This window comes from Zalophus californianus, chromosome 7, assembly GCF_009762305.2.
Source record: "Zalophus californianus isolate mZalCal1 chromosome 7, mZalCal1.pri.v2, whole genome shotgun sequence".
Lineage (NCBI taxonomy): Eukaryota > Metazoa > Chordata > Mammalia > Carnivora > Otariidae > Zalophus > Zalophus californianus.
Genome location: NC_045601.1, coordinates 98,658,489 through 98,775,150, shown reverse-complemented (window position 1 = coordinate 98,775,150; position 116,662 = coordinate 98,658,489). Strand labels below are relative to the sequence as shown.

The 116,662-nt window shown below is 42.3% G+C and overlaps 2 protein-coding genes and 1 long non-coding RNA gene across 5 annotated transcripts; 1 reads left to right on the top strand and 2 right to left on the bottom strand.

Annotated features, from left to right (window-relative positions):
- Positions 1-60,449: 60,449 nt before the first annotated feature.
- Positions 60,450-79,504, bottom strand: LOC113926280. Its single transcript, XR_003521265.1, has 3 exons — positions 79,395-79,504; positions 64,984-65,233; positions 60,450-60,748 (listed from the first exon to the last, which is right to left on the bottom strand). It is a non-coding gene; the product is annotated as an uncharacterized LOC113926280 (long non-coding RNA).
- A 6,097-nt stretch (positions 79,505-85,601) lies between these two features.
- TMEM14A (transmembrane protein 14A) lies at positions 85,602-97,244 on the top strand. Of its 3 annotated transcripts, XM_027602445.1 has the most exons (6): positions 85,662-85,725; positions 87,855-87,909; positions 89,528-89,619; positions 93,873-93,974; positions 94,856-94,943; positions 96,668-97,244. In XM_027602445.1, exons 2-6 carry the CDS (start codon positions 87,896-87,898, stop codon positions 96,705-96,707), a joined length of 336 nt encoding a protein of 111 aa, XP_027458246.1. In that variant the 5' UTR covers positions 85,662-85,725; positions 87,855-87,895; the 3' UTR covers positions 96,708-97,244. The 3 variants fall into 3 exon arrangements, with proteins under 3 accessions (XP_027458245.1, XP_027458244.1, XP_027458246.1); XM_027602444.1 differs by lacking the exon at positions 87,855-87,909 and having other exon boundaries at positions 85,602-85,725; positions 89,531-89,619; XM_027602443.1 differs by lacking the exon at positions 87,855-87,909 and having other exon boundaries at positions 85,609-85,725.
- A 1,398-nt stretch (positions 97,245-98,642) lies between these two features.
- On the bottom strand, positions 98,643-112,879 carry LOC113927082 (glutathione S-transferase-like). Its single transcript, XM_027602683.1, has 6 exons — positions 112,793-112,879; positions 108,364-108,415; positions 106,071-106,203; positions 103,305-103,445; positions 100,613-100,745; positions 98,643-99,037 (listed from the first exon to the last, which is right to left on the bottom strand). The coding sequence occupies exons 1-6, from the start codon at positions 112,877-112,879 to the stop codon at positions 98,879-98,881; spliced, it is 705 nt and encodes a 234-aa protein (XP_027458484.1). The 3' UTR covers positions 98,643-98,878.
- Between the last annotated feature and the right edge of the window lie 3,783 nt (positions 112,880-116,662).

Genomic DNA, 116,662 nt, shown 5'->3' with positions numbered 1-116,662 from the left:
GGGAGGGGAGCGGCCGGCGGGCCTTCTCGCTGGCCGCCCCGCCAGGCACGGATGATCAGTGAACCTCAAGTCAACCAAGTGCTTATTGAGAGCTTGTAGTGACCTAGGCACGGTTTAGATTGCTGGGAATACGCAGCAAACAAACAAAAAAGACCTGCCCCGGGGGCGTCTGTATTCCAGTGAGGGGAGTGGATGGATGGGTGCAGTTTTGCTAACTTCTGAGACTTTTGTGCTACTATCAATTAGTTATACACGTCTTACTCAGAGTCTGCCTTAAATATTAATTGATCTGAAGAAGAAAAAAAGAAGGCACTGTCTCATGTAAAGTTTCTATTTAATATTAAGTTTTAAAAGTACTCCTGGAAAGGACAAAATGTATTTTTAACAAATTAATTTATATAGGCAAATATTGGATTTATGCCTTCCAGTAATGAAGGAGTCAACTAATCACTTTCTAGATGTGTGAAAATGCAAAATGAACAAAGAACTATTTAATTCCTATTCTCCTTTTCATTAGGTCCAGAGTTATTTCACTTTTAAGTAAATATGATTTCTTAAACATGGCACGGTGTGGGAAATGTGATTAAGACTGAACTTACCTTGACTTCCTAGATAAAATTTTACATCTGAAGTTTCTTCACTCATCAGTATTTAGATACAGTCTTTGGTCTTTAATTTATCTGGCTTCAGGAAATAGGAAAATATTGCCTATATTGGACTAAACATTTAACTTCAAGGCTGACCTTTCTTAAAGTTGGACCCGAGTTTCATGAGGAGTAGAAGGATCAAGAACTCCAGAGCATCTTAATTTTCCATCTGTGAAAAGGTGTTCCTATTTTCAAATGGGAGCCACATCTGTTAGGTTGAACCCTATGCCATCAGTTTCTCTAGGTCAAAATTAGAATACCAGCATTTCAGATGGCTCAACCTAATACTTTCCTCGTGTTTCCCCATGACCATTCGTAGAGGATATCGTGGTGGGAATTTCTTGCATAAAGTGAGATATTGTCAATCTCGGCCTGTATTCAGGCCAAAAGTCCTAGGAGATAGTTAGGGATTATAACCTCCAGGTGTGTAAATGAGAAACCTAAAGTAAAGGGGATAGCTTAGTGCTCATACTGATGATTGCCAGCCCTGAGTCCTTTCAAATGCAATTGAACAGTTAGACAAAGGGTTCTTAGATGCATGGTTTGATATTCATTACCTTACAACCCCATGGAGGAAGCACTAGACGCCTACTTCAGCCATCCCAGCCATCTATAAGTCTTAGTTCCAAAACCATCTTCAACCCCAGACAGACCTCTTCCCAACCCCTCATCCAGTCACGGATCCTATGAATCTCAGCACCTCAGAACAACCTTCCAACAATCCCCCTCCCCTACCATTCTTTACCTGGCCCACACTAATTACCCATAGATACCCTGCCTCCAGGATCTCCCCCTTTAACACACCACTCCATTAGAAACATCTATTGAGCACCTACTAAGTGCCAAACACTGTGCTAGTTACCAGGGACGGAAAGATAAGACAATCCATGTGTGGTGGTTTTAAAATATGTCCTCAAATTCTTTGATACTCCTCCCTTCAAGAAGTGGCGATTAATCCCTCCTCTTGAATGTGGGCTGGACTTAGTGGATCACTTCTAACGAATAGAATATGGCATAAGTGATGGTGTGTGACTCCCAAGACTAGAATGTGAAAGACATTTTGGTTTTCCCCTTTCTGTCTTAGGTCACTTGTTCTGGAGGAAGCTAGCTGCCACATTGTGAAGATACTCAAGCAGCTTTATGGAGAGGTCCACATGGTCAAGAACTAAGGCCGCCTCCCAACAACCGTCACTAATCTGCCAGGCTTTCCACCTTGGAAGCAGATCCTCTAGCCCTCGTCAAGTCTTCAGATGACCGTAGTCCCAGCTGACCTCTTGACCGGATTTGGTGACTGCCTTTTTTTTTTTTTTTAAGATTTTATTTATTTATTCATGAGAGACAGAGAAGCAGAGGGAGAAGCAGGCTCCCTGCTGAGCAAAGAGCCCGATGAGGGACTCGATCCCAGGACCCTGCCATCATGACCTGAGCCAAAGGCAGATGCTTAACCAACTGAGCCACCCAGACGCCCCTGGTGACTGCTTTAATATAAGATCTATAAGAGTTAAAGGAGTCAAAACTTAAGGCCGGGATGACATAAATGACAGTGGCACCATTTAAAAAACTATGTGGGGGCACATGGGTGGCTCAGTCGGTTAAGCGTCTGCCTTCGGCTCAGGTCATGATCCCAGGGTCCTGGGATCGAGCCCCGCATCGGGCTCCCTGCGCAGCGGGAAGCCTGCTTCTCCCTCTCCCGCTCCCCCTGCTTGTGTTCCCTCTCTCGCTGTGTCTCTCTCTGTCAAATAAATAAATAAAATCTTTAAAACAACAACAACAACAACAACAAAATGGTTGGACTGCAGTCAGGGAGGGAAACCCAGAATTAAAGGTATCTGTGGTTCATCTGCAATGGGACTGCTGAAGCCGTGAGGTTAAAAGTAAGTGATCCCCGGAGAGTGTGCTGCATGAGGAAAGGCCTGAGGGCAGTAGCGTCCAAGGTAGGGAACCCCAAGCTGAGAAGGGAGGAGGAGAAAAAGGAAAGTACAGGGTGCAGGAAGCCAGGACACAGGCCCTTCACAAGGCTAGGGTAAATCAGGCAGGATGCGAATAAAATGAAGCCCCTCGATGCACTCATTATGGCCTTTGAGAGCACCCTTTTTTTTTTTTTTTTGAGAGAGCCATTTTTAACTGGACCTCGGAGCGGGCTTAACCGTGGGTAGAAGATGAGAAAAGGAGGTGAGAAAGTAGTCTATTCTTTTGAGAAGTTTGGTGAGGAAAAGGGAAATGGATGGTGTCTTGGGGGATATAGAGGATCTAAGGCAGGGTCTTTAAATTACATATATTTTTGGAGATTGGAGTCTGTTTGGAGAAGAAACAGGAGAGAGAAGGAGGAACTGAAAATACTGTAAATATTAACCCTAGAGATCATTGAAGAAATCAAGGAGAACAGCTCCAGCCATAAGGGGAAGAGGCAAAACTCCTCAGGCTGGGGCAAGGACCTAAGAATGGGTGAAAATATATATAGTTACATCTGGAGGTGGAGGAAATAATTAGCTCTCCTGTTTCTATTGCACTTTACAGTAGCCCTGTGAGGGAGGCAAGACGGTTATTACCAAGCCCTGTTGTCGCTCTTCTGAGACACATGAATGACCAAGGGCCACATAATTAGTGGGTAGCTGAACCAGGACTCAGACCAGCAGGTCAGCACAAGGTTCCCTTTGCTAGACCATCCTTGTAGCCTTTCAGGCTTCTTAAAGTGTGGCACTGATCAGGGCCATACCGTCTGTCTCTCCACCTGTCCCATCATGGCTGCTGATAATTCGGCCACACCAACTCTTAACTAAATTGGAGTAGCCCCTCTTTCCAGAACAGACCATGTAGCTTCCAATCTTTACATCTTTGTTCCCCTCACAAGGCCTTTGTTCCGTGTCCCTTTGCCAAAATGGTAACTGTCCTTCAAGATAAAGAACGTGTATCTCTTCCTTCGCCAAGCTGTCTTCAGGGCCCTGGGCTGGAGGCACGCGCACTGTGCTGTGTGCATATCTCTCAGGTAGCAGCAATCAGTGTATCTCTCTATGAGTTTTACCGCCCCCCCTTAGAGAGTGTCACCCTTCAGGGCAGGAATCTAGCCATTTGCTCTCATATTCCAACAGCACCAAGCATAAGAATCCCACATAGTATGTTCTCACCAAGTGTTGGTTGAATGAATGATTGAATGAGAGATGCTGTTGCCCTGGGCTGGTATAAACGTAACCGTTATCCCAACAAATGGAAAATGTATTTTCTCACATACCAAGAAGTCCTAAGTTAGTTCATTCCCAGAAGTAAATGATTCATCGAAAACTAGGGTCTCACTGTCTTCCCATTTTGCCACTGTGTTTGCTTTTGTCTCAGATTTGTCCCTCATGGTTACAAAGGGGCTGCAACAGCTCCAGGCATTCTTTATTCATTCCTTCATACAACAAGACCCAAAACTCAGACAAGAGGGAGAGGGGCGTTTTGAAGAGTGAAGAAAACTTGCCCAGAAACCCCAGACTTCTCCTAATGCCTCACTGGCCAGAATTGCATCCCATGCCCATTCCTAAACCAGTCATTGGCAAGGTGAATGGAATTAACATAATTGGATTAACCTCACCAGGGAGACATCCTCAGAGAGCCAAAGAAATTTCTCACCTCCTTTGAAGATCTGGCAACCCCTTACCTGAATAAAATAAGAATTCTGATTGCAAGGAAAAGGGGAGACTGGGTGTGGAGCAGGCATCCAGAAGGATCTGCATAGTGATTTTTTTTTCTCTATACATTTTCACATCTTTGCCTCACAGGACACACAGCATTCTTGTCCAAAACCATCCTTACTTTCTGGTTTCTTGCAGAAGGAACATGAACCTTGCAAATGTCATACCCCTAGCAGTTACTGTTGGAATGTCTGGCTGAAGGGTCTCCAGCTTGACGAAGTGGACTGTTCGTGCCCTGGTAGCCCAGCATGTTATATCAGACTCAATACCACCTTTGGCCAAAGAATGAGGCTTCACAGCTCTCAGAGCTTCTTGCCTCCAATATCACAGTAGCTTAGTGGATTCAGTGGTCTACGAAAGGCAGGGCTGTTAGGAGTGGTCGTCCCTGGCGGCAAGCACTAAGGAGCTGCATGATCTATAAAGAATTTTAAAACAATGATAAACCTCTAAATGCAATGTGGTATCCTGGATTAAACCCTGAAACAGAAAAAGGACATTAGTGAAAACTGCTGAAATCCACATAGCCTGCAGAGTGGTTAATAGCATTGTACCAGTGTTAATTTCCGTGTTTCGATAAATGTACCACGCTTCTATAAGCAAGGTGAAAGATTTATGAAGATTCTCTATCCCATTCTTACAACTCTCTTACAAATCTAAAATTATTTCAAAATTTAAAAAAAAATTTTTAAATGACAAAGGTACCTAAAAATTGGGGATGCTTTTTTGCATTATCACCATGGCAATCCCAAACAACGTTAGCAGTAAAAGCACCTCCCCCCTCACCCGAGTCTTTTGGTTCTAAGTTCTAAGCAATCATTGTAGCTGTTGTTGAGTCTTGATAACAAAAATGTAAGTTTCAACTTAGCACATTTTTATTATTTATGTTTTGATGAGCATTGCATTCTATATGCAGGTTAATCCTGGTAATTCTCATATATACATTAGACCCCTAATATATGGGGTCTCAGATGCACCCATTTGTTTCGAGTAAGTTCATATCCAACCAGCATCATCTGAGCTTGTTTCCAGCCCAGTCATGTCTCCAGCCCAAGGGTACTTTAGAAGCTTGCATTTGAACCACAAATTGGAAACAATTCCAGCACAGTGATTTTACAGCTGAAGAAAGAGTACATGTGGCTTCAGTTCTGTCATTCTGTGTGACCACTTGCAGCTTTTGTGTATGTTTAAAATTTAAAACAGTGAAACAGTGCAACATGCCCTTATTATTATTTGTTTCATGTCCTGTGTCATGATTATTTCTGAATTTTGTTTTCACATCGAGGAGCAGAGAGTTAAAAATGATCAGCTCCAGGCATTCAATATGCTAAATATAAGAGTGAGTGGAATTAAGATCCCAGGTACTAGAAACTACCATAAAAATCTATTTTCACTCCCTTCCTTTTAGAGATCAAGAAAGTTCGAAGACCCAGAAAGTTGCTGAGGTTAATAAGGACTTGGTGAACTGGGGCGAGGACCAGGGCCTCTCCCCTCCTGGCCCAGTGCCCCCAGCACCATCTCTGCAGCCCATGCCCGCTCTCCTTTAGCAGACAGGCAATAACTTACAAAAACCAAGTCACTTGTCCAGGGTCAGCTAGTGACTCAGTGGCAGAGCAAGACGTGGAAACCAGGACTCCTGACCGTGTGGGGCTCTAACCACTGCCCCCTATTTCCTCTTTCCAGCTCTCATTCAGCTAGAGACAGATTAATTCTAGACGACTAAAGAATGTGCCACCTGACATATGGAAAGAGGGGAGCATTTTTTTTTAAGAGAGTCACAACTCAAATTGACATTAGAAAAGCATAAATTTCTGTCAGAATTCCCACAAGCAGAAAAACACTGGAAGACAACATTTGGGAAGCATGGGAATGATTCCAGACCTCGATTTCCATTGATTTCTCTAGCTTGGGGGGCTATTTTTCAATGGAAACTATATTGGGATCTTAAGCTGCCCACAAAAATGCTCATCCTTAGTTTTTTCATGTTTAAGGAGAAAGCAATAATTATTAGAGTGACGTTTGTGAAGCAAGGGGCCATCACGTTGAGGATAAGCTCAATAGCAAGAACTCCATGGAAAGGTGTGCATGAACCACTGCCTTCCCTGAGCCACTCTCTCCTACACTTGCCTAGACTAGACTTACTAGACTAGACTAGACTTTCTAGACTCCTAGAAAGGTAGGCACTATCTTGATTAAATCTAGGCACCTCCCTGTGAACCTTTGCTACCAGCTCTTGAAATTCATCCCATCTCTGTTTCTCAGATCACAGCCCAGGGTTCAGAACCCATTCACTTGTGAATTGTCAGGCATATAACTGTTGGGGTCTGTCTTGGCACAGCTCCCTACCACAATAATTGTTTAGGTGATCCCTGATCCCCATTGAGCTAATAATTGACCTCCTACTGCATGCTTGGAAGGATGATGTTTGAGTGGATGAATGGATGGATCGGTGAGTGGATGGGTGGAGGAATGGAAAGGTGGATGGTTGGATGTGGGTAACATTTTGTTCCCTACATGAGTGGATGGATAGATAGATTTACAGGTAGGTAGATGGATAGATGGGTGAATGGAATGGAAGAGTGAATGAGTAGATGGAATGGAAGAGTGAATGGGTGGGTGGATTAATGGATCAATATATGGGAATCCATACCATTCCATTTTTATATTGGCGCCCAAGGTAATTCTGTAGTAAAGGGGCCCCAAAGGGATTCTACTTCCACATAGGAAATATGTTCAAGACCAAAGCTATCTTTAGATTGTGTAGAACTTAGCCTTCCGTAGACTTTAAGGCCCTAAGAGGCAGGAATTATAGCTTTCCATCATGTGCCTTAATAACCAGCTCATTCCCTGCTACATAGTAGGTACTACATGAATATTTGTTGCCAAGAATGAATGAATGAATGATTTGAAAAGCACAAACACATTCTGATTCTTTGTGCTTATATTCCAACATTAAAATTTCATTCCTTTGTGAATCAATTATGTATCCAGAAAGTATCCAGTTAGGATGCAGAATATTCCTGGATATTAAATACATTCAGCTCTTTCCATTTGTTGTCTCCTTAGCAGGAATTAGCTAGTCACACTGCTGTCTCTCCTGATTCCTTGCTGGTGAGGTTGGGCACGGGGCAGGTCCAGAGGTTTCTCTGACTGGGCTGAAGGATTCTTGCTGACCAGTGGGAATGGGCCCTTTACAGTAGGAAATACCAGCGCTGTGGGGAGCGACCCAAAGACTCTCCTCTCTCATCTGACCCCTGGCAGCTAGCCCCTGGCCTTCTCAGCATCCCCACCTCTTGGTAGGATGGGAATTCCTTACTTTGTCCCCTGGGTTTCTGCAAGGTGGGCAGGGCATGCCGAGTGAGGAAAGAAATGAGAGAGGAGGAAGAGCGAAAGCAAGAAAGGAAGCATAAGAAGAAAGGAGACACAGGACAGTAAAGAGAGGAGAGTGGGAAATGGGCAGGGGCAGGAGAGAGCGGAATGATCTTTGTAGCACAATGTAGTGTGTAGTAACTCCAGTAGTAACATCATCATTGTCTTGCCTGAGCAGATGTGCAAGGATTCCATCTACTCATTATACAACATGAAAATGGAACACGTTTGTTTCTATCAGCCTCATCAGAAATCTTGGCAGATGCTGTCAAAAAGTGCGTACTGCTTCTGAGATGTGATTTTTCAACAGTGCATACTGTACTTTTTTGATTGGGGTTGGAAAAGACAGGAAAAGGGAGTTGATTGTGGTTTTTATTTTTTTTCTTTTTTAATTTTGAAATTACTCTCTCCAAGGAGGCTTTTCCTTAGACCACACGGAGCTCCTCTGACTAGCCAGGATGGCACAACCAGGGGTCTGGGGCTGGCCAGCAGGCTTAGGGCCACCCTAAAGCCCTGTGCCAAGGGCCCATTCCTTTGAAATAGCCCCCTCTGTACAGGGTTCGGGGCTCCCCCTTCATGGCTCTCACCTCCCCTTAGTCCAGCATTTTTCCGAGCTTCCCCTCTCCTACACTGCACTTCAGCCTCGACCTCCGTGTCCCTGTCTCGCCTGAAGACATCTGAAGTGGGTGGTTCAAGCAAAGAGCATTTTGTTCCCAGCTGAACGAGGCTCAGGGAGACCGGTAGTGCCAGAGACAGGAGTGGGCACCATTCGTCACTAAACTAAAGCCTTGCAGTGTGCAAGTTCCCCACGACAAACGCCACCTTTCCCTGGGAAGACAGCCAAGGCCTGGAGCCCTGCGTAGGAAATCCCCAGTGAGAGGCCCTTCCTAAGTGCCACAGAAAATGGTTCTTTTCATCGACTGAGTCCCCTTCCTTTCTAGCATACAGGCCCACATCACATCCCCCTTCCTGGCCTTCTACACTCCGCTCACATGCCAAGTGCCCCGCCCCGGCGCCTCATGGCTCCTGTGTCCCTTCCCTTTCCCCTCCACGCTCAACGGGCTCCCCCAGCCCTCGCAAAGCCTCCTCCTTCCCCCAGTAGGGCTGCCGACTCTCCTTCCATGCAGCAAGCACTCTGTGCCCCCACGTGAAACTGTTCCGTGCCATGTCCTCACATCTCCAGAGGCTCCTCTCGGGTTGAACAGAAATGGTTTGTTGACTTTACCAGATTAGCAAGGGGAGCAAATTCCACAGATGCCTCTGTCCCTCAGTCTCAAAGTTCAGACCTCCAGCTTGATAGCAGGAGGGAGGTGATGCTGGCAGCCCGAGAGTGCACGAAAGAATGACAGCTAACAGTCCCTCTTCACGGGGCAGTTGCTAGCTGGCAGGCAATGGTCGATGCCTCTCACGGCTTCTTAATGTAATCTTCACGACAATCTTCTCTCTATTCCTAGCCCTGCTTTACGGAGAAGGAACGAGATGGCACGTGAGGCTAGGGAGAGGCAGACCTGGGGGGTTCCTGGGGGATGGCACTCCTGCATCCCTGGGATTACCTCTCCCAACATGCACTGCCGGTAGCAGGAGACTTGGATTCCAGCCTCCTCCTGCCACTGCTCAGGTGGGTCACTTCGGGCCAGCCACATTCATTTTCCAAATGTCCTTCTCCCGATTGGAAAAATTATGGGAAGGAGGTGATTTCCTGGGGCACCGCCATACAGTGACACTGATTCTTTTCCTCATTATAAAGGCATTCAGAGAGACCCCAAGCTTCCGGGAATAAAGACCAGCCCCAGGTAAAGGGATGAAGTAGCTGTTCTTTGAATGCATCCCCATCTGGGACAGGGTGAACATATGGTCCAGCATGAGGCAGCCATTCAGTCCAACTCTCTTGGGCAAGAGGGCGTGATCCCTCATGCTTTAATATGAGATGGAGTCATAAACACCATTGTAGATAGCAGGGGCCATATGATCCCAGATGTCCTGCACCCTTGCCAGGGTCCTCTCAGTGACTGCCCTTTACCTGCACTCTAGCACACTCTCACCTTCCCATCTTGACCTCTAGCCTTCCCTAGAGACTCATGTGTACCTCCCCTGCCAATTTTGACTGAGCAGACAGCATGTTACGAGTTCATCCTTACCACTGGCGGAAGATTTGCAGCGCCATATTCCGTCAGTTGGAAGATGCACCCTTTTAATCTCATTTTAACATCTTATTCATTTAACATTGATCCTAAAACCAATGCCACATCATTGTTTACTTAGCAGCACTTTTTCTTTCACAGTGGTTCACAAAACCGTGGTGTATCTTACAAATGAAGGCCTCTTCGTTTTGACGAAGTGTGGTAAGTAGCATTTTCCAGGTCCCAGCTCTAGAAGCTCAGCCAGAGGGTGGCGACCTGGGTGCTGGTTCTCTGAGGCTTTTCCCTCCCAATCAGGACTGGGTCCACTATAACGGACGTGATCTCCCAAGGACTTACAGGGCCCTCTAGTTGTAGCCATGGGGGATATGTAAAATGGTTAATGACCAGACCACTCTGACAGAAGACAGCTGAAAACATCTGGCACGTCTGTCCGGGCGCTTACCCACTCCCCACCCTGGCTATAGTACTCCTTGCTGTTGGCTCCAAGCCTGCTGCCATCTTCCCTCCTGCCTAATTTTACGGACACTTGCCAGCACTCTCAGGGAACTTGGCCTATCACCCAACCCCAGGGGACAATCCCTAAGTGGACGAAGTCAGGTCTGGTTATCCCAGTCTCCTTTGCTTTTATTGTTTTTAGGAGTGGGCATGCGTATTAATTTACTATTACTGCCATAACAAATGACTAGAACTTGAGCTTAAAACCACACAAAGGTATTATCTTGTGTTTGTGTAGGTCAGAAGTCGGGTACAGGTCTCACTGGGCTAAAAATCGAGGTGTCTGCACGGCTGAGTTCTTTCCTGGAGGCTCTAGGGGAGAACTGGTTTCCTTGCTCTTTCTCAGGGATTAGCAGAATTTAGTTTCCTCCTCTATGATTGAGGTCCCTGGCTGTCAGTTAGGGACCTCTATTAGGGTCGAGACACCCCTTTCCAGTTCTTACACAAAGCCCCCTCCACATCGGGACCAGAGACAAATTCTCCTCACATTGCCATCTCTGTCCCCGAGCTGGGCTTGTGGGATTAAACTGGGCACCCCAGATAATCCAGGAGAGCCTCCCCATCTCAAGTCCCTGTGGCCATGTAAGGTCTTAAATGCATCTGCAAAGTCCCTGTGACCATGTAAGGTCACATATTCACAGGTTCCAGGGGACAAGAGAGAGAGCATCTTTGGAGGTTGTGGTTCTGTCAGCCACAGTATGTGACCCACTCTGGCTGAAGAGCTATAAAAGGGTATCTGCTGGGCGTTGGGGGATATTGCTCCTTGATAAATAGATGGGCTTTGAGGAGTCCTGCCCTGCTCCTACCTACTTTGAGATGCTATGAGCTGTGGCACCTAGCTTACCAGCATTAGGCATCAACACCAAGAATAAAAGTTAACACACTAAGAAGATCAGTGAAAATATCAGAGTGAAAAGAAAAAGCTTGCCTTTTGATGACAACATGGAGCTGCTGAAACAGCCTAGATCTCCTGCCTCCTCCTGTTGATACCTCTTTAAGGGCTGGGCAAGGCTCCCATATTTCTGGTTATGATTGGGGATTAGTCTTGGATGAATAGATCTCCCATAGTCCATAACGCTGCCTGCCAGGTTGTACCTCCTGGTTGAGATGATGGGCTGAATTATGCCTGAACTTGAGGTGCCCTCTAAACTTGATGGCTTGGATCGCTGGCTGCCCTCATGGTGGGTCTGTCTTCCAGCCCTGTACCATCCCAGGCTTAGCTTTTCCCTCCCTGTTAATCTGCATGTCCAGGGTCACACCATACCTACATTCCGCCCATCTTGGTGTTTCTGGTGTATCTTAATAGCCAGATACATGAGACTGCTGGCCAGTCCCTGACAAGTTCTTTCACTTTTATGCTTCTGTGTCATTCTTCCTGCTGCTCCGTCAATCAGAAATACCCTTTCTATATCCTTATATCTTTACCATTATATCCTTGCAACAATCTTGGGAGGAGATGCTATTACTCCCATCTGGCAAATGATTCAAAACACCGGGTAACTTATTTAAGGGGACCTGGCCAGTAAGTGGCAGAACTGGAGTGCCCCTGTAGGTCTCACCGACTTGAAAGCCCACGTCTGTTTAGCATTTTAGAGGAGACACTGCCCAACTGAAGTCTTGAAGGATTTGTCTCCCTCACTACAATCTAAGCATCTTGAGCGCAGAGGGTGAGTCATTCTTTAGTGGCCCCCAGCATCAGTGGTGCTAGTCAAGGTTAACAACTGGCTCTGGGAGAGGGTTGGTGGGGGAGCGGGGGAGGAGGGGGAAGCCCTGATTTGTACTATTTCCCATGGGGTAAATTAATTTTTTTAAGATCTTATTTATTTATTTGAGAGAGAGAGAGAGATAGCAACAGAGATATCGAGAGAGTGAGAAGCAGGCTCCCAGCCAAGCAGCAGCAGGGAGCCTGACACAGGGCTCGATCCCAGGACCCTGAGATCATGACCTGAGCCGAAGGCAGATGCTCAACCAACTGAGTCACCCAGGCACCCCTCCCATGGGGTAAATTCTTCCATCATGGCTGATTTCAAGCTCCCAATGTGACATTACTGAACAAGGAGTTAGGAGAGATGTGTAGAAACACACCATCATATGATATCTCCACCATACAGATACAGTAGATGTGAATGACCTCAAAAGGACAGAAAATAGTAAAAAGTAGTAAAATAAGTAGGGAGTGAATGACTTTTGATTAGTTATTACCTTTGTTTTAAATCTAATTTATTCTGTTTTAATTTTATGTAACTTAACCTTTAATAATTACTGTGTTTCATGATCAGCTTGCAAATTTTCTGAAAGCTTAATAAATCGGTTTGCAACTGGTTTGAGCTGGTTCTGGCACACCACTGCTAGGGTCTAGTACAAGGATTTGCTTTTTTTTTTTTTTTAAAGATTCATTTACTCATTTAAGAGAGAGAGAATGCAGAGGGGGACAGAGGGAGAGGGAGAGAATCTTCAGCAGACTCCCAGCTGAGCACAGAGCCTGACACGGGGCTCAATCTCACGACCCGAGACCATGACCTGAGCTGAAATCGAAAGTCAGACATGCAACAGACTGAGCCGCCCAGGTGCCCCGGATTTGCCTTTAATAGGCACTGGAATGGTGGTGAGGATGCTAATAAAAAGAACATGAATATGATCTCACTGATATGAGGAATTCTTAATCTCAGGAAACAAACTGAGGTTTGCTGGAGTGGTGGGGGGTGGGAGGGATGGCGTGGCTGCGTGATAGACATTGGGGAGGGTATGTGCTCTGGTGAGCGCTGTGAATTGTGTAAGACTGATGAATCACAGACCTGTACCTCTGAAACAAATAATACAATATATGTTAAAAAAAAAAAAAAGAAGAAGAAGATAGGAAGGGAAAAATGAAGGGGGGAAATCGGAGGGGGAGACGAACCATGAGAGACGATGGACTTTGAGAAACAAACTGAGGGTTCTAGAGGGGAGGGGGGTGGGGGGATGGGTTAGCCTGGTGATGGGTATTAAGGAGGGCACATTCTGCATGGAGCACTGGGTGTTATATGCAAACAATGAATCATGGAACACTACATCAAAAACTAATGATGTAATGTATGGTGATTAACATAATAAAACAAAAACAAAAAAATGCACATAAAAAAAAGAACATGAATATCCATTAATGAGTTTTGAAGAGAGTCTGATAACTCAGCCTTCAAAATCCTTTCCTGTGTTTGAGAATTTCTTAGTTCCATTGCTCAGACTTCACCGAAAGCCCAACAAATAAAAACTAGCTGACAGGAGGGACCAAAGAATAGCCAAGGCTCCCACTAAGGGCTGTGAATCCTGAACTCTGTGAATCCTGAACTCTGTCAGGGTGGGACCCTATGACTGCTTCCAGTTCCAAAGGGTCCGTGTGCACTGGGCTTGAGGAAGCCTCTGGAGCTCTGTCTTCTCTCTTCACCTCCCCCAACCACGCCCACAACCAGAGACCTACTGGGGGGTGGTGCGGGGGGAAGCACCAAATCAAATTAGCACTCAGTTACATTCAAGAAAGGACAGCCTCAAAATTAACAAGTCAGGAAACGACAGATGTTGGTGGGGATGCGGAGAAAGGGGAACCCTCCTACACTGTTGGTGGGAATGCAAGTTGGTGCAACCACTCTGGAAAACAGTATGGAGGTTCCTCAAACAGTTGAAAATAGAGCTACCATACGATCCAGCAATTGCACTACTGGGTATTTACCACAAAGATACAAATGTAGGGATCCGAAGGGGTATGTGCACCCCAATGTTTATAGTAGCAATGTCCACAATAGCGAAACTGTGGAAAGAGCCAAGATGTCCATCAACAGAGGAATGGGTAAAGAAGATGTGGTATATATACACAATGGAATATTATGCAGCCATCAAAAGGAATGAGATCTTGCCATTTGCAATGACGTGGATGGAACTGGAGGATGTTATGCTGAGTGAAATAAGTCAATCAGGGAAAGACATGTACCATATGACCTCACTGATATAAGGAATTCTTAATCTCAGGAAACAAACTGAGGGTTGCTGGAGTGGTGGGGGGGTGGGAGGGATGGGGTGGCTGGGTGATAGACATTGGGGAGGGTATGTGCTATGGTGAGCGCTGTGAATTGTGCAAGACTGTTGAATCACAGATCTGTACCTCTGAAACAAATAATGCAATATATGTTAAGAAAAAAAAAAGAAGGGCGCCTGGGTGGCTCAGTCGTTAAGTGTCTGCCTTCGGCTCAAGTCATGGTCCCAGGGTCCTGGGATCGAGTCCCACATCGGGCTCCCTGCTCCGCGGGAAGCCTGCTTCTCCCTCTCCTACTCCCCCTGCTTGTGTTCCTGCTCTTGCTATGCCTCTCTCTGTCAAATAAATAAAATCTTTAAAAAAAAAAAAAGAAGAAGATAGCAGGAGGGGAAGAGTGAAGGGGAGTAAATCGGAGGGGGAGACGAACCATGAGAGACGATGGATTCTGAAAAACGAACTGAGGGTTCTAGAGGGGAGGGGGTGGGGGGATGGGTTAGCCTGGTGATGGGTATTAAAGAGGGCATGTTCTGCGTGGAGCACTGGGTGTTATGCACAAACAAGGAATCATGGAACACTACATCAAAAACTAATGATGTAATGTATGGTGATTAACATAACAATAAAAAATTTAAAAAAAAAAAGAAAGAAAGGACAGCCTCCCAGGAAGTAGGGAGCCTAGAAAGAAAAACTACATTGCAGCCTCCCAAGAAGTCCTGCCTCTCACTGTCTCAAACTTTTGTCATGGGTGCAGTGTTGATGTCACAGGAAACTGGAGGGAGCGGGACAGCTGGTGAATCAGCACTCAGCACTCTCCTCATCCTGGCTCAGGGATTGCTCCATATATGGACTCGGGCTCAACAAGGCAGTCCCACTGATTTGCATCGGAGCTCCCTTAAAACTGCATTTTGGGATTAGGTCATTGTTAGCAGGAAAAGGGAGACCCCAGAAAGGTTGGTCAGCATGAAGAAATTGGGCCAATTGTGGTCTGGCAAGGGAAAGCTGAGAAGAGGGGGCAGCCCCATCCAGTCACACAGTTCTGGGGAAATGAAGGCCAGAGCCTGAGAAAGCAGTGGGAGTGACTCTGAGCAGTGGTTGCAAGGGGAGGGATTGGGCAGAAGACCAGCCCATTCCTGCACACTGCATTCTGCCCCTGGCTGGCCTGGGGCTGCCAGAGCTTTATCCTAAGGCTGATTCCCACAAGGGGAAGAGCTCCAAAATTTCAGATATGAGAGACAGTTCCCCGGCCTGTGAGCGAAGGTGGCTATGAGGCTGCTGAATGTCCAGGAGCCCCACTGGTCTGGTGAGGGACAGACCAGGCTCTGAGTTATCCTGAGGTCGAGATGGGTTCACCCAGGTAGAGCACAGCTTGTTAACCTCCAGCCCCCATTCCATCTGTCCAGACCAGGGCAGCCCAGTGTGACACAGCCAGGCTGTGGGAACACAGGGAAACAGGAGAGGAAAAGGAGGTTGGGGAGTGATCTGGGAAAGTGGCTTTTAATAGCTGGCCAATAAATTGGATCCAATTGGTAAAGATTAACCAACTTTTGTCGTTGTTTCCGCAATCTGTTTGCCTTAACCTTTTTTTTTAAGGACCCTCTTAAATTATTTCATGATGCTTCTCTCTCCGTATACCCCCCTGATTTAATTCAAAAGACCAGAACCGTGGAATTGTTGTGAGAAGGAACTACTCCATATGCAAAACACAGACAAATCTCACGAACGTAATGTGGAGTGAAAGAAGGCAGACACAAAAGAGTACTGTGAAATCCCATTTATATCAAGCTCGGAAACAGGCAACACCAATCTGCGATGTTAGGAATTGGGATAGTGGTTCCTTTGTTGTCATTAGCAACTGGGAGGGGCAAGAAGCCTTCAGGGGTGCTGGCACTGTACTAATTCTTTGTCTGGGTGCCACTTACATGGATGTAGACACACTGAGCTGTCCACTGATGGATGCATTTCTGTATGCATGTTATATTTTAATCAAGTTTCCTTAAAAAAGAACCAGAATGTAATCTTTGAAAGAAGTGGTGACAGGAAGAATAAATTCCTGTGTGCTAACCAAAAGGAAGCCTTTGAGGGTTGGTTGACAGAATGGCACCCCCCCTCCCAGGGCAAAGAGTCAGAAGACTTGATTTCCAATTGCACTCTGTTATCTGCTGCTGGAAGGGTCTAGGAAGCTTAGCTCCCCTGCTCTTCACTTTCTCTGCTGCAGAACAAAATGGGTTGGAATGGATTGCATGATCTCAGAGAGAAGATTCCTCTTTCTTACCTGTTCCAGTGGAGATGGAATAGGATTTCATGTTCATTTTGCCTCTCACGTGCTCTTCTTATAGAGGAATGATCTTCAAGCTTGGTGAGCTCACAGATCGATTTTTACACTGTCAAAACATGCGCGCACACACACACACACGTGCACACCTAGGGGTATGTGGCCCCCCTCAGTACCCTTTTGCCCATCACCATGCATCTCCTTCTTCATCTTCATCTCCAAGTTCCTTGCTCTGTATTCCTTTCCTAGGGCCACCATACAATGTACCACCTATGGGATGGCTTAGAACAACAGAAAATTTTTGTCTCACAATGATGGAGGTTAGAAGTCCAAAATCAAGGTCCTGGCAGAGCTGTGCTACCTCCGAAGGCACTGAAGGAACTTTTCTGTGTCTCTCTCCAAGCTTCTGATAGCCCCCAGCATTCCTTGGCTTGGAGATGATCACTCTAATCCTCCCCGTTCATGTGGCGTTCTCCTGTGACTTCCCCAACATGATCTTCCCTCTGTGCTTGTCTGTGTCTGTGTGATACCAGTCCTGTTGGGTTAGGGCCCACCTGAGTGACCTCATTTTAACTCAATGACCCTATTTCCAAATAAGGTCACTTTCTGGGGTACTAGGGGCTAGGACTTCAACATATATTTTGGGAGCAGTGGGGACATTATTCAACTCATAACAGCCGGTGATTAAAAGGCTTCAGGAAAACCTCAAGTAGCCCCCCCCACAACTCCATGTCCTGCCAGGAAAGGTTAAGGATCCCTGGTGAAGACCAAATACCAAGAGACTTGGATAAATAGTGAGACCATTCTATGTTTGCACAGAGCTTCCCACTCCTAAAGCACTTGCATAATTATTAAACCACTCGATTTTTCTTATTTTTAATCTTTTTTTTTAAGATTTTACTTATTTATTTGTCAGAAAGAGAGAGAAAGCACAAGCAGGGGGAGCAGCAGGGAGAGGGAGAAGCAGACTCTCCGCTGAGCAGGGAGCCCAACGCGGGGCTCGATCCCAGGACCCTGGGATCATGACCTGAGCCGAAGGCAGACACTTTACTGACTAAGCCACCCAGGCACCCCATAAACCATGTGATTTCTCACAGTAAGAAAGGCAGAGATGCAGGCTTTGGGGTCAGACTGCTTGGGTTGGAACCTCAGCTCCATCTGTTTTAGGTGCTCGACCCTGGGCTCACTGCCTCTGTACTTCAGTTTTCTATCTGTCAAAAAGGGATGTGGTAAGAATCAAGTGAATTAGCATAAGCACTTACAACACCGCCTTGGTACGCAGTTAGCATCGATAAATGTTAGCTACAAGAACAAAGAGCCAGACAGTGTCATCTGCATCTTACGGATGAAGAACCTGGGGCACACAAGGCTAATTCAAAGCAGATCCAGAACTGAAACTCTTGGGCCTTCTGGGATACAGCACTGACTCGTTAGGTTATCTGGCATGACGTACTGTCCATTTTTAGGTAAAAATAACAATGACAGCTACCTTTTACTGAGCACTTACTAAGCGCCAGGCACTGTGCTAAGCACTTTGTGTTCAGCATCTCATTTAATCCTCATAATGACCTATGAGGCAGGTATTGTCCCCATTTTAGCAAGGTGCAAGTTGAGGCCTAAAATTTCAGGAAGCCAAAGTTGGATCGCCCAGGTAGTGATGAAGAGCCAGGATTTGGATGCCAGTCTCTGCAATACCAGGGCCTGAGTTTTTGATCACTTGTGATCCATAACCTCCGGAAAGAAAACCAGCGTGCTTGCTGGCTTTATATGCAAGCAGGGGTTGCAAGGATGAACAGGGTGATGTGGGTAAGTTCCCCAAGGGTCAAGAAGAAGCCTCTCTTAATCATCCTTCCCCCATACTCCCTGCTGCTTCAGGGACTGCACCCCAATAAATCTCCCAGATCCTCCCAAGGAAGAGTTTTCAGATCAGTCCCCAGGAAGCCGGGCCTGAGAGTGCAGAGGCACCAGAGGAGAGCTGGACGGCTAAGCCAGAGGGATTGTCAGATGCTGCCAAAAAGACAGAGGAGCCCCCAGGGCCAGAACCAGAGGGAGCCATGGTGCCCAGGCCCAAAGGCTTTACGACTCTCTCAAGTCTGTGAAGAGAGAGGGGAACGACTTGACCAAGAACCCCAGGCACTTCCAGCCCGAGAAGGGGGAGTACCGCTCCTCCCAGATGGTTCAGATGGTTCAGATGGCTGCCCGGGGACACTGCCTGGTTTAAGGAGGCCTAATGAAGGCAGCCCTTCGGAGGGCTCTGCCTGGGGGGGCCCGCATCCGTCCCGAGGCCCACACATGGTTGTGGCTGGCAGCCCAGACAGACAGGACTGTTTTGGCGTCTGTCATCTCTTTTTCTCCCTCTATCAGCGGCAGCACAGTACGCAGAGTCCCTGATCCCAGCTAGCCTGATAGGGTCCTCAGGATCCAAGCAGCCGGCCTGTGCCTTCTGGGGCCCCCTGGTGGATGAGCAAAGGTTCAAAGTATCATTTGAGTCCTCAAATAAAGCAGGTGTAGTTGCGAAGGGGGCGGACGACCAGGAGGAGGGAAGAAAAAATCATTGTGCATTTCTCCCCCAACTGAATTTAAAGAGCTCTGTTGTGAATTTCTCTCTTGTCCCCGACTGGGGTGAATGATTTACTCTGACTGCAGGAGCCACAAACACAACAGCTGTGACCCAGGAGTGGACTTTGGTGGGGGAGGGGGAGGCAAAGTAGAGGGCTGGCCTCTTCACTTGACCTTCCATTTGGAGCACCCCCCAACTCTCAGGGCCTTTGGAAAGTAACACATTTAGAGTTTTCCCAAAAGAACATGAGCTGTGGCCTGAGGAAAAGGTGTTTACTCCCATGGAGGTGGGATTTTTATTGCTGGTTTCAACATCAAGGAGGTGTGAACGTTATGGACAAATCCTGACAATCAATACCACCTGAGGAAGGCCGGGGGGGGGGGGCGCCCACAGGCCAGGGCTGCTCAGACTTGAGGTGCACGGCTCGGAAGCGCCTGGGTAATCTCAGGAAAATGCAGATTCTCAAGCAGGAGGACCGGGGTGGGGCCCCGAGAGTCTGTGTTCCCAGCATGCCCCTGCTGCTGGCCCTGAGACCACTCCGGACTAAGAAATAACTCCACTCCTTTACTTGGCAGTCCCCTCCATACACACCTCCCCTCACCAAAAACAAAATAAAACAGAACAGGGAAACTGCATTGCCTGGAAGTGTCTTATATAATCCCAGGTAATTGGGAAACGACTGCCATACTGTATTTATTTATTTATTTATTTTTTAAGATTTTATTTATTTATTTGAGAGAGAGAGAATGAGAGATGGAGAGCACGAGAGGGAAGAGGGTCCGAGGGAGAAGCAGACTCCCCGCTGAGCAGGGAGCCCCGATGTGGGACTCGATCCCCGGACTCCGGGATCATGACCCGAGCCGAAGGCAGTCGCTTAACCAACTGAGCCACCCAGGCGCCCCTGCCATACTGTATTTAGAATTTTAATATGCTCCCTCTCTGGCCAAGAATGCGCTTATTCTGGATCAGGTCAGAAGGTTGGGCAAAGGATGAAGAAAATCCCATGGAAGCTTGGGCACTCTTTTTTTTTTTTTTTTTTTAAATATTTTATTTATTTATTTGATAGAGAGAGACACAGCGAGAGCAGGAACACAAGCAGAGGGAGTGGGAGAGGGAGAAGCAGGCTTCCCGCGGAGCAGGGAGCCCGATGCGGGGCTCGATCCCAGGACCCTGGGATCATGACCTGAGCCGAAGGCAGATGCTTAACGACTGAGCCACCCAGGCGCCCCTTGGGCACTCTTATAGAACAAGCAGAAACAACAGTATCTCAACCACTGTTTTTTTTCTGAAATATATTCTTAAGTATGGCTTTGACTGATATGCATAAAAATACTAGAAAACATAATTAAAGGCAAATTTTAGCTGTTCTTTGTGTTTGTCTGTATTGCCCAAATTCTCTACAAACCAACCTATATTACTTTTTTTTTTTTTTGAAGGCTAAACTTGAAACATCCTGTGCCGTCAAAGTTTCTAGGCCTTTTCCCCAGTGCTAGGAACCAGAATGGAATCTGATATTGTACATACAGGTGCATTCTGCAGATAACTAAACCTTTGCGGTGGGGGAGGACAAGAATCTTCTGGTGCTTAGGAGACCAAAAGGGCAGGGCAAGGCAAGGCTTATGAGGAGCACCCAGTCCCTGCCTCCTGAGGTCATGCTGACCGCTTGCTGGCCCAAGGGCTGATTTATTTTAGTTTCCATGGCTTTGAGCAAGGCCAATTTGCACAAATGATGGTCTGGCATCTTGATCCATGTTTACAAATCAATGAACAGACTACCTAAATCAATGAACTGTGATCTTGTGCATTTTATAGATGAGAAAAAAACGGAGTTGGGCGGGGGAAGGTTGCAGAGGGTGCAAGTAATCACGGAAATGGAAACTTCATAACGCCGTTTCCCATCGCATGGCATTTCCTTTCAATCAGGGATTCCCAATCTTCAGAACTGCTAGGGCAGCATGACTCTGGACAAACACAGCCCTCCCTTATCAGCACGGGGCTTTGTATACAGTGGGCGCTCGGTTTTTGAATACAATAATGTTTTCGGTTTTTGAATACAATAATGTTTCTTTCATAATGGCCTGAGCAGAGCACAGAGCAATTTTAGGAAACGGCCATCTTTTCCCACTGGTAGCAATAAGCTTTGCAAAGAGGTTTGCACAGGTAGTCACCCAAAAGCTATCTGTTAAATGGAATAAAAGATTATGGAAGCAACGAGATTTAAGAGGACTGAAATAACAAAACAGATTTCTAAGAAACAGGAAAAGGGATGACTCTAAATGTAGCAATATTCTTTTCTATTTAAACATGTAAGAAGGCTTTCTAGGTTTCAAGCATGTGATTTCTAATGTTTGAGGAGATAAAATTCCAGGAGGGCCCATTGCTTGATCTCTCCAGCCACTGTTCGGGAGTGAAGACTGGCCTTCTGCTGGCATCTTGGCTGATCTTTCGGCTGCTTTGTGCCAGTCCCACTCAGTTTTGAATATTCTTTATCCTTCATGCTTGGGCTGCAAAGGTAAATATAAGCCACATTTTGCTTTTTGTCTCCAGTCTTCACTCCTCTCGGTCGTTTATTCCCTTGACCATGACCTTTCCCATCAGATGTCCGGTATTTTCATGGTTTCTCCAGAAAAAAGGGAAAACTCCCTTACAGAGAGGTACAAACAACTGGTAACAATTTAGAGTAGCACAGAGAGGTTCTATCCCAGGCCAAACCAAGAACAGACAAAATTTGTTCTTTAAGGATCTCCTTGACTATTTTTTTATCCTCTGTTTTCAGTGCCAAGATGTCCCTGGCTTCAACAGCATCTTTCTGAGTCTCTCTGTCAGCTCAGGAAAGGCTCCCTATCTGCAACCTTGCCCTGACTCCTGTATTTCTCCCCTTCTCACCATCCCACCAAAACGTACCCAACCTGTCCCAGCCTTCCCTGTCTTCATCATAAATTGACCAAATGTACCAACCGGTCCCCTTAATAGTAAGAATAAGGGACAAGTGCATTGGTGAGATGGTAGACCAACCCTGCCTTTTGGCCCAGGGGCCCAATAAAGGTTGATGACAGATGAGTTAAGCTGTGGCCTAGGTGGTCTTGTCTTGATTCCAAAGCACCTTCCGCCAGCCCTATGGGCATCGGTGACTCGCCCGAAGTCTTGGAGGACCAAATTGCTCCCTAAGTAAAGCAGATAAGATGAAAACACAAGGTGGTATTTGCTGGGGTTGGGGGGGGTAGATCGTTGCCCTTCCAGTGTGTTTGCGTTGTCTACTTCTGATCCAAGGTCTCTGGCTGAGCAAATTGCTACGTGACCAATTACATTTCTGCTGCAGTGGGTTCGGCACATGCCCAAAGCTTCTGTCGTAACAAAGTGCACTCCCTGACTGCCTTGCTAATGGGAAGTGGGCTTTGCAGCATACATACCATGTGGGAAGAACCAGAAGACCAGATGTGGGGCTCGGCACCCTTTTTTCTTAGGCAAGAACCAACCCTGAATCCACAAGTTTGCTCTATCTTACCACTATTCTACACTGACCTCCAGAATTTTTTTTATGAAAAGCAGTCTGTTATAGAGAAAAGCAGCTGGGGAGACTGCTGGACACCCTGATTTCTGCAGTGTGCTAACACCAGCCGCTAATGCACACAGTGCTTCATTCATTTGCTGTTGAGGGAGCATGAGCTGGTGTTCTCAGACCCAGGTCAGAAAAATATGACCTTGAGAAGGGAACTCTCTGTCAGCAGGAGACAAGTCTGCCATTTTTGTCATACCAGGCTGCAGTGGTGAGTCGGTTGGAACTGCAAGGGCCCCAGTGGAGAGCACAGGTTGGGGGCTTGGTCAGGAGGGCCAACTTTCTGGGGGATCCTCCTAAAAAACAGTCACCAAGATCTGACTCATTCGTAGTTCACTGAAGGCTACTGACAGGAATGTGTCTCTCACCCTAACTGAGGATGTCAGACCGGGGCAACTGGGGAAATCTGTTCCTGGGATGTGTGTCTGTTTGGGGTGGGGGTGTACCATTGCCTTTCTGATCCGAGAGTAAATGTGATGAACTAAAAAAGACTCTTGGAAGGGCAAGGTACAGGCAAACATAAATGTGACCAGTTTACCTCTTAAATATTTATCAGCCTACACTTACTTATCTTGAGAGGCCAAAGAACACAGTGGTGAAACCCACAATCTTTGCCACCAAATGGATCTGGGGTTTGAACTCCAGCTGCACTCACTGTGTGGTCTTGTGCAAGTTACTTAACTTTTCTAGGTCTCACTTCCCTTATCAGTAACATGAGAGATGATCATAATAAAAGAGTACCTTCCAAACAGAGTTACTATGAAGACTGAATGAGCTAATGCAATCAAAGTGGTAGAAGAGAGCATTCTTTACTAAGTGCTTAATATGTGTCAGCTCTAATCTGGGGAACAGGAAAGCTTATCATTTTTTGGTAAAAGTCAGGTTGATTAAGGTGTAATTTATGTGCAATAAAATCTACCCCTTTTGGTGTACATTTCTACAAGTTTTAACAAATATACGCAATCAAGTAACCACTACCACAATCGAGATACATCACCCCAAACAGTTCCTTTGTGTCCCTTTTTCATCAGCTCCTCTCCCCAGCCCTAACCCTAGGCAACACTGACTTGTTTGCTGTCCCTATAGTTTTGCCTTTTCCTGAATGTCATATAAATAGAATCATACAATAAGTGGCAGAAAGCTCATCGTTTTTAAAGGCTGACACATATGTGGCATCTAATGAATTTCTAAGTATATTTAAAGAATCAAGTTACAATTACCATTCCAAATCAGATGATATATGTCCTGTTGACTTATAGAAGAGGTATAATATTTCAAAATGCCTCCTGAATTAGTTCCTTTATGGGTAAGTGGATCTTCCTCATATGCTATCTGATCAGTCAACCTTGAGGCTGGAGTTGGCAAGGAGGACGATATGCCATAAGGAGAGCTCATGTATTTCGAAAAGTGAAATAAAAGTTCTTCTTACCTGAATGAATAGTGGGAAGAGGCTCTAGAGTCACTTGAGGCAGGAAGTCAATTAGATGGTTCTCCATCTCTCTATTTTAGGGGAAGTCTGGAGAGTTGCAGGGAGTAATGCCAAGGGCAGGGGCATTTTGTTTGTTTTGTTTTGTTTAATTTATGGCTTGGACTCTGGGATGACCTTGCCTTGCAGCCTGTCCTGCGGCAAGCATAGGAGATAGCCACTCCTAAGTAAACTTGGTGGCACAGTGACTATCTCCGTTCCCGTATGGTATGGCGGGGCTCCTGAAGTTCCTTCATGGAGGTAGAGAGAAGAAAAGTGGCTGAGTTGAGACTGGTCCACTGTGACAGGGGGAAATGACCCCACAGCGGAGAGCATGGGCTAATCACCTAGACCAGGAGCTAGATAGAAGACAGCTTCGAGGGGTTTAACACTAACAAGAGCCTGGAGAACCAAGGTAGCCAGGAATCACCCCCAAACCCTGGCCAAGAGGCCAGTGGATGAAGCACACCCACAGTCGACTTAGGTCTATGCAAAGGTCAGGAGGGAAGGCAGTGGGCAATGGTGGGGATCGGAGCACCCAGGGACACTTCTTGGATTCCAAACCTCTCTATTTTAGTCCCACGGTCATTCAGTTCAGATACCCCTCCCCACAATCCCATCTTATGGAAGCACAAGAGAGGGCAAGGACACTGGTAAGACTAAGCCTTTTTCTTCAAGCACTGTTTGAATTGTTGCAGCAGACGAAGGTGACTCAGTGGGCGAGGTTTGTGAGAAACTCACAGGCTGTTTTCCCAGCCCACTCGAGCATAGGTGTGTGCCTCTCCAGCCCCAGTATGCTCCCATTACAATTTCATATCTACTTTATCTTAACTTCTGATCCATTACCTCTTGGCGGTGGCCCCAGTACCACAGCTTCAAGACTCTTGGTCTTGGGATATTAGTCAGCCATAAAACAGAATGAAATCTTGCCACTTGCATCCACAGGGATGGATTTAGAGAATATAATGCTAAGTAAGATCAGTCAGAGAAAGACAAATACCATATGATTTCACTCATTTAAGAATTTAAGAAATGAAACAAGCAAACAAAGGAAAAAAGAGATAAATCAAAAAACAGATTCTTAACTATAGAGAACAAGCTGATGGTTGCCAGAGGGTAGATGGGTGGGAGATGGGTGAAGCAGGTGAAGATTAAGAGTCCACTTACCATGATGAGCACTAAGTAACATATAGGATTGTTGAGTCACTACATTGTACATTTGAAACTAATATAACGCTGTATGTTAATTATACTGGAATTTCAAAAGTTTAAAAAATAGAATCTTGCTCTTGCAACTTGTACACAAGCCAGACATTTTAAGGACTAGTGCAATGCATCACTCTGTAAATAATGATTTTATTTTCTTTTTTAAAGATTTATTTATTTTTGAGAGAGCGAGAGTGCAGGGGGAGGGGCAGGGGGAGAGGCTAAGAGAGAATCTCAAGCAGACTCCCCACTGAGCACAGAGGCTGATGTGGAGCTCAATCTCACAACCTGGAGATCATGACCTGAGCCAAAATCAGAGACTTAGCCAACTGAGCCACCCAGGAGCCCCAGTGATGATTTTTTAAAAAGTTTGTAACTCAAATAAGCAATCCATAACTCATCTTTAAGTTCAAGATTTTACCATTCAGATTTCTTCAAATTTCTCCCTTTCTTTTTGGATACACACAAAGGTACATCGTGCCATTAGATGCATTTATGCATTTCCAGAAAGCAAACGTGAGCTTTTTATAATGAGCAATTGTAATGGGATTTGGCTTCTAGGATAAGATTAAGAAAATGATTATAAATAATAGGAAGAACAAATGCCCTTTATCTGAGAACAAATAAACTGTAAATGTTAGGGCAGGTTACAGTGCCTCAGTGATAAAGTAATTAGTAATTCCTATTGAAACAAGGTTAACCCAAGGGAAATTTCATAACCAATTATATTTCCCATGTACAACTGGGCAGGAAAAATATGAGATTTAGGAAGGTAGAAAAGGAATTTCTTTGTAGGCCTCCATTAAAAGTAGACGTTGGAACATGAATGCACTCCAAAGTATATCATTATTTTTTGCACTCTTTTATCACTCTGAAGTGAGGAAACCAATCTAGGAAAAAGGTTAGTGTCAGCATTTTGAAATGCAATGGAAAATTATAAATTACGAGAGCTATCATTTATAGCTCTATTAAGAATTTTATATTATTTACATCTGCACTGTAGACACAATCAAAGCCCACTAATCTATCACAATTTATTAATGCTGTTTTCATTTTCAATGTCAAATACAAATGAGACAAAGATGCTTGGAGAGGGTTACTTGGATCAAGATTTGAAATACAGCCACTTAAAATAAAGGCCTCCCAAGCCAGACTGCAGGTTTTGATATAAATTGCATCGAGACTGGTATCAATGAGGATGTATTTTTGCTATTCATCTACAAACACAAATTCTCGTGAATGATATCAGATAGTGCATGGGCATACAAAATGTCTACTCACCTGGTGAGTTTCTGATTCCGAACACTTTGGAAGATTTTTCCCCAAAACCTCTCCAGATTCTACAGTTGAGAGAAACATAATCAAACAGGAAGCATAGACAATTGCCTCTGTCTTAGCACATTGATACACTTCCTCCCCACCCCAGTCTTAACTTCCCTTTCCTTTAGTGAGGTCTTCAGTTTCATCCATTCACTTACTGATTTATTCACTTATTTGTCTTATTAGTTATCTATTGCTGTGTAAGAAATTACCCCCCAAGATTTAGTAGCTTAACACTACACACATTTATTACCTCTTAGTTTCTAAGGGTCAGGAGTCGAGGCATGCTTAGCTGGATCCTCAGCTTTAGTGTCTCTCACAAGGCTGTAATCAAGGTGTCGACCAGGGCAGAGATCTCATCCGAAGGCTGACTGGGGGAAGCATCCACTCCCAAGCTCATGTGGTTGTTAGCAGGAAATGATCCCTTGAGCTTTTCCAACACATAAGCTTGCTTCATCAAAGCATGTAAAGTGAGATAGTTACCATCTTTTGTGACCTAATCATGGAAATTACATACCCTCAACAGTACTGAATTCTATGGGTTTGGAGCAAGCTACTCCAGGTAAAGAGATGACACAGGCTGTGACTACTAGCAGGTAGGGATAACTGGGGCAATTTTAGAGGTTGTCAATCACATTTTTTATGAATTTGTTGAGCACCTCCTAGGTGCTCGATGCTGTGCTAGGTGCAGGGAATACAGTGGTGAACTTCCTTCTCTCAGAACTTACAACCCATCTGGAAGGACAGGTGCAGTCCTTGAATAGATTATTGCAATTGTGATAAGCCCACTAAATTAGAAATACAGGGAGGGGCGCCTGGGTGGCTCAGTTGGTTAGGTGACTGCCTTCAGTTCAGGTCATGATCCTGGAGTCCTGGGATCGAGTCCCACATCAGGCTTCCTTCTCAGCAGGGAGTCTGCTTCTCCCTCTGACCCTCCCCCCTCTCATGCTCTCTCTCTATCTCATTTTATCTCTCAAATAAAAAAAAAAATCTTTAGAAATACAGGGAATAAAGGATCCACCCTGGTCTAGGTTGAGGGAGGTAGGATGTCAGAAAGGGACATTTCAATGGAAACTCAAAGAAGGACTGGCCCAGAAAAGAAGAGGAGGAAAGTTTTCCGGGCAGAGGGAATAACCTGTGCAAAGATCCTGAGGCAAGAAAGATCATGTTGTATTTGAGGGTAGAGCAGCTGGAATATAGAGTGAGACAGTGGGAGAGCAAGAGAGGGAAGTAGGGCCTTGTCTGCTATATTAAGGAAGTTGGCCCATAGCCAGTGACTGAAGGGAGGCCCTCAAGGAGTGATTCAGAAGATCTCTCTGACCACCTTTTTCCTTCTACAGGTCCTCTCTCTACTGGCCTACAGTCAGTCTTGTGGCTATGACCCTGCTCCACGACACTACTGAGTGGCCCGACTCCCCTTTATCCTGTAACAATGTCCCACTGATACTGTATCATATAGTCCCAAAGGCTCTTCCTTTTTCCACCTCCAAGATTTTTCTGGCAGTTTTCAAACTGTTTTCAAACAAACAAACTCCTATTATTTAAAACAGCCAAAAGCAGAACCCCTTGGATCAAAGACCATTACAGGAGGAAAAGGACACTTGGGAGTGCTCTGCCCCACAATTCCACAGGGACCCCCAAAACACCTGTCTGGAGCTCCAGGACTCCAGATTGAGAAACATGCCCCTGGGCCACAACTTTATCAACTATTATTCCCAAGGACTCATTCTGTCTATAAACTTTTATTGAATCCTTACGACATATTGGACATGTAGTAGGCACTGGGAATAGAGTGTGTTTAAGATGTCTCTTCCTTCCATGAATTTACTGTCTAAAGAGGGATTCATGTGGTTGAATGACTCATTGCATTACCATGTGATATGCAATTATGGAGGGTGGGGTAGGGAACCCTGGTGGCTCAAATTGGACACAGTCAGGGAAGACTTCAAGAGGAGACTAAGTTTGAGGGAAAGGGAGTTTGCAGGTGAACAAGAGGCCAAGTGGTACCTGTCTCTGAGGATTTGCTCTTAATCTGAAATCACTTCCTTCACTCTGCCCATGTCAGACACCTCACCGTCTAGATGGGGGTCCTTTCTCAGTATGCTAACAACTGCCCTAGGTTTTAAGTAGAAAGGCCTTGGTTGATCTCCCAGGTTCTATAATAACCATAGTGTTAGAAAGCTTGCATTGGATTTTTAATTTCTCAGGGTTTCTGGATTAGAATAGAAGATGAGCACCTTTATTCAGTTCTATACCTCAAATTGTCTTCTCCCCCTTATAGAAGGAGGGACTGAGCAGAGAACACTCTTTTTACCCCATCTCAGAGTGTTTCCTCCCTACCAAGGTTCTGCCCAGAAAAGGCAGCCTTTGACCTCTGGTCTGATTTCAGAGTCTTAGGCCAGGGTCCCCCATCAGGTCTAGCATGTTCTGTTGGTCTCTGGGATCCTCCCTGATGTGACCCAATAATCCCAAATTCTAGGGTGAGATGGCTTCCATTTCCTGGTTAATTAATTAGCCAGGGATTTGTCTAATCCTTCATAATTGACGGGGCGCCTGGGTGGCTCAGTCAGTTGGGTGTCTGCCTTCAGCTCAGGTCATGATCCCGGGGTCCTGGGATCGAGCCCCGCATCGGGCTCCCTGCTCAGTGGGGAGCCTGCTTCTCCCTCTCCTACTCCCTCTGCTTGTGTTCCCTCTCTCGCTGTCTTTCTCTCTGTCAAATAAATAAAATCTTTAAAAAAAAAAAATCCTTCATAATTGACAACTGAAAGCTCATACCAGTCCTAAAACAGTAAGTTCAGTAAATTTAAAGTCTCAGCACAGTAAAGGATGCAATACTAGGCTGAGGCTATGCAATAGCAGAACTGGCCATGCCTAGGAAAAAGGCTTCAAGCCCGGATGTTGGGTTGTGCAAGCCAGGCGCTCTGTTGTTTAATGGTTTTATCTCTCTTTGACTCATCTGGCATGATTTAGCTTAGCCTCAGGCCAGGTTTGAATAAGAACAGCAAAAGAATCCAGCTCAACTTTCCTCCATAAGATCTTCCCTCCAACAAAAAGTAAGCTCTATCTCTGTCCTAAAAACTCAGGTCACCTCTTGATTTTTGGACATACTGTTGAGTGTGGGCATAGTATCTTGGGATTCCTACACCTCTTATAATGCTATATTAAAATTTTGTGCTGTTTTTCTTCTCAAGGGATGTGCTTTGTCTGCCTGAGTAGACTGTAAATTCCTTTTAGGCTCAGGGGATGCTTTACTCTTGTTGGTATTTATGGTTCTTTCCCACCTCCAGTAGACTTAGCACGGTATTGTACAAGTAGGCACTCTATCAATATTTGTGTGTGAATGAATAACCATGGCCTACCCCATGTATGACGCAGCCAGTCTCATTGACATGAGGGTGCCCTAGCTGGGGCATTTGTGAGGGAATGGAGTTCCGGAGGCTGTCTGGGTGGGCAGCATATGGCCCATAGCTGGCAGGCGGCAACCACAGACCCCTGGCCAAGTATGTGTGAAAGTCAACATCTTTATGCCTTGGGGAAAACGTCACTGGTTAAACCTGCATGGAGGGTGATTGCCATTTACTTAACCCCAGCTTGGACGACATATCACCGAGTTTCACTTGCACCCTTCCCTTTAGCTGTAATTTAACCATTTTTGCCACATTTCCCTTCTTTACCCAAGAGTGCATTCCCTGAAAACCACCACCCAGAGGATTCTACTAAGAGCAGCACGGTTTTTATTTCCTTTCAACTATTGCTTTATAAGTACACTACAGGCAATTCGAATTTCATCTCCTTCAACCTAGATGAAAAGTTGAAGATTATATTATATTATATTATGCTTATATTAATATATATAATATATATATTATGCTTATATTAATAACCAGAGTGTCATGAAGCTCTTATTCAAATCAGGATTTGCTTTTTAGCACAAGTAAGGGGACTTCATGTTCTTAGCCACAGGAAAACCATGTCAGGAGGGCGTTAGGCCCCCCTAGGGTATGTCCTCCTGGCTTTATGACTGTGGGTGACTCACTCAACCTTCTGGCAATTTCCTTCCTGCCACTCAAGAGGTGAGAAAGACAGTGGGGATATTATGAACTGCTCTTCAGGCTAAGGATATTTTGAGAATGACTTGCTTTTTGTCCATCCCTTCTAGGAAAAAGATACACAAAAAGTGTGGACTTCTGGGCTCACCTTTTCCATAAACTGGATTCTGTTCCTGTTTCCCCTATTTCTAGCAATAGTAACTGTTGTAACTATTAACTACTTAACACCTTTCCACAGCAACCAGTCAAGTCTTAGCAAATCTTCCTTGCCAAAACCTGTGCATCTGTCCTTTTTCATATACCTTATTCATTCACTTAGACACTGTTACCGACCATCAGTGAAATGCAAGCCATTGTATTAGTTGCAATGGATAGAAATAAGCATAAGACTAAGAAATGGATAGAAATAAAAAATAAGTTCCAAGTGTAATCTCCCGTCTGCAATCTCTTACTCTTTTTCTCTATAAAGTACTCCACTGCTTAATTAATTAATAATATCCCTAAATAAACTTATAATCATGTCATTTCATGGAGGTGAAATTTTAAACAGCTCTTCAGTGCTCACGGGATAAAGATCAAACACTTAATTTAACTCTTAAGAGCTTCTAAAATCTGGAATGAACTTATTTCCTGATCTTACTTCCCATAACTCCCCACTGTAAATCTTCTACTTGGACAAACTGGTCAGAGTACTATACTAAAAGTGTACATCCTTTTCCGGCTCCAATCTATTGCTAAGAAGAAAGCCACGGGCCCAAAATGGCATCACTTGGGCTAAGCCCCCAAACTAGAGCTTAATACCTATACTAATTATAGTTTCAACCTCCCCCAGAAATGTAGTCTTCACAGTCAGTCCAGAATTTTCTGATAAGCATCAGTGAGGTAATCTGTCACTGGGCTCTCTCTACCCCTCAAAGGAAGATGAGGTAATTTGCATGATAACACCCCTCGCTCTTCCCCTAAGGGAAAGTGACCTTGCCTGAAACAATCCTTTTCTTTTCTTTTGCTAATAACTCCTCGCTCCACCCTCCTTCCCATAAAAACCTTCCCTTTGTACAGCTCCAAGCCACTTGCTAGATGGGCTGCTGCCGGATTCGTGAATTGCTTAATAAAGCCAATTAGATCTTCAAATTTACTCAGTTGAATTTTTGTTCTTTAACACTCTTTATTCATACATTCAAGAATGGATTTTATGTCTTCTGTGTGGCAGTCTGTGATAAGAGCTGGTGCCCAGTTCCCGCACTTGAAGAGCTTATTTAGTCAAGGATACAGACAAATGAATTGACCATTGGCAATGACAGGAGGAGTACGGAACATAAAGAATTTCTGAAAGTGATGGGAACGCACAGAACTACACGGTATCCAGCCTCAGAGAAGTCAAAGAATGTTACCCAGAGAAAATGACATCTCAAGTGACACAAAGAGAATGAGTAAAAGTTAGGGGGTACGTTGAAGAGAGTGTACCAGACAGAAAAAGCAGTGGCCTGGCGATGAGAACACATTGGGTTTGAGCAACAGAGAGAAGGTGAATCTGAATGGAATGTGGAATACACATTGCAAGAGGCCGAAGAGGGAAGCAAATCCAGAGGATCTGAGATCTAGTAACCCGGCTAACAGGTTTAGGCTGGACAGGCTTGAAGCAGCAGAGGGCAATGACCAGATTTGGCTGTCATGAGAATGGCGTACCCCAGTCTCATAAATCAGGAAAGAACTCTTTGGGGACATTAAGTAAGGCCTTTCTTTCCATGAGTATTGTTAATGATCTTATTAAGATGTTTGATTAACTTCCCTGCATTCGTCCTGCAAGTCTGAGAAGTCCAGCTGAAGCATTCCTTGAGAATTCAGGTTCTTGTTGGGCCTTAGAAAAATGACCGGGGAGATCTGCCTAAATCAATACAGAGACAAGTATGTCACCTGGTGGTGTTTCATATCAAATACTTGCCATAAAGGTAATAGCTACCACTGGTTGAGTGCTCTCTACATGCTCTTATACTCATATCACTTTATGTGAGATAAATATTATTATACCCACCTTAGAGATGAGAAAACTGAGACTCAAACAGTTTTAAGTGTCTGGCTCAAGGTCTTAGGATTGATGGCAAATATTTGCTTATTATGATATGAACAAATAAAGCTGGAATTTGAACCCAGAACAATAGGACTCCAAAGTGCAAGTAATTTTAAGGTTTTGTTTAGTTGAAATTTACTCTGTATTAATCAAAGATATTTTACGATATTTCCTTTCCATCATCCTTCTCATAAGGCCAAGTGTATAGGCTACTCGTTGGTTTGCCTAGAGTGGTAGGAATATAACAAATGCACATGGCATTGGATAAAGAAATGAGGAGTGAAGGAGAGATACACCAGGGAACAGGGTAAGGGGTGTTTTAGGGTGATTTGTACTGATGAGATATGGGAGGGCAGAATTTAAATCATGCAAAAGGAGTAGGATTAATGTTTTTCTCACTGATTTCAATTCTGGCCCATGCCTCGGAGTAATAACTAGTGGGCGGGAGTGAAATCGCTTCTCTCCTATGGCCCATTCGAGAGGTGTAATGAATGGTTCCTTACATAGAGCTCCTTTGTATGGAGGAACAAGGTACACAGAACTGAGTCCTCTAAAAACAGAGGCCCATGTCCAGGTTTTAAAAACCACCAAACAACCTGTACCCAGAAACAGTCACTCCTTTACATGTGTATGAACTGAGCGACTCCAGAAATGTTCCAAGCCAAACGGCACAGGGTAAAAAACAAACAGCAGCAGCTTGCTTCCATGAGGTTTCCAGGAATCACCCTGTCCAATAAAGAAAACAACGGCCCAAATTAACCAATTCAAGTCTCAGAGGATAACTCTGCGTCTCCATACCGTTTACCTATGGAAAAAATAATGAAAATGATCTAAGACCTTGAAAATAGGTTAGGAACTCAGTGAGAAATCAAAATATTTCAGCTGATATTCTACCACTTATTATGTACTCTAGGAAGCAAGCAAGGTGTTCATCATCACATGTCTTATGATTACAAAAACACAGAAAACAACCAAAATATTCATGAATGGGAGATGGCTAATATACCAGTGTAGCCATATTGTAGAAGACCATGCAACATGGAAGAAGGAAGTACTGGTGAGATTTACAATTTACAAAGGTAAATTGCAGAATAATATGTACAGTTTGACAATATTTATGTATTAAAAAACAGAAAGTAAAACTAAATTTGAGCAACTCTGTGTCTTTTCTGAGAGTAAATGTATTGGAAAAAGTTCTGGAAAGATACATACTTCTGGAGAGGACAGGACAGAGGGTGAAGACTAAGTAGGGACTTCGGTTCTATTTATAATATTTAATTTTTTGTAAGTAGATATATTTCGGCATTTGTTGTATAACTATAAATAGAAATAATTATCAAATAAATCATAATAAGTTAATTTGAAAGAGAATAGGCTTTAGGGTTGCTCATATGAGGATCCCACTTAGATATCTGCCAAATTCATGTAGGGAAAAATTTTTTAAAGAAATGTAGACTTCTTAAGCAAGAGTTTCCATTCGTCTTAGTGTGTTGAGATGACAAAGCCATGTTTTCCATTTGTTGGTGTTTTGAGACTACAAAACAGATAATCAAAGAAACTGTGAAGACTTTCTTACTGAAAACCTTTATTACTAAGACATACTTAAGCAGTAAACTTAGGAGTAAATAAGGAACCCCCCCAAAATAAAGTGAAATTGAGTAAAATATCCAGAGTCATGCTTTGTTTTCCAATATATGAGCAATTATTGATTGAAAGACGCTAATGAAAAAAATTATGTTGACAGTAGCAGCAAAAAAGCATAAAACATCCTAGAATATACAGGAACTGTATGACCAAAATTTTAGTAGGAAATATACATAAGTAAGTTGAAATAAATGGAGACATAGATGATATTCCTGGGTGAAAAAACTGGCTATTATAAAGATAAATCCTTCTCGAATTAATTTATAAGCTTAAGGCAGTCCCATTGAAGAAAATCCCAGTGGAATTTTGTTTTCTTGTTGGAATTTGAGGACATGAAAGAATAGACTGATGAGGAAAATCAACATTTTTCTTGTTCCACAAAAATTAAAATATAACACAGAACATCAAATTTTTAAATGTTGTGGTATTGACACAAGAATGAAAAGAAAAACTAATACAGCAGAATAGAATATAATTCTTAAAGAGATCCATCAGTTTGTGTTTTTGAGATAAATATCATAATCCACTGGTGCAAGGAAGAATTATTCAACAGATGATTTTTTTTAATTGTTTATATGAAAAGGAAAATAAAACACAGCTAATTCCATTTTGGGTTCAAAATTTCTATATAACTGTAAGATATAAGATTCTACTTGAGGGGTGCCTGGGTGGCCCAGTCATTAAACATCTGCTTTCGGCTCAGGTCATGATCCCAGGGTCCTGGGATCGAGCCCTGCATCAGGCTCCCTGCTCGGCAGAAAGCCTGTTTCTCCCTCTCCCACTCCCCCTGCTTGTGTTCCTTCTCTCGCTGTGTCTCTCTCTGTCAAATAAATAAATAAAATCTTAAAAAAAAAAAAGATTCTACTTGAAAACACAGATTAAGATATTAAGTGACATTTATAGAGAAGGACATTCTAAACATAAAAAAAGAAAGAGATAATAAAAGGAAAGATTATGTTTTGAGCATATTAAAACAAACAAACAACAACAAACCCAACTCTTACAGGGCTTCTGGGTTACACAATTACAGAGGAAGAATGGTGACTCCTGGAGCCTGAACAGCCCCACAGTCTCACTTCTGTATAGCAAAAAATACCATCATCCAAATTAAATAAAGGCAGAATTGAAAAGCACTTCTTCATCATACATGACAAAGAAGTTCAGGCAGAGTGATCCTTTTACAACATGGCAGATCACTTCTCTCTTCTTTTCAGTTCTTCCAATGGCTTCCATCTCATTCCAAGTAGAAGCCAAAGTCTTTGCAGTGGCCTCAAGACCCTCTGGCCTCCTCTCTGATCTTGCCTCCTTCTGGGCTTCCCCTCTATTACTCCACTCCAGCCACACTTGGCCATTTTGTGCCATGAACCCATCAGGCACACTCCTATTCCCAGGCCTTTGCTCTTGCTTTTCCCTCTGTCTCAAGGATCTCGCCCTCATTTTCTTCAGACCTCTATGTCATGTTTTTCATTAGGGTTGCCCCTCCCCCAAAGGATTTCTTTATTTTCCTCCATGGTACAAATGCCCACTGACATTCTATACATTTACTTGTTTCTCTGTTTCCTGTCTGCCTGCTTCTTGAATGTAAGCTCAGTGAGAACAAGGATTATGTCTACTTTGACTACTGGTATATTTCTAGATTAGAACAGTGCCTGCAGGTAGTACTCCGTATTTATTTGTTAAAAAAAAAACTGAATATATATACTTATTAACTAGTACTTTTTAAAAAAGATTTTATTTCTTTGAGAGAGAGAGGGAGAGCATGGGGCAGGGGGTGGTGAGGAGCAGAGAGAGAGGGAGAAGCAGGCTCCCCACTGAGCATGGAGCCCGACTGAGACACCTAGGCACCCTTAACTAGTACTTTTTAATATAATTGCCAGAGAACCATTTAAGCTAACTTAAATTAAAACTGACTAAGGGTGGGAAGGCAGCCGGATCTCAGTTACTAGAATCGGCACCGGAACATTATCAAGGTATCTGTCCCTCCCACTCCCTGGATTCTCTACTTCATACTTCTCTTTTCCCACAGATCCTCTGTTTCCCAGAGCACATGGTGATCACATGGTCCCCAGAAGCACCCAAGTTTTACTGTAGGTTGCCCAGCTACTTGGATGGGGATGACCTGACTCTGTTGGTTCTATTCTAAATTCCTGGGGAAGGCTGTGAATAACTTAGTCTGGATTGATGTCTATCCCAGGACCAACTGACTGTGGCCAGAGTGGAGGTGGGGGTCAGAAGTTCACTATGAAACCATGCTGCCCCACTGCAACTAAATGGATAGAGGAGAGGCCAATTCCTAACAAGGGGTGTTAAGCAGTTAAATCAATAGGTGTCTACTATAACATAAAATTAACTCTTTCAGATAAATTATAAAAAATGCCAATCCCTAAATTAAAATGAAAATGGTATGAACAGATAATCTGCCAAAAGGAAAATACAAAAAAAAAAAAGGAAAATACGAATGTCCCATACATTTTAAAAAGGGTTTGACTTTATTTATAGTCCAAAAATACTCTATAAAATAATAGTATATTGCTGGGGAAAATATTTGCTACAATAATGAGAAAACATTAATATCCTTAATATATAGTTTATTAACACTGAAAATGAAAAATATTAATATGACTTCGAAAGGGTAAAAGATATGCAAAAACTGCTCATAAGAGAGAAAGCTTAGAAAGATATCTGTGTTCACGGACTGGAAGGCTTAATACTGTTAACATGTCAGTACTGTCCAAAGCAATATACAGATTTAATATAATTCTTATCAAAATCTCAGTGGTGTATTTCACAGAAATAAAAAAATCCATCCTAAAATTCATATAGAATCTCAAGAGATCTGGAATAGTCAAACAATCTTGATTAAAAAAACAAAAACAGAGTTGGAGGTCTCATATTTCATGATTTTAAAACTTATTACAAAGCTTTAGTAATCAAAACAATGTGGTACTGGCATAAAGACAGAAATGTAGATCAATGGAATAGAACAGAAAGCCCAAAAATAAACCCTCACATATGTGGTCAAAGAATTTTCAACAACAGTGCCAAGATCATTCAATGAGGAAAGGACATTGGACAAATGTTGGGAAAACTGGATATCCACGTTCAAAATAATGAAGTTACACCCTAACATTACACCATATACAAAAATCAACTCCAAATGAATCAAAGATATAAATCAAAGACCTAAAACTATAAAACTCCTAGAAGAAAACATAGGGGAAAACTTCATGACATTGGAATTGGCAATGATTTCTTTTTATTTTATTTTTTTTACTTTATTTATTTATTTGACAGAGAGAAAGAGAGTACAAGCAGGGCGAGCGGCAGGCAGAGGGAGAAGCAGTCTCCCACTGAGCAGAGAGCCCAACTCGAGGTTCGATCCCAGGACCCTGAGATCATGACCTGAGCCAAAGGCAGACACTTAACTGACTGAGCCACCCAGGCGTCCCTGGCAATGATTTCTTAAATATGACACCAAAGCACCGGGAACAAAAGCAATAATAGACAAATGGGACATCAAAGTTAAAAACTTCTGTATATCAAACAACAACAACAAAATAACCAACCCACATAATGAAAAAGTAACCCATGGAATTGGAGAAAATGTTTGCAAATCACATATCTGATAAGGAGTTGATATCCACTACTATAAAGAACTCCTACAACTCAACAACAACAACAGATAAATAACCCAATTAAAAAACAGGAAAAAAGTTGAACAGACATTTCTCCAAAGAAGATATACAAATGGCCAACAAGTATATTTAAAAGATGCTCAACATCAATACTCATTAAAAAAATGGAATCAAAACCGCACCTCACACCCGTTAAGATGGCAACTATCAAAAACAAGAAAATAGCAAATGTTGGTGGGGATATGGAGCTATTGGAATCTTTGTGCACTGCTGGGGGAGAGGGGGATGGATGTGAAATGGTACAGTTGCAATGGAAAAGAGTATGGAGTTCACTAAAAATATTAAAATAGAATTACCATATGATCTAGCAATCCCATTTCTGAGTCTATATCCAAAAATAAATAAATAAATAAAAGCAGGATCTAAAAGAGATATTTACACACCCATGTTTATTACAGCATTTATTCACAATAACCTAGAGGTGGAAGCAACTCAAGTGCTCACCAACAGATGTGGTATATATACATATAATGGAATATTATTCTGCTTTTAAAAAAGAAATCCTGTCACATGCAATGACATGGGTGAATCTTGAGGACGTTATGCTAGATGAAATAAGGCAGTCTCAAAAAGACAAATACACAAATACATATTATTCCACTTATATGTGGTATCTAGAATATTCAAACTCACAGAATCAGAAAGAATGATGGTTGCCAAAAGCTTGGGGGAAGGGAGACATGGAGATTTGTCATTCAGTAGTTATAAAGTTGTGCAAGATTTTTTAAAAAAAATCTTATTCATTTATTTGACAGAGAGCACAAGCAAAGGGAGCGGCAGGCAGAGGGAGAAGGAGAAGCAGGCTGCCCATTGAGCAGGGAGCCCAGTGCAGGACTCGATCCCAAGACACTGGGATCATGACCTGAGCTGAAGGCAGACGCTTAACCGACTGAGCCACCCAGGTGCCCCAAAAGTTGTGCAAGATTAAAAAGTTCTAGAGATCTGCTATATGTGCACATACCTAATACTACTGAACTGTACACTTAAAAATGGCTAAGGTGGTAAATTCTATGCTATATGTTAAAAAAAACACCACAAAGAATCTCAGGTGGATTTGTACATGCATTCAAGTCTGAGATACACTCTTCTAGATACTAAAAACCCTGGTATTGTACCTAGAGTTTCAAAGCTTTAATATTCTTAAAAAATATTTCATAGATGTTGTCTGGAAAGTGTACAAAAATAGCATTTGAACAAAGCAATGAATAAACTGAAAAGAGATAATGAGTTACAACCCTCCAAAAGAATATTCACCAAGGAGATTTAATGTTGATTTTTCAGACACAATGCAAATAAGGCTTTCACTCATTGACCACAGTGGAAAATCCCATTATTAAAAATGTACTGATGGTCAAACAAAGAAATTTGGTGATCCCTCTTTGAGGCATAATGATGCACTCGGAAAGATGAAAAAATATATATACTATTCCCATCTGTCAAGTGGGCAAATATAAAACATACATACAATGTAAAAAAAAACATATTGAGAAATAATATACATACAGTAATGGACACAAATTTTAAAGGTAATATTCAATGATTTCTGACCCGCATGCATGCATGTACACACACATACACACACACACACAGAGTGAAAGCACACAAATCAATGTACAGAACACTTCCAAAACTACAGAAGATTCTCTCATGCCCCTTTCCAGTCAACCTCTCTTGAGAATGTTTTAGAGATAATACTCAGTACCCATAATTATGTTGACTGACATCCATTTCTATCCATCATTAATTGGTGTGTAATTAATGGCTGCTTTCTATAAAGCAATGAAACAATTTTATATCATCAAAAGTATTATTAATGCTCAAATTCTTTCTAAGGAAGGAACTGAGCTTCTTGGAATCTGTCATAAGCAAATAATATGAAATGTAATAAAACACATACATATGAGGATGCTTGTCACTGCAAAGATGACATCAAAAAATTAGAAATTGGGGAGATGTAGATCAAAGGATACACACTTTCAGTTGAAGAATAAGTTCTGAGGCAGCATGGTGACTACAGTTAATAGCAGTACTGTATACTTGGGGTTGCTGAAAGTAATCTTAAGCATTCTCGCTACAAAAAAAAAAAAGAGCTAAATATGTGAGAGGATGGATGTGTCAATTACCTTGATGGTAATCATGCCAAAATGTATACATATATCAAATTATCACCTTGAATGCTTTAAATATATACAATTATATTTGTCAATGATTGCTCAATAAGGTTGGGGAAAAAATAAAGCACACACAAAAACATTAGAAACAGCCTATGCATCCATCATAAGGGAATGGTTAGATTATAATATATCCACTTGATGAAATAGTTTGCACTCATTTAAAATAAAGGTTTTGAAAATTTTTTCACATGAAAACATATTCACAATGGTCAGGTATTAATTAATAAGGATGAAATGAAATAAGAAATGCAATATGACCCGAATTTTGAAAAACATTACTTTCACGGGGAGAAAAGAGATTAGCTTGGTATTATCTTTAGTTAATATGAATATAGGAAATTTTAATTTTGTTCTTTTGCTTTTTGTATTTTCCAAAATTTTTTATCATCCCATGTGTTGCTTTTGTATTTAGAAGAAAACCTATTTTAACAAGCAAGCAAGGAAAGTAAACAAATCGCCATCCCCTTTGACGATGAAATAAAAGCTTTCCCATGGTTGACTGCAATTTCCATACAATTTATACTAGAGACTTAAATAATGAAAACAACAAAATATAGAATGGATCAAAAGTCAAATGGACACTTCTATGAAGAATCTCATGACACACCTTGTGTTACAGACAATTGATAAATGTTCATCATTTCAATGTTTTGTCAAAAGGAAAAGACCATGAAAGCTGCATAAAATTCTGTGCTATTCCTTCAATGGGAAAAAAGGAGGAAATAAAAGAAAAAGCCCAAGCCTATATAAGGACTCATTTACACCTTCTTTCCAGAGTTCACACGACAGGTCAAAATCAATCCAATCTGGAAGCTTCTGGAGGGAAACCAAAGATCTTCTAACACCCATGTAGCACAGATTACATGCATAGGCAAACATCTGACCTGCTCTTTAGTAGTTTTAAGGTCCTTTACCAAACAGAAAAAATTGAGGCCAGAAATTGTACTCCCTGGTGGATCCACAAATAGCTCCCTGCTTTATTTTTTCTAGAAGTGGGAGGGAAAAATAAACTTGCCAAAGTCTGTGCAATATGATCCATATGGTTGGAGGAAAAAGATATTAAAGTTTCAGTTTATATTTATTTTCGTGTCACCTTTTAAAACCTTCTATTCTCTCTGTGTACAGAATATGTAAGCACAGTGCTACATACATATAATTTTTAAATAAATATACATACCTATATTGGGGTGTTCATCCTCATGTTTTTTAATGGCAGGGATACTTGCAAAAAAAAAAAAAAAAATGGAGACCATTAGTCTAGACCAGAGAAACTTAGCCTCAGTTAACTGTGAAGCATGTTGCAATTAATGTTTTACTGATAGTAGTGAAATACTGTGTCAGCTTGGGATTTTAAGAAAATCAGAGCAGATTCAAAATTATTTCTTTCATGGGTAGTATGCTTAAATTTTTTTTTTAATTTTGAAGATTTTAGATATTTTAAATATTTTAGAGCGGTTGTAGGTTCACAGCAAAATTAAGAGGAAGGGGCAGAGATTTCCCATATACTCTCTGCCCCACATATACATAGCCTCCCTTATTGTCAACAGCCCTCACCAGAGAGGTACACTGTAACCGTTGATGAACTTACATTGACACATGATAATGAACTGAAGTCCATAGTTTACATTAGGGTCCACTTCTGGTGTTGTATATTCTATGGGTCTGTATAATGACATGTATTCATTACTACAGTATCATCCAGAGTATTTCTCCTACCCTAAAAATCCTCAGTGGTCTGCCTGTTCATTTGTCCCTCCATCCTCCAACCCCTGCAACTGCTGATCTTTACTGTCCCCATAGTTTTGCCTTTCCCAGGATGTTATATGGTTGGAATCGAACTGTGTGTAGCCTTTCCAGATTTGCTTTTTTTACTTATTAACATGCATTTAAGCTTCCTCTATGTCTTTGCTTAGCTTGATAACTCATCTCTTTTTAATGCCGAATAATATTCCATTTAGCATTAAAAAGAAGTGTCTGGATATGCTAGAGTTTATTAATCCATTCACCTCCTAAAGGACATCTTGGTTGCTTCCGAGTTTTGGCAATTATGAATAGAGCTGCTAAAAATATCTGTAGGCAGGTTGGTTGTTGGATGTAAGTTTTCAATTCCTTTGGGCAAGTACCAAGGAGCTTGATTGCTAGATCATATGGTAAGAGTAGTATGTTTAGTTTTCTAAGAAACTGCCCAACTGTCTTCCAAAGTAGGTGTACCATTGTACATTCCCATTAGCAATGAATGAGGGTTTCTGGTGTCCCACATCTTCACCAGGATTTGGTGTTGTCTGTATTCTGCATCTGGCCATTCTGATAGATGTGTAGTGGCATTTCATTGCTGTTTTAATTTGCATTTCCCTAATGACATATAATGTGGAATATCTTTTCATATGCTTATTTGCTATCTGTACATCCTTGGTGAGGTGCCTGTTAAGATCTTTGGCCCATTATTTAATCAGGTTGTTTGATTGCTTATTGTTGAGTTTTAAGAGGTCTTTGTATATTTTGAATAACAGTACTTCATCAGATGTGTCTTTTGGAAATACTTTTTCCCAGTCTGTGGCTTGTCTTCTCATTCTCTTGACATTGTCTTTTGCATAGCAGACATTTTTAATTTTAATGAAGTTCAGCTTATCAATTATTTCTTTCATGGATTGTGCCTTCAGTGTTGGTAGTGTGCTTTTTTTTTCCCCGTGGGAAAAGATAGTCATACTGCTTGCTTCATTTTCTCCAAAGGGCCAAATCAGCCCTTAGTAATGACATACTACTACAAAGTAGGAAAATTGAAAATCATTGCAATGGATTGTTTTCTCATTTTCCCATGAGAAAATTTCTCACTTTTTTAAAAATGAGAAACATGGATATATAGTAGAATATAAACAAAGAATAGACAAAGTACACATAAATAGTTTATAAACAAGAATGGTGCTATGAACATTTCTATTATGACATGATAAAATATTATTACCAAAGTAATGTTTGCATTAACGTTATTGATATTAATGCTAGTTTTTTAAAAATTCAACAGATGGCACATTAAAATGTTAAAACAAGTTTTATCCAAGCTTATTCTTCAATTGAAACACTCACTTGCCCTGTTGATATACCTGTGGAGAAATGTGCTAAAAAAACTTGTTTTGCATTTTAAATAAAGTTTAAAAATTAGAGTAGCCCTGTGCTTTCCCATGCTTTATTATAATTTTTGAAATTTCAAATGACTGATTTAATAGACGGATAAAATGATGTATTAATATTAAATTAAGAAAAAATCTTAGTACTATTTTCCTTTTTTTTTTTAAAGATTTTATTTATTTATTTGAGACAGAGAGAGAATGAGAGATAGAGAGCATGAGAGGGAAGAGGGCAGAGGGAGAAGCAGACCCCTCGCCGAGCAGGGAGCCCGATGCGGGACTCGATCCTGGGAGTCCAGGATCATGACCTGAGCCGAAGGCAGTCGCTCAACCAACTGAGCCACCCAGGCGCCCAGTACTATTTTCTTATCTTTGCTATACTATTTTGACTTTTTTCAGTGTCTTGATAGAGCATGAAGGAGTGGCGTGGTTGTAACCATCATCTATCATTTGTGAAGTGGGAAAAAGATGAGGGCCTTGGGCCTATAGTTCAGTCCCATCTGAACAGATAATTTCTTCATTGGTATGCCAGAAAATCTACACTGCTCTTCAATCTTCAGGTATTTCATGTAAACTAGAATTGCAGATGTGTAGATGGTATCAGGACCCAGAAAGACCCTGAGGTCTAGAGCTAGGAAGAGGAAGATGAGCAGCTGTCACAAGTGGATCGATATGTTATTTATTCCAAAGTTTCCTCAGAGATAACCTGACTGCTTGTTACAATAGCATCCTAAGTCAAAGTCTCCAGCTACCCACAGCCTCACTTAGCCATGGATGGGGTCACAAAATGTAATATTAATATGAGAGGACATTTCATTTCCTTTAGATCTCATAGTGATTTCGTCAAGCCTTGAAGGTGTTGCATGTGAGAAGGGCAGAAATCAAAAGCCAAAGGAAAAAACCAAACTAACCCAAAAGAAACCAACCAAACAACAATAACAAAAACAAACAACAAAGGCTTTCTAGTCTTTGTACTAGAAATAGTGAACAGATGTTCCTCAGATCCACTGAGAAATGGCCTTAAGTTAAAATAATCAGAATTGAGACATATCATAATTTGGGTACAGATGGGATGGAAAGCCCAGGGGGTTAAACATCTAATTATAAATAGGAAAGCAGAGGTAGTGGGTGAGGATATTTTCAAAGGGGAGAGTTATTTAACATGGGTATGGGTTATTGATAAAGGTTGCTCAATGTACATTCACTCTTAGTAGACATTAAAGTCAGAAGGACTCTCACCCCTCTGGGCCAGCACAAATTAATTCTCAGGCCTCTCAAGATTTTGAAACTCTAGGATTCTTTGTATAATTACATTTTACTACCAGATTTTCTTATGAAATATCATGAAATGGACATCTCTCAGAAGTGGGACATCTTAGTCAAAGTAAACCCCCCTTCCCTGTTCTTAGCAGGGCCATATATGGACAGCTAACCTAAGATTTGTGATTTGGGGGGACAATCTTATGGACATTAGGCAATGATCCTCAACACTGGCTGCACATTATAATTATCTGAAGAACTGTAAAAAATATCAGAGTTGCAATACTATACACTGAAAACTTTTATGAAACATCATTGAAAGCAATTAAAGAAGACCTAAGTTAATGGAAACATCTCAGGTCAATGGACTAGAAGTCTTAATATTGTTAAGATAGCAATACTCTTCATAATGATATACAGATTCAATGCAATTCCTATCAAAATCCAGCCTGTCTCTTTTTGATAGAAATTTGACAAGCTGATCCTAAAATTCACATGGAAATACAAGGGACCCAGAATAGTCAAAACAATATCAAACAAAACAAAACAAAAGAAAAAAAAGTTGTAGGAGTCACCCTTCTTGATTTTAAGCTGATTACAGTAATCAAGACTGCGTGGTACTGGCATAAGGATAGATGTATAGATAAATGAAACAGAATTAAGAGTCTAGAAATAAATCCATGTGTCTATGGTGAACTGGTTTTGGACAGGGTGTCGAGACATTTGGTGGGGAAGAAACAAAGTTTTCAATGAGCAGTGTTGGACTGACTGGATATCCACATGCAAAAGAATTAAATTGGATTCCTACTTCATTCCATATGCAAAAAATAACCCAAAATGCACTAAAGACATAAATATAAGAGGTAAAATTATAAAACTATAGAAGAAAACATAAATGTAAATCTTTGTGATTATAGATTAGGCAATGGTTTCTTAGATTTGATACCAAAAGCACAAGAAATAAGAAAAAAGTAAAACTGGACTTAACCAAAATAAAAAACTTGTGCATCAAAGAGTTTAGAAGAAGGTGAAAAGTAACCCATAAAATGGGGGAAAAAATACTTGTAAGTCATATATCAGATATTATATATCAATATATCTATTGATATCTAGCTATTGATATCTATCTATACTCCAGTATCCAAAATATATAAAGACTCTTACAACTCAACAATAAAAAAAAAATCCAATTTAAAAGATTTTGTATAAACATTCCCCCAAAGAAGATATATAAATGAGCAATAAGTACATGAAAAGATGCTCAACATTATTAGTCACAAGGGAAATGCAAATCAAACTATGAGATATTCCTAGAAACATATAAACTACCAAAACTGAAGCAGGAAGAAATAGAAAATCTGAACAGACTGATTACCAGCAATGAAATTGAATCAGTAATCAATAAACTCCCAACAAACAAAAGTCCAGGACCAGATGGCTTCACAGATGAATTCTACCAAACATTTAAAGAAGAGTTAATACCTATTCTTTTCAAACTTTTCCAAAAAATAAAAGATGGAAAACTTCCAAATTCATTCTAGGAGGCCAACATTACCCTGATACCAAAACCAGATAAAGACACCACACACACAAAAAGAACTACAGGCCAATATCTCTGATGAACACAGATGCAAAAATCCTCAACAAAATACTAGCAAACCCAACCCAACAATACACTAAAAAAAAATGATTCACCTTACTGATGCATGAGTGGAAGTAACGGTAGTTGGCAGCATTTGATTGTAAGAAGTCAATAAAGTAATTGTGTTTAAAAAAGAAATGATTCACCATGATCAAGTGGGATTTATTTCCAGGATACAAGAGTGGTTCAATATTTGCAAATCAAACAAGATGATATATCACATCAACAAGAGAAAGAATAAAAACCATATGATCATCTCAATAGATACGGTAAAAGCATTTGACAAAGTACAGCATCCATTCATGATAAAAACCCCAACAAAGTAGGTTTAGGGGGAACATACCTCAACATAATTAAGGCCATGTATGAAAAACCCACAGCTAACATCCTACTCAATGGGGAAGAACTAAAAGCTTTTTCCTTAAGGTCAGGAATAAGACAAGGATATCCACTTTCACCACTTTCATTCAACATAGTACTGGAAGTCCTAGCCACAGCACTCAGACAAGAAAAAGAAATAAAAATTCATCCAAACTGGTAAAGAAGTAAAACTGTCACTATTTGCAGATGACATGATACTATATATAGAAAACCCTGAAGATCCCACCAAAAAATTACGAGAACTGATAATGCATTCAGCAAGGTCACAGGATATAAAATCAATGTACAGAAATCTATTGCATTTCTATACACTAATAATGAAGCAGAAGAAAGAGAAATTAAGAAAACAGTCCCATTTAAAATTGCATCAAAATAATAAAATACCCAGGAATAAACTTAACCAAAGAGGCAAAAGGTCTGTACTCTGAGAACTATAAAACATGGTAAATAATATTGACAACACAAACAAATGGAAAGATATCCCATGGATTGGAAACAAAATATTGTTAAAATATCTATATTACCCAAAGCAATCTACAAATTTAATGCAATCCGTATCAAAATACCAACAGCATTTTTCACAGAACTAAAACAAAATCCTAAAATTTGTTTAGAACCACAAAAGACCTTGAATAGCCAAAGCAATCTCAAAAAGAAAAACAAAACTGGAGGTACCACAATTCCAGACTTCAAGTTATATCACAAAGCTGTAGTAATCAAAACAGTATGGTACTGGCACAAAAACAGACACATAGATCAATAGAACCGGATAGAAAGCCCAGAAATAAACCCATAATTATATGGTAAATTAATCTTCAACGAGGAGGAAAGAATATGCAATGGGAAAAGACAGTCTCTTCAACAAATGGTGTTAGGAAAACTGGACAGCTACATGCAAAAGAATGAAACTGAACCACTTTCTTGAACCAAACACACAAAAAAAACCTCAAAATGAATTAAGAACCTAAATGTGAGACCAGAAACCATAAAAATCCTAGAGTAGAGCACAGGTAGTAATTTCTCTGACATTGGTCATAGCAACATCTTTCTAGATATGTCTCCTGTGGCAAGGAAAACAAAAGCAAAAATAAACTATTGGGACTACATCAAAATAAAAAGCTTCTGCATGGCGAAGAAAACAACGAACAAAACTAAAAGACAACCTACTGAATGGGAAAAGATATTAGCAAATGACATATCTGATAAAGGGCTAGTATCTAAAATATACAAAGAACTTATACAATTCAACAACAACAAAAAAAACCCAAATAATCCAATTTAATATGGGGAGAAGACATGAATAGACATTTCTCCAAGAAGATATATAGATGGCCAGCAGACACATGAAAAGATGCTCAACATCACTCATCATCAGGGAAATGCAAATCAAAATCACAATGAGCTATCACCTCACACCTGTTAGAATAGCTAAAATCAAAACCTCAGGAAACAACAAGTGTTGATGAGGATAGGGAGAAAAAGGAACTCCCACGCACTGTTAGTAGGAATGCAAACTGGTGTAGCTGGTGTGGAAGACAGTATGGAGGTTCCTAAAAAAATTAAAAAAAGAATTACCCTATGATCCAGTAATTGCACTACTAGATATTTACCCAAAGAACATGAAAACATTAATTTGAAGGAATATGTGCACATCTATGTTTATTGCAGTATTATTTAGAACAGCCAAATTATGGAAGCAGCCCAAGTGCCCATCCATAGATGAATAAGGAAGTGGTAGATACATACAGTGGAATATTGGTCAGCCATAAAAAAGGATGAAATCTGCCACCTGCAATGACATATATAGAGCTAGACAGTATACAGAGAGTATAATGCTGAGTGAAATCAGTCAGAGAAAGACATATGATTTCACTCATATGTGGAATTTAAGAAACAAAGCAAACAAAGAAAAAAAGAAACCAAAAAACCAACTCTTAACTGCAGAGAATAAATTGATGGTTATCAGAGGGGTGGGGGTGGGTGGATGGGTGAAACAGGTGAGAGGCATTAAAAATACATTATCTTGATGAGACTGAGTAATATATGGAATTGTTGAATCACTATATTGTACATCTGAAATTAATTTAACACTGTATGTTAACTATACCAAAATTAAAGCTTAAAAATAATAAATTAAAAATTAAAAAAATATATCACTTCTTCATAACCACTAGGATGGTTATAATCAAAAAGACAGATAATAACAAGTGTTACTGGGGACAGAATGGGGAAATCGGAACACTCATACACTGCTGGTGGGAACGTAAAATGATGCAGCCACTTTGGAAAACCATTTGGCAGTTCCTCAAAAAGTTAAACATAGAATACCATATGACCCTGATCTCAGGGTCATGGGATCAAGCCCCACGTCAGGCTCTGTGCTCAGCACAGAGTCTGTGTCTGCTTGTCCCCGCCCTCATAAATAAATAAAATCTTTAAAAAAGGGAATTACCATATGACTCAATAATTTGATCCCTAAATATGTACCCAAGAGAACTGAAAATATATATCCACACAAAGACTTGTACATAAATGTTCATAGCAGCAGTATTCCTAACAGCCAAAATGCAAATGATCCAAATGTCCATCAACTGATGAATGGATAAATAAAATGTGTTATATCCATACCGGGGAATATTATTTAGTCACAAAAAGGAACGATGTACCGATTCATGCTACAGTATATATGACTTAGAAAATATTATGTTAAGTCAAATAAGTCAGTCACCAAAGGTCATATATTGTATGATTCCATTTTTATGAAATGGCCAGAAATAGGTAAATCCATAGAGACAGATCAATCAAATCCTAATATCTGGGGATGAGGCCTGGGCCTTTGAATTTTTAAAGGCTCCTGGTAATTTTGAAGCACCTGGGACTTGTAATCCACTACATTAAATAAACCATCAATCTTTTTTATTATAAATTTGTCGGCAGAGATCACCAAGATTTTTTGATCTGCCTCCCACTCCCATCATTGTTCTAATGGTTAATTTTGATGAGGACTGTGGTGGGAAAAGGTCTAGAGTAATGACTGCCAAAATTCACCAGTGCTAGAATTATTCACCAGAGTTATCAACAAAGGAACATATTGTTTCATTAAGTTATAATGTGCTTTTTAAAAAAGTTTTCCGCAGTGCTAAACAGCATGTTCTTACATGTTCTCTGCATTGTAAAATCATTTAAGATTTTTCAAAGGATGGGCGCCTGGGTGGCTCAGATGGTTGAGCGTCTGCCTTCAGCTCAGGTCGTGATCCCAGGGTCCTGGGATCGAGTCCCACATCGGGCTCCCTGCTCCTTGGGAGCCTGCTTCTCCCTCTGCCTCTCTCTCCCCCCGTCTCTCATGAATAAATAAATAAAATCTTTAAAAAAAAGAGATTTTTCAAAGGATATGACATGACCCTTTAATTACAGTGGCAATATAACAATCTAAATGCCAGAAAGTTTTTGGTTGTGCTGTTTTTAATCTACTCCTGCTTCAAAGTTCACAGTAGAATAGCCATGGCAATCCTTAGCTCTGAGGACTTCTCCCTTTGGATCCAGGAGTGGGATACAGGTCTTCAGATCTTGGTTAGTCCAAAGGGTTGGGTGGGGGTGCTTTAACTCAGGATAGGCTAAATGATTTCACCTACCCTAGAACCACAATGGCCAGGGGTTTTTAATTTTACTTTATCATTCGTTTACTATTCCCACTTAATTTCCAAAAGGAAGTTGAAGTACTTTGACTGTCTAAGAAAGTAGATTTAGGCTGCAGCAGGCCTGATAAGCCAAGGATTAGGTTTCCAGCATGATCCTTAATGGATATTAACCTGGATATTATGTATCATTTTGGAAAATGACTGCTTTCCACATAGTCTAATCCCATGATGAGAATCATCAGGGTCAAAGCCATGCAGAAGATGCAGATATAATGGCAAAGTTCTCAGGTATTCTCCTGGGAAACACCTTGTTTCTGCCAAGATACCAGAATCATACACACATTTACATTTATTTTATTAGAAAAGGTTTCCACATTTAAGCAATAACCTTTCTGAAACATATCTCTAAATAATGAGTTTCAAACTTTTCATCTACTATTATTAAGCATAATGGATGAAATGCAAAACACACTCATGGAGCATATTAGAGTAATGCAAAATAACTCTACCTGTGACTTTACTATTTTTTATCCCATACAAATATGAAAGCATATCAAAATTGAAGCGAGCAAAAATAATTTTAATTATTGACTAGGTGATGAGTACATGTCTGTTGTTCAGTGTACTAGTCTTTGCTAATACTGAATTATACAAATTATATTAATACTTAATTTGGGGGTAAATTCAACAGAAATGTTATTAATACAACCTATTGAGGTAGGTTCAATATCAGGGTAATATTGAATCTATTGAATTTAGAATTATTTTAATAGTAGCATCAATTAAAACAAACTTCTTACTAGATATTCTGTTCTAGCCATGATGAAGTAATTGGTACCACAAAGCCCTCCCACTATAAACCCCCAAAGAACTAGATAAAATATATAAAATAGCTGTTTTCAGATATTGGACAATAGTCATGGAGGACTTTAATTCCTGAAAGAAATAAAATAAGACAACTTACATACACACAAAAAAGACTTTACTGATGAATTATCTCAAACACTGAAGGAAGGAATAGTACTAATCCTATACGATTCCTTTTAGAAAATAGAGGAGAGGGAACACTTACACCTGTTTTATGAGACCAGAGTTACTCTGATATCAAAGCTAAAAAAAAAGACATTACAAAAAGGAAAACCACTGACCAATACTGTCATGGATGTAAAAGTCCTTAACAAACTTTTAGCAAATTGAGCCCAGCAACATAGAAAAAAGAGTAATCGTCATGATTCAATGGGATTTATTCCAGGAATGTAATGTTAGTCTAATATTTGAATACAAATTGATGCAGTGTAAAGACTAAAAAAGGAAAATCATACAATCATCTCTATAGCTGCAGGAAAAGCATTCAACAAAATTCAACACAAAATAAAAGGAAACTTCCTCAACCTGATAAAGGATTTCTATTAAAAAATCTATAGCTAGCAACATACTTAATGGGGGAAAAATTAAAACATTTCCCCCCTAACATGAAGATCAGGGCAAGTATGTCCACTCTCACCACTCCTGGTAGAGGTCTGAAATACCTTTACCAGAGGTCTTCAACAGTGTAATATGATAAGAAAAAGAAATAAAAGACATTAAACTGTAAATGAATGAGTAAAACTGTCCTTATTGGCAGATGATATGATCATGTATATAGAAAATCTTAAGCAACTTAACAAAAGCTACTATAGGTACTAAGTGAATTTAGGATGATTTCAGGATACAAGGTCAAAATACAAAACTCAGTTGTATTTCTATATATTAGCAAATGAACATTTGAAAAAGTAAACTTAGAATAATACCATTTAGAATAACATTAAAAAACCAAAAAGTTTAGGTATGCACATAATAAAATATATGGAAGGTACCCTGAAAACTTTAAAATATTGCTAAGAGAATCAAAGGAGACAAACAGAAAGACATACTATTTCTTGTCAAGATGTCAGATCTTCAGGAATTGATCCAAAGATTCAACACAAACCCATTCAGAATCCCAGAAGACTTTTTTGTAAAAATGACAAATGGACTATGAAATTTTTATAGAAATATGAAGAGCCTAACAGAGATAAAGTAATTCCAAAAAGAAAAAAAACTTGGAGGACGTATAGTATCTGATTTCAAGATTGCTATAATGCTATGGTAATCAAGACAATGTGGTATTGGCATAAAGACAGACAAATAGATCACTGGATTAGAATATAGTACAAAAGTAGACTCACATATATTGATTTTTCACCAACGTACCAAAGAAACTAAGTGGGGAAAGTAAATACTTTCATCAAATGGTACTGAAACAACTGGCTGTGTATACAGGAAAAAAAATCAATTGCAACTCATATTCACACCAAACACTAAAATTAAATTGAGATGGATCATAGCTCTTAATGTAAAAGCTGAAATCACAAAGCTTCTAGAAAAACACATGGGAGTTATTTTTGCAACTTAGATTGGTAAATATTTCTTTGTCAAGGACCCACAAAAACAAATGGATAAAATGGACTTAATCAAAATTTTAAACTTCTGTTCACCAAAAGTCTTTGTTAAGACATTGAATAAGCAAGCTACATATGGGAGAAAATATTCACAACACATATATCTGACAAAGGACCTTTACCTAGAATACATGAACAACTCCTATGACTCAATGAACAACTCAACTTTTAAAAAGTAGTCAAAAAGACTTCTGCTTCCAGAAAGATGGAGTAGACACATTTTTTCCCTTACTCCTCCTGCTAATAAGTACAGCTAAAAACTCTGGACATTCTACATAAAACAAAGATAAAGGGGCCAAAAGATGGAGAGAAGGCAGACTAGCGGTTGATCTCAGGAACCTGAGGAACAAGGTGGTGAGTTCCTGGGTTTTCTTTTTGTCTCATATATCCCAGACTAGATGGTGAAGTCAGCAACCTGAAAACGCCAATGAGTGTGCACGTGTGCACCCTCCACCCCCCAGAAAAACCTGCTGGCTCTAGTCAAAGGGCCAAAAGGGGACAGCCTAAGAAGACAGAAAACTGTTGGACAATAACTCTACTCCAGCCAAATATTCCAGATAAAATTGCAACCCCACCCCCATCCTCAACAGCAAGGCCAAGTAGGGAGCCTAAATCTCCATCCTCATGAAGTTATAATGAGGTACCCCAAACCTCTCCCCTACCCTCCCAGTAAGGTGGTATCAAAGATCATGGAACTAAAGATTAAGTCCTGGCTTTAACTGAGTCTCTGATTCCTGTTGCTCTTTTTTTTTTTGTACGCTATGAGGCAATGAATTGCCCTTTCAGCTTAATTTAATGAGGCTTAATTCAACTTAAAACTATTTCTTCTGCAAACTAAACTCTGCTATATACTTTCTAATCTCAACTTCCAATCCTTTCAGGCTTCTTACTACTTAATTCTTCTCTAATTGTGTTGGCCATGCTTGCCCCACTTCCCTCATTGCCTAGCCTGTATCCTATAATGCATCTCCTCAACAATGCTTTTTGTTGAAATCTTTTTACTGAACTATAATTTGCCTACAATAGGCTTCCATTTAAAATGTACAATTTGGTGAGTTCCGATGTATCCATATACGAGTGAAACTACATATACAATCAATATAGAGAATATTTTCACCACTCTCCTAAGTTTCATCTTGCCTCTTGGCAGTCCATCCCTCAGCCCCAAGTTTTTTTAGTCACTGTATTTGCATTCTCGCTACAGTTTATATTTACACTTTTATGCCTGGCTTCTTTTATTCAGCATAATTGTTTTGTCTGTAGGTTGCATTTATCTGTAGTCCATCCCTTTTTATTGCTGAGTAGTATTCTATTGCATAGATAGACACCATATTTTGTTTATACACTCACCAAGTGAAAGGTTGTTTCCTGTTTGGGCTACTGTGCATAAAGCTGCAATGAACATTTTGGAAAAAAAAAAACAATGGCATAGAAGCATATCTATTGATAGGAAAAGATGTTCATGACCAATTGCTAAATGAAAAAAAAAAAAACAGGTTACAGAACACTTTATAAATATGAATCCATTTTTTGTAAAGAATATATTTGTGGAAATAAGTAAATGCATGGAAAAAAATCCAAAATGTTAATAATGGTTATATCTGTGGGTTGAGATTACACGATTTTTAAGACAAAAATTAAGTAAAGTGGGCAAAAGACTAGAACAGGCACTTCACAATAGAAGAGATGCCAATAAACACGTGAAAAAATTGCTCAACATCCTTAATCATCGAGGAAATGCAAATGAAAGCTATGACGAGATACCACTACTGAAAGCACCAAATGTTGGCAAGAATGCAGAGCAACAGAACTCTCTATATTACTAGTGGGAATGTAAAATTGTACAGCCACTTTGAAAATCAGTGTGGCAGTTTCTCATAAGTCCAACATACATCTACCCAATGACTCAGCAAATACACTTCTAGAAGAAACGGAAACACTGGACACAGAACAGACTTGTGCCTGGATGTTCACGGTAGTTTTACTCTTGACCCTGAATACTCGAGGAAGAAAATCAGATTTCCAAATAATTTACCTTGTTTTCTCTTTTCCCACCCTCAGCCTGGACAACTAGAAAAGGAACAAACTAGAAGCAACCCAAATGTCCATCAGCAGGAGAATGAATAAATAAAATCAGTATGTCCAAACAATGGAATACTACTCAGCAATGAAAAACAAAACCTAAAAAACTTTGGATACCTGGTTGGGCCTGAGTATCATTATACTGAGTAAAAGAAGACAGAGACAAAAGGGTACATACTGTATGATTCCATTTGTATGAATTTCTGAAATAGGCAAAGTCAATCTATGGCAAAAGAAATCAGGACAGTGGTTGTCTGCGGAGGTGGGGGTAGGCAAGGATTGATTGGGATGGGGTTTAAGGGATATTTTGAAGGTCAGGTAGTATTCTGTATTGTTGTAGGGTGCGGCTGACATACATATATGAAACTGCTGAGGCTTATCACACTGTATACTTAAGAGCTGTCATTTCATTGTATATAGACGTAAATAAAAATGGTTAAAAAATTAAAACAAATCTTTTTGTTAATGTAAATTTTCAAACAAACAAGAAAAGTAGAAAGTACACTATAAAGAACAGTCTATCATACTTAAGTAATCATTTGCTAACTTCACTTACTGGCAAAAAATTGCTTAAGACATGGGGCGCCTGGGTGGCTCAGTTGTTGAGCATCTGCCTTCGGCTCAGGTCCTGATCCCAGGGTCCTGGGATGAGCCCCGCATCGGGCTCCCTGCTCCGCGGGAAGCCTGCTTCTCCCTCTCCCACTCCCCCTGCTTGTGTTCCCTCTCTCGCTATGTCTCTGTCAAATAAATAAAATCTTTAAAAAAAATTGCTTAAGACATGTAATTCAACTGATCTCCACATATTCGTGAGTCAAGAATGATTGTGTTTATTTTCTAAAGAAAGGCAGGGAGTTTTTATTTGTTTGGGATTTTTTTTTTTTTTTGGACAGGTCTCATGGTTTGAGGAAAGGTGGTATTTTCTACTTTCCCAGGGATTTCAATGGAAAGGCAAAATTTGATCCACTGACACCTATTGAAAAAATGTGGTCATTTTCAAATACCAGCAAGGCTTCATTTTTTAGGGCTTTTTACCAGTCTATGTTGTCTCTTAGGAGGAAAGAACCAGACCTGATTAACTGATTTTAAAATAAGCTCAGGGGCACCTGGGTGGTGCAGTCAGTTAAGCCTCCGACTCTTGGTTTTGGCACAGGTCATGATCTCAGGGTCTTGAGATCAAGCCCCGTGTCGGGCTCCTCTCTCAGTGTGGAGTCTGCTTGAGATGCTCTCTCCCTCTCCCTCTGCACCTCCAGCTGTGTGCTCTCTCTCTAAAATAAATAAATCTTTAGAAAAAAAATAAAATAAGCTCAATATTTTTTCCATTTCACTAGCTAAGGAACTCCAGTGATAGTTTTGCTATATACTACTCTCCATTCATGTTTTAGAAGAGGAATCAATGGAAGGAAGGAAGAAGGTAGATTGAGGTAGATTAAGATGCTGTTCTTACCAATTATTTGCTATGTGATCTTGAATACATCTCTTCATCATTCTGACCCTCAGTTTCCACATCAATAGGCATGAGAATCCCTATCTCAAAGTTTCATAATGGAAATTAAATTCTGTCCATGAAAACGCCTTGACATACGCCAGGAGCTCAGTAAATATCACTGTCTTCCCTGAACTCCTTAACAGAAGACAAGAAGGAAGAACATGTTTCTCTTCATATTTCACAGGTAGATACACTTGGATATCTGGACGTTCTTTGGGTAATGTACACAAGTCCGATTTGAACTATTTTTCAGGTGAGGTGAGGATGGGTGGATCAAGGTAGGCAGGGGTGGGAAGCCTGAGAGATCCTCACCTTTTATCTTCTAAGAACATCATGAACATTTTATAATAACTAATGATGAAATATTGCTTACTGTTTGCAGTTTCTATTTCTCTCTATGAAAGAGTATTTGGAAGGCAATTTTTGGTGGTGGTGGTGTTTTGTTGTTTTTTTTTTTTCCTGCACTCATCAGTACAGGCTGCAGTGATGATTCTCAAACTCTGAACAATGGTCCCCAGTGTTTGGGCAGGGAGGGCCAGCATATGGAGGCCTCTCATATAGCCAAATACTGGCTCTCTGCCCTTCCTTCAGCTTTGTTTAAAGACAAGATCTGTTTCCTCCTTTGTCATCCCCTACAAGGCCTCCAGACTCCACTGTGAAGCCCAGCCAGATTTCTGTAACAAATTACCTGGGAAGCCAAGGCTGAAAAAAAGAGAAAAGAACAAGATGAAGTGTTTTGAAATCTGACTTTCCTCCTGGAGCATTCAGGATTACCTATTCAAAGGGGGCAAGGTTGAACTAAGGTTTGTGCTAGGAGGTTTGCAGGCTAAAGTCTGTAGAAAAAGTTTGGTCAGTTCATTTATTACAAGTTTTTCATATTAAGGTGAAATGTTTCCAAACTTAAAAAAAGAAAGATAAAGAAAATAGGTTCAAAGTATTACAAAAGAGCACATATAAAATAGTTGTATGAAATGATGTAAGCCTATACAGGCATGCCTTGTTTTATTGGATTTCACTTCATTGCACTTTGCAGATAATGCATTTTTTACAAATTGAAGGTTTGTGGCGACCCTGCATCCACCAAGTCTATAGGTACATTTTCCCAACATTTGCTCACTTGTGTCTCTGTGTCACATTTTTTTGTTAATTCTTGCAATATTTTAAACTTTTTCATTCTGATTATATTTGTTATGATGACCTGTGATCAGTGATTTTTTATTTTTAAGATTTTATATATTGGGGCGCCTGGGTGGCTCTGTCGGTTAAGCCGCTGCCTTCAGCTCGGGTCATGATCCCAGGGTCCTGGGATCGAGCCGCACGTCAGGCTCCCTGCTCGGCAGAGAGCCTGCCTCTCCCTCTCCCTCCACCTGCTACTCTGCCTACTTGTGCTCTCTTTCTATCTCTCTGTCAAATAAATAAATAAAATCTTAAAAAAAAAGATTTTATTTATTTATTTGACAGAGAGAGTGAGAGAGCATAAGCAGGGGGAACAGTAGAGGGAGAGGGAGAAGCAGGCTCCCCGCCAAGCAGGGAGCCCAATGCAGGGCTCGATCCCAGGACCCTGAGATCATGACCTGAGCCAAAGGCAGACGCTTAACCATCTGAGCCACCCAGGCACCCTGTGATCAGTGATCTTTGATGTCACTATTGAAATCGTTCTGGGGAACAATGAACCATGCCCATATAAGACAGTAAGCTTAACAGATAAATGTTGTAGGTGTCTGATTGCTCCACTGACCAGTTTCCCCCATCTCTCTCCCTCTCCTTAGGCCTCCCTATTCCCTCAGTCACAATATTGAAATTAGGCCAATTAATAACCCTGCAATGGCCTCTAGGTGTTCAAGTGAAAGGAAGAGTCACAAACCTCTCACTTTATTTTTTTAAATTTATTTTATTTAAATTCAATTTAATTAACATAGTATATAATTAGTTTCAGAGGTAGGATTTAGTGATTCATCAGTTGCACACCCCGTGCTCATTACATCATGTGCCCTCCTTAATGCCCATCACCCTGTAACCTCATCGCCCCAACCCCTCCCCTCCAGCAACCCTCAGTTTAAGAGTCTTTTATGGTTTGTCTCCCTCTTTGTTTTCGTCTTGTTTTTCCTTTTCTTCCCTATGTTCATCTGTTTTGTTTCTTAAATTCCACATAGGAGTGAAATCATATGGTATTTGTCTTTCTCTGACTTACTTATTTCACTTAGCATAATACCCTCTAGCCCCATCCATGTTGTTGCAAATGTCACAATTTCATTCTTTTTGATGGCTGAGTAACATTCCATTGTAGTTATACACACCACATCTTCTTTATCTATTCATCCATCGATGGACATCTGGGCTCTTTCCATAGTTCGGCTATTGTGGACATTGCTACTATAAACATTGGGATGCAACACATCTCTCACTTTAAATAAAAAATTAGAAATAATTAAGTTTAGTGAGCAAGGCATGACAAAAGCTCAGACAGGCCCAGAGCTAGGCCTCTTGCAGCAATTAGCCAAATTGTGGATGCAAAGGAGAAGTTCTTGAAGGAAATTAAAAGTGCTACTCCAGTGGAACACACAAATGAAAAGAAAGTGAAACAGCCTTATTGCTAATGTAGAGAAAGTTTCAGCGGTCTGGATAGAAGATCAAACCAGCCACAACATTCCCTTAAGACAAAGCCTAACCAGAGCACGGCCCTAACTCTCCTCAATTCTCTGAAGGCTGAGAGCAGTGAGGAAGCTGCAGAAGAAAAGTCCAAAGCTAACAGAGGTTGGTTCATGAAATTTAAGGAAAGAAGCCATCTCCATAATATAAAAGTGCTGATATAGAAGCTGCAGCAAGTTATCCAAAGATCTAGCTAATTAATGAAGGTGGCTACACTAAACAATAGATGCTCTTCCTTCCTTCCTTTCTTCCTTCCTTCCCTTTCTTTCTTTCTTTCTTTCTTTCTTTCTTTCTTTCTTTCTTTCTTTCTTTCTTTCTTTCTTTCTTTCTTTCTCTCTCTTTCTTTTCTTTTTCTTTTTCTTCCTTCCTTCCTTCCTTCCTTCCTTCCTTCCTTCCTTCTTCTTCTTTCTTCTTCTTCTTCCTTCTTTCTTCTTCTCCTTCTTCTCCTTCCCTTCCCTTCCCTTTCCTTTCCTTTCCTCTCAACAACAGATTTTCAATGTAGATGAAACAGCCTTCTATTGGAAGGAGATGCCATCTAGGACTTTTGTAGCTACAGAGAAGTCAGTGCCTGGCTTCAAAGCTTTCAAGGATAGTCTCACTCTCTTGTTAGGGGCTAATGCAGCTGGTGACTTAAATTGAAGCTAGTACTCATTGACCATTCCAAAAATCCTAGGGCCCTTAAGAATTACACTCAATCTACTTTCCCTATACTCCGTATATACAAAGCCTAGATGACAGCACATCTGTTTATAACATGATTTACCAAATATGTTAAGCCCACTGTTGAGACCTACTGTTCAGGAAAAAAGATTCCTTTCAAAATACGATGGTTCATTGACAATGCACTTGGTAACCCAAGAGCTCTGATGGAGATTGACAGCAAGGTTAATGTTCTCATGCCGGCTAACACAGCATCCGTTCTGCAACCCATGGATCGAGGAGTAATTTCAACTCTCAATCTTATTATTTAATTCATAATTAAATTCCATAATTTATAAATTAAGTTATAAAATTTATAATATAAATTAAATTAGATGTTATTTAATTCACATTTCATAAGGGCTATAGCCGCCATAGATGGTGATTCCTCTGATGGCCCTGGGCAAAGTAAACTGAAAACCTGCTGGAAAGGATTTGTGATTCTAGATGTCATTAAGAACATTCATGGGAGGGGCGCCTGGGTGGCGCAGTTGTTAAGCGTCTGCCTTCAGCTCAGGTCATGATCCCGGGATCCTGGGATCGAGCCCCGCATCAGGCTCCCTGCTCAGTGGGAAGCCTGCTTCTCCCTCTCCCACTCCCCCTGCTTGTGTTCCCTCTCTCGCTGTCTGTCTCTCTCTGTCAAATAAATAAATAAAATCTTTAAAACAAGACAAAACAAAAAAAGAACATTCAGAGGTCAAAATCCCAACATTAACAGGAGTTTGGAAGAAGTGGATTCCAACCCTCATGGAGAACTTTGAGGGGTTCAAGACTTCCAAGGAGGAAGTTAGGTGCACATGGGGTGGAAACAGCAAGAGAACTAGAGCTAGAAGTGGCGCCTCAGGATGAGCCTGAGTTGCTGCAATCTCATGATACAACTTGAATGGATGAGAAGCTGCTTCTTACGGACGAACACAGAAAGTGGTTTCTTGAGATGGAGTTTACTCCTGGGGAAGATGCTGCGCAGACTGCTGAAATGACAACAAAGGATTTAGAATGTTACATCAACTGAGTTGATAAACAGCAGCAGCGTTTGAGAGGACAGATTCTAATTGTGAAAGAACTTCTACTGTGGATAAAATGCCATCAGACAGCATCTCACGCTACAAAGAAATCATGAAAGGAAGAGTCCATCGATGAGGCAAACTTCACTGTTATCTTATTTTAAGAAACTGCCTTTAAGAAATCCCAGCCTTCAGCAACCACCACCCTGATCAGTCAGCAGCCACCAACACGGAGGCAAGACCCTCCACCAGCAAAGAGATTACGACTCGCTGAAAGTTCAGAGGATGGTTAGCATTGTTTAGCCAATAAAGTCTGATTGATTGATTGATTGATTGACTGATGGGGGTAGGGGCAGAGGGAGAGAGAGAATCTCAAGCAGGCTCCATGCCCAGCACGGAGCACAACTTGGGGCTAGATCTCAGAACCCTGACATTATGACCTGAGCCAAAATCAGGAGTCAAATGCTTAACGGACTGAGGCACCCGGGCGCCCCTAAAGTATTTTTCATTTAACATTGTTTTTTTAGACATAATACTACTGCACTCTTAATAGGATACAGTATCGTGTAAACACAACTTTTATATGTACTAGGAAACCAAAAAAGTCATTTGATTCTATTGCAGTATTTGCTTTATTTCAGTGGTCTGGAATGGAACCCGTGTTATCTCTGAGGTGTGCCTAGAAGTTGACAAAATCTTTATCAGGCAGGTAATATTAGTATCCTTCATTTTATAAATGAGGAAAGAAAGGCCCAATCAATGCTTGATCAAAGATATGATCAATATATGATCAATGCTTGATAAAAGATATGCTTGCTTGATAAAAGCATATAAACAGTAAAGAGTAAGATTAGGTCCTGAATCAAACAATGAATCATGGAACACCACATCAAAAACTAATGATGTAATGTATGGTGATTAACATCACATAAAAAAAAAAAAAAGATTAGGTCCTGAATCCTGGCCTCTTGGCTCCAAATCTTTCCCACTAGAGGGGCCCTCAAGGCTGGATAGCAGTTTCAATTCCTCTGAGAGTAGTCCTAGTTGATGTGGCCAGCAGAAACAAGCTTTGGGTCAGTGTTCCCTGAAGCAGAGACCGTGATCATGGGGATCCAGAGAACAAGGGGGAAAGTGGAGATGTAGGAGGCACACATGAGATATGACACACGAACATCACAGCAATCACTTGCAGGACTGAGTCAAGAGGTGCCCCTCATAGACTCTCTTGAGTGGGACCCCCTTTCACACATCTCCTTTCTGAGATTGCATCTCTGTTCCAGATTGGGAACAACCAATGCAGAGGTAAGAACAAAGGAAAATAGAAACACATAGCATTTCCATAGTGTGTCGAGTATCATCCAAATGAGGAAGAAATGCATGAATGTACACACAGAATATCACATAATTTTTTTAGATTAAGAACACAGTACAAAGCTTGTTTGACTTTTTTTTTGTCAGCCCATGTATTTTTGTTAGCAATGTTGACCACTGAAATTATTTTCTTAGAGGAGAATTTTCTAGTAAACCTCCCACATCATTGCAAACTTCCTGTTCCCAACTGCTGTTCCTCTTCGTAGGAAGGGTCATCATGACAAAAGCAGCAGGAGGGCTGATGGTCAGCAGAAAATTAATTTGGCAGGGTGTGTGCTTAAAGACATCAACTTCCAAGGGGAAGAAGTTTTTGTTTTGTTTTGTTTGGTTTGGTTTTCTAAAGCATTGTTTTTTTACCTGTGGTGTACCTTCTGAAGTTACGGATTATTTTTTGAAGATAGAGACTTTTGGTTTAGCTTAGTTCTCAGTACCTGGAAACTATTCAATACATGCTATTGAACTGAATGTTTAACATGTACTTCCCCTTAACCAAATGAAGAATATTTTATGGGGCACTTTTCATTTTAGATGAGGTTATAGAAGTAGGTAATCTTCGGAAATTGGGGAAATTAATTCACGAGGACTGTGGTCCAAGTTTAAATTCTGGGTCCTCAAGCACACTTTTAAAAACAGGGCCTTTGACCCTTTATTAAATATAAAACAAGCACACAGCTAATGTAAACCTCCTTTGAAATTGATGATATCAGGCTTGGCTGCATACTGGAGACAGGTGGGGTGGAAAGTGTGGTAGGATTTTTTTCAAAATACTGCTGCCAGACTCCAAAATGTAACTGGTAATCTGGACCCTGGGCTTCAGAGTTTTTAAAAGCTTCCTAAGAGATTCTAATAGACAGCCAAAGCTGAGCATCAGTGTCCTAAATGAATGAACACATTTAATCAGCACCAACTAAGTACCAGGCACGGTGCTAGGCTAGGCACCTGTTATCCTTTATTTTACGAATATGGAAATGGGGACTCAGAGAGGTTATCTGCTTAGCATCATGGAGCAGTGAAGTGTTAAAGTTGGAAAGAAAAAAAAGTCCTATGACCCCATACTCTTCTTGCCACTTACATTATAGTAAAGAATACGCTGGTGTCTGCAGAAGCCAAGGTATTGGCCTTTGAAAATGAATCCACATAGAAATAAACTCTGGGTGCAAAACCTGTTGGATCAATATTTCCTACTAATGCCACATTCTTTTGTTCAAAACCCAGCAATGTCTCCTATTGAGTTAGAAATTGCAGATGGAGGTGAAAGGCCTGATGTCAGGCCTTCCTGATTTGGGCGTTAGAGACTGTTCAGTCCATGAGAGGCAGGACGTGGGTGACCCCCGTAGGAAAACAGGGGCTGCGCTATGCACAGAGGAGGACTCACAAAGGTACACTGTGGCTACGTCAGTTCCCTCACTGTCCCTGTTGTAAAGAGCCGGCCACAGTGCTGAGATTGTGTCTCCGTTACAGATATCCCAACTGCTTAGGAATCCAGGGAGCAGCTATTCGTCGGGAGAAATTCAACCAAGAAAAACGAAACTTCAACCAAACCCAAGTGTAATTATGATGGAGAAGCTGAGCACACGCTTGAAGGTGGTTTGTGACTTTACTGCGTGTGTATGTGTGTGCACACTGTGATCTTTTGGCTTGAACAAACCCTTACTCACAGTGATATACCTCAGGGGTCCAATCAATGCCTCCTTATTCCCTCTAAATTTCCCTCCCTCACTATCTCCCCTCCATCCTTATGAAGTGTATGTCCACTTGCTGAGAAACATAGGGAAAAAGCAGGATTGTGTGAACATTTTAGAGTCCTGTCTGGAGCAGTGAAAACTGTCTATTTCAGAAAGAAAGAAAAATAGAGACAAAGGCACAGGGGAAAGGGAAAGTAGACACAAAGAATGAAATTGGCAGGTCGGGGTGCCTGGGTGGCTCAGTCAGTTAAGCATCCGACTCTTGATTTTGGCTCAGGTCATGATCTCAGGGTCATGAGATCGAGCCCTGTGTCGAGCTCCACTCTCAGTGGGGAGTCTGCTTGAGATTCTCTCCCTCTCCCTCTGCCCCTCCCCCTGCTCATATGCTCTCTCTCTCTCTCTCTCTCTCAAATAAATAAATAAATTGGCTGGTAGAGGACGTGACAGACAGGTACTTAAATAGACAGAGAGAAAAATAGGCAGAATAGGACAGAGAATGAATGAGACAGAGACAGGGAGAACCCAGAATGAGAGAACAGAGAGAAACCAAGATGGAAACTCAGGGAGAACTAGGCAGAGAGAGAGAGATGGCCAGTCAGTAATGGAAAGAGAGAGAAACAGAGAGAGGCAACAGAGAAAACCAGACAGGAGACAAAGATGAAGAAAGAAAGAAAGAAAGCGACAGACATGCTGAGAGGAGCACAGAAGACAGACAGAGGTGAACGGGAAGACAGAGGTGAGCAGAGTGGCAGAGCCAGGCAGGAGTGTGGACGGTTTTGTACACATTCTTGTGGTGAAATGAGAAGCCGACTGGTTTGCCAGGAGGGACAGCCTTCCCAGTCAGGGCTGTTGGAGGGTATGAGTTTAGTCATGCTAAATAGAAACAGGATGCCTTCCTCCCAAGCCTAATTCTGTTGCATCTGGAGGGCAGTGTGGTGAATGTGGTTTCTATGCCAGCACTCTGGGCCACGGGAGGACCTCACAGAATTACAGAATGTTGGAACCGAGATCCTTGTGGTAGACGTGTGTGGTTTCCTGGCCAGCCCCTATCCATTTGCCCCGTTTCCAGTAAAAGCCTCCAATTTTTATGGGGGGACCACCCTTTCCCACCTTCAGTCCTTGTGGGTTTTGTGGTGTTGACCATACCTCCTCACCATCTCCTATTCCAGGGATAGTATATGACCCAGGCTTGGCATATGATCCAGAGCATCAGTTTCTCCTGTGGTTTCAGTGATTGGTTCAAGGACAGGCACATAACTCAAGGGAGGCAAATCAGAGCCAATCAGTCTCCTTTGGGTTTTCTTTCTGGGCTCCTGGGTTTGCCCTCAGATCCAGACTTCAACCACGGAGCCATGTTGGCTGGAGCTGGGGCTGCCATCTTGCCAACTTACATAGTCTGAAAATGAAGCCAACAACACACAGCAGCAAAGAGTAAAATGAAGAACAACTCAGTTCTGTGGCCTCTTTTGAACACTGATCAAGCTGTTCTGAAGTCAGAACTATCTCTAGACCTTTTTTTTTTCCCCCAAAGCTAATAGATTACCTTTTTCTTTAAAAGTTTAAAACAGTTTGAACTAGATTTTCTGTCACTTGCAACCACATCCTAGTGATATGATGTCTCAGAAATCAATATCACCACATTCTACAAAAGCTGAGTTTAGCTTATCTATGATTTTAGCTAGTTAGTGACAGCATAGGAAGCAAGGTTTCATCCACCATGTACCCCAATGAACTCACTCTTTCATTCTCTCCCCCTTATTTTATTTTAAAATTAAGCTATAGGGACCATTTCCAATAAATGTCTTTACTCATGTGATTTCACAAGATCTAGAAACACCAGCCCTAAGCAATATGCCACCCCTAAGTAATGCTTCCCTTTGTTCAGCTCACTCCCCTTCCTATGTTTCTCTCCCTTCCTAGTCATGGTAAGCAGAATACAACAGACATCACGGACACTTTTATGTGAACTTACCAAACAGAAACTTTACCTTTTAAAGGAGAACAATAAAACAAACCCGAAGGAACACATTTCTAATGGAGGAATTCCAAATATCATAGCATGTGGTTAGAGGACATACTTTAGAATTGCTGAACCTTCTTACAATCTTCTGAACTGTAAACAATGAGCACTAGGTCCAATATTTTTTTATAAGATTGTAAATGAAAACGTACTGAAGACCCCTGAAAAACATCTCCCATGTAATATATGTTTAGAGCAGTGGTTCTCAAACTTTATCATGCATTAAATCACTAGAAAATTGTTGAAACCCTCTCTGAGCAACCCCCCCCCCCCCCGACTTTCAGCTTTAGAGGGTATGGGGCAGGCCTGAGGATTTGCATTCTTTTTTTAAGATTTTATTTATTTATTTGACAGAGAGACACAGCGAGAGTGGGAACACAAGCAAGGGGAGTGGGAGAGGGAGAAGCAGGCTTCCCGCTGAGCAGGGAGCCCTGATGCAGGGCTCCATGCGGGGCTCCATGCAGGGCTCCATGCAGGGCTCGATCCCAGGGCCCTGGGAACATGACCTGAGCTGAAGGCAGCCGCTTAGAAGGCAGCCGCTTAACAACTGAGCCACCCAGGCTCCCCGAGGATTTGCATTTCTAACGAGTTCCCAAGTGATGCTGATGCTGCAGGTCGAGGGCGCCATACTTTGAAGAACATGTTCAGATTTTAAAATACAACTCTGAGAGAGCTTGGCCAGGTGGCATAAAACCTCAGCAGAGCTCTGCCCAAGTCCTAGAAATTAAGGCCCCCTCCCACCTCAGCAGAGATGCAGGCTACTGTTTGAGGTGCAACCTGGGTGATGTCCGGGGGGGGGGGCTGGTGCCCTGCCGTAAGTCCACTGGTGACCCAGATGAAGGATGACAGCCAAAGTCCATGAGTGCTGGGATTGGCAGATGCTTATGTGGTGGGAAAACAGTTTTTGAAATACGAATTTGGGTGTTCTTTTTCTCTTTCTGAAAATTCCTATTACTCCCAGGAACTTCCCTTCCCTACTCTTCTCACCCCACCCCCTGTTCTAGGCAATAGCCAGAACTGTTTTATTCTCATTGCCCCAAGGGATGATGTCATACAAGAAAGAAGCCTACTTCCTGGCTTTCGTGTATCTAGGTACAGAAGCAAACTAGGTTAACGTGGTCAGTGCGGGTACACAGGACAAGGTGCTCAGAAGGGCCTGGCACTAGGGTTTAATGCTCTGCAGTGGCTGTCTTGAAATTCTTCACAGTTTTAACTTGGAATGTATGATTTGTAAAGTAGAGTGAGGTAGGGCAATGGAGCATGCCCCTGGGGCTTGGAGACTTGGCTCACAGGGAATCCTGCCCCCAGCTGTCTCCTGGGGTGCCCCACCACTCGCTCCCTGGTGCCCTGGTGTCATGGCCCTGCTAGGCTTCCTTCCATACCTGGTACAGGTGCAGAGAGGAGGAGAGGGTGTCAGGCCCTGGTGCACAGGCCTTAAGGCATCTGGAGATGAGAACAAGGCAGGTGCCTTTGCACCTCAGGTGGTGGGTGCCACAGCCACTGGGTGGGCAATGCAGTGGGGTCTCTGGTCCAGCCCCAATCCAGACATAGGGCCTTATGTATGTATATGTGTATGGCACGTGTGTATGGCATGAAGGCTATGATCCCCTCGGGACCATCTGTCTGCTGGGGGCCCGTGAACGGGGGTGGTTGACTTTCCCTACCCCGTCCCCAACTTTATGTTTTCATCTTGTATGGGGTCCAGCAAACGATGTAGCCAGCCAGCACATAGGCTTTGAAACAGGCCCCAGACACCTTTACACCCCGGAATACCTGAAATGTGATGAAGGCCACTGATAGCCCCGTGGAGGTTTTCACTTTTCCCAGCATTGTGTGGAAAGAGAAGACCCATCCTCTGCACCTCAAAGTAGTGAAGAATTGAGCTGAGAGCAAGCTGGAGCTGGAGGAGAACTTAGGGCAAGGATGACTTAGCACGGACCCACATAGTCCAAAGGCCAGGCAGGAGCAGGCGAAGTTCAGGGGATGCCAGCAAGGATAGATAGTGACCTAGACTGGATGTGTGCATGTGTGTGTGTGTGTGTCTGTGTGTGTGTGTCTGTGTGTGTGTGTGTGTGTGTGTGTGTAAATCCCACACTGACAGATTAAACTCCTTCCATCGGATGAAATGGAGGTTTGAAGTAGAAAACAAGTGGCTTACAGGAAAAAAAAAAAAAAAGATGAAATCTCTTGCATCCCTGAATGTGCAGATTGATGTTTATATATGCCACACTTGCCCCCAAAATGGGAAAAGGAGTTTGTAGAGGCATGGAGTTAAGAACATACAAGGAAAGAAACTGCTTACAAGGCTGAGAGCTGGGAGAGACCTGTTAGGCCTGGCAAGGAACCACCACCCTTCAGAGGATCTAAGAAAGAAACTCTGAGTCACCCACAAAGGCCAAATTGCCCAGGGTCAAGAAGCATAAGGACTGAGGCTGGTCAGGGGAAGCCGACCTAAGAAGCAGTACCAAAGCATCACTTCCTTATAAGAGAGTTGTTTAAATTGTCCACGAGAATATTTTGTTCTATTATGGATACGTGTGCCTTGTGTACTTTATTTGGGAGAACACTTTCTTCAAAGCAACTTAGCTAATGTGGTGGGGGAAAAATGCTGGTTGCCAGGGGTACCATCCAGATACAGGGGAAGAACAATAGTTGACGAAAAATAGCAGGAACTGAGTCCCAGAAAGAGTGGAAAGAGTGAAGTAATTAAGAAGCCTGATTTTTTTTTTATTGGGAAGGCATTTTTGGAGGTTTCTTTTCTCTCTTTTTAAAAATCCCTGTCTTCTAGTTCTTCTACAACACACATCCTTTACCTGTGCAGTTTTTACAGGGGGGAGTCCCCTAAAATGAAAGAAAATGTGGAGATTCATAATACTTGTAGTGAAGATGCATTTATGATTCTCATCTGCCTTTCTCTGTGTTTGGGAGGAGAGGAGGAATAAAGGGAGAAAAAAAAAAAACTCAAGTAGATAGTTTCATTCTCTTTCCTGTTAGCTGAATCCAGACATAAACGAAGGAACAAACACTCCCAGGGAACAACCAGAAAGGAGTAGAGGCAGGGAGGTCCCCCACAGGGGTCCAGGTCTTTAGAGGACCCAAGTGCACCCCCAGGAGTCCTCCTCCAGGAGATATCTCAGACCAAATCATCACTGACCTGGACGATGTACCCCAGCAGGTTACTGGGCCTCTGGGATTGTGCTGGTGGGTGCAGGGAATGGATTCTGTGGCCAACCTAGTCCCACGTCAACAAAAATTCTTCTATAACCAAAGATGTTCCAGGTTGTAGTAAATAATACAAAGCTCAGATAAAACCGAAACCATTGTGTCAAAAGTACAAAGAATAGCTCCCTGGAGTCCCTTGGAACTGGATTTGACTTATAGAAGGTTTTGCGGGGGGGGCGGGGGGGGGGTAAAAGATTTTATTTTGGGACACCTGGGTGGCTCAGTTAATTAAGCAACTGCCTCCGGCTCGGGTCATGATCCCAGGGTCCTGGGATGGAGCCCTGCCCTGGGCTCCTTGATTCGTGGGAAGCCTGCTTCTCCCTCTCTCTCTGCCTGTAGCTCCCCCTGCTTGTGCTCTCTCTTTCTCTCTCTGTCAAATAAATAAATAAAATCTTTAAAAAAAAGGATTTTATTTTTAAGTAATCTCTACACCCAATGTGGGGCTCAAACTCACAACCCCAGGATTAAGAGTCGCATGCTCCACTGACTGAGCCAGCCAGGCGCCCCCCTTTATTTATTTTTTTAAGATTCTATTTGGAAGGTTTTAACTTGTCCATTTGGTGCCAAATCTGCCATAAGAGAGAACTCCTGATATGGATGCAATTCATACCTGTGATAAACCAGGACAGAAAAAGCTAAAGCACCCAGAGAGAACAAAAAGGGAACAGAGAAAAGCAGACACAGAGAGAAATGGCATTCAATGACTCAGAGCAGATAACTGATTTCTTCCTATGGAATCGATGAAAAAAGGTTCTGCAGAAGGGGGTCAAGTCCCCAGCACATTTAAAGGAGGTGCACACCCTCCTTAGCTGGCTGCCCTTCACTAGTGTGGCCTCCGTGTCAAGAGAACTGGATCCTGGTTCTCAGAAGCTTGTGTTTCTTCTCTGTTAGGGATCCTGTTTAGCTCCCGATGAGAATTCTGTCCTCATCAGCATCAGTTTCCAAAACTCCCCCCACTGACACAAAATTAAAAGGGAAGCAGAGTCCCTCTGGGATGTTTTATATCATGAATCATCCCGCCCTTCCTGACTCTCCTGGGAATCCCATCCACACACAGAGGTCCCATTGACTCCTGGGGTCCTTGTCAAAGGCGAATTCAAGAATGGAAAAGATGAGCTGGAGTTGATTTCATGTTGGACGCGTCGGCTGAGTCCTGTCACAGGCGGGGGTCACAGCAGCTTAAGATTAAAGGAGCCTGCCATTCAAATGCTTGGGGTTTTCTAGCATTCTGAGTGTAAATGGATCCCATAATTCACATGCAGACTGTTTAGAAGGAGATGAATGAACAGCAGAGCTCTGCAGAGTTCTTTTTAAACATACAGTGCAGCCTGTTTGTATGGTAACTGGACCTTAAGCATGTACCACTGAAGGAAGTGCTTGGCCAGTTTTGCTTTATTTTATTTTAATCCTGGAACAGGCAAGGGAAGAACAGAGTTTAAGAAAGTACCTTCTCAAACCTGTACAACCAAAAGCCTTTCCAGAGACATAGCAACTTTCTGCTTTTCAAATACTTCATTGATTTAAAGATTCAACAAGAAAAATTATTTTGGGGGGCACCTGGGTGGCTCCGTCAGTTAAGCGTCTGCCATCAGCTCAGGTCATGATCTCAGGGTCCTGGGATCCAGCCCCATGTCAGACTCCCTGCTCAGTGGGGAGTCTGCTTCTCCCTCTCCCTTTGCCCCTCCTCTCCACTTGTGCTCTCTCGCTGTCTCTCTCACTGTCTCTCTCTCAAATAAATAAAATCTTTTAAAAAAGAAAAATTAATTTTTTATTAACTGAGGCTAGAATCCTCTCTGTACAGGATCCCACACTCTCCCAGCAAGAGCATTGAGGAACATTGGCCATGGCATGGTGGTAATCAGAAATTTGTCTTTGAAAACATGAGAATTTCTGTGTTATTTGTAAGTAAATCACATGACTTTGATTTGTTCACTCATTCATTCAGCCATTCACTTTGTTCATTCAATGAACATCTGTTAAGTCCCTTCCACGTACAAGGTGCTGTGCTAGGCACCGGGTGAACAAAATGGCATAAGATAGATTCCAGGGTTCCATGTAAAATGGACTAAGCTGGACTAACAAGCCTTGTCCCTCCCACTGGATGCAGCTTTTAAAACCTGGACAGAACACAAGGAGCAGGTATTTACTATGAAAAGTAAATAGCAGGTAGCTTGGGAAAAAGATGGAAATTCAAAGGACTGCTCAACACGTGGTGAGCTTACCACTTTTCTCCCCCCGGTATCCCGTGCCCTGGATTCAAGGCAGCCTAAAACCTGGAATGGAGCACCGGCAAGGACAGAGAGAGCTCCAGGAAAGGCCCTTCTGTTTTGACATGAGCAGTGGTGAAAGGATCTCCCAACATTCAGAGAGAATGGAGAAAATTTCTCATTTTCCTTTTTCTTTTCCTTAATCTCTCAAAACCACCCAGCCCATTGATAGCCTGCAGGTCCTTAAAACTCTGAGGGGTGGAAGGAACCTTCCTCTCTGGCTGCAAGAACAGCGGCCCAAGAGAGGGGCACAAATGCCTACTGCTTTTTTTTCCCCTCTCTGTCTTCCCGCCTCTTGGCCACAGTAATGAAGAGTCTGACTCTATTTTTTGATGTTTGATTGCAGACAGCTTTCCAGCCTCACCACTCCCCCTTCACTTTCTGTCCCACATCTGGATGAAGCTGGTAGGAAGGCTCAGTTGCTCCTTTCTCACCAGTGGGAAGTTCAAACCATGGAGATCCAGCCTGCGAGCAGGGACATTCGCCACAACCACACCCCCTGGCCATCAGAAACACCAAGCCAGTCCCCATTCCTGGCTCTTTCAAGCCATTTTCAGACCAGCTTGGGAGCCCTCTTTGCTCTCTCCAGAAAGTTCGATGATGTAAGTAATAAACCTTTCCGTACTTTCTTGTGGACGTATGGCTCATTGAGTTTACTATCCAAATTAAAAAAAAAAAAAAATTGGCACAGTGCAGTGGGAGCGGTCCATCCCATTTTTGCTGAATGAAAACAACGACCCCAGGTATGGGCACAGTTCATAGGAAATGAACAGCAGATGAGGACCAAAAAGGGACTCTTAAGGGAACTAAAAAGCTCCGGGGAAATCTCAGAGAGGAAGCACCTGGGGGGCACTGGTAAAATTGTTTACGAACCGAGGTTTATTCCCAGGGTGTGCATGCGTGAATCTGACCGTAAAGAGTGTATCCTAGACAGAGAAATGAACCACGGGAGAGATCGCGGCCAAGGGGTCAGACCGGCCACTAGGTGGCGTACACATCAGATTGATCCCAGTAGCCCTGCAAAGGCTTTGAAAACAACCGACTTTGAAGCCACAATCCACAGAAGGCTGGTCAGAACTTGCAGCCTAAAACCAACTGGGTTGATTGCCTACTAAAACAAAAAAATGTCAATATTTCATCGGATTTAAACAAGACCCAGAGTCTCATAACATAATCTTCAAACTGTCCAAGATACAACCCAAAATTATTCAGCATGCCAAGAGCTAGGAAAATCTCAACTCTAATAAGTAGAGTTGCTTACAAGAAGTACACAGTGTAGTGCAGGAGACAGAATCATAAATGGATAATGACATAACCTTTAGTACTGATGCTGTGAGAGATATGGATAGGACAATGTGGGAGCATAGAAGTATACCTAACCCAAACTGGGGAGTTGGGAAATAAGGAAATTAGGATCGGCTTCCTGGAAGAACAGATGTTACTGTTAAGTCTGAAAGAATAAATAAACAAGAAGGAGTTAGGTGAAGCAGTAGAAAGTATTCACAGGGTGCCTGGGTGGCTCAGTGGGTTAGACTCTTGATTTCAGCTCGGGTCATGTTCTCAGGGTCATCAGGCTCCTCTCTGCCTGTGGAGTCTGCTTGGGATTCTCTCTCTCTCCCTCTCTCTCTGCCCCGCCCCCTCTCTAAAAAAGAAAGAAAGAAAGTATTCACATCTATGAAAGGGGCAGCAAGAGAAAAGCAGGCCAGGTGGGCATGAGGGACTACAAACAGTTCTGTTTTGATGGGGCACTAGCTGCCAGGCAGGGAGTAGCAGAAAAGGGTGATGGAAGGGCCAGGACCAGTCCATGGAAGGGTTCAAATACCATCATATATCATATTCAACCTTATCGGTCATCCCACCTAATCTTAGTTCTGGCTATATGAACACATTAACACAACCTAACACAGTGGTCGTAATGAAATCATGGAAATCATGGCACCCTTCTGTGTCTTCGCTTCTTATGGCCGAAACTATTGGTGTGCACCGATGACCTGCCTGGTCTTCTGTTTCCCAGCCTCCCTTGAAATTAGGTTGGCTGTGTGACTGATTCTGCCTAATGGATGTGAGTGAAAGTGAGGCATGAAACACTCAGGGCTCAGATATTTTAAGTACCCAGGTGCCTTTCCTGAACTCTCTCCCCCTTTCACTTAGATATTAGAGGCCATGTGTTCGAGGGCCATGCAACAAGATAGAAGGAACTTGGGTCACTGGGTCATCACTTGGAGGAAAGTCACTTCAAGAACATTCATGAAGGAGTTTGCACAAGAGAACAATAAGCTTTTCTTGTGTGAAGCCACTGGGACTTCACAGTTCAGCCTAATACGATTTTTCCGTCTCTTTATCAAGAGCATGATAAACCTCCCTCCAAAGTCTTTCCCAGCTCCATAAATCTAACTTTATCTAGAGAAGGTCCTCCTCCAATCATCTTTGCCCAAATTTCTTGGGATCAGTCCTGCCTATGTTCTTCATCTCCAGAACACATCTGTATCTTACCTTGGAGAAGGGTCATGATGCCAGAGATGCTCAGGATTGGATAGGCTCTCAAAACTCACTATTGTAACTTACTTCCTAGTACCTGATTCACCTTTCCAACAGTCCTGCTACGTGGTGGTCCAGGGTTTGGTCAAAAACTTCCAGTAACTGGAAATTCACTGCTCTGACTATACAAATATTCTTCCTCCCCCTACATTCTGAATAAGAAATATACTGCCCTTAATTCATAATCCCCATGGACTGTGCTTAATCTCCTCACTTTATTTTTCAAATGAATGAGCAGTAACTCTATTCAAATGAATGAGTTGTGATTCCAGTTGGGACATGTGAGCCTTTTCCTGACCTCTTCCCATCATGGCAATAAATCTTTTTTCCCCTACACAATGAACTACTTATTTGGTGAAATTGCATGGCCCGTTCGTGACAGTCCAGAAATTATCCTTATATTCATCAATTCCATGTGCCCATGAGTAGAGAGCTCTTTCTTTGAGAGGATCTTGTCTGTAACATTAGCAGTTTTGCAGTTCAAATCTTTGGAAGCTGTAAGTCTACCTATATGTCCATGAGGTATCTCTGAAACCATGAACATCCCTAAAAAAGTCAATACAACTAAACAAGAAAACAGAAATGAACATCCTCATCTGGCTGGAAAGTTTTTTTCTTTTTTTTAAGATTTTTGTTTATTTATTTGAAAGAGAGAGCAAGCACGAGTGGCAGGGGGAGAGGCAGAGGGAGAAGCAGACTCCCCACTGAGCAGGGACCCAATGCGGGGCTCAATCCCAGGACCCCGAGATCATGACCTGAGCTGAAGGCAGAGGCTTAACTGACTGAGCCACCCAGGCACCCCTGGCTGGAAAGTTTTAACATGAAAGATTTCTGTAGTGAAGCATTCTATTTTCTTGGATGCAATGTCTGCTCTGTTCATAACGCTGGATAGTCCTTGATTAATGTGAAGCACAATCCATAAAAGGAAAAAATGATAAATTGGACTGCATCAAAATTTAAAACTTTTGCTCTGTGACTCTACTGGAGGCATAAAGACAAGCTCTTTACAGAGTGGGAGAAAACATTTGCAAACCACATATGTGACAAAGAACTAGTATCCAGAACATATAAGGAATTCTCAAAATGCAACAGTAAAAAAATAAGAAGTAACCCAAGTAGAAAATGGATAAAAGACATGAAGAGACATTTTGCCAAATGGTGACAAATAAGCACATGGAAAAATGTCTAACATCATTCGCCTGTAGGGCAATGCAAATTAAAACCACAATGTGATATCACTGCACATCTCTCAGAAGGGCTAAAATATAAAAGAGAGACTGCCAAATGCTAACAAGGATGCAGAGAAACTGGATCACTCATACGCTGATGGTAAGAATGTGAAATGGTATAGCCACTCCAAAAAATCGTTTTTTTAAAAGCTAAACGTGCACCTATCATACACCCCAACTATTCTATTCCTGGATGTTTATCTCAGAGAAATGGCAATATATGCTCACACAATAATATGTACATGAATTCTTAGATTAGCTGATTCCTAATAGCCAAAACCTGAAAGCCACACAGATGGTTAAAAAAACTGTGGCACATCCATACCAGGTACTTACTTCAGGAATAAAAAGGAACTAACTATTGATACAGGCAACAACCAGGATCAATCTCCAGATAATTACACTGAGTGAAAAAAACTAATCCCCAAAGTTTACCTACCATATGATTCCATTTATATAATATTCTTGAAATGACAAAATTATAGAAATGGCGTACAGGTTAGTGGTTGTCAGAAGTTACAAGGGGTTGGAGTGGGCAGGGAATGGGTGTGATTATAAAAGGCCAACAGGAGGGAGGGATCCTTGTGGTGATGAACATGTTCTGCATCTTGACTATATCAATGTCAATACCTGGTTGTGATATTCTATTACAGTTCTGGAAGATGGTACCATAAGGGGAAACTGGGTAAAGAATAAAAGGAATCTCTCTGTATTATTTCTTTACAAATGCATATAAATCTACAGTTATAAAAAGATCAGATTTTAAAAAAGATTTTTAAAACATTCCCCATTTCTGGGTCGCAGCTCATCCCAGGTAAATCACAATAGCTGGAGGTGGGAGCCAGGTATTGGTAGTTTTTAAAGATGCCCAGGTGGTTCCAGTGGGCAGCAGGTTCGGGAACCACTAAATTAAACATCTCAGAAGCCTCCAAGGAGATATTTAAGGAAAAGGGGCGGGGTGAGTTTTCTTAAAGTTCTGTCTGTAGATACATCTTTGCAAAAGGGAAGGGCACCTGGGCGGCTCAGTCGTTAAGCGTCTGCCTTCGGCTCAGGTCACGATCCCAGGGTCCTGGGATCAAGACCCGCATTGGGCTCCCTGCTCAGCGGGGAAGCCTGCTTCTCCCTCTCCCACTCCTCCTGCTTGTGTTCCCTCTCTCGCTGTCTCTCTCTCTCTCTCTCTCTCTCTCTCTGTTGAAAAATAAATAAAATCTTTAAAAAAAAAAAGGGAACGGACACAGAAACACCCTATAACATTTTGGCCATCGGCCCAGTCAATGTGTGGGAGAGGCCTTGGGCATTTCTTACTCATCTAGCAGGCTCTTGACCTTGAAACTTCACTAACTGAACTTAAGACTAAAAGCCAACATTATTAACCACTTTGCTAATTGGAATAATTTACCAAAATTTTTAAAAAGTTATTTCATAAACAATGCAATTTCCAATTTCTTCCTTTCTACTTTCATCCCGATAATCTTCATTAAAGCTCACCTGAGCAGTGTGTTGTTGTTTTAAAATTAACACCCTATGCACACCTGATTTGTATTTCAGCTCTTTTAATAGTCGGTGTCCTTCTTTCCAAGAAATTTGTTGGAGATACCACCTAAACTTACTGTAGCAATTAGCCTCTTAGACCCAACTGTAAGGAGAAAGGGACAGAATCTTTCCTCTCATTAAATTTGGACCCAATTTCACCTTTATAGTCAGCCACACTGCCCTGCTGACAGGACTCTTAGAATGTTCTTCAATTGTACGTTTTCGAATATTATCATGCCCTATTTTTCAGCCTACACCTTCTCTTGGGACTTTTCCTTTTAAATTAAAAACACTGTTTAAAATGTGTTATCAAAGCAACATTTACATATAATGAGAAAAAGCAGCCTTCTCAAACAAGATAAACTGCTTTTCCTCAAAGATGCCATTTTTTATTGCATTAAGGGCTGTTTGCTCAAAAAGATCAGAAGCAAATGGATTAACCCTGTACATCAAGTCCTCTTTCTCAAGAACCCAATTTTGTTTGATTTTTCCACTCCAAGTATCACAAATACAGTAGTAGCTCCATGGGAGCTCAGAGAATAGGAAAAATGGAGCTATCTTGGGCGCCTGGGTGGCTCAGTAGGTTAAGCAACTGCCTTCGGCTTGGGTCATGGTCCCGGGGTCCTGGGATTGAGTCCCACATCAGGCTCCCCCTGCTCTGCTGGGAGCCTGCTTCTCCCTCTCCCTCTGCCTGCCGCTCCTCCTGCCTGTGCTCTCGCTCTCGCTCTCTCTCTCTCTGTCAAATAAATAAATAAAATCTTAAAAAAAAAAGAAAAGAAAAATGGAGCTATCTCTAATTTTTGCAGTGTTTTATTTCCAAGAAATCTCTTTTGGGTAAGATCGAGTTAAGCATGTATGCTAGTGAATGTATGTAAATCCATTTTACCATAGACACAAACATAATTCTTTTACAGTTCAGCAAAGCACGAGAGTGAGGAGTCATTTCATTCAAGACAAATTCCGGATTTAAGTGTACACAGACACAGAGCATTAAACTCAGTTGAGGACAACCAATGAAAAACAAGCTGTGCACAAAGATGACCTCTCTCACCCCATGAAGTTTCCACCCAGAAACATCTGCAGGCTGCACAGTCCAGATGATTTAAATGGAAGCCTCAGAGGCAGGAAACCATACTCACCCCGGGCTCTTTGTGAACAGGGCTTGTTGCTGAACCCATTCACTCTGCTTCTAATTCACAATTCTCCAGCCCCAACCAAATACCCTCCCCTCCCTTGGTTCTCACAAGGCACAGAGCCCTTCCCTCCCTACCCCCAAGGTCTTCGCTCAGACCATTCCTGCTGCCCCCAGCGTGGTTCTCCTGACTCCTTGACCACTGGCTCCCTGTCAGACTTCATGTTTCAATTAAAATAATATCCTTTCTCATCCCCCCCCTCACTCCAGAGTCAGTCTCTGACTCAGCACCTGTTTATTTTTGAGTCCTACTCCACAGCTTGACATCTAACAGATGTTTTGCAAAAGTAATAAACGCCTCTTCCAGCTAAAAAAGTAGATATGACAGCATTCCTTAAGAGAATTTTAGTGATTAGTAAAAATTGATATTTTTAAACATACACACACACCCATATGAGAATCAAACACAAAGAATGTAATGATTAGCTCAAGCGGTTGAGGATCAGAGGCCGGTTGCTTGGATAGAACTTTAAGCAGGTACAATCCCCAGCAACCTGTGACCCAGACCTGACTACTGTTTCACAACTGTTCCCTCCTCTGAACACCTAACGTGCATCTATTATCCGTCCCGTTCATCCATTCAATAGGTGCTTCTGCTTTATGACTCTTACCAACCTCTTAAAGTGTATTTTAAGCTCTTGGAAAGCAAAGACCACTTTTTTAATAATAATAGCAAACACTTGGGTATTTCCTAGGTGCTAGTCATAATATTATGTGCTTTCCTGTATTCATAATATACACAGTGGGAGTTGTGATTCAAACCCCTGCAGAAAGACCGCAGAGCCTGCATGCACCTTCTTTTCTGAAACCTGGATCTGACACTGCTCAGCTGTTTACCTGAACTTTGGCAAGTTGCCTCAGTTTCCTCCTCTGTAAAATGGGAATGACATAGCATTACCTCAGAGGGTCGTTGTGAAGATTGAAGAAAGTTGATATCGTAAAGTGGAAGGTGGCTGGCACCCAGCAGGTACTCATTAAATGTTAGTTGTTATTATTATTGTTTATAGGAAAGTCCCAAGTCCCGGGAAAGCCCTCGGTCCCGTTTCTTGCACGGGGAAGTCCCGTGTCCTTGGCAAAGGTTCAAAACGGGTCCAAATGGCAGACTTAGGACAGGAAGTTGGCCGGTGCCCTGTGGTCACTCTCCACTGCCTGCCTCTCTTTCAGAGCCCACCTAAAACTCCCCCTAGGTCCTGTAATTGACCTCCCCTCCCCGTAAAGAAACTGCACTCCTTAGCCAACAGTCTGTAACGCAGAAGTCGCGTACCTTTTTCGTACGTTCTTCCACGTAGCTCATCGCCCTGTTCTCCCCATTTACCGTTCAGTTTTGTAACCATCCCTGTTTTCTAAGAGCAAACTATTTGATGTTTGAGAGTAACTCTGACAAGGCCAAAATTTCGTGCCTACCCGAATGAAACTAGAGCATCTAGTGCCCCCTGCTGCCTCTTCATGGGAAAGGCAATTAAATAAGAAAAGCTTGATTCGTTGACCGTGAATTTTGCTTATCGAGGTCTAAAGAGAAATCGGTACAAATAGCCTAAGTTTGAAATTAGACTCACGTTTTATCTTTTCTTGAATTCCCACTCTCGGATTCCAGTCCTCTGCCCGGCCCTGGCTCGGCGGCCTTCTGAGACCACAAGTTTCCTCGGATTTGGAGAGCGCGCGGTTGAGGCCAATGGGATGCCGGCGCACGGCTGAGTGTCTGGCAGGTTCAGCCAATGAGCATGAGGTGTGGCAGAGGTGGGCCCGCCCCCCCGCCCCGGGTCCCCAGATTTGAGATTATCAAGTCAGGTGGAGGCTCCCGACGAGCCGCCTTGGTTGTGGCTGAGGCGAGGGCGAGCGAGCGGGCTGCGCTGCGTCCACGGCGGCGAGGGGTCTGTCCAGGATGTCAGAAGCAAGTGAGGGCGCGCAGCCCATGGGAACCACCGGCCGGGCGGAGGACCGACAAGAGGCCACCCCCGAAAGTGCGTCTCCAGCCCGGACCCGGGGGCCTCCACGGGGAGCCGGGCCGGCGCCGAGCCCGACCAGTTGATGGTCCCGCCATGAGCTGGGCCAAGAACCAGGAGGATGCGAGGTTAGGTGCCGTGGCACCCCTCCACGTGCCAGGCCAGGGCCTCCATCCTGCCGCTCTCCATCCTTCCTCTCTCCATCCTCCCCTCCAGGTGGGAATGGAGTCGCTGTATGACCGAAGTCTCTTTCGGAAGGCCAAGTTCCTTGAGAGCCCCATCTAGGCACAGGGGGAAGACAGAGATAGATGACTGCACTTTGTTGAGAGGGTTTTTGAAAACCAAACCAACTTCCAGCTGTGATGAGTTCCCAGGGCCTACACCCTGGCCAGGTTGCCCTTTCTTTTCCCCTCCCAGCCCCGGGGTGCCGTGGTCTTAAGTTTCATTGGTGTCAGTGTGGAGTTGAGATCTCAGTAACGAGGTAGTGTAGATTTGTTAACATCTGTCAAAGGTAGAATCTTCTCAGACAGGATGGGTAGGTGAGAACTTTGCTGTGGGTGGTGGATTTATTTGTAATCCTTCCAATGAAAGCTTTGGGAGGTCCAGTTCTTCCTTAACTCATGGATTTCTTTCTTTCTTTCTTTTTTTAAGATTTTATTTATTTTTATTCGACACAGAGACAGAGATAGTGAGAGAGAGAGCATAAGCAAGGGGAGCAGCAGACAGGCAGAGGGAGAGGGAGCCCGATGTGGGGCTCGATCCCAGGACCCCGGGATCACGACCTGAGCCGAAGGCAGCCGCTTAGCGGCTGAGCCACCCAGGCGCCCCAACTCATGGATTTCTTGAAGACGTTCGGAGCTCATGGCTTCCTTGTAAGACTTCTTGTTGCCATGTGTCTTGCCCTACCATTTCAGAACATTGTTCATTAATGGCCTGAGCTGGGACACCAGCAAAAAGGACTCAAAGGACTCTTTGCCAAATGTGGAGAGGTTGTTATCCATACTATAAAGGACCCCAACATTGAAAGATCAAGAGGGTTGGGCTGATCCTCTTTAAAGATGCAGCCAGAGTGGGGAAGGTAAGCTATGTAGTCCTTCAAGGGCCCTTGGTGCACAGGATTTGATTTCTGAGAAAATAGCATTCCTGGATCATGATCGGTGTGTCTGAGCTATCTATAGCCAAGGCTCTGAGGGAAGCAGAATTTAGGGACTTATTTCTGTACAGGTTTCAGGGGGAATAAGAAGTATATGGGTGGAAGTGGTCCAGGAAGAGGCTAGTGGACATTTATTATCTGTTTACCTGCCTGTTTGGGACACTGTGCTAAATACCTCTCATGTATAGAAAAGCATCCATGTATGCTATAAAACAGGCATGATTTAAGTGCCACTTCACAAAGGACGAGATTAAGGCCCACAGAAGATTTGGTAACTAAGAGATTGCACAGTAAGTAGGGGGTTGGCACAGTGAGCATTCTGTACCCAGCAGTCCAGCTACAGCCTGTGCTGTTTTACCTCTGGAGGAAACAAGTCTTAGATTGGGACCTGAAGAGGGCATGCAGCATGGACAGAGACTCCACTCGACTGAGGTCAGATTTATGCGTGTTTCGGTAAACCAGCTGGATTTCAGGTTTAGAGAAAACTGGGAAGTTAGGCTCAAGTAGTGTGTGGTGTGTGTGGAAGGGATGAAATATTTTGTGTACCGGTGGTGGAGTCTTATGGCTCAGAGAAAAGGAACTAGCCCAGGGTAATACTGTTAGGAAATGCCAGTGAGAATTAGAACCAGGGTCCGTCCTACCCCCTTCTCAGAAGGCATTGTCCCAGTTTTTTTTTTTTTTTTTTAAGATTTTATTTATTTGACAGAGAGAGACACAGTGAGAGAGGGAACACAAGCAGGGGCAGTGGGGGAGGGAGAAGCAGGCTTCCCGCGGAGCAGGGAGCCTGATGCCGGACTCGATCCCAGGACCCTGGGACCATGACCTGAGCCGAAGGCAGACGCTTCACGATTGAGCCACCCAGGCGCCCCAGCATTGTCCCAGTTTTAGCACTGAAAGTCCCACATCCCAGGAAACCCGAGTCTCCAGTCTTAGTAAGTCCCTCAACCTGGGAAATCCCTCACTTCTGGTTTTAGCACTGAAAGTCCCCCAATCCCTTAGTCCTGGGCAAACCTGGATGGTTGGTCAACTGACTCCTGTGTGGGAATAGGTCCCAGACCCAGACAATGAATGGATGGCCATCGCATGAACTCCAAAAGTGCCATGGTTGTGAAGAAGGATCTTATGAAGAAAATGTGGGGAGTCTGAACCCCAAAGCTACAGGGAAGAGGAAAGGGAGTACTTTGGCAAGTTTCAGGAAATGAGTATCTCCCCAAAATGTGGTTTATGCTCCCCACCAACCACCTGTGGCTGCTTTTTTCCTTCCTTCCTTCCTTCCTTCCTTGGCTGGCTGGAGTTCTCCTCAGCAGGGCTTCTTTCTCCTCCTCTGGCATTTGGGTGTCTTCTCTCCTGTGAGTTCCCTTTCCATCCTGAGTCAGAGGAGGTACCAGCCCTGAGCTTTGCCTGTGTTTCCAAATCAAGGCCAATGAGTTTTGCGTGTTTTTTTTTTTTTTTAGGGATTTTAAAAAATATATTTATTTATTTTAGAGAGGAGGGGCAGACAAAGGGAGAGAATCCTCAAGCAGACTCCCCACAGAGCACAGGGCCCAATGCGGGATTCCATCTCAGGACCTACAAGAGCCGAAACCAAGAGTCGGATGCTTAACCAACTGGGCCATCCAAGCACCCCAAGGCCATCAGTTTTCATTGGATCCAGAGTCCAACAAAAGACAAGGTTCTGTTTTCATCACCTTTAAAGAAGAGAAACCTGTGAGAAATATTCTAGAGAAGTTCCACACCATCAGTGGAAGCAAGGTGAGGAGTCTCTGGCTCCATGTGCCTGCCTTCCCGCCTCTGGAGAGCTAGCCTTTGGATTACTGGGAACCCAGTAAGGTAACCAATCATCCCGATTTAACACTGAAAGTATCATGTTCTGGGAAACCCTTCCTGGAGGAGTATGAAAGGTCCTGGTTTGGGCAATGAGTGTAGAAGACTGGAGGCATCAGCCTCTCAACTGTGCTCTCCTCTTCTCCAGTTCCACCCATACACAGCTTATGAAAGCCTGTGTTACTATACATTGGGAGTTCTTCAAATCCAAAGGGGCCTGAGGATGGAAATCAGGAGATCTGAGAACATGGATGGAGAAAAGAAATTTCTATCTTCACGAACCTCTAACTATAGTCTAGCATTTCTTTCATAGGCAACAAACCACCGCAGTATTAGTACCTGTGACTGTCATCACTAGGAGTCACAGATGCTTGCATGTTCCAGATACCTCAAAATATTGTTTAGGTGCAGCACTACTTGGGAATTATGGTCATTATTATTCCCACTCTGAGATCTTGTAATGTAATAAAGAAGCACATCTATTAGACCACAGATTTAAATTTTTAATAATTTGATAACTGTATTTCAGTAAAATTGGCTTCCTTGGCAATCCTATGTTTTTTATTGTGTGTTTTTCCAGACTGCCAAAGGGGATTGATGGCACATCAGAGGGCCATCTGTCTCTGCTGTGGATCATGAATAGACAGCGTGACAAATAGGTAGAGATGAATATGCTTTGTGGCACCCTCGCCTTGTGCTCTAACTTTATCGTTAGCTGACATATGAGTTGAGAGGACAGTGGCCCTTTTGCCTAAGAACCTTCGTGAACCCACATGTCCAAGAATATGGAATTTCCCATCATAGAGAGTTGTTCTATTAGGTTTAGGTGAAAATGCCTCAAGTAGGAATATCATGGGACTGTTTCCAGCTTCTAATACCTCAATGATGGGGTGGAAGGGATCTCTCAGAGCACCTAGTCTGAGCAGCACCTTATAAATCCAGGCACTGAAGTCTGAGGTCACGGGCAAGTTATTTACTGGAGGTCATACCCGGTAAAGATACGGAGGCATTCCAAGAGGGTTTTTAGTTTTATTCCGGAGAGGGAAAGTCCTGGGAGTCTGGAGAGAGACGGTGGGGGGAGGATAGGGTAAAGATGGGCATAGAAGGGGATGGAAAGGAGAGCTGGCTATGACTGTATAAGGGTACAAACATACTGACTCAAAGGGGCACATGCACCCCAATGTTTATAGCAGCAACGTCCACAATAGCCAAAATATGGACAGAGCCCAGGTGTGCATTGACAGATGAATGGATAAAGAAGATGTGAGACATATATATGTGTGTGTGTGTGTGTGTGTGTGTGTGTAGTATATGTTATATACATTATATACAATATCGTATATATTGTATATACAATTGTGTGTATACACACACACAATGGAATATTACTCAGTCATCAAAAAGAACAAAATCTTGCCATTTGCAACCATGTGGTTGAAACCAGATGGCATTATGCTAAGCGAAATCAGTCAGAGAAAGACAAATATCGTATGATTTCACTGCCATGTAGAATTTAAGAAACAAAACAGATGAACATAGGGGAAGGGGAGGAAAAATAAAATAAGATGAAAACAGAGAAGGAGGCAAGCCATAAGAGAACTCAACTCTAGGAAACAAACTGAGGGTTGCTGGAGGGGAGGTTGGTGGGGGGATGGGGTAACAGGGTGTTGGGCATTAAGGAGGGCAGTTGATGGAATGAGCACTAGGTGTTATATGCAACTGATGAATCACTAAATTCTACCTCTGAAGCTACTAATACACTATATGTTAATTAAACTGAATTTCAGTTTAGAAAAAAAAGAAAAGAAAGGAGAGCTGGGACTTGGAGCCAAACTTCCCCCACTCCACATTCCAGTGCCTGCCATCAGCTCTCCTGGGAACCTTCAGCAATCCTATCAACTCCCTGGGACCAACTTAGACTTCTCATAAGTGAGATAGTCACGTTACTTCCCTGAAGCACTTTCATGCACAAGGAATAGGTTCAGCAAACAAATCTTCACAAGATTTACCGTATATTCTTAGGGTTTTTTTCTTTAATATTAAGAAACTGCTATTATTCACAGCCCAGCAACACTCCTAGAGCTGCTTGATAACTCCTACGTGACCGCCTTCTTCAAATCTCTGAAGGACTGTCCTAGAAGGAAGAGGGTCGGGTTGGCGCGTTAACAGTATGCGGGTTAGAAGGCAAAACTGGCCTGAGATGAGTTGTTGCCAGGAGGCACAATTCCAAATCCACTTAAGGTTCATTCCTGGGATCGGATTATCCCGGGACTAGACATGACTTAAAGTGCGTTTTCAAGTCTGTCGGTCTATACCTTTCCCCTCACATACTTAAGCCCAGCAAATCCTGGGCGTGAACTATAAAACCGGGATCCTGATCTCCCCTCCACATCTCCAGGACCTGCTAGCCAGTGTGATATAATGAGGGGAGCTCCGACTTTGAAACCAGACAAACTTGGGCTCTAACCTTTGTACCCCACTTAGGAGCTGAGACCGTGGACGAGTAAATCACTTCACCTGTCTGAACCTTAGCTTCCCCCACTGAAAATGGGGGTAATCTGCTGGCGAGAATCTAAAAGGCCTGGGTTGCTGTTGAGGTCGCACAAATGTCCCTTGAGTGATGAATGAAACTCACGGTTAAAACTCCGCCTTCTGGGATCCCGGCTACACCCAGATCCACTCTCGGCGGATGCTTCTCAGTCCCGCCCCGTCCGGCAGGAGGCAGCAGACCCCAGTCCGGGTGCGGAGCCGGAGCCGAAAGCCCGGGAGAAGGAGCCAGAGGCCGTCGAGCGGACTGGCCTCCCGTCTGGAGCCCGTGCGGGACACGCCCAGCCGAGGGAGGGCGGGCAGTGGCGCATGCGCGCCGTGGGGAAGGCGCCGCCCGGAACCGGCAGGCCTTGCCCAGTGCCGGGAGGAAGCGCGCAGAATCGGGAGGCGCTGGCCGCGGGGACCGCTTCCCGACCCCAGGTACGAAGTTGGCCCGAGGCTGGCTCCCGATTTGCCTCCTTTGAGCCGCGGGGAGGGCTCGGGACTGCAGGTGAACTGTACACCTCGCAGTCGAAAACTTCCCCTTCTGAATTTTCTTGTGAAGGCACAGATACGGGCAAAGATGCTGAGGACCTGGGGAGGATTTTGCAAGGGATGGGGGCTGCTTCTCCCAAGCGTCGCTTCTTTCCACCTCCTGGGAATTCCCCGAATGTCCTCCTTCCGCGGCCCTGAATCTCCCACCTGTTCTTCCTACCTTCCTGGAGCTAGGGAGAGGCGGGAAAGGAATGGGGTTCTCGGACCATGGCATAAACGCTTGGCAGTTTTAACCTTCCTAGTACCACCCAGACTTCACTCGAAAATGGTCTTTCGAGCTCCAAGGGGTGTAAAGGTAGGTAGCTTTTTATATAGTAGCTTACCGAAAATCTTAGTGGGTTCCCCAAGTTTTGGAGGGCTAGGGGCAAGGCAGGGCCCTGTCACCTGGTTTCGTACACGGTGCAGTAAATCATTTTGCTGCATTGCACCCAGGATGTTTTCTGGCCTCTCCAAGTACTGAAGGTAGCGTTTGCAATGAGAGCATGTGATGCAAGGCGCGCATCGGCTCCCACTTCCATCGCTTTCCTTTGTGGTTCTAGTCATATGGTCCTGCCATGGAAATGGAGCAAGAGGGGTGATTGCTTTTTGTCTGCATTTTCTCTGTGAGTTCAGAAACTTCTTGCAAGGATTGGGAATAGATGTATTTTGCCTCCTTAGAATACTCAGTTCAGTAAGGAGATTAAGGGAACAGGCTGTTTCCTGGCAATAGAGCTAGACTGAGGGGTTGGTCAGTTACAAAATGTCTTCCTTGGGCAGAAGTTGTTCCTTTGGTTCATTCAGCAAGTATTTTCTACACACTCTGCCTTGGGCGTGGTTGTGAGCTTGGTGTTGTGGGGAGGACAAAGATGAACTGAACTGGAGCTTAGCCCTGGAGGAGCTTGGCTGGGAGGGGAGATAGGGAGGGGAGCCCAACCTAAGTAACTCTATACCAGGTAGAAGGAAGTGCAGCCCTGAGAAGAGGGTCAGAAGACTGGGAGCTGTCTCGGGGAGTAGCATCAAGGCCTCCCTTCTTCCCACCTCTCCTTCCTAGTGGTCCAAGCCAGAGACCTACAGGTGAGTCATCTCTGACTCATCCCTCCCCCGCACTCCCCACATCCAGGCTATTGATTCTACTTCACAAACCTCTCTGAGAGCTGACCCACCCTCCTTGCCATTGCTCCAGTCCAGGCCACCACCATCTCTTGCTGAGCTCAGCCTCCTCCTTCACTTCGTCCCATGTCCCACTACCACTGCAAGGAAGCCCTTGCTAGAATTAAATCTGGTTGTGAGACTTCCTTTGTTCATCCCTTCTGCCCTTGAGACAGAACCCAGCCTCCCTCTACAGCACTCACAAGCGTCCTGGCCCTGTCTTTTTCCCCAGCCCCCTGTCTTCCCAGCCCCCCTGCACTCCTGTTCATTTTTGAAAACATGCCCTGCTTTCTCATGCCACTAGACTTTTACACACGTTCTCTCTGCTGCCTAGAGCACATCCTTCCTTGCCACCCTCTTCACTCGGCTTACTCCGCCTCTCCCCAGGATCCCAGCCGGGACCCCGTTTGCTGTAGGAATCCTTCCTTAGGCTCCCAAGTCCCCTGAGGCACCTCTTCTTAATATGGGGCCCATGCATCTCCTCGTAGGGCTCACCACACATCTGCCTCTGCTGTGCTGTGCTGGAAGGCCAGAGCCAAGTCCAAGGGCTTTCCGTGGCTTCCTACTGCCTTGCACAAAGACGTTCAATAAATAGTTGTTAAGTGGAGCTGAGCATAAGCTGTAACATTATGATTTGACCATCAAATGCCTGAGTCATAAAGTCACCCCATCTCCATTGTTTTCTCAGTGAGCTGGTATAGTTATAGCCTCACACATGTCAAGCTTAAAAATGGGTATAAGGGTGAAAGAGGAGAACAGTCATTATTAAAGCAGCTAGTATTTGTCGAGTGCTCAGTATGTGCAGGCGCTGTTGTAAGCACTTTTCAGTATTACCTCATTTAATCATCACAACTCTGCGAGGTAATTTTGTTATCCGTATTTTACAGATGGAGAGACGGGGTTGCAGAGAGATTAAGGAACATGCGCAATGTCACATAGCTAGTAAGTAGTGGTATCAGGTTTGGAGCCAAGCATACATTGTGGAATTCGATTAACTCTTAGGGAAAGGCAGTAGGTAGGACGGACCATGAGAAGCTGACAGGGCTGAAGATGGAAAGTCACCAGATGGAAGGCGGTGCAGTGTGGTTGCAACTTGAAGCTGTGAGACCAACAGAAGGGACTGATCCAGAACTTTACAAATCTGAAGGGCATTAGCTTTATCTGCATAGTCATTTTTTTTCAGACCGCTGACTCAGTTAGCAGAGGCATGATTGCTAGTGGTTAGGAATGAGACTTCTCTCAGTCTGAAACCTTGGTCCTGTTGCATGGCCTCGGGGGTATTGCTGGCCCTTTCTGTGCCTCAGTCGTCTCATCTGGAAAGTGGGGTAATAACGATAGGCCTTAACTCAAAAGGTTGGGGTAATAATTAAACGAGCCAATGTAAGGCTTTAGAAGGGTGCCTAGCACATGGTAATTGCTCGCAGACATCGTCATCCCCGTTATTATTGTGTGTTTATCCATCTGGCAGTCCGCAGTGGTTTTTGAGCACAGGTCCTTCCTGTGGGTTCTGTCCTGCAGCACTGCTCCGTGGACACAGACGAGTTCTCCTCTTTTAATTCTTCTTCCCTTGGAGGTTGAGGATTTTTTACTAGTGCCTCCCAAGCAGTGCTGTCATCTCCTGGGCCTCGGGTTCCCTTCCCGCCACACCCTTCCTCATAGTAACTTTTGGCTTCCTCTCTGAGATCAGTTCAACACTCCTTTTCTGTTCTTCTGGGACAGTTTGTTACCAGTTTGTGCAGAGGATCAAAGACTAGGTTAACCTAAAAGATGAGCAGCAAGAACAGAAAAACTACAAAGAAACCTCATATGAGTGCACCTGGGTGGCTCAGTTGGTTCAGCGTCTGCCTTTGGCTCAGGTCATGATCCCAGAGTCCTGGGATCGAGTCCCACGTCGGGCTCCCTGCTCAGTGGGGAGTCTGCTTCTCCCTCTGCCTCTGCCCCTCTCCCTGCTTGTGCTCTCTCTCTCAAATAAATAAATGCAATCTATAAAACAAACAAACAAACCTCATATGCTATTCCTTGTATATACAAAGATATTTTCCCCATGGGGGAAATACAGTAAAAAAGGTAAGATATAAAAGCGCCACTGTGAATCAGAAATTAAAAGAATTAAAAAGCTGCAAGGAACTTTAGGGTTCATCTCATCTATTCTCATTTTGGGGGGCATCGACGTCAGGGATGGGGCGTGGTCCAAAGCCCAACAGCCAGCTAGTGACCTGTACCCATGTCTCCAGCTTGTAGCCAGCACACTTTCTCCTACGTCTTCTAGATTCCTGGGTAGGATTATAATGAAAATTCTCAGCCCTAGATATATGTCTCAACTGCTGCTATGAGGCACTGTAGGATACTCTCATCACTCACATAGTTTTGTGCAAGGGGCTTCATTATATTCTTCAGTGATTTACCATTGATTAAGCATGGATATCTCTGGCTGAGCTTTCCTTTTTTTTAGTAGACTAGAGAAATTAATCTCTGTAATTCTGTGGAATGCATATCATTTTTATATTACCTATGCTCCCCCCAGTTTTTTTAATTTTGTAAAACTTGTCCCTTCCCCCAGCAGTAGAATTGCAACCTTGCCAATGGACCTGATTGGTTTCGGTTATGCGGCCCTTGTGACATTTGGAAGCATCTTGGGATATAAGCGGAGAGGTAAGCCTTAACCGTATTTTTCATCCAAGGGACTTGGTGGGGGATCGGTGGTTGTGCTAAGATTATCTGAGGGTTTGTAAATAAGACAAGAAGCTGAAGATGTCCTAGAGGTGGCTGAGGACCAGCATGTCATGCGTGGAAGGGAGTCGAAGAGGGCAGGGGGCGCTGGGTGCGACAGAGCATTCCAACCCAGCTGTCTGGGTCTCTCTTCACGGGTCATTATCAATTGCATAATTAATTGACTTAACCTCCTCAGGGCTACTCGCTTATTATCAAGTGAGGATTTTTGTTTGTTTACATACTCTTAGTGTCAAAACCTGAATTATGTTGGTACTGTGTTTTGCAAAGGAAAATTTGTTAAATACTTAGATATCCTAACTGAGGTTGTCTCTTCATCTGTATCCAAAAGAGGAAAGAAAAAAAAAACCCAGTTGATAAGTTTTCGTGGAAAAAAATGAGAGGTTCTATTTGTGACATTGGTGGGCTTCACCTTGAGTGAAAAAGCCAGGTCTACATAGTTATTAGAGTTATTATTTAACAGTTGCTAAGAAGTCCAAGGCCAGAAGCACAGGTCTCTGTAGGGACTGAGGGGTGGCAGGTTAAAATAGAGTATTTTCTAAGATTCCTGGGAACCTCTAATTTACTTAGACTTTTGTTTGTTGCTCTTACGTTCTCTCTCAATGTGTGTAGCATCCTCGATATGTATTCAGTGGAAAAATATGATGGCACCAAAGACCTATAAACCACTACTGATGTTTTATAATCTTCTTTGAAGAGGGCTCAGTTTAAAATTCTGATAGGGTTGTTGTTGAAACACTTTTTCATTGTCAAAGATGTGTCTAAATAACTTCTGTGACAGAACAGAAAAAGCACCTCTGGACCTTTTTGCCTGCGTGTTAGAGGGGTGGGAAGAAGGAAGCGCGTGCATGCGTGTGTGTGTGTGTGTGTGTGTGTGTGTGTGTGTGTGTGTGTGTGTGTGTGTGTGTTGGGGCGGCTGGGGGTGGGGGAGGGGAGGAGAGACAAGGATTACTTTACAGTTCTAAGCCAGATCTCTTCAGGAACAAATTCAATCACATTCTCTGTAAGGTTTCTGATTTCAGGTGCATGTGGCTCAGTTGCACAATATGGTTCCTTGGCCTCCGACAGGAGCCCCCAACTAAGTGATCCTGGAAGCCCCCGGGGGCGTGTGTTCCAAAAGAAGCCCCCTCTTGTATAATGTAGGTTAAGAGCACAGGCCACAGAATCAGACTTTGCTAAATTCTGCTCATGACACTACTCCTTACTAGCTCGGACACTCATGTGAGTTGTTTTAACTTCTGGGCTTCACGTCCTCATTTGTATATTAATCAGTTAGGATTAAATAAGAATAATGCATGTAACACATTTCACATAGTGCCTGGCCAGAAGAAGGGTTTAATATTCTTGTTTCTACTGCTACTCCCTGCCAGTGGGAGAGTGTGTGGGCCAGTGGGGCAAAATACTTTTTTCTAGTTTTGTATTCTGTATAATGTTTTAAGCTATTTGTGGTCCCAGCATCTTAGAGCTGTTGTAAAAGTGAATCAGCTCTTTCTGTTTTTACTTAAAGCTTCCCTAGACATGAATCCCGTATAGTTCGGCCAGGAGACCCTTCCACGGGAGAGTTACTGAGAACAGTGCTGGGTAGGTTAAAGATGTGACATCAGAATGGTGTTTGGTAAGAGGACAAGTATATCAGAATCCTACATTAGACCAGGTGCCGGGCTTGGGTTGGGTCAGAGTGAGGGGCTGATAGATTTCTTCTCTTGCCAGGAGCAGAGAAAGGGGAGAGCGATAGCACGGCGGCAGGGTGCTGAGCACCAAGTTCTGAGGTCACCCCTCTCCCACATAGGTCCCCAGAAAAGTGCATAACCAAGAAGACACTATGATTCTGAGGCTTTTTCTGAGCCAGGTAGCCAGTGCCCAAAGCCAAAGATGGGCAGAAAGCTCACTTGGCCTCCTCCTGCACTGGGGCTGAACCTGACTTTGTACCTTCCTACTCCAGTTCAAGGTCAGGGCATAGCAGCCCCTCGGGAGAGGAGGGGAGCAGGAGAGCTTGTCAGGCAGGTGTCGTGCCCTGAGGAAGGGAGGCCCCCATGTGCACCTTTCAACTCCTTTGAAAACTCCTTGAGACTGCCCCAGCCACGTTGGCACTTGGAGGAAGGGGGGGTCGGCAGAGCTGGGAGCTTCTTCTTCTTCTTCTTCTTTTTTTTTTTTTTTGGTAGCCCCACCATAAACTGAGCTTTTTTTGCAGGATCTGGCTCCCTTCCACCAGCCATAGCTTTCTTATGAGGTAGAGCCCACGGTCCCAACTCCTTCCTCACGCAGGATGGGCTCGCCCAGGGAGCCTTCCCACCTCTCATTCACGTGGGCTGCTGGTGTGCCTGCCCGTCCCCACTGTTTGCTGTCTGAGCTCGCCAAGACTCAGGTGCAGATGCTGCCCCTCCCTCCATATAGTTAAGGTGGGGAGGATCCTAGCAGTGCAGAAATCGTCAGGGTGTACAGAAAAGAGTCAGAGATCTCTAAGTGAGAAGACACCTTAATTAAGTCATGCATTCCAGAAAATGCTTAAATCCCCTTAACTATTTTCTTAATAAGCTGTCTTCTGCTTAAACATGATCCATAACAGGGAGTGCCTGGGCATGCATTTTGTCAATGTTTATTGAGTGCTGCCAAGTACCCAGCACTCTGGCAGGTCCTGGAAAACAGCAGTGAGCAAAAAGAGACGGTGCTCAAAAGCAAGTCAGGGGGCTGACCATAAATATGTGGACAGGTGTACAAATACATGACGGTGAATTGGGGGAGGCTCTGATGGGGGCCCTGTTTCAGAATGGTGGGTCAGAGAAGACATCCCTGAGGAGCTGACCCTTACAGAGAGATCTGGAGGTGAGCTGCTGCAGTTGGCCAGGTGAACGGTGCAGGGAAGATCAGTCCAAGTAGGGAACAGCATGTCTAGAAGCCATGAATAATAAAGAGTTTGACGTATTCAGGGAACTGAAAGAAGGCCAAGGCTCCAATAATCGAGCAGACTTGGGTTTTTCCGTAAGTGTAGTAGGAAGCACTGAAGGTTTTTAATTAGAGGAGTGACCTGTCTAGATGTATGCTTTTAAAAAGACCATGTTGCCGTGTTTGCAGAATAGATTTGCGGGGAGGGAGGAACAATGAAGAATTTAACATTATCTCCAATTGTAACATTCTAAGCCTTTATATATTTGACATGGATGGTATTACTAACTCTGTTTTGCAAACGACAAAACTCAGAGAGACTAAGTGCCCTCGCCAAAGTGCTCCAGGCAACAGATGGAAGAATGAGGACTAGAACCCAGTGCGTGTGCCTTCTCATTCAGGATGCTGCTGTGTGTCTGTCTGTCTGTCTGTCTGTGCGTATGCACGTGTTGCTGCAATGGTTTTTAACCCTGGCTACAATCTGAATTTCCTATAGATATTTAAAACAGATGCCTTGACCCTACCCAAGGGATTCTAATCTGATAGATTCTAAATAGAGTGAGCTCCACGTACCACCGACTGTGTGTGTGTGTCTTTTGCACCGTGTCCCTGGCATGCAGCCCACTGCCGGCGTGCAGGAAGTGCTTGGTGTTCGTCACCGTGCCCTGGGGCAGTGAATGAATGGGCTGGGGGGCGGGAGTGCACTGGCTGGCTGGCTGGCTGGCTGGCTGCGTCAGTGCCCTGGCTCTTCCCATTTCTCAGTACAGTCACCATTCATCCCTGAGTTCTGTCATCTGGAGGCTGGAAGCTTTGTTAATTATTCAGGACAGAGCCATCACTTGCTTTGCACAGGACTTCTCTTTCTACCTCTATGAGCTTAAATACCAGTGCATCCTATTTTTATTATCACAACCTCAGAGCAAAAAGATGGAGGCAAGGAGAAGAGGAAAAAGAGAGAGAGAGAGGTGTAAAGAAGTCAGCTGATTGTCCAAGGTCATGCAATCAAGGCCCAAACCGCTACCACCAGACAGGCTTTCTTATTCATTCAGGCCATATCTAACCCTGGCATTGTTGTGGATTCGGGGTTCCTCTGCCTGTCATTTCGGGTTCAGCAGAGATCAGTCATACCTTAGAAACTGTCCATGAAGAGGCTGATATGTGATTTGGCTTTATCTAGTTACAATGCCCAGGTAGATGTACATTGGAAGGTGCATGTATCATACTTGAAGGAATGGAAGGAATTCCTTTCATTTGGGGATCCTCTTTCTGAGCACATTTTTTTTTTTCCCCAGGCGGTGTTCCATCTTTGATCGCTGGTCTTTTTATTGGATTTTTGGCTGGCTATGGAGCCTACCGTGTCTCCAATGACAAGCGAGATGTCAAACTGTCACTGTGTAAGTAAGACATTTTTTCCAGTTATGAAGAAGGGTCGAACCTTGGGAGTGGCTGTTTTGATACCCTACACTAGGCATACTGGAAAACGTGCAACCACGTGGCAAGTGGGTATGCATGTGTCGAGACTGAGCACAATTCTTGTTCCTTTCTAGACCCAGTCGCAAACAAGCAGTTAAGTAGTTCACATATACTTATTGTCATTTTGTTCTTTATATCAGCAAGTGATTTTTCCTTGAAAGCTATTCTGAAATTGTGACGTCAGCACCCTCATCTCTTACATAAAACGGTCTCTCTCTCTCTCCATATTGATTCAGCTCCTAAAAGGCTGGTGTGACGCTTCTGAGTTTAATATTATTGCCCAGACTGTTATTATTTAGCCTCCAGACATCCATTTCCCAAAATGCAGTGCTGCACATTAAAAACAGTCAGCCTTTTTCCTAGTATTTCCTTATTCATCAGGTCTTACTTACAATAAAAGATTCTGATTATTTTCTTTACTTTCACCGAAATGAGCATTTCTTAGGTGTCTCCTGTGGATCCAGACATACTGCCTAGTGTTCCTGAGGAAAGTTGAATGAGACACAGTCCTAGCCTTCCAGGAGGTTCTACCACCAGAAATTTAAGTTAGACAAAGACTTTTGAAGATATTTCAGGAATGGATTTTTAACGTGCTTGTTTACTCAGAAACCTTTTCAATAGGCTAGTTTATACAGTCTTTTAAGAGAGCACTTTATCTTTTCAAGAAGGCAACTTAATACTTACACATAATCGTCGTTATATTAAAAAGCTGAAACAATGTCTTTTTTTTTTTTTTTTCTTGCACAAGCAGGCATTGATAATGTGTTTGAAACTCTGGTTCATGCATTGGTTTGGTTTTTAGTTACAGCTTTCTTCCTGGCCACCATAATGGGTGTGAGGTATAAGAGATCGAAGAAAATCATGCCGGCTGGGCTGGTTGCAGGTTTAAGGTAAGAAAAACTATTTTTCTGTACTTTCTTCTACCATCATTTAGTGTTGACTTTTTGGCAAGAGTCAGTTTTAACTTGAAAAGGTCAAAGTAATTTTTGTTACAGTAAGCATAACTGTAAACCCTTAAAATATCATGCCTGCAATCAGTCTTTGGTCTTGATGTACCCATGAACATTTTTGTGGAGTATATGTGATGCTCTAGGATCTGACCACATGTACTCACGTTTTTTAGAATAAATAACTGAATTCAGGGGCTCCTGGGTGGCTTGGTCATTAAGCGTCTGCCTTTGGCTCAGGTCGTGATCCCAGGGTCCTGGGATCGAGCCCCACATCAGGCTCTCTGCTCTCCCTCTCCCACTCCTCCTGCTTGTGTTCCCTCTCTCGCTGTCTCTCTCTCTCTCTCTCTGTCAAATAAATAAATAAATAAATAAAATCTTTAAAAAAATAGAATAAAAAACTGATTTCAGCCTCATTTTTCCTCAAGATTGACTCATCTGAAACAGTAAATACATTCATTGAAATCTGATACGCAGTCTCAGAGTGTTCGACAAAGTGATAGCCTGCTACACTTAAAATTTTGAATTTTTAAGGGACAGTTAATATTAAAAAAATAAATAGGGAGCCTCCGATTTCTCTTAATTTGATCCCAGTAATTCTATCCATGAGATTAAGCATATTAACCACATACAGATTTATAGGTAACATTTTTAATTCGTCCTGGAGGCAGCCTTTGTATGTTGAAAGCCTTAAACATGTTTACTTCTTTTGTTACACATTTTTACTTCTCGGAATAAAGAAATAATGAAATGTATACAAAGACTGATGTTTATTGCAACTTTAATTCCAATGGGACACATGACGAACTAAAGAATTAGAAACAACCTAAAAACTCACCAATAAGGAAATGTTTCAATAAGTGTTTTGTCTGCTTAATGAAATATTGAGCAGCAATTAATGACACATTTTCAAAAACTATTTAGTGGCATTAGAACATCTTAATGATGCTGTGGGACATAAAAGCAGAATAAATAATCAAATATAGTATGATCTCAAAAGTTTGTGTATAAAAAAACAAGATAGGAAAGATAGGCTTCAAACTGTAATAGTGTTTATCACTGGGTGATAATACAATGAGTAAGTTTCTCCTTCCTACTTTTCTTTAGAATTTTCTCGTGTGGCTGTGTATCATGTTTATGACTTGGTGGGCAGGGGGTGGTGTCAGCGAGGAAAGTGATTACAAAGGAGTGTTTTCCAGTTATGGCTGTGTTCTAAAAATGATCCTTGGTAATAGAAGGAATCAGAAGTAGGGTTTATGGGTCAAGAAGAACAAGACCCCAGTCAGTGGAAAGTAGCTGAGATTGTAATAATAACACCCTAAAATTGCTCCTTGCTTCTTTTTTCAAGCCACTTGCCTTTACTAGCTTATGAAAGGTTTGTGTTCCTTTCCAAACCTTTCTCTTACAAAGGTTCGCCCCAGATTTTCAGAATCGTGAGTTTTGATTTTGCTCATTCAGTCAATCAGCATTTTTAAGTGGCTAATTCAGCCATGTCTGGGAAGTTCCAATACAGAGATAATTATGGAGATCATCCCTGTTCCGAGGAGAAGAGAGCATCTTGGAAGCCAAAATTTAGTAACAGTACAGGTCAGGGGAATATATACTAACCTCTGTTTTATGCCACGTAAGCGTGACCCACTCTTTGCCTTTCTTTTATTTTAATCCAGCCTCATGATGATTCTGAGACTTGTCTTATTGCTGCTCTGAGAATCCAAAGGAACTGAAGACTAAATTCATGTGATTCTACGGGCAGAGCATACACTTTGTATTTAAAAGATAAGCTTCAACGTGGAATGTTAAGTGTCTTCTTTTACGTTAGAAGCAACAGAAATGCTCCAAAATGAACAGGAGTTTGAGGGATTTTTTTTTAAACCAAAAACTCAGCGGTTTTCTACTTGTCAGATAATGATTTTATTAAAGATATTTAATAAATCATTATACACGCTTTCATTTACTGTGTCTACTTTTATATATGTGAAGTTTTTTTTTTTGACAATTCCAAATACTCATGTCTGATGTTTAAATTAAACTATAAGTTCCCAGGTAATGGAATGCCAGAAGTGAACTTTACAAAATGCTGATGTAGCTGCTTGTCATTTGTGTGATATTAGAAATTACAGTTCTTCCATTTTAATTTTATTGCTGCCAGTGTTATTTTTCCCTTTAAAAAAACTCTATTCTTAGCACTCTCTGTGTACTAACAGAATGTATTCAGTATTCAAATAAAATGCATTCTGTTTTAAACCTGTTTCTCTCATTTTAATGTCCTCTCTCTCTACTCAAATCATTTTCAACATTTAAGTGTTCAATTATTAATGAAAGAGATTGGGAATTCTTCCTCAGGAGCAGATATTTTCCCTTGCTGCAACAATGGACATAATATTGTAATAATTCTGAAACAAAAATGATTTTGTCCATTTTGTCCCAAATCACCATTTCATTTTTAGGCAGAATTATGACAGTGTCCGCAGCACTTACTTTTAGGCCCCAGACTAAACATCAAGAGACTTGAGTTCTAGCCTGGTTCTCCCACTAACTGGTTATAGGTTCTTTGGAAGGTCATTTCCTCTCTCTGGGTCTTAGTTTCTCATCCATAAGGAGGAATTTGGACTAAATGGTTGATGAGATCCCTTAAAGCTCTAAAAATCCGCAATTTTGATCCTGTTGCCTCTACTCCATGGTGTCAGATTATAAACCCATTCTTTACGTGAAATGGTGAGTAGAGCCCCAGTTGGTAAGAGCAGAATTGATACTGTTGTGTTCACTTCCCTTTCCTAGCTGACTTTCAAGGAAGTTATTAGACTTCCAGTGATAAGTAATTCAATTAAGGGAAGAAAGGAAGGAAAGGGAAGGGAAGAAGGGACGGGAAAGGAAAGGAAAGGAAGGGAAAAAAGAAAGAAAAGGAAGAAAACCTACCAGTTTAACCAAAAGGGAGGAAGGAAGGAAAGAAAGGAAAGGAAAGGGAGAGAAAGAAAAAGAACCTACCAGTTTAACAAAATAGAAAACCCAGACAAAATCCTTTGATACACTTCAAAAATATTCTACTTTAAAAAATCCCACTTATCCTAATGGTGCTAAAGAGGTTGTTAGCACAAGCAAAGTTGGAAAAAGTGGTTTTCATTGGGTGCTGTGTGTACTATGAGAGATGACTGAGAAGACCCTTCAGATTTGGATTGACAATTTATACTCATGATTATGATACAAAAGTAGAAACTGTGAAATTGATTATAAAGATATATGCCATATCTGTAAAATACTCTAGTGATTGAAAGTTTAAGAAACTAGGGGCACCAGGGTGGCTCAGTAGGGTTAAGCATCTGCCTTTGGCTCAGGTCATGATCTCAGGGTCCTGGGATTGAGTCCCGCATGGGGTTCCCTGCTCAGTGGGGAGTCTGCTTCTCCCTCTGCCTCTGCCCCTCCCTCCCACTCATGTTTTCTCTCTCTCTCTCTCTCTCTCTCACACAAAGAAAATCTTTAAAAAAGATGATAAAATCTAAAAAAAAAAAGAAAGTTTAAGAAACTAGCTTGAAGCTATGCCATGTCCAGGACTTTTCTCAAACGGGTGTGGAGTGGGTGACGGTATTTGTATATGTGGAGTGTTTTGTTTCTTAAAGAAGTCCTTGATATCCACTGACTTACTTATGATTTTACTCTTTTGTAATAAGTAGAATGCAGAAGAATCTTTATTTGGATGGTTCTGATTCATTGGTGTTTTATTGATTTATGGAAAAGGGTTGTCCGATTTACAAAGTATTTGGTAGTTTATTTCCTTTGGCTTGTTATTACCTTATTAAAGTGTTCTTATGATATCTTTCTGGGCACTGCTATGAATGCAAAGTGAAACATTTGAGAACTCTTCACTTGTTAATACTCAGCTACTATATAGTGCCCATGTTTTTGAGAAACATGCCACGTTCAAATTTGAATATGTTCATCACGGTCTCAATGGAGCCTTCATCTAGTGGAGGCTTCCTTTGGCTTCCAGGCTGCAGAAATTTGCAAATTGTGGGAATGTAGCTGATTCTGGCCTTGAATTCCTAAAATGCAGAAGTATACTAGCCATGAGAAGAGAATATGGCAAAATAGATAAAATATAAATGATGCATATTTTTGCATGTGACAGAAAGTGTGTAAAAATTATATTCCTCGTGGTTGGTAGAAACAGGAGATAAAACGGAATTTTCATACATCATGTGGCATTGTGAAGCGACGCTACCCTTGTACAAAGCAAGTTAGCAATATTTCTCAAGAACCACAAAAATGTTCATAGGCTGTAACCAAGTGACCCCATTTTTCAGATTGCATCCTAATGATACTATCTTAAACATGGAAAAATGTATACCCATAAAGATGCTGTTGCAACGTTATTCATAAAAGCAAAAATTCCAGAGTATCCTGATATATAACTAATAAATAGAAGTCCTCATGTCATAAGGATTTTTCCATGTCGTAATCTTGGAAAGTACACCTTTAGGTGGCTGCATAAAATTCTACCCAATGGATGTGTCTTCATTTATGTAGACCCTTCTCAGGTATTGAATATTTAAGTTGTTTATGATTTTCAGCATTTAAAATAAGGTTATTCTGAGCACAGCCCATGGAATATTATATAATCATGAAAATTTTCAAAAATAGAAGACTATGCTGTATCCAAATGAGGTGGACTACATAAAAATACCCAAATATGCTTATAACATAATGTGAAGTGGGAAATTGAGGCTGCAGAATTACCACAACTTGGACAACAACTATTTTAAATAAGCATATTTTTAAAAGGTTAGCAAGGGGGGGGCGCCTGGGTGGCTCAGTCAGTTAAGTGTCTGCCTTCGGCTCAGGTCATGATGCCAGGATCCCGGGATTGAGCCCCGCCTCGGGCTCCCTGCTCAGCAGGGAGCCTGCTTCTCCCTCTGCCTGCTTCTCCCCCTGCTTGTTCTCTCTCTGACAAATAAATAAATAAAATCTTTCTTAAAAAAATAAAAGGTTAGCAAGGAATCCACCAACGTAGCAAAGTGTTTTAGAACTGAGGCCACAGAATCAGTCAGGCCGAGGGTTTCATCCTGGTCCCATCACCTGCTGACCGTGTGACTTGAGGGAAAGTTCTTTAACCTCTTGGAGCCATGTTGCCTTTTCACTTTGAGGATAGAATAACATCAATGCGGTCATGTGCCTTCAGTGCTTGGTACAATGCTCGGCACCTAATAAGAGTATAGTTGATGGCTATGGTTATTGTTAAATAATGGCTCTGTGAGGGTGATAATATCTTAAATCTTTTGCTGTCATTTTATTGAGGTTCTACATTCAGGGCAAAACCTTTGAGACTGAAGGCCTGCCAGAAGTTGGCCTTGGATCCCCATGCTGGCCCCGATGACCCTCATCTGCTTTCCTATGCCACTTTATTTTTAAATTTACTACCTTATATTGAGGTTATCTGTCTATGTGCTTATCTCGCCCGCTAGGTGTGTTCCTTGAGGGCATCTGTATCTTTAGCACAGGTCTTGGCATAAAGAAGTTAGCAGCGTCTTCAATAATAATGAATGACTGGTTGAAAGAATAAGTGAATGCTACAAGTTCGTCCTTCCTGAAGTTCCTGGGAGTTATTTGGATAGCATTACCTGTAGCAGAGGGAAGCCTGCGAGGACACTGGGTTTGCCCTCTTCAGCCATTAAGATGACTTCGGGGAGCTGTATATCGGCCCAGCTCAGCTGATCGCCCACAAGGAAATCTTGCCCGTGGTCTCTTAGAGCCCGCATGACAGTTGAGAAGAAGGTAGAGGATTTAAGGGCATTAAAAATAAAAAATAAATAATATCAATTAAACAATCCATATGATTAGGCTATAAAATTGTTGATATGATAAATATATTCAAATGTATATACTAAATCATTCAATTAGAACCATTGTTACTCAACCCAGAAAGGATGGATTAAACCAGCAGATAACTTAAAGTCAGGGTGATTTGGCAGAAAGTCTTCTAGAAGTTTAGAGACCTGGCTCCTCGTCTTGGGCGCTGGCCAGCTGTGTGAGCACATATAAATCCCATCTCTGAGGGCTTCAGTTTGTTCATCAAAAGAGGTGGGATAGCTTGGGTCCTCCTGAGTATCCTGAACACTGGAAACAGGCTGATCTCGCACACCTTTGTCTTCTTTTCATTACATCCCCTGCACCTATTCTATGAACGTTTACAGAATAATTTTACCCCCATAGTCTGGATTGGTGGTCCTCCTGGGTCTGGGATGATAATTCTCTCCTCACACCGTCTCAGGTCAGGATCCTTATTAGGATGCTGCTCTATGTGGGAGAACATCATTCTCCCAGGGACCCACACCTCATTTCTACAAGCAGATTTTCTTCTAATGGGGCTCTGACTTATAGGTCACTCTGAGTCAAAATCAACTGAAAATAAAAGATTGGAGAAGAAGGTCATTAAGGTATTGTATAGGCCTCAAACTCTCTGATTTTGTGATGCTTGGACATGGGATCAGGAGTTAGAGAGACCAGAGTGTAGGCCCTAGTGTGATTAGTTGTATGACATCAGGCAAGTTACCTTGCGTCTTTAAGCTCTGGTTGCTTCATCTGCAAAATGGGGATAACAATGGCACATCTTCCACGGAGTTATAAAGATGTTGTGGGATCATGCATGCAAAATGCATGGCATAGTGCTTAGCACATAGTAAGCACTTAGCAGAAATGAACCATCAGATGATTAGCTCTGTTTTGGTGATGATGCTGATGTTGATACTATTTTTAGCCACAAGAGAAGTCTCTTTTCTTCATAGTATCTCACAACAAAAACTTAAGTCACTGGGAAGAGTGATGTTAAACATTCATTCCATTGTCTATATTAATAAAACTATAAGAAAAAGTTGCTTAAATTATATGCTAATTACAATGGAATAGATTATCTTTTAATTTCAAAGGAATGATACCAAGAAAGCCTGAGGTATAGAATATTCATATTTTGATCCACCTTCCATCTTGGACCAAGGGGACTGATACCTCACTAAATGTAATTAATGGAAAAGTATAACATAGGAAGTTAGAGAATCTAAAATCTACATTAAATACATAAATATAAGGGGCGCCTGGGTGGCTCTCGGTTAAGCGTCTGCCTTCAGTTCGGGTCATGATCCCAGGGTCCTGGGATGGAGTCCCACATCGGGCTCCCTGCTCAGCAAGGGAGCCTGCTTCTCCCTCTCCCACTCCCCCTGCTTGTGCTCTCTCACTCTCTCTCTGTCAAATAAATAAATAGAGTCTTTTAAAAATAAAAAATAAATACATATCAATTAAATAATCCATATGATTAGGCTATAAAATTGTTGATATGATAAATATATTCAAATGTATATACTAAATCATTCAATTAGACCCATTGTTACTCAACCCAGAAAGGATGGATTAAACCAGCATTGCTGGTGGGTTTGGAAAACTGATATCTCATTTTTACCAAACCCTTAACATTTTTCATGATCCATTCCTATGTTGACTGATATAATGAACACATCTTGACCTTGAGGTCAAGAGCACTGATAACTAAAGAGGTCATCCAACACTGTATTAGGGCTGGCACTAAGTATTTGCTTCCAGCTCAAGTTTCTCAGACATTATTTTCAGCTGTTAAAAATGCAGAGACAGATGAAAAATAGTACTATTTTTGGAACAATTGTTGTCTTAACATTTTGAATATTGTATAGAATTCTGAGAAGCCTTATAAAGTACCCTGAGCCCTGGTACTATCCAGTGTATTTTAGAAGTAATATCCATCTTTTCCCTCACTCCACCTCTCTAATTAGTGTGGGATTTTTCCTCCCTAGAATCTTCTTTTTTGGGGCGCCTGGGTGGCTCAGTTGGTTAAGCGACTGCCTTCAGCTCAGGTCATGATCCTGGAGTCCCGGGATCGAATCCCACATCGGGCTCCCTGCTCAGCAGGAAGTCTGCTTCTCCCTCTGACCCTCCCCCCCTCATGCTCTCTCTCTCTCATTCTCTCTCTCTCAAATAAATAATAAAATCTTAAAAAAAAAAGACTCTTTACTCCAGAAGTAAATCAAGCAACTGAAATTCTGTCAGCACTAGAACCCCAAATATTGCTGAAGTTATGCATGGAATCCTTAAAAATAAAATGCAGAAGACCGGACTGAGAGGAAGGAGAGCAGACTTGTTTTGTAACTGCCACTGAGGGGAGAGTTTTGCTTTCACAAAGTGTTTTGGGGATCTTTCATCCACCAATGAAGTTCTCTACTTTTAGTTTAGTTCTTTTTCTCCTCCTTGATCCAAGTCACAGGGCAGGGCAGAAGTTTGTCGCTTACCTTCTCATAGACAGGGAAGAATCTTGTAGTAGCTCTTTCAAGGATGTCTTCAAGATTCTTCTTCTTCTCTCCAGGCAGGGACAGTGGAAAGAACATAATCATGTCGCTCAGGTCCTTCAAGCCCTCTACATACATGTCAATCCTAGAGAAGGAGTGATAATTCAAAAGAGTTGCAGATAAAGGAACCATCATTTCAGGAGCCAAAGAAACAAGTTATCAGTGCTTCGCACCACCTGCCTCGTAGCAGGTACCTCAATGTCCCATGATTTAAAATCAAGTGTTGCTGCCTATATGCTATTCCTTTGAGAGATTAAGATCAATTTGAGAAACAGAAAAATGATAGGACTAGAGTGTGGGAGCAGTTATGTGGTGTGTGAATATCAGCTGTGTGACGTGAGTGCTAAGTAAAACATACACAAAGTATTAAAATAATCCTAAAGTAATAAATGAGGCAAAGATCATATTCGGCTATTTAAATGTTATAATAAAAATGAAATTGCCCATTTCTATACAGGTTGAGGAAGAGGTAACCAGGGACCTCTATGCTCCCAACAACATCTCCATCTGGATTGAAGGTTCTCAAACTTAGTAGAACAATTCAAGAAGGCACAGAACTTACTCCACAGGTCCCCCTTGCCACCACTCACGTCTCTGCGCCAGAATGAATAGAAAAACAGATATTATGTTAGACAAGGCACCATGGGCATTGGGAAACCTCTGTCCTGGTCCAAAGTGAGTTTCTTAATGTTTTGGAGCCATAGTTCTTTTAACTTTAACCTAGAATACCAACGAGTATCTTGAAATAGCCTCCAATTCTTTGTACTTCTGCCATTGAGAATAACTCTTCATTCTCCCCTTGAATCTGAATGGGCAACTTGTTTGACCAACAGAATGTGCGGAAGTAATGTTCCAAGACTTCTAAGACTAGGTCATAAGAAGCCTTAGAGCTTCCACCGGGTTGTCTCCCACATTCGCTCTGAGGGAAGCCAGCCACCTCCTCAAAGAAGCTCAAGCTGGCCTCATGGAGAGAAGAGTCATGTGGGGGGAGAGATACCCTGCCGGGTCCATTTGTTCCAGCTCTCCCAACCCAGGTGCCAGACATCCGAGTGAAGAACCACATGAGAGACTCTTTGAAGGGTGCCATCCAGCTGATCCCTGTCAACTCACAGAACCCTGAGAGATGGTGTCTGCAGCAACAGCCAGCCAGAAGAGGAGCATTCTGAGCAGTAGGGTTGTTTGGGGATTATGTAGTAGAAAGAGGGTTAAAATATAAAGTGTCTAACACATATAAGGTTTTATCATCACGAGATACCAGTGAGGAAACCATAAAAATTATTAATTCATTTTCAATTTATAAACATTAGTTTTGTGAAAGATGTACTTAAAAACTATTTTGCAGTAAAAGGAACCACAGCTCCTTAGAAAAATGGCTGAGTCCAGGTCCAGAACAAGAGATGTACAGGGTTAATCTGGATTAACCCCTTACAAGGAAGTTATCAGAGACCACTAGAGTAAGTCAAACATTCCCGGGAGCGACTTTGCTCCCACTGGCCAAAGGCAGGACAATTTGAGCATAAATAAAAGTAACAACTAAAGTGAACTGAAACACGTCAAAGATATTTAAATTGATGAGCTCATAGTGACACTAGAACAATAACAATAATTAATTGGTAGGATACAGGTGAGCCAACTCATTTGAAAAATTGGTAAACAAAGGTCTATCATGTCTTTCCTAGAATAAATTGTACTCCAGATAACCAGATAGTAAATGAAGGAAAGTTTTTCTTTATAGAAGTGTCCTAGATAATAAACGCAGAAGGAATGATAGCACTGAACACCAATGGCTGTTAATATCATAAAGAATAGACAAGTATTTTTTGCTTCCTGATTGGGGAATGCACCAATACCTATGAAATAGTCTTGCAAAAACCACTAGAATTTGAGTCTGTTAAAAGCTCTATATCTGACAACCAATTGACAGGAAATAGAGACAGAGGAATTTGTTAAACTACACTGCAGGGATGCAATCAGCAGAAATTTGGCAATTAGAATCTGTTAGAAAGCAAGAGAAAGCTTATGTTAAGATTTAAAAATACAGGATCTATTTCAAAAATTTTACTGCATTAAAAATTTTAAAGTTCAGTTTCTGAAAATAAATGTATTCTTTAAAACAATGAGAAATTTATTTAAAACACACCTCCTTTGGTAAAAATGGACTATTTGTTGGTTACTAAGGGTTTTCTAATTCTGTGCCTTAATTTGCAATTGAGGGTTGCAAGACAAGACAATGTTTTGCTGGTTTGTAGACAGGTATGCCCATTGCAAAAGGACAGGTGTGTACATGTGAGAATTAAGAATGTCTGGGACCCTGGGGCGGGGGACTATCTGGTGTGCCAGAGCCTAAGGAGGTGGTTTCCAAAGGCTACTTCCTGAATCAATTTCACAGGGTCACGCTCCCAAATTTGTTCTTATGATTTACCTTGTGCTTTACTCCCACCTAGTGGAGGGAAACACAGATTTCACCAGAAAGAGGCAGAAAATGAAATAAACTGTAATTGGCCATGAATTGGTAATTGTTGAAAGTAAATGTGTACACCGGGTTTATTTTACCATTCTCTCTCCTTTGATGTGCATTAGATTTTTCCACAAGAAGTTAAAAAACAAGAAAAGAATTTTCAGTGAATCTATCAAGAACTACATACGATTGCTAACATGACTAAGGGTTAGATTTTGTTTGTTTGTTTAAGTAAGAAATAGTTGCTGTTACCAGGCTTGTTCCTGCAGGTTCCTTCCATACAAGTCAGATTTTGCAGCTAGGTATCTTAGGATAGCTCTGGTTTCTACCAAATTCATCCCATCGATTTCGACCATGGGCATTTGTTCATACATCAGGGTTCCACCTTTAAATGTAAAAAGGAAAGTTGGGTTCTTTACTGTCCCTGATGGTAGTAACTGAGTCTTCTTTAACTCTTAAGGTGCTACAAAATGGGACTACATAATTAAATATGATTAAAATATTTTAGAGACTAATCCAAAAGCAGGAATATGTATGCATTTATTCGCAGAAAGATGTGGAGAGTGCAAGACTTGAGGCTGAGTCCTCTGGGAGATACAACAAAGTGCAGACACAGAAGCTTTCTTTCTGGCCAAGAATGTCCCTTTCTCATCACTTACTCTCCATTCCTGTGGCCACCCCGCTGGCTAGACTCTCTTTCCCTCTGAACCATCGTAATAATGTCCTAGCTATTAACTCAGCCCTCAGATGGGCCCTCCTTTTTTTTAATTAAGCTTTTTAATTTTAATTCCAGGACAGTTAACGTACAGTGTTCTATTAGTTCCAGGCATACAATATAGCGATTCAACAATTCTATATATTACCCAGCGCTCATCACTGTTAAGTGTGATCTTAATTCCCTTTACCTATTTCAGCCATTTCCACCCCCCACCTCCCAGTTTGTTCTCTAGAGTTAAGAGTCTGCGTTTTGGCTTGTGTCTTGTTTTCTTTGTTCATTTGTTTTGTTTCTTGAATTTCACATATGAGTGAAATCATATATTTGTCTTTCTCTGACTGGCTTATTTTGCTTAGCATTATACCCTCTAGGTCGGTCCATGTCATTGCAAATGACAAGATTTTCTTCTTTTTTTGGCTGAGGATATTCCATGGTATGTATATACCACATCTTCTTTATCCATTCATTTATCGATGGAAACCTGGGCTGTTTCCATAATTTGGCTATTGTAAATAATGCTGCGATAAACACATATATCTCTTTGAATTACCGTTTTCATAATCTTTGGGCCACTACCCAAATAATGGGATTACTGGATCATAGGGTAATTCTATTTTCAACTTTTTGAGGAAGCTCCATACTGTTTTCCAGAGTGGCTGCACCAGTTTGCATTCCCACCCACAGTGCGCGAGGGTTCCTTTTTCTCCACAGCCTCACCAACACCTGTTGTTTCTTGTGTTTTTTATTTTAGCCATTCTGACAGGTGTGAGGTGGTATCTCATCGTGGTTTTGATTTGCATTTCCCTGATGCCGAGTGATGCTGAGCAGATGGGCCCTTCTTATCTACTCCACATGCACTGCCTGCTTGTTTTCCCGGAGTCATAACACTGGGCTTAAACCTTTCCATTACTCCTCTTTGCTTACAAGACAATAATATTTAACCTCAACCTAGACTCCTTGACACTTGCCTCCATGTACCTTCGGCATGTTATTCCACACCACTCTCCTATGTGAACCCAAGTTCCAGTGGCCTCCCATCAGAGAGACAGCTCTTTGTTTTGGGCTTACTTTTTCAGTCTTCCAGGAAATCTTTGCATTACACAACAGCGACTTGAGAGGGCAATGGTTTAATTTAAAAGAATTCCACTCTCTCTGCCTCATCCTTCCCTCCTTCCCTCCCTCATCAGTCAGTCTGACTCTTCCTCAGAAGGGCAACAGTAAGGATGGCACTTTTCCCACTTTTCCTTAAGTTAAGCCAGTTCTCTGGACTGATTCCGTGGCAAGAACATCCTGGTTTTTCTGCACTTGCCACCAGGTTTAACTGTCAGGACATTTTCTGCTCCCTAATTACATCTGTCAGGATCCAGCTGGGAGACAGAACCATACTGGTTACTTTAGCCATACCAAGTTACAAAGAAGATAATTAGGTCCTGGAGCACTGAGAGGCAACGAAAAGACAGTAGTACAGCATCATGAAGGTGACAAATGCAGAAAGTAAGTATCATCCCTAAGGCTGAGGAAACAAGGAGATGGTGCTGAAATTATTACAATTTAGAAGCTCGGGGGGGGGGGGGGGCTCCTCCCACTTTGAACACTCATATGCTTGTTGCAAGGTCCAAGTGCTGCCTTCCTGACATAGAGATATGGATAGATACTGCCTACCTAATTTTCTCTGCTCTTAGAATGTGTGTGTGTGTGTGTGTGTGTGTGTGTGTGTGTGTGTGTGTGTGTGTGCGCGCGCGCGTGCATGCATACATGCCTCTCAGAGATGGAGAGACCATCTATCTCATCCTTGGTCTAATGCAGCATGATGCAAGGCTTTTTTCTCACCTTGGATCAGTTTCTCAAATTCTTCACGTGTTTCAAAAAGTCCTTCTTCAAACTAAAGAATGAAAGAAAGAATACAAGAATGTTATTATCATTTTTACTGTTATTTCTTTTGATATCATGGAAAAAGAGTGCAATAGAAGTAAAAGGTCTAACTACCAAGGAAACCAATATTTCAACTAGTTATTGAACGCATGCTGGCCTTTTCTGGGTTCAGTGAACCTAAGGACTTTTTTTGGTTTTGTTTTTTAAAGATTTTATTTATTTGACAGAGAGAGACAGTGAGAGACGGAACACAAGCAGGGGGAGTAGGAGAGGGAGAGGCAGGCTTCCCGCGGAGCAAGGAGCCAAATGTGGGGCTCGATCCCAGGACCCTGGGATCACGACCTGAGCCGAAGGCAGACGCTTAATGACTGAGCCACCCAGGCGCCCCTAAGGACGTTTTTATATAAAACCAAAACTGAATTCAGTTGACCCAGTAACATGGATATCTCCTGTTGTGCGGATGGAGCCTTCCAGGTAGACTTTTCAGATGACAATCTGAAAGCTAGCTACTCCCCTTCATTGGCTCAGACAAGTTACTCTCTTCTAATTTCAGTTTCCTAATGTGTGAAAATGAAGCTAATACCTAGTCACGATGTTGTCATGATGGCTAAAAGAGATCCTATCAAAGGAAAACTAACCCTCATGTTTGGCTCAATATTGACCATTGTTACTGTTTTCCTCAGAACTTTCCCTTGGGTGGTGTTGGCTGTCCCTCATTTCCAGTGTCCAACAACAAGCAAATATTAGTTTGATCATTCTATTATATATTATCTTTTTAAACCCAAGAGGCTTAGACACAGAAAAATTAAATTTGCAGCAAATCTCAGGAACTACGTGGTAGCAATCGAACAATAGCACTGAATGAACTCAAAAGACACTTTGGGGCATTAAGGAAACATGAATCGAGGTGTAGTTTATTTCCTGGGGCTTTCAAAATTTTTTTGCTTGTCTTAGATTTCCGTTTTATTGTTAGATTGTTACCAGTTAACTTCTGGATACTTTGTCTCTAAAATACATTCACAGATTGAACATGTGCATTTTGTACAGTACAATTTTAATATAAAATTTAAACACAATGAGTTTTCTGTATTATTTCCATCATTATTAGAGATGGAAAACCCCAGCATGTAACTGGAAAACAGTATTTTCCCCAAAGATTCTATTCTACCCCCACTGTCACAAAAGTAATTTTTAAATTTTACATTTACAATTAGGAATGATAAAAAATATTAAGAAAAGAGACTGATAACATGGTTCCCTGGTAGTGTTCCTGAATATTTAATGTTAAACCGAGATGGCAGATCACCCTCATTCCTAAACCTTGAAGACCAGCATTAACTACAGCTCTTCGTGCTCTTCTCCAAGCCTTCCTGTGATGCTTATGAAGCCCAGAGAGGTTAAGTGACTTGCCTAAAGTCCCTCAGCTAAAAGGTGGAAGGACCAGGGCTAGAATTCCTTCTCTCCAAATCCACTACATGTTAGATACTATCATTTTGCTAAACATGTATTTGTATTTCAATAATCTTTATAGGAAGAAGTCATTCCGAAGTTGATATCAAATATGAGAATATAGATAGGGATAACCAAGGTATAAAGCAACGCTTCCCAAAAAGCGTTTTTCCTAAATTTGAAGATTACTTAAGACATTCATGTAGTGTGATGGGGGAAAAAAAGTATATATTTATGATTTCAATTTCTCCTCAAATTTCTCAGGTCAGGTACTCCGGGGTAACTTTTACTATCTGCTTTGGCCAGGCTCTAAGAGCTCAGAGTGTGGAGCTCAAACTCCAATTCCAACCAGGGTGTTACCAGGTCAGTCCCTGAAAGCAGCTTGGGGAGAGGGCAGCATGCAGGAAATCGTAGTCTGGGTGTGGCCATAGACCAGCATGGGATACAGCAAAATTCCTCAGACTATGTACTGTCTGAGGAATTTTCTGGTAAGTTTAGACTGAGTTTGACCAGATCACACAGCAAGGGTCCCCCACCTGAACGTTTTTGTTTTTAATGGTGTGTTTTCTTCAGTGATACCTTTTGCTTGAAGGCTTACTGTGCGAGGGGCCCTGGGCTCTAAGGATACATGAAGCACGGCCATTTTAGCAAAGTCATGTATGCTAGAGCATGATGACTTAACTTTTAAAAATTTGCTATGACTCACATCAAAAGGAAAAGTCAGACACAGAAGTTCAATATTGCTATAGAATTGTCTTCTAACTCTGACAAGCTACGATGATACCAACCCTGAATATAAAAACTGTGAGGAGGGCGCCTGGGTGGCTCAGTTGGTTAAATGACTGCCTTTGGCTCAGGTCATGATCCTGGAGTCCCGGGATCGAGTCCTGCATCGGGCTCCCTGCTCAGCAGGGAGCTGAGCTCCCTCTGACCCCCCTCTTCCCTCTCGTGCTATCTCTCATTCTCTCTCTCTCAAATAAATAAATAAAATCTTTAAAAAAACAACTCTGCCCCTCACGTTTAAAAAATAAACAAAACTGTGAGGAGTCAGAAGACCCGGGAAGGAGCTTCATGTGGCTCAGAAGGTAGAATTGGCCATTTATTGTTTTGAAAAAATTAGGTCATTGGGAGAAGAAATAACAAGTTCAAAGTTTTTTTATCATATACTAAAAAATACTAAATAATATTTAGTATTATAAAAAATAATAATACTAAAAAATATTGCCCCATCCAAAGGAACTGGAATGTTTTTGATAGGTGGGCTTTGGGTTCACATTGTCTCCTGTGTATTTTACCATATTTTATCTAGATCTAATGCTAATGCAACAATACATAAAAATTGCGATTTAAAAAATAATTATAAAGGAATGACCCTGATTCCCCACCCCCTTCATTTATTCATCTGTCATTTATCCATCTCAATATGGATGGATCTCAAAGACATAATATTGAGTGTAAGGAGGAAAATATAGAATGATTCACGAAGGGAACCACTTATATAAATTATTTCAAAAGGTACACAAGTCAATGGTTGGTGAGCACACACATAAATGTAAAAATATAAAGGCTGGACTAACTGGATAGGGGTTAGTTAAGTGGACATGGGGATGATGGTCCAACTAAATTTTAGCTTTATCTGTTAAGGTTTTATTTTTAAAAGATTATATTAATATATTACCCATGTGGTTTTTTTTTAAGACTGAAGGCAAATACGACAAAATAATAATAATCACTCATTCCACATAGTGGCATCATGTTTGTTTATTATTACATTCTTTATACTTTATGTATTTGCAAAATTTTAATTTAAAATTTAAAAAAATTCATAACGAAAGGATTTTTGAAAAAAAGTGATGGTGAACTTTTCACAAGGATTTGTTGCTTTATTATAGCAGAGATTCTTAACCTGGGGACCTAGGATACAACTGTGTATTTCGCGGCTTCTTGGAGCCCCTATAATTATATGTACATCGGGCTTTTTCCTGGGAAGTGGCTTCATAGGTTTCTTCAGATTCTAGTATAAAATATCTGTTCTCTTCTCCTAAAATGTCTTCAAGCCTCTCTACCACCAGATACCATAAAATGGTATGTTTCACAAAATATTTGAATAATAAGCCGTGTTCTAAGCTGCATTCATATACGGTATCTGCATTCCTAGTGAACAAATGAATGTTAGTCTTCTGTCAGGGCCCAAACAGAATGTAGAGCATCCTAACAAGTATCAAGTGAATGGAATTACTTGCTATTTGCATGTTAAACCATGTAAGTGTGAAGAGAACTCCCTGCTCTTTCATCTTTGGATCCAAGAGACCACTTAGGAGTGACTAGGAAAAAAAAAATTCTGTGTGGCTTACAGAAGAGGCTAATTGCTTTATATTCACAGTGAAATTGTATACAGATACAAACATTTATCTTTGAAAGGTCAGTATAAACTTCAATAGCAGGTTTTAAGTGTGTTGAGAATAGAATTTTTTTAATTCATTAAAGTATAGGATAGTTATATTTTTGGTAATGAATGATATGTTCTTACATCAGTATCTCTGAGACCCTTATGTGCATTTAAAGAAAACTACCTGTTTCTCGATATTCATGAGAAATATGTAGTGAAACAAATCCAACACTTGGCTGACAAGGATGAAATGAAAAGAAGCTATTTGGTAAAACGAGTCCCTTCCTTCCTTCCTTCCCCCTTCCTCCCTCCTTCCTTCATTAGTCATTATTTGCTTCACCTTGGGTCAGCTCAGTACCAACAACCAGTTTCCATGATACTTGAGTGCTTATTTGAAGGAACTAATTCACTCACAGCCCAGTATCTAAAGAGCAGGTGGCAAAAATCGGCTTTTTGTTCAGGAATCATAGGAGTTTCCCACACCTGCTCCCTAAGTAAGTGCTCAACGACCCCATGATGAAAATAATATGAATAAATCCAGCATCTTACCTCTACTCCTGCTGCGGCCAGGAGCCACCGGATGGACTCCATTCGGCCTCGTCCGTTGAAGTGGTGAAGCTTGGGCTTCCCCGCCATGCCTAAGGAGTCCTGTGAATCAACAGAAAGAGACTGATGAAGACTCTTCGGCGCAGAGAGCGAGCGCGAGAGAAATACAAATGTACAGAGCAGTGCAAAGTTAACCAGAAAGCTCTGGACTTGTGCCCCAAATCAAAGCTGTTCCTCAGCCCCAAGGCTGCCTGGGTTCTGTTTTCTGTCTCACAAATGGAGTTTATCATCACAAATTGGTGTTCTCAACACTGAATTGAATAACTGATATATTTTGGGCGCCTGGGTGGCTCAGTTGGTTAAGCGACTGCCTGCGGCTCAGGTCGTGATCCTGGAGTCCCGGGATCGAGTCCCGCATCGGGCTCCCTGCTCGGCGGGGAGTCTGCTTCTCCCTCTGACCCTCTTCCCTCTCGTGCTCTCTCTCTCTCATTCTCTCCCAAATAAATAAATAAAATCTTAAAAAAAATGAATAACTGATATATTTTTAAAAATAGATAGAGGACAAGTGAGGAAGCCAGACAGATGGAAGGAATTCAAAAATAAGACTCTGACCAGCTTTTCCTCCGGTAGCAGGTGATGAGCTTCTAGCATTCCAGGCTCTTTCCTTTTTATCTATACAGATCCTCCTCCTCTCTCCTGCCCGCACAACCCAGACTAGTAAAACTGGGTGAGATTAGGGGAGGCTGATGCTTTTCACTTTCGAGACTTATCTCGGTACTTTAATTCAGGTGTCCTCTGAAGCCTGCAGACAGGATTCAAGAAGATTTTCAATGACTCATTAGGATTTAAAGCAAAAGTGCAGAGTTAGGCACTGCGTCTTTTCACACTTTCTTTTTCCTCTGAAAATGAAAACATCTTTTTTAGAAGCATAACCCTTACTCACCTTGAAGAAGTTAAAGTAGTGGGGAAATTAAAAGCCCATCCGCACCACCCCAAGATAACCTCTGAGGCTTATGGGACATGAGGGGGTGGCCTTGGTGGGGTGACAGGCTCTGGACATTCCAAAGTAGCTTGAGGTCCCTGGAGAGGTGGGTCCCTGGCAGCAGGGGAGGCTATGTGGGGAGGTGGGAGTGGCCTCACTCTATGAATGGGACCTGATTTATTTTGCAGCATATCACCTGGCTCACTTTTTAAAACAGCAATTCTACACATTAAGAGCTCAGGAAAATAAGTGAAGAAAAAAGGTTAGATTGAGGATATTACTATTTTGAAAACCAGAATGAAAAAAAAAAGTGACCTAGATCTATGGTTTTTCAGCCCCCTATGTGGTACCTATTAGAATCACCCTATTAGGGGCACACACAGGTGCACAAGTGCGCATGCTCGTTCCCTTTCTCTCTCTCTCTCTCTCTCTCTCTCTCTCCCTCCCCCCCGCCCCGATCCCTGCCTGGGTCCCACATTGATTTGGGAAAGGACTCTGGCATCAGTGTTTTTTAGAATCTTTCTAGGTGATTCTAACATGTAGTCAGCATTAAGAACCACGGATCTGGATGGCGGTTGTATCAATAGCTGCCAAAACTACTAATAGAGATCCCTAGAATGGAAAGGTCAGGCTGACCACTCCACACACCTAACATCACTAAAAGTGGGACAACCAGACATGACAATCCTTCCAATGTGATGCAGTGGAAGTGTACAGCACTGCCTTCAAGGATTCTTGCCAAAACAACTGACCAGGAATTCAATCAAGCCTCAAGATACCAATTTATGGGAAATGCAGGAAACAGATGAACACTTCAGGGATGCAATTAGCAAAATCGGCAAAATCTATACGTGGAAATCAACGGTCTTGCCATTCAGATAGTGGTCCCCAGGATAGCAACATATGGATCACCTGGGAAGTTGTAAGAAATGCAGGCCTCTCGGGCTCCACCCCAGACCCTCTAGAATCTACATTTTAAGATCCCCAGGGATTTACATCCACATTCAAGTTTGAGAAGCACTGTTCTGCAGGCCAAGTGACTAACACATTCCCAAAGAACTCTCTACTTTTATACTGTGGTGATAAGAAGTTTTAAAAAAAATTGCATGAAAATCAGAGAGGCAGGGGAAATCTAAGAGCTCGAGAGATTTAAGAGATTCTTCAAACAAATGCAATGTACAGAAACTTTTTTTGGATTCTGATCTTAACAGAGCAATTATTTTAAAAATAGATGATACGATTAGAAACTTTGAACCAAGAACACTTAATATAAGAGAATTATTGTCAATTTTTTAGGTAATATGGTGATATTATGGAATGTTTTTCAGAAGGAATCCTTATCTTGAGAGACCCTGAGCAGAGGATGCAATTAACTTTAAGCTGGATTCCTGACCTACAGAAACTAGGAAATAATAAATGGATGTTATTCTCAGAAAAAAAAATCCCTGTCTTTCAGAGATTCATATCAAAGGAGTTATGGATAAAATAGTATGATATTGGGATTTGCTTCCAATTAATCCAGTTGTGAGGGGGGAATGGGTGGGAGTCTAAGTATAACACAAGAGACATTTTGTTGCTAATTGCTGCAGCTGGGTGATGGGTCTATGGGTTGCTTACACTATTTGTCCATTTTCATAAATGTATAAAATTTCCCATCATAAAAACATTTTTAATTGCTCAGCAAAAGCTGATGTTATTCCTAATGGACTGAAGCTTTAAAGGCCCTGGGGTGGCTTCTGAATCACAAGGAAATTTGGAACAGTGTTCATTCCGGCTTCAGGGATGAATGTGTGGGATGAACGCTCAGCCTAGATTTAGTTTGTACCCCTGGTGGAATGGGGTTCAAAATAGAACTGTTATAGAAATACGAAAAAAAATTTGTACTCTTGAATTTGTGAACTGGCTCACTTGGATCTGCACCCCATAGTATCCACTCTGAAAAGTTCCCTCTGAGAAGTCTGAGGCCCAGGGCACTTGTGAGCTGACCCACCTTCCCATCTGGTCTCACCCACAGCAGATATGGAGCATATGTGGAAGAAAGCAGGTGCCTCCCACAGGACAATGGGCTTCTGATTCTCATCCTGTCTTGGGGAGCTGGCTGAGAGGGGCTGAGTTCATGGAGCCTGGGGAGGCCCCCGTGAGGACCTGGGGCTAGATATTGTGGTCACTGGTCTCTGGTTCCATCAGCTTTGGGCTGGTTCCCGCAGAGTGGAGACCAGTGAGCGGCCTTGGGTCAGGTTCTGGGGAGGCTCTGACAAGCACAGGTGGGGCCCTGAGCTGGGGAGGACCTGAGCCACCCAGAACTTCGCTTGTCATCCACAGGGCCTGTGCCTGACTCCCAGCAAGACTGCCAGGGGGGCCCTGTCCAGACCCTCCCCTCCATAAGCATTCATTAGTGGGGGTGGTTCCCAGGAGACCCACCAGCCTGGGGCACAAGCTCTTGATCCCTTGCTTTCCCTGGACCCTACTTGGGCAGACAGAGCCTTGGTTTCCCTCAAGTGGGGACATCCCCATTATTCTGGACCTGGGGTTTCTTGGGTCACCCCCACTCCCCAGCAGTTGACTAGACCAGCACAGGGCTCCCCTATTATCCTGCTCCCTCCTCTACCCCACTTTTGGGGGATGTGGAAGGTCTCTGCCCCCAACTCACCTGCCTGCCTGTCCCCCAGTTGGGGACTGTGACATTCATGAGTACTTAACCTGGGGGCAGCTTACCTGAGCCTTAATAAAGAAAACCATACCTTAGAGAAAAAGAGAAAGCAGAGAAGGGCCAGGGTGACAGCTGGGAGAGCCCCCGGATATGTAACATACAATGGTAAATCCCCAGTCCACTCATTCTAAATGTACATATTAATTGGAGGTGAGAGAGTAACAAGAGTATTTGGCAAATA

Excerpts from the sequence above, each read along its gene's own strand:
- TMEM14A (XM_027602445.1), top strand. Across the intron at positions 89,620-93,872 it reads CTTGGGATATAAGCGGAGAG|GCGGTGTTCCATCTTTGATC; the intron begins GTAAGCCTTAAC and ends TTTTTTCCCCAG. Across the intron at positions 93,975-94,855 it reads AGATGTCAAACTGTCACTGT|TTACAGCTTTCTTCCTGGCC; the intron begins GTAAGTAAGACA and ends TTTGGTTTTTAG.
- LOC113927082 (XM_027602683.1), bottom strand. The coding sequence starts at position 112,879 with ATGGCGGGGAAGCCCAAGCTTCACCACTTCAACGGACGAGGCCGAATG. Across the intron at positions 108,416-112,792 it reads TGGCCGCAGCAGGAGTAGAG|TTTGAAGAAGGACTTTTTGA; the intron begins GTAAGATGCTGG and ends TTCATTCTTTAG. Across the intron at positions 106,204-108,363 it reads ATTTGAGAAACTGATCCAAG|GTGGAACCCTGATGTATGAA; the intron begins GTGAGAAAAAAG and ends TTACATTTAAAG.